The 121,896-nt window shown below is 53.5% G+C and overlaps 3 protein-coding genes across 3 annotated transcripts; 1 reads left to right on the top strand and 2 right to left on the bottom strand.

The window, feature by feature from the left end:
• Positions 1 to 254: 254 nt before the first annotated feature.
• On the top strand, positions 255 to 65,046 carry ERN1 (endoplasmic reticulum to nucleus signaling 1; the record flags this gene model as incomplete). The annotated part of the gene is made up of 22 exons (XM_084239424.1): positions 255 to 308; positions 23,713 to 23,833; positions 40,862 to 40,895; positions 41,939 to 42,011; positions 45,152 to 45,224; positions 47,338 to 47,460; positions 48,725 to 48,826; positions 49,626 to 49,887; positions 50,534 to 50,612; positions 51,591 to 51,756; positions 54,667 to 54,785; positions 55,940 to 56,131; positions 57,405 to 57,666; positions 58,376 to 58,466; positions 58,775 to 58,964; positions 59,670 to 59,769; positions 60,037 to 60,236; positions 61,656 to 61,803; positions 62,805 to 62,932; positions 63,397 to 63,520; positions 63,942 to 64,009; positions 64,786 to 65,046. The coding sequence occupies 22 exons, from the start codon at positions 255 to 257 to the stop codon at positions 64,996 to 64,998; spliced, it is 2,922 nt and encodes a 973-aa protein (XP_084095550.1). The 3' UTR covers positions 64,999 to 65,046.
• A 16,815-nt stretch (positions 65,047 to 81,861) lies between these two features.
• LOC311173953 (proline-rich protein 29-like) lies at positions 81,862 to 86,913 on the bottom strand (the record flags this gene model as incomplete). The annotated part of the gene is made up of 5 exons (XM_084238038.1): positions 81,862 to 81,890; positions 82,075 to 82,145; positions 85,687 to 85,768; positions 85,934 to 86,009; positions 86,842 to 86,913. The coding sequence occupies 5 exons, from the start codon at positions 86,911 to 86,913 to the stop codon at positions 81,862 to 81,864; spliced, it is 330 nt and encodes a 109-aa protein (XP_084094164.1).
• Positions 86,914 to 108,106: 21,193 nt separating this feature from the next.
• LOC311173952 (proline-rich protein 29-like) lies at positions 108,107 to 110,802 on the bottom strand (the record flags this gene model as incomplete). Its single annotated transcript, XM_084238037.1, has 6 exons — positions 108,107 to 108,135; positions 108,323 to 108,393; positions 108,524 to 108,747; positions 109,592 to 109,662; positions 109,828 to 109,903; positions 110,731 to 110,802. 6 exons carry the CDS (start codon positions 110,800 to 110,802, stop codon positions 108,107 to 108,109), a joined length of 543 nt encoding a protein of 180 aa, XP_084094163.1.
• Between the last annotated feature and the right edge of the window lie 11,094 nt (positions 110,803 to 121,896).

Below are 121,896 nucleotides of genomic sequence, written 5' to 3'. Positions count from 1 at the left end.
CCGAACCGCCCTTAAGGCCCCGCCCCCGAGCCGGCCCCGCCCCCGGGACGCCCCCGAGACGGCCCGGCCCCGCCCCGACCGGAAGCCGCGCCGGCCCGGCTCTTATAGGGCGGGGAATGGGGGCGCCGCCGCCGCCTCGTCAGCTCCGTGTCGGCTGAAGCTCGGCCCGGCGCCCTGGTCGCGGCGCCCCCGCCCGGTTCTCCGCGCGCACCGCCCCCGCCGCCGGCCGGCCCGCAGCCAGGCCGCGACCCGCCATGCCGGCCCGGCTGCTGCTGCTGCTGCTGGCGCTGCTGCCGCCCGGGCCCGGGGTGAGTGGCGGGCGCGGGGGGCGCGGGGGGCGAGGGGGCGGTGGCGGGGGGCGGCGGGCGGAGCGAGCGTCCCCCGCCGGCCCCGCGGGCAGCGCCTGTCACCCCGCGGCCTCGGCCCGGGGCGCGCACCTGCCGGCCCCTCGGGGGGCGCCCCGGCCGTCGCGGGGGGGTCCCGAGGGCGCGGGCCGGGGGGTCTGGGCCGGCAGCCCCGCGGCGACCCTGAGGAACGCGGGGACTTCGGGGTCCGGCGCGGGAGCCTCTGCACCCGGGAGCCGGGCCCTCTCCCGCCGGGCGGGCGGGCTCCGGGAGACCCGGGCCGGCTGGGGCTGGGCCGGGCTCTGCCCGCGACCCCGTGCGGGGCGGGGACGGCCGGGGCGCCTGAGCGCGGGGTGCAGCCTGCGCCCCGAGAGACGAGTCTGCCGGACGGTGCCCGCTGCCGCCCGAGGCCTCGCTCAGCCGTGGACCCGGGGACGCAGGCGTTTCTCGACAGACTCGGGTTTTTTCCGGCTGGTGGGAAGAACCTAAGTTGGTGAATGTTGGTTTTTGTTTTTTTTTTTTCCTTTAAACATGTTGTTCAGGATGTGGGCCGGGCAGTGACCTCCTCTGTGTGCTCTTTAATAGGCATGTCATGTACCAGATGTCCAGGTGGGGAGCTGACATGTGTGCGCCTGAGCACTGGGGCCTGAGCTCTTTGGAGGTTATGCCTGTTAGGTAAATAATAGTCCCTGCTCTTGGAGTAACAGGAATTTCAAAACAGAGGAAGTAATGCATAAGGTCACTTTCTTCAAATTTGGGGTTTTTTTTTTTAAAGGGACATTTGGACATACTTCATGATAGAACTCGTGTAAGTCTCTTTTCTGGTTAGAAAAACCCACTTTCATGACCAGAGGCACGGTTGGAACCTGCCGTGTGTTCACATGTAGGAGTGTAAACAGAATGACCAGTGTGTGATGGGGATCCAGCCTTTCCTATAGTCAGAGCCTACATGTATATGGTTTTCTTTGCCAGGTCTTTCCCTCTGCTGTTCTTTCACATGATTTGCGTTATTGAATAACTTAGACCAAAGTGCTAAAAACAGCTATTTAACTTTACTTGGGACTTCAGTTCCAGTTCATGTAAATATTTCCAAATTGCATTTGGAAATCCGCATGGCTCAGAATTCATGGTAAAATATTCCAGACCCTTATCAACAAGTGGTATTTTAGTATAATTGCTTTTTACATAAAAGATCCAAATTTATCGACTGGTAAAAACTTTGATCCCCAAACAGTGTGAATTATTTTAAAATTCTCCACTGCAGATTTTGCAGTTAGACGAGGCAGCAGTGATGCTGTTTGGACAGTGCTGGCTGTCAAATCAGACAGACCTGAGTTCTAAGTGGCCGGTGGCAAATGTACCCTCAGGCACTTCTCAGAGACTGTTTCTTCATCTGTGAAGTGGGGATAGCTAACTCTTGGGAAGGCACCTCTTTTACTACAATCCATCATTTTTAAAATATACCATGCTCTGCAGACAATACTTTTTGATGCTGATTCCTTTTGATTGACGAAGCAGCTAGTGCACTGAAGGCGATATTGTGGTTTTCTTCCAGCGTGTGTCTGAATGAGACACTGACTCATCATGGGCTGAGCTTCTAGATTCCAGGATTCAAAATTCAATAACATCAGTGTCATTAGCACTCTGGGCTGTCATTTGTTGATCTAGAATGTGTTCACTGAGTCCCCACGTTCTTCCTAGACTCAGATGTTGTACCTAATGTTGATTGCTGTCACAGCCTCGCTGTCATGCGATCCTCAGTGTAGGTGCCACTTCTCACAAGAACTGGAGCGCTCTGAGAACCAAAATGCGTTCTCCAGCTAGAATATATATGTTTATTTTATTCAGCTAGTGTTTGGGTTTTAGAGGATTAAAAACGTCTGAGAACTGAGGACCAGTTCTCATGTTCAGACACTGAGAATATTGTTTGAGATATGAGCCTTAACCAGAAATACTGTGGATTGTCATTTCTTCTGATGGTTATCACCTGCACGAATCATTCTCCTAGGTGGTATCAGGTATTTCTGCTGAGGCCAGGGGGAGAGTGTCTCATCAGGTTCCTGCGATCAGGGCTGCAGATCATGAAGTGAGACTGCAGTTGTGGACTGCGTGTTTGGTTGCCTTAACTCCCTGCCTGCTTGGCTCTCCACAGCAGTGTAGCTTCTCAGGGCACAAGAGAAAGTGTGTGAGAGAGTCACTCGGGGGAAAAGGCTCAAAAGTGGACCATATTCCTGAAATAAAGCCAGTGAGTCCATAAAGGTTTCCTTGTGTCTGGATAGAGCGGTGTCACCTGCGTGGGCCTGGGGGCTGGCGTAGTTGTCCTGTCTGGGATGTTGACTCCATTTTTTAGCTTGAAGAATCATTGGATGCCTACTTCATTTGCATTGGCAACCTCTTTGGTTTAGGGATTCAAAGTCATCTTCAGGTTCAAGACTGTGAGATTTCGTAATGATCAAATGTTCACCCTAAGGAGATGACACAGGGGAGAAAAGCCTAATGTGTCATGTAAATGGATTCAGGTTTTATTATGCACAAATAACTTGGGGCCTGTAACCTAGCAGTGTGATTGGAGTGTGATGCTGGCTTAAAAAATAGGGACGGTGAATCATACATAGTCTGTGAATAATAAACATGCTGCTTGGCTGTTTTTCAGGGGGCTGGGATTTTTTTCCCTACCTTTACCTGTATTCCATGTTGGAGTCTGACTTCCCTGCTTCAGAGAAACACATCCTCAGAGATATTTAAGTGGGTCCCACAGACCAGAATCGGACTAGGAAAAGTAGAAGTTAGAAAGTACTCATAAGCTCCTTGCTCACCTTCCACTTTTTAAAGTTACTCTCAGACAGTTTCTACATGTGGTTATCTTACACGTCTGATTATCTGACCATCTTAGTTCATGTACAAACAGCAAATACAAATGTAAAAATATGTGTTCTCCATTCCTGTTCAGTTTTTATCACAGATTGTTTCCTAGGACCTGCGAGGAAATGTTCTGAATACTTCGCTGCATTTGACACTTTTATTGGCATTTTTGTAAACCGTCATCTATGCAAAAAGCATTTGAACTCTCTGCAGCCCCAGGTCAGGGACTGGGATCATAACTAACATGGGTCGATGGGTTAGTAAATACCCTATTGGGTATTTGCCAGTTTTTCCACTATTATAAGGAAAGGTGGATTTCCTTTTTTTCAAATCTTTTGCATTTGGTACTGTCTGTATGATCACATGGGAAGGTTTTTTAAAAATCCTTCAAAATAATTGTATTTATTGTAGAAAAGCTAGAAAACATAGATAAGTCTAAGTGAATGAACAGCAACAAACCTATAATCTATAGGCTAATAGATGTAATCTACTATCTAAACCTTTATTAACATTTTGACAGTTTAAGATATAATTTACATGTCATATAATTCATGCATTTGAAGTATACAAGTTAGTGGTTTTTCGTGTATTCACAGAAGGGTGCAATCATCACCACAATCAATTTTATATTTTCAGCATCTTCAAAAGAAACTCCATGTCCATTAGCTGTCACTCCCTATTTTCCACAAACCTCCCAACCCCTTGCAGCCACTAATCTTTTCTGTCTGTATAGATGTGCCTATTCTGGGCATTTCCTATAAAAGGAACCATACTATATATAGTCTTTTATAACTGGCTTCTTTCACTTAGCATATTTTTTTCAAGGTTCATCCATGCTGTGGCATGTGTCGATGCCTCCTTTTTCATTGCTGAATAATATTCCACTATATGGATATATCACTTTTTTTATTCATTCCTCAGTTGATGGACATTTAGGTTGTTTCCCCTTCCCTCTTATAAATAATTCTGTGGTGAATATTTTGTATTCATTTTTTAAATGTATTTATACAAGAACCGGGGTATAGGCCAGATGCGCTGGAGGGTGAGAGGATTCACCAGAGACAGAGCGGGAACAGAACAGGCAGACTGATGAAATACACTGTTGAGGGGGGCAGTGGGCGAGACAGGAGAGGTCTGCTCGCCATGTGGGTTGTTCTGAGGTCGGTGGGGATCAAACTGGCACTGCAGAGGCAGCAGATAGCTTCACAGCGTTGTGCTCAACCGTCTGTGCCACCAGGGAGGCCCCTTGTGTATTCATTTTTGAATGGCCATATATTTTCCTTTTTCTTACGTATGTATCAAGAAATAGCATTTCTAGAGTTACCTATGGTAACTTTTTGAGGAATTGTTGCCAGACTATTTCTAAAGAAACTGTACAAGTTTACAGTCCTCCCTGCTGTGCAGGGTACCAGTTTCTCCACATCCTTTCCAACAGTTGCTATTATCTGTCTTTTTAATTATAGTCATCTTAGTGGGTATATAGCAGTAACTCATGGTTTTGGTTTGCATTTCCCTAATGGTTAATCTACTAATACCTTGCTTAATATTTTTCTGTGTACGTATTTGCATAGGTATTATTTTTTCCCCAAACTGAAACATCTTTCTGTGTCAACAGATTTAATTCTGCAATATTATTCCTTCTGACTGCATAATACTTCTCTGAATGGATATACCATATTTGACCATTGAATCATTTAGATATTGAGGTTGTTTTTAATTTTCATTTTTATAAACAATGTGATAAGTCTTTTTAATTCTTGAGTGTATTTTAATTGCTTAATTATTTCCTTGAGATAAATTCCTAGAAGTGGAATCTACAAATTGTATGCATTCTTTTGTAGCCCCCAACACCCCGCTGCAGCCCAAGCAATATTGAATATTTTTAAAAGTCCAAAACTAACCTTAAAGTGGTTTTATGACAGCCCTGTTCAAGTAAGCTTTTCTCCCTCTATCAGTGTGGATGTTAAGCCAAGTGAAAATGATGTTTAGATTTTGTTTTGTGTATGTTTTGAAGATGGAAATGACCATGGAAGTCGCCTGGTGACACATTATGTGCCTAATCTGATATGTTAAGTAGTTGTTTGCAGGGTCTTTTGGTCGGCAGTGGTTTCAGATCAGCTTTCTAGTGGATATGGGTCCCATGAGCACCGTGAAGTAACCTCCGGATGATTTTGTGAATTGGTTTTGAAGGGAGCCCACCTTCTACAGACAAGATAGTTTCTATATAGTTGGTTGTGAGACCATTTAAATTTTGCCTGAAGACTATTTGTACATTGAGAGTTGATGCATTAATTGTCCCTTTGGGGGACTACAATTCTTAAAACACATAGAGATACAACTGTTTTCCTACAAAGATCAGAGAAACCCTTGACAGTAGAGTAATGCCTTGGGTGTTTTTCTTCTTTTTTTCTTTCTAGTATTTCATTTAATAATTTATTTTATCAAAATAATAATTCTACTTTAAAAGGAAAAAAAAGGAACCCTTAAAAAAAGCAGGTATTGGGCCTCCCCGGTGGCGCAGCGGTTGAGCGCTGGGTTGCGAAGCTGCCCGCAGCCACTCCAGCGCTGGTTCGATCCCCGGCTGCTCCCCGGCCACTGGAGGAGGGTCCCACATGGCGCGCAGACCTCTCCTGCCGCCCGCTGCTCCCCTCAGCAGTGTGCTTCGGTCCTTCTGCCTGCTCTGCTCCCCTCTCTGGCTCTGGTGAGTTCTCTCACCCTCCCGTGCTTCTGACTGTACCCAGTGCATGTATAACCAACCAACCAAACAAATAAATAAATAAAAAGCATGCCTCTTTAAAAAAAAAAAAAAAAAAAAAAAAAAAGCAGGTATTGAAAAAAAAAAAGCAGGTATTGACATTCATAAGCTGACTAGCCTTACACAATTTAAAACATTTCCCAACCTTGTTTGAGTATAACTTTTACATGGTTCACACTGAGGTTTTGATCATAACCGTTACTACTCAGCTGATTGCACAATTTATTGAGAACTCTTGGATTTGGTTTTTTGAAAATCAACTGAAGACTTTCTGCCACTTCTACTTCAAAAATATATTCTTCAAAAGTATATTCTTGGAAGGGAATTCCCAAAAAATTCCAGAAATATTGTGAGCACTGGGAACATACATGAATCAGGGTATTTAGGCTGCTTGCTGGTCCCATCCAAAGAGCCTCAGCACCCCTCCACCCCATGCATGCCCATCCGTAGTGGGGGCCACTCAGAATCTTGCAGGGCATGCACCTCCCTCTCTCCTAAATTGAACAGTCTGCCCTGCTCTGCTCCCCAGAGGAGACAAATAAGGAAGCTGAGCCAGAGCGGACTGGTGATGTCCAAGGTCAGTGAGTGGAGAATCTGAACCTTGAACCTGCGCCTGCTTGCCAGTGAAGGGAAGCCCCTGCACTGCTTGTGTTCTGGGGCATCTGTTAGAACACAGCAGTCCAGCTGCCCCCGGCACAGTCTGAGCACTGGGCAACGAGAAGTGGGACCTCGGGAGAAGAATGTAGACTTTCTTGTAGGCTTCAGCAAAGTGCTCAGATAATGCTCTTATCCCTTCCATGAGAGTTGTGGCCTTTTACCTTCATTTCAGAAGTAGAAAGATGCAGCTTTGAGATGGAAAGGTCATTATCGGGGTGTTTCTCTCAGGGAGACTGACCTCTTGCAGCTCCAGAGGCAAATCCAGCCATCCTGGAGATGAGAGGCCCTGCAACCCAGGTGACAGTTTAAGCTGGTTTCTTCGCTTGAGGTCTAATAATATCCAAGCAGGTGCATGTTCTTCGGTGAGATCTCACCCAGTAATGTTTCTGAAATAGCAAAACTGAAAGTTTATTTCTTGAAGCCTTTAACCAAAGTTGCTCTGCCGTGGTGCAGCCACCCCTTCAGCAAAGAATCCTGTGAAAATAGAACTAATTTGCAGAATGGGCCCGGGCTGCTTGCCTTTGCAGAGGCCCCCACCTCCCAAGCGTCCTGGCACCAGGAAGTGGGTCTGTGTTGACAGGAGAGAGAGTGGCCTTGGCCCGTGGACCACAGTGGAGGGACTCTGGTTAGCAGCGTAGGTGGGTCTCAGGGTAGTGTGAGAGGGAGTGAGGAGAGTGTGCCAAAGGTGTGTGTCCTGGGGCCAGGGAGATGTCACATTTCTCTTGCTGCTTTATCCTGGAGGACCCGGTGGGATTGTTTTATCCTCGTGGCATTCAGCTCAGTGGGTTGGCCATTCCCATTGTAGGGGCGCTCAGCAGATACTGATTGAGTGCCTCTCTGAGGTTCATTAAAGCTCCTACAACAAGGAGCCGTGTTATCATCAGGCAGTTGGGTTGTAGGTTTTTTTTGGTGGGGAGGAAGAGCTGCTTTCGTGATCTCTGTTCCTTCCTGGGGAATGAGAGGGGACTCCAGGGCACTGGCTTGGGTGGGCGTGAGCCATGGTGTACGGTGCCCTCCTGATGGGCTCCTCATATCAGTAATGAGATTAATTTTTCCACTGCCAAACCCCACGAGATAAGTGGTTTGTGATTATTCCAAGTCAGTTTCATTTTTCACTCAGCATGATGTTTCGCTATTAGAAAATGAACCTTGATCCAGGATTGTCGTCTTATGTATTAAACATGATTTCCCCGGGTAGTAGGCTAATTTATAATTATAATTCAAAACCACCCCTTTCTCCAGGGGGTTATTTTCCCTTACTCTATTTCAGATGAGGGCATAATTGTTTGTCTAGGCCACGGAAGTATTTGTCATGGAAACTAAATTTTTTCATACATTTCCTGAACAAACAGTGCTGTCAGATCCCCAGAAACTGACGCTGGCATTGCTGTCCACTTGGGTCAGAGGAGTGAGCTGACCAAATTAAATCAGATCTCTTTTCTCTTAAAGCCTATGGGCCATGACCCCTAGGAGGGCCTCCAGGAGTGAAAAAACATCTGTCTAGGGGGCCAAAGCTGTCACCGGGAATGGAGGGAATGTGACTTGAGGCAGTGTTTCCCAGCCCTGGCTAAATTAGTCACCTGGAGTCACCTGGGGTGCTTTTAAAAAAACCCTTTGCCCCGGCCCCACCCCAGATAAATAAAATCAGAATCTCTGGGTGTGGAGGCCACATTTGTTAAAAGACATTTTTTTAAAGCCCTAGGTAGCTGTAATGTGCAGCCAGATTGAGACTGTCAAGTAATAGTAATTCCTGTACCTTTATCCTGGACAGACCAACTGTGTCTACCTGTGCCTCTACGACCACAGTGCACTTGCCTGGACTGGAGACCGCTTTTGACTCATGTCATACGGAAGCTGGGCTTGACACATTTTGCTGGTTAGCAGCAACTCTTGAGGGCTGTGACTCCTCACCAGCTCAAGTTGAAAGGAAATCCTCTGGGGCAGCTCCAGTCCTCATCCTCAGATGGATGGGCAGGCGGAGCTTGTCACTGTGGCTGTTTCGAAATGTCGATCGACAGGCAGAGACTTTCACGGGTGTTTTGACTCAAGTGTTAAAAATGTCTGCTTTTCTGGGAGGTGAGGGCTTCTCTAGCTGGGAGACCTTGGGCACAGGAGCTGTGTCCCCCTCCATAAAACAAGCAACTAGCAAGTCCCTTCAGTGAACCTGCTTGTAAATGCCTTCCCAGATTGGATACACCATTTAGGTTAATGTGACTAGCACCCCAGCCGCCCCTTTTCCTGGCATCTCATCACAGGCGTCTCCCCTGGTGGGGCTGCTTTGACTGCGCCTCGGGGTGTCCTAGTTCCAGGATGTAGTGGATTCCTCTTGCTCCTCCATTCACCTGTGCCCTAGCTTAATGGAGGGCCTGTTACTTGCAGAGCACAGACCGAGGCACTTGGGATACACTAGTGAGCAAGACAGACTCCTGTCCTCCTGGAACTCACATCTCTCCTGGAGACAGACAGGAAACAATAGCATGTGGGCACATCATGTGTAGCGTGTACTACGGCAAGATTCAGCGCAAAGAAAGAAACGCAGAGCGGAGCAAGGGAGTTGGGCACCTGGTATGTTGCCTCCTCGCGTGCTGTGGTTCCATTGGGTGTGGAGCACCCGTCCTGGGGGGCCCAGTGGAAGGCAGGGGCGGTCCCAGACCGCTGTCCTCTAGACTGGAGGCTCACGGCAGGTTTGTGCTCCAATTTGTCTGTCATCTCACCTTCTGGAGGACAAGTGTTGACAGCTCACGTGTGTAAATACGAGGGGCTGAGCGTGACTGTTGTCAATGTTTAATGATAACGAGGCATGAGAAAGTTTCAGATTCGGTCAGGGAGAGCTCAGGAACCCCCAGGACTTGCTTGGGACAGAGCTAGCAACTCTGTTCCCCAAAACACGTGTGTGTAAATTGTCTCAGGACCTTTGCACAGGCTGTTCCCTCTGCCCAGAAAATATGTATGCTTTTTAAAAAATAAACAAAATTGAGTGGCTTTTACCATGCGGACATATATTTATAAGCCCTCCAGATAAATTAAAAAACCTCCAAGAAAAGGTGAAAGGTTGGATCCTGGGGTTGGATCTTGAAAGGCTGGATCCTGGAAAGGTTGGATCTTGAAGGCACCACCTCATGCGGTGTATGACTTTACCTTCCTTCTGTTCTGGTTCATTTCCTGCTTACTGTGGTCTGGTTTTGCAAAGATGAAAACGGTTGTCTTGAGACTAGAGATTACGAACACGTTTATCTGTAGTTCTGGTATTCAGCTGACTGGAAACCGAACCTACAGTGGCTTTCGAAGCCCAGCCTAAATCATCTTGATCTGATGCTCAGTACTTGGAAATCTCTGGCGCTTTCGTACCTGGGTAAAGTTCAGTCACTTATCTGATTTGTGGTTTGGACACAAACGAACGGGGTGCTCCCTTCCATTGTAGGAGCAGGTTGAGTTGAGAGTCTCCCGCAAGTGGGTGGACCCGCAAGTCACTCACCTCCTCCCACTCAGTATTAGCTGATTTCTGTGTGCTTTATTTCCCCCACCCCCACCCTGAAAGTGAATCAGATTATTGCTAATTCCCAAATGTTGCAACATTTCAAGATAAGTGGAGACACTCGGATGTCGAAAGACCGGGAATGGGGATGGCCGTTCAGCAGCATCCAGACTCCTAGAATCTCTCAAATTCTCCTGTGGGTTTTGGGCATGTTTTGATGGCTCAGGGTGAGAAGAATCTACACGATGGCCCGAGGAGAGATGAGGGCCTGGTAAATCACCGATGATCCCAGCAAAAATGCCTCATCCTGCCCAGCCTTCCTATAGACTCGGATGCCGAGGCCTGAAGCAGAACATGCACCCCATGTTCATTTTCCTCTACCCTCTGCTTCACTCACCCCCAGAACATGTGGGGAGCGTGTGCCAGGCTTGTGGGCATCCCTGAGAAACTTTGTTTTAAATTTGGAGTTTTGAGAGGCTCAGCAGCAGGTTTTGGAGTTTTATGAGCACAGGCTGCCCTTGGAGTGAGAAGAGGCCTGAGCAGGGAAATTGGGGGGCAGGGGGGAAGGCGGGGAGGGGCTTGTGGCTCAGAATCTTAGGAATTGCCCTGGGCAGGGCCTGGACAGGTGCCAGGTTACTTTCAGGCACATTGTCCTGGAACCTGTATCTTTTTCCTTATACTGCACTATTTCTCTGTTAGAAGATGAAATCTTAGAAGATGGGGTGGGGGTGGGGGGTGTTCTATGCCTTGGGGCTCCCGTGCCTCAGGTATAATGGGATCCTTCTTTCTGCATGGAGGTAGGGTAGAAGAGAGTCCAGCATAGGTGGTGGGGTTGAAATCAGTGAACTAGCAAGTTGGACAGCGGAGGCAGCCAGCAGGAGGAGGTGTGAAACCGGGAGCGCCTGGAGGAGATTGATAAACACTTCACGTCCCTGCCAGCTGGCTCGAGTGACGTGAGACTGTGATCCGGTGACTTACCTCATCCAACAAGGTTAGTGTCCCCACGATTTCTGCCTATGACAGCAAAAAGTGCCCTGGAACTGACGTCAGGTGTTGGGGTGAGCACCCCGAGATGGAGCGGAGGGAGCCCGTGTAAAGCCGTGGGCCTCGCGCGAGAGCCGCCTGGCCTGTGCCGTGTGCACGCGCCTGCTGGCCAGGGACGCCGCTCCGGCGCGGGGTCTCTGAAGCAAGACACCTTGCACTGGGGTTTGTTCCTTAGGCAACCTTTCCTCACAAAACCAGTTTTCTCATTAAACTCCTTGACGTTTGGCGTGTCACGCTGGCACTCAGCTGTCAGCCGGCTAAGCTCGCAGCATGAGCCTCTCCTCCCAGAGGTGGGAACACCAGAGAGGACGCACCGGGGCTGTGAGCGCAGCCTGCCCGTGTCAGGCCGATGGGCGCTTCACCTTGGGGAAGCGTTTCTTCCCCTCCAGATTGGCTCTGCACCCGTATGCACAGCGCCCGCGCCTGCCTTTCCTGCCGGCAGCCTAGATAGCAGCGAAGACCCGTGCAGAAGATTCTTTACATGGGCGCACACAGGTGGGCTTCCACTACCTGCCTCCCCAGCCTACCTGTGCCATCCTCACCCCAACTTTCTCTCCAGCAGTGCTGGCCAGCTGGGTCCTTAACCAGTGAGCTCTTCTCCGTCTCAGGCTCTGTACGGCCAACTCTTCCCTTCCTTCCCCGCCTCCCTGTAGATCCTAGGGCGCATGGCCTTAGATTTCCCTGTAGATCCTAGGGCGGATGGCCTTAGATCTCCCTGTAGATCCTAAGGCAGATGGCACTCCTTCAGGAAACCCTGACACTGTGACCCTCCACCCACCCAAGACCAGGCCAGCGTGCGCTCTCATGGTTCTCCATGTGTCCCTTGCATGGCACTTACTGCAGTCTGTCCTTCTGTCTGGGTGACTGTCTGACCTCTGTGGCCCCCCGTTAGACTATAAACTCCTCGAAGACAGGACTCTGCCCTCTGTTGTGTTTGGGTCCTAGTGCCTTGCACTGTTCTCAGCTCATCATCACCCCAACGGCTGATGCTTGCGCAGTCTCACCATGTACTGGGCGCTGTTCTCAGACCTTCATGTGTATTATTAGCTCAGCTAAACCCTTTGAGGTAGGTATTATTATCCCCATTTTGCAGGAGGGAAATCTCGGGGCACAAATAGCATCAGCCTGCCAGTGGGGTGCTGGCTGCAGAGCCCACCCTCTGACCACTGCGTCACACTGGCCGACCCCACATTGAAGATTAACAGGTATCTGTTGAATTGTTCAGCATCCTCAGAAATTGAGGGGTGCTACATACATTTCCAGACAGTTCACACACAACCTCAGAACTTAAAATGTTACCCTGTTTGGTGAGAATCTGTTTAGCAGTTTTATTCTTCTTCAACACCACACCAAACATATTTTATCCATTTCTTAATTATTGTAGATTGTTAGCACCTGGTCTGCTGTTACCACTGCCTGCCCCTGAAGTACAAGCTGGGGAGCAGAGGGCGGGAGGGGGTGTCACAGAGCCGTGAATCAGGTCTTTGAGTTTGTTGACTTTCTGAGAGTGTCTTTGGCTACCATCACTTTCTTTAATACGATGTCTTCCCTAACATTTCCATAACTCTTGTTTTCTTTTTTATTAAAAGATTTATTTATTTATGCATACAAGAACTGGGGTATAAGCCAGAGGTGGGAATGAGGGGTGGTGGTGAGAGGATTCACCAGAGACAGAGTGGGGAGCAGAACAGGCAGATTGACTGAAATACACTGCTGAGGGGAGCAGCGGTGACACAGGAGAGGTCTGCTGGGCCATGTGGGTTGCTCCCTGGCAGGGAATCAAAATCATCCTGCAGTGTGGCTGGCAATGGCTTGATAGCACTGTCTTTAACCCCTGTGCCACCGGGGAGGCCTTTGTTTTCTTTTTCAATCCTTCCGATTTATTTTGCTGTCTTAGCATTTAGAGAGGAGTGGCTAGACTTCCCGTCTCAAAAGAAAAAGCAGATGTGGAAGCTTAGCCAACTAGCCCCACAATTCAGATGCCCTGCTGGCCGCTCTTCCCTCTTCCCACCTGCAGGAATTGGTGGTGTGGCTGGATGACCTCCAGACTGGGCAGAAGCCCGACGGGACAGTGGCTTTGGGAAGAGATCCCACAAGCAGGGAACCTGTGTGCGCCCAGGCCCAGTGGAGCAGCTGCACGGCCTGTAAAATCATGTCCCCCTCCCACCCCAACCTGGGCAGCCATTCTTCATTCCTCGGGAGGGAGTTGTGTTCTCCTTGGTCTGAAAACATCTCCTCCCTCAGCCCAAAGGCTCCATGTCCCTTGGTTGGTAATTCTTTCCTGTTCTGTTTCCTGCCCACCCCCTGATAAGAGGAGGCAGTGGGTCTGGCCCCTGCTGCGCTCTGGCCTCTCATGCCCAGCTTCACGCCCCAGTGCTGCCTTTGGTTGTGCCACATCCTTGCAGGTGGATTCTTGTGCTTCCCTACCTCAGTGCAAACCTGTGAGGACTGGATCGAAATGGCTAGACTTGCCTCTCAGAAGAGCCTAGAAAATAGAAGCGCGTGCAGGTTTTATGGGAATACGATGGCATAGGATTTTTCTCACTTGAAAAAGCCTTCAAGTAGGGCCTCCTTGGTGGCGCAAGGGGTTAAGATGCAACCTATGAAGCTGTCCACAGCCGCTGCAGCACGAGTTTGATCCCCGGCCAGAGAGGTACCCACATGGCACAGCAGACCTCTCCTGACTCGCCCGCTGCTCCCCTCAGGAGTGTATTTCTGTCAGTCTGCCTGTTCTGTTCCCCACTCTGTCTCTGGTGGATCCTCTCACCCCCCACACCTCTGGCCTACACCCCAGTTCTTGTATGCATAAATAAATAAATCTTAAAAAGAAAAGAAAAAGCCTTCAAGTAGATCTGGGTTTCATGTGGGTGTGGTGTTCCTGCCAGCTAAAGCAGCCTGGCCTGCGGCATGAGGCCCCTCCATTTATCTTTGGTCATTTAAATGGCCCTTGCTGTTCAAAGGGGTTGTCCTGTGCTGGTCAGTCATGTGTGGTTCCCTGGCACTGGCATTCAACGAGTGACTCGCTTCATCAAAGGAATTGCAGTGGCTGCTGCCTCATCAATATCATCATCTTCAAAGAGCATTTTTTAAAAAGCCACTATAACTGCGCTGGATAAATGTGGATCACGGGGATTTTTTATGGTGGCTAAGGCTGTGACCTTTGACTTCTGGTGGTGTGGTTCCCCCCACTTAGAATCTACAGAGGGGATCTCAGGAACTTTTATCCAGAATGTTTTTTAAAGACTCCACCCTGTAGAATTCGCAGCGCTTTGTGGCATATTGGGTATCTGTGCAGAATCTGCAAATTATATTATGGTCTCATCCAAAAACTCCTACCCTGATATCAGAGCAGCGTGCCCACCTTCATCCGCCCCAGTAGGACTCCAAGGGGAGCTCCAGGCCTGAAGTAATTTAAGCTTATGGCTCTCAGAGAACTGTGATTTAAAATAGTGAAATTATAGTGTGGCATGGTGGGCAGGGCACCAGAAGGGAGGCAGAGACCAGGGTTCCTGGCCTGTCTGTGGTGCCTTGGGCAAGTCACTTTACCTCTCTGGGCCTTGCTTTCCTCTCCTGTGAAATGAGAGGGTTGGGTAAGAGACCTCGTCAGTCCTTTTCATCTCTAAAATTACATATCCCAAAAGCCATAAACGGTGCCTACTGTTTGATCTGCTGTAAGGGGCATAGGGACTTCAATGGCTGCCCAGCTAATTGGAGAGGGGAGGGCGGTGTGGTGGACCGGGCCAGTGGGGAAGTAGCTGATCCTCGCGGGTACTTCAAACAGTGGGGACGTCAGGCCGGCCAGGGAGCTCAACCTGAGGCACATGTCTTGGTGTTTAACTTGTATTATAGGGCTTGGCAACATCTGGCAAACGTAGGTGGCAATTATGTCATAAATACAGTCGTTTGTAGATGATTTTTATTTAACTGGAGCATTTATCCACTGACCTCTTCTACCCCCACTTCCCCCCCCCCTCCCCCCAGGAATCTCTAACCAAGTGTAAAGGGCAAAATTGAGTTTCAGGCTACTTGCTGTTATCAGGACTGAACATTTTGGTATCTAATTGAGTCTTTTTTTTCCTCCTGTGGGGTATTTGTGGAGTGTTCGTAGGAAGACTTTCTCTTAATAGGTTTAACTAGAGATGAATAAAGCCAGATGGATAAAAATCTGGCTTTTTGTCAGGCTAGTGGTCCCCTGCGAATTGACAAAGTTGGACCTTTCTTAGTTTGCTCACTGTTAAGGGGTAAATGAGCTTAATAGGGGTCTCTCTTTTTTACAAGATTTAAAACTTTTACAAGATTTAAAACGTTAACAAGGAAACAAGCTGCAGTTTCCTTTAACAAAACATAGTGGTGATGCCTGCATTCTAAATCAACCACTAAATGATTGTGAAATTTGGGTCTTAATTTTTATAACCATTCCCCCAGGATCCTTGGGGACCTTAGGGATTGCACACCACCCTAAGGACTTCTTTCCTTGACCAGAGCGTGGTGAAGGGTTTCATGCAGCACCTTGAAGCCAAAGGGCATGGCAGCTGCTGGACTTAGGCACTTGGCCTGGGGCTCCAGAACCAGTTTGGGGGAAATATACTCACCTGTTGTGAAACGAGCGTACCTTTGCGCTTCCAGAATGGAATGGATCTAAGAAGACCTTTTTATCAGATCTATTAAAGGAGTAGTCCAAACCGAAGAATTGTAACTGTAACTGTCTTGGATGGTGGTTAATTACACCACACAGAAAACTTGCCACAAATACCACTCTAGCTCTCTCACTTGCCTGACTTGGAAACCGCACACTGAGATTCAGTTAGGCCTTGCCCTTTACTGCATCCCAGCCAGACACTTGACTCCCATCCAAAGCAAATGTCATGGTTACCTTTATGGATTTAATAATCAGGAAACAGCAGTCGGTAGGCTGGCTAGAAAGGAACCATCCGGCTGATGGATTAACTCTGACCTACACACAGATAAACAAAGTGTAACAAGATCCGGAATGATTTAATAGTAAACCGAAATCCTTGAAACATAGGCACAATTAAACAAGAAAAGTCACTTAACATCTCCAGCATTTTAATTCTTAATCTTTATTCCAATACAGCAGATAGGAGTCTAAACACAATGAGTTTTCTGTGTCACCCCGTTCAGATGGATACGTGGAAGTCTCCACATTTGGAGATAAAGTGCTTTACTGTTGGATCAGATGTGTAAGTGAAGGTTGGGGTTGGGAGCAGGGTTAGATTAGAATTAAAATCTTTATTACATCTGCCCAGTCAGGCCTTTACATAAATAAGATGCCTTCAAGGTAGGCCTTGGGGACCTGTGGGCTTAGCCCACTGTCCTGATTGGGTAAATGGCCCTGATTCAGAGTGGTTCTAGGTAATGGGTCTGTTGGGGCACTTACTGGGCACCCATTTCAATCTTTGATGAAATGGTGATTTTTTTTTTTTTTTTTTTTGGGTTGCGGTAACGTTGACTTACAACACTGTATTTTAGAAGCATAAGCTCTCCCCCTTCAGGTGCTGTTACCACATCACACCCACCACCAACACACCCACAGTCTACCACCATAGTCCATTGTGCCACCTCCCTTGGAATGGTGGTTCTTGGTGGTTTTTAGCCATCACTGGGCCCAGTCTCCTACCAAATGATCACATGGCATCAGGATGACAGCACTCTGCTGGGTACTTTTGTAAAGCAGCCAGAATTGCAAAGTGCCAGGCTTTGTTTGAGTTTATAGTCTAAAGTGGATAATATTGCTGCAAATAGAATTGTAGACACACATGTCCTTTTCTGAATCTCCTTTAGTGCCTGCCAAGGGACTCTGCTGCAGATGCTATTTTGAGGGATTTCTGACAAATTGGCATGACTACGCAGGTTGACTTGAGAGTGTGTATGTGTGTGTGTGTGTGTGTGTGTGTGTGTGTGTGTGAGAGAGAGAGAGAGAGAGAGAGAGAGAGAGAGAGGCCCTTAAAGGCAGGCACCCCATTATGGCATGCCAGACAGTGTCTTATCAATATCTCTTAAAAAGCTCATCCATCCTGTGATTCTCAGCTAATTTTAGCCAGCAGGATAATCCAGTCAACTTGCCTTTACTCCTCTCCTCTACTTTTTCTCCATCAGCCCCACCGCCACCAGTGCACACATGCAGCCTTATCTCCCCTGCCCTCTTAGGCCCTGGGAACTGGTATATTCCCCCATGCAGAGAATGCCCTTCTCACGTCTGAGCATCTTTGCTAAGGTTAGTAGTTAAAATGTTGATTCCTTAGCTGGTTCTAATCCACGTGAAATCTATATTCTACATTCTGGGACAGGTAGCAGATTTTTCTCAAGATTTCATACTTCCTAAGTATAGGTAGTAAAACAAATTGCTTTGGGAATATTCCTTATGGAATCCTTCCCTTCCTGGTGATTCTGTAATGTGTATTCTCACCTATCAAGAAGAACTCTTTTTTTTTTTTTTAAAAAAGATTTATTTATTTATGCATATAAGAGCTGGGGGTACAGTCCAGAGATGCGGGGGGTGAGAGGATTCACCAGAGACAGAGTGGGGAACAGAACAGGCAGACTGACTGAAGTACACTGCTGAGGGGAGCAGGGGGCGAGTCAGGAGAGGTCTGCTGCACCATGTGGGTTGCTCCCTGGCTGGCCTGGAATCAAACTCGTGCTGCAGAGGCTGTGGATTGCTTCATAGTGCAGAGCTTAACCCCTTGCGCCACCAGGGAGGCCCTCAAGAAGAACTCTTTAGTCACTTTTTCCTTCGCTTTCCCTCAATGGCCAGATCTTCCCAGTGGATTTGAGCCAGGGCAGTGAGCCCCTGATTACTGATGGCAGGTTGTAGGTTCCAGGAATTTAGGTACACCCTACATTGTATAATGACACTCTATTGGATACATGCCAGTATCCTTGCTAGAGTTATACCGGTATTGTATTTTTAGTTTGAAGGAATAGTTTTCTTAACCTTAAATAAATAAAACCAAAGTTAGGATTATGCAATAGAACAGTAATCCATTGAACACAGAAGAAAAATTAGTAAAAAACAAATCAACAGCCTCTGAATAAAAACTAGAAATTGGTGTGGTACTCTTAAAAGAAAAAGCAGATACATCATTTTGTGACTGGCTAGATTATCATAGTCTGGTATTAAATATGCTGTGATCTGTTGGGAAGTTGGCAGGGGAGAAGGCACCTAGAAAGATTTCTGAAAACCCTGATACCCAGCAGTGGGCTTGCTTTCCCGGGTTCTAAATATTGGAGGCTGGCGTGGGTTTCGCTGCCGTTCTTCCTTGAGGGACAGAGGTGAGTGGTGGCAGAGGAGACAGCTGAAAACAAGCCTAGGGCCTTGCCCACTGGTCCCCTCCAGCCTCCAGGAAACCACAGGTGCAGCCTCAAGTCCTAGTTCAAAAGTTGATGGTTTTTGCTGAGAGGCTGTTTGGTTGGTTTTTGTGCTGCTTAAGCCCCTCCCTGTCCTCTGTGCCTATAATCCTCTTTGCTGAAGACTTTCTAAACCATGTTATTTCAAAAAAACATCTTAGAAAAGATTTTTCTGACCCGGAATATAAGGAGGTGAGTGAATCAACACAAGAACAGCTAGCGATCAGCTGTGTTAGGATTACTGGAGCAAATCTGCAGTCAGTGGCCGACCTTTTAATCATCTCTGTATAAACGGGAGAGTCATTACTGCTGCATCTTTGTAGGAAATGCAAAGTGAGTGGTACATTTTACAAGACCTTGCTTTATAATCAAAACATGGAACACAAGGCTCCTTTCCCCAGGATTGTATTTGTTTTTACAGAAGGAAAACGCATGTAGAGATGTGGCCAAGCAGGACTGTTTTAACCTGAACCTACCCACTGAAATTTGCTGGCTTTACCAGCAGCCATTTCTCCAGTATCATCTGCCTGGAAGCTCCAGCCTTCACAGTTACCAACTGGGCTTTCCCACAATGGATATCTTGGGGTCACCTCGTGTGGGGGTGTGAGTGGGAACCGTCAGCTAACTGATGTCTGGTTTCATGTTAGACCAGGTGACCCGCCACTACCATTCTCACCTTCCATAGGCTGTGCCCTGTGGTCATTTCTTAGAAGTCACTGTGCAAGGTGGGAGTGTCTACCCCACAGTTTGAAACACAAGTCAGATCGCGGGTGGTCAACTCAAAGCAGATCCCCAGAACCAGCACCTTCTGGGGTGCTGGAAACTGGTATGTGTGAGTAAGTGCAGGGCCTAGTGCCATTTCATCCACCCCGGAGAAAAGGGTGCTCTGAGGAGCAGGGGGGCGGGGCCAAGGGCCTGCATTTGTCCGTGCTGTGCCCAGTGTCACAAGAGGTGCCTGGAAGCTTATTCATGTTAGCAGCTTATTCATGTTAGCAGTTTGAAGGCAGACATTTTCACGATTTAACATATACTGAGGAGGTGGGGTTGAGGTTGGGGCCAGTCTCTCTGGTGGCCTAGGGGTTAATTCTCAGTGCTGTCACTGAGTTCGATCCCTGGCCGGGTAGCTGACCCACATGGCATAGCAGACCTCTCCCGCTCCCCTCAGCAGTGTATTTCAATAGATCCGCCTGTTCTGCTACCCACTCTGTCTCTGGTGAATCCTCTTACCCCCTCACCTCTGGCCTATACTCCAGTTCTTCTATGCAAAAAAAAAAATAATAATAATAATAATGGGTGGGGAGCCAGAAATTTGATGATATTAATTTTCCCTGCAAGGAAATAGCACTGTTCATGGTGACTTCCCAACACCCTGATCTGAGAGTTTCAAAGAGCAGAACAACCTGTGGGTTGCGACAGACTCACGCTGTCACTGTGGACAAGCAATTAGCTGTCAGCACTCTCAGTTGCTAAAAATTCAACTTCTAGGCAAAGCCAGTATTTTTGAGATCATTGGATGGCTGTGGTAGTTATGTGATTAGTGTTTTATTTTCATTCACCAGCCAACCAGAGACAATTGCTCTTCCTGTGGTTGCCAAGATGCTCAAACAGGTGGCATTCATTTGCACATGAGCAGCAGGCGGCATGCATGGTTGCAGGAAACATTGACCTTTTTATGTTAATACTGTGTGGAGATGTGTTCAGGGACGTTCAGGTTATTATAAGTGCACCACACCGATTTTTTTAACAACAAAAACACTGATTTTGTTTTTTAACAACACCACACCGATTCTTGCGTGTGTGCTGTCTTAACCGGAGACCTGGATGCCTCTAAACTGCCCCCCTTTGAGTGGATGTTAGGGATTAAAGGTGGTCTAGCTGCCAATATCCCAGATGGAAAGGACTTCACCTGGAATTTTATTTATTTTTTAAAAAAAGATTTATTTATGTATGCATATAAACTGGGGTACAGGCCAGAGATGTGGGGGTGGTGGTGAGAGGATTCACCAGAGACAGAATGGGGAACAGAACAGGCAGATCAACTGAAACACACTGCTGAGGGGAGCAGAGGGCGAGTCAGGAGAGGTCTGTTGTGCCATGTGGGTAGCTCCCTGGCTGGGGATAGAACTCGTGCTGCAGTGGCTGCAGACAGCTTCATAGGTTGCGTCTTAACCTCTTGCACCATCACGGAGGCCCTTACCTGAAACTTTAAAGGTCAGCTTCTTTCCCACCTGCTCATTGTCCATCTCCTTTCTATTAAAAATTCAATGCAGATTATGTGATCATGGTATAGAAAATTTAGATCACAGAGAAAATACTCCTGATATGACTTTCAGTATTTCCTTCTTCTGTCTGCATTCTTTTATAACTATGTCGGAGTGGGGGGAATGCGGGCCTTTTTGGGTTGTTCGTGACAGAAATGTGGTTCTGCCAAGTTTAGGCAGAGAGGGGCCTTGGTGTGTATCCAGCAGCGCCTGCGAGCCCAGGGCAGAAATGTGGCTGGGGCTGAGAACTGCACGCCACGGCGCTCTCCTTGGTCTCTCAGCCGTGTTTCCTGTCAGGCTGCCTTCTCTCTTTCTGTCTTTGTCTTTCTCTCTTTCTCCTACAGTTTTTTCCCACGTGCAAACATAGTCATAGAAACCCCTCAAGTTTAATTCCTTGCCACTTCAGCCACCCAGAGAGTCCAACCCAATTCTTGCATGATCCTAACACCTGTTGTATAGAATAGTTGCTCCTGGGGTGGCTATTTGGCGGCCTTGGTGGGGATTTCCACCACTGGGCCCCCCAGATGTGACTATGTCTTGCCTTTTCATTTATCTAGTGTCCAAACTGCCTCCACCTGACATAATCCAGCACCACCCCCCCCCCAGCTGCAAGGCTATGCCCATGCTCAGTGGGAGACGGCCCCAAGTCTCATTGAGCTGCAGGCCTCCATGGTCCTGTCAGGGCCACTGTTGTCCTGGGCGACACACACCCCTCTGGTGCAGGTGTGAGAGGTCCAGAGGAGGCCAGGCCCCACCTGCACCCATGGCTGAAGTCATCATAACTACCCGCTGAACAGTTGGTATGCTGACCTTTCGGTCCCTGGGTGGGCAGGCCCTGCTCTTGAGCCTTGTTTTCCTCACCTGGCCCAGATCAGCCTAGTTGAGCTAGTTCCAAAGACAGAATTAAAAGTCTACTCTCCTCAAACCTAAGGCTTTACACAGAAAAGACAATGCAGGCCGCAGTAAAGCTCTCCATTGTCTTCCCATCCCAGGTGAGCGGGCCCTGGTTCTGGCGCAGGAAAGGCTCAACCTGTCCCCCTCCACACCAGGCACAGGCACAGGCACAGGCACAGGCACAGGCACAGGCACAGGCACAGGCACAGGCACAGGCACAGGCACAGGCACAGGCAAGATACGAGGCAGGCCAGGTTCTGGCCGCTGCCTGGCCCCTACTGCCAGTGGGTCTGCACTGTGGAACAGGAGTGCGGGGCCTGGAGTGTCTGTCCTGCTGCCTTAGGTGCCGTGGAGTGCACCACAGGGCCTTCCCTTTTATTTTTTATTTTTTTATTTTTTAATATTCTTTTGTGTCTGACTTTTTTTTTTTAAGATTTTTATTTGTTTATTTATACAAGTACTGGGATATAGGCCAGATGTGCGGGAGGGTGAGAGGATTCACCAGAGACAGAGTGGGGAACAGAACAGGCAGACTGATGAAATACACTGCTGAGGGGAGCAATGGGCGCGACAGGAGAGGTCTGCCGTGCCATGTGGGACCCTCGCCGGGCTGCGGACAGCTTCACAGCGCGACTCTCAACTGCCTGCGCCACCAGGGGAGGCCTGGCCTTCCCTTTTAAAGGTCTCACTAGGCATCATCCAGCTCACCCCGAGAATGTCCAGGTATTTTAGGGTCAGGGTCCCTGGGGGTAGTAACCCCCAGTCTTTTTACATTTGGTGCTAAAAGTCAGACATAACATCTATATTTTAAAAACAGCATCTGCACCAAGATTCGAGCTGTCACAGTATAAGCAAGTTGCAGTGGCCTCTTTTTCATTCAAGGCCCACAGGAATCAGCTCATTTCCAGGACAGCAGAGTTACAAAGGGAGAGAAAAACCTCATTACAAGGTGGCACAGCTCAAAGGAGTGTTGTCCTGGGAAACCTTGTCACTTATCACTTGCATGCACTGTGCACGTATGTGAGCACACATGGCTGTTCCCATGGAAACCGTGCAGATGAGTGCACAGATCCTGGCAAAGCCAGGCAGACCAAAAAAATCCATCCAGTGTGATTGTAACCACAGTGCACATTAAATTTAGGATCCTATATTTTTTGCCTGATAACGTATATAGGCATTTTTCTGCACTGTATTACAGGATTTTCCAAATGCTCTTTTAATGATTATATAATATTCCGTTGATCATGTTATAATTTATCTTAGCCATATTTTTGTGTTTATAAATAGGATATCATGAATGTTGTTGCACAGAACTTTTTCCATATGTGGAAATTCCTTGGGCTATAAAAATGAAATTATAAGATCAAAAATAGGTGCATTTTTAAATGCCTTCCAGGTAGATTACACTAACTTACAATTTTCATTGCCATCAGTGATGGGTGAGGAAATGGATTTCACTGCCTTTGTCTATTTTCTTTACATTTTAAAAATTCTTTGAGCCAGAAAGTACACTTTTAATTAAAATGCATTTTAATTAAATGCATTGTGAATCTATTGAAACCTTGGTATTTTATAAACTCTTTATTGAATGAGAACTGTTTTTCCTATTTTGCTTTAAAACTTCTTACCTGACTCTTTTACTTTTTAAAATGTCAGACATGCACATGGGTGTGCTGGCCTTTTTTATCAGCGAGTCTTGCCAAATGACCAGGTTTTAAAAAGTACAGTGTGACCAGGAGAAGGAAGTATGTAGAAGTTGAGTGCTCTTTCTTGTCTGCCTCAGTGGAGGCCGGTGCTGGAGTCTCTTGGAACCCCAACCCCTGCCCCTGTCATTTTCTCTGGTCAGAAGCCTGCTGACTGCAGGAGGCAGCCTGGGTACTAGTCCCGACTCAGCGGTTGTGTAAACACGTGCACTGGGGGGACTTGGGCTCTCTAACCTCAGCTTCTCCACCTGTGGGGTGCAGGGGGTCTCAGAAAGGGGGCCTGTAGTTGTCAGTGCCCACGGGGAAGAGTCACTGCTGGCCCTGACAGTCCTTTTGCATCTCGTTGCAGGCGTTTGCAAGTCCCAGCACCGTGACACTTCCGGAAACCTTGTTGTTCGTGTCAACCCTGGATGGCAGTTTGCATGCTGTGAGCAAGAGGACAGGCTCCATCAAATGGACTTTAAAAGAAGGTAACTTGAATTTGGACCTGGGTGATGTGGACCTTTGTTCAGCTGTTTTTGAGGAAACATATATTCCAGCGATAAAGGTTAAGTGCTATACATTATTTAATATAAAAGGATAATGGAGTCAAGAAGTGGAGGAGAAAGTCTCTCCATAGGGTTTGTTTATAACTTGAATTGTGATTATCCACCCTGGTGTATCACTTTAACTCTTGTTTTCCTGCTTTTTTGTTTCTGTCCAAATTTCATGTTTAATCGATTCTAGGCCTTTCTAATAATAGTTCTGAGTCTGACTGGTCTTTGTGAAGACTTGCTGCATTAAATATTTCTATTACATTCTAATGATTAGAATCTTGTAATTATAATTACAAAAGGGTATCTTCTCTAACCTCAGATTACTCATTTGCTTTTATAGAGGCTGAAGTAATTGAGGGCTGTGAGATTTGACATTCGTCCAAGGTAGCCACTTTATTAGGTTTTTATGTTGAGGGAAGAAGACTGAGCTGGTTTCACATTTAATATACCACACTCCCTTTTATGATTTTGTCTTGGTGGTGATAGTTTACAGAGTGCAGTCCTACAGCTGGGAAATAGTATTCAGTTTCCAAAGCAATTTTCCTAGATAAAGCCACGCAAATCCCAGGATCTGGAGCTTCAGAATCATCCCTGCTGTTCTGTCCAGTAATAATTCTCATTCGGCCCTACTTAGGGCCCGGCCAGCGTGTTCGCTTTCGTCACAAGTCTGTGACTCATTGTTTTCATGAGCACAGCAAGTGTTTTTCCTTCCTTAATAGGATGTTCCAAAACAGTCTTCTAAATGGAAAAATATTCACATATGTCAGGTCACACATCATTCTTGTCAACTCAGCCCCAAGCTAGTAACCATTCAGAGGTGGTGGAAGCTGGGGACCACAAACCACCTGTCTCACCTGTCTGGGCCCTGCTGGCACCAGCAAGGAGTGGGGCACAGCAAGACGGCAGAGCCGGCTCCGAGAATGTCATCTGCATTGTCTCTTTACCATGTTTAAGCCTTTTCTTGTTTTTAAAACAAAAACAGAGTTCCCTAAATTTCAGAGTTTCTGAAATTTGTCCAAAGATGAAAATCGGCAAGTCACAAAAGGAGCAAGATAAACATTCCCACTGTTGAATGCGAGGGCTGGTCCCAGGGAGGGCCTGCTGGCCTTCAAGCCCCTTCACTCTTTGGCTTTACTTTTCCCTGCATGAATTGCTTTAAGTTGATCTTCTCCAGGTCTTAATTTCTACAAGTAGCCTTGACGGTATCTGACAAAGCTATGTCCTACCCTATTTACTGCTTAACCAAACATAAGAATCAATTTGTTCTTTCCTATAACTTAGAGCTTAGAAAATTTGCCTCTTTTTTTTTTTTCCCACTTAATTGAGCATGTGTTTAGAGAACATAGACTATGAAAGATGTTTGGGGCACAATGAAGAAAAAGCCAGTCCTGCCCTAGGGGAGCCCACAGTCTGGTAGGGAGCAGAGACAGGCACAGGGAAAACTGGTGCCGTCATTTTGGAAAGTAGTCTGGATTGACCTTAAAAAACTAAAATCAGAAATAGCATAGGGCCCCTACCCCCCCACTTCTGGGCATCTGCCCGAAGACCATGAATCCATCAACTCAAAGAAGCATGTGCTCTGTGATGTGTGTGGCAGCATTGTTTTAGTTCCGAGGACTTAGAAACAACTTAAATCCACTCTGTCCACACCATGGAAGCCTGTTCAGCCACAAGGAAAGAGAAAATGTCATTTACAGCAAAGAGGAAAGAGAGGAGGAGCTTGAGGGAATTGTGTAGATCGCAATGCAGGTCAGAACGACCAAGACCATTGCTGGACATTTACATGGGGGATGATGAGACAAAGTGAAATACTTCCGACGGGCAGACCCTAATAAACGGCGAAGCTTCTGAGGTTAATAGGGAGGGGGCGGGGAAAGGGTTAAAGGGGGCATAAGGGGTAGTAGTAGGAAAAAAACTAGAGATACGTACTGATTAGAATTGCTAAAATGAAAAAGACTTTTAAAAAAGGGCAAATGTGTTGTTTTAGATCAGAGAATGTTCTATGGTAGGAGAGCTTCTGAAACTGCTTCACCCACCTCCACCTGGAGGGACCAGAAGGTCTGCAGGAAGCTGAACCTTGGTGGGTGGACTGGAGTCCAGTCCAGCAAAGGAGGCAGCAGGCCAGGATGCAGGCAGTCCTGCTGGAAGGAGCTTGGGGTGGGGGTGGAGGGAGCGAGGCTCCGGATACTGAACCCCGAGATAGCGCTCCAGCACTCGTACCCGGGTGACAGGAGGCCGGGAGCCTTTCATGTTTCTGGGCTTGCCAGTGATGTAGCAGGTGCTCTGCTTCCAGATTCACCCAGCAGCGGCGTGTGGGAAGGCAAGCCTCAGGAGCCCCATGAGAGGTGCTGTCGGCCTGGAAAGGGGGATCAGGGGTCAGGGAGGGAGTGGGAAGGACCAGAGGCCAGAAGTAGAATCAGTCAAGTCCAACAACTGATTACTTAGGCGAGCAGGGAGGAATTAAAAGACACTTAAGGGAAGAATTAGAGAAATCTGATTAACATCTAATAATCTCAAGTAATGTTCAGTATGTTCTAAATCTCATTGTTTTTCTGAGAATAAACGGGCTTATCTTAGTTAAATTCAGCCCTGAATTCCTAGGCCCTTGATGTATATTCTATACAAAGATCAAAGATGGTAACATGGAGAGACCCCGAGTTTTCTATTTCATTCTAATCTTGGCAGCTGTAACTCAGGATTTCAAAATTGGTATTTCCTTTTTTTTTTTTTAAAGATTTATTTATTTATGCATACAAGAGCTAGGGCACAGGCCAGAGATTTAGGGGGAGGGTGAGAGGATTCACCAGAGACAGAGTGGGGAGCAGAACAGGCAGATCCACGGAAATACACTGCTGAGGGGAGCAGCGGGTGAGACAGGAGAGGTCTGCTGCACCATGTGGTAGCTCCCTGGCAGGCCAGGGATCAAACCCGTGCTGCAGAGGCTGTGGATTGCTTCATAGTGTGGTGCTTAACCCCTTGCAGCACCAGGGAGGCCCCAAAACTGGTATTTCTAATCTTAATATGTGACTGGACTGGAAGGTCTCCGAATACCATTCTGGATTCCGAGGCTACAGCAACTGATTGAACCTGAAAGAATCCTTGCTCTCAACAGAGCTCTCATTCTGGTGGAGACAGACAAGGAAATAAGTTACAAAGTGGTGATGAGAGGCAGGAGGAAAATAAAGCAGGAAATGGAACTGGGAGTGCGGGGGGGACAATATGTGTGTGGGGGGGCGGGCAGGGGCTGCAGTTTTTAAAAGGGACACCCCACCGAGAAGGCTTCATTTGAGCAAGTCCTCAAGAAGGCCAGGGAGTCTTTTGGGCAGAAGCCATAGCTTCACAGGGGCAAGGTGGGCTTGACCTTGGCACAGCAGAGAAAGAGGCTGAGGTCAGAGTGGCCCTCCAGAGGGAGGAGGTAGAGGAAGAAGGAGGCTTGCTGGGGGTGCAGGGAGAGGCCCCCTGCTCCCTTCACATGCCCCGCTGCTGTCCTGCCATAACTTCCATACACTCACTCTCAAAAAGAAATGCGTCCATCACCCAACTGGCCATCTAAAACTGCAGGGACAGGAAAGTCATTTTCAGTCACATATGGTAGTTTAACATGTAAATGCTCAGACACAGACACACACCGTCCCTCCACCTCCGAGTGGATGTGGGACCCGTGATAAAAGGTGACAGACAGAGGCAAACATTCGATCCATAACATCCGTCACTCCTCTGTTCAGATTCCTCCAAAGACCCCCAAAAAGCCGGTGTCCCTGCGCTGTCACCAGCACGTGCCGGAGTCCCCAGAGGGAGGGTCCAGCTCCCTAGGCAGTGCTCAGCATGTCTGTGGGGACATTCCTTGCTGGTCAGAGGGACTGGGGAACAGCAGGGGCAGTGTGTGGGGGGGCAGGGATGCCAGGAGTGCCCCTAGCCCAAGATTGCCTTGTGACTACACACTGCCTGGATGACCTGCCACTCTTGCCAGCCGGGGCCTTTGATAATGGTCTCTGCCTACACAGAGCACAAAAAGAGCTCAAAAGTCCTTTTTGCATGATTTTGTACCCTGAATCCTCCTAAAGGGACGACTGCGTGAGTTAGGTAGGGCTATTCATCTGGAACCTTCCCAAGGATTGCTCGCTGTCTTGGAGATCCCGGCCCTGCAGGCGCCTGAAGCTACAGGGTAGAGGAAGTGGGGACCCGGTGGGGCTTCTGCACCAGCCCGGGGCGAAGGGCACGTGGCTCAGCCTGAGCCGGCCTGGAGTGGAAGTCAAAGTCGCGTTGGAGGAGACCTGCCAAGGCAAACAGCCCTTATCTCATTGCGCTGGGGCCCCGCAGAGCACACGCCTGTTGCTTCATGTCCTATTTACCTGTTTCGGGACCCAGCGCACCGGGGGTGGTTTTTTTTTCTTCTGAGTGGTTTTAGCAGGTGTTCTGTTCCTCACCCAGACACATGCTGCTGTTCCCAGAAGCGGAGATGCCTTCCGCCACGGTAGCAAACTACACCTTGCACAGAAAATGAGTTTTATTTGTTTTCGGAAGCGAATCTGAGTTCTGACATCCCACCTCAAGTGCGATCCCTCTCAGCCGTGATCCTGTAGCTGCGGCGGCACCGTCTGCCTTTGTCTGAAATTCCCCCAGTGAGCATGGTTGAGTTTGTTTCATTTCTACACCTTCAGCCCAAATGCAAGCCGGGAACGTCGCCGTGAGGCTTTGTGCTGGGTTCGTTTCGCAGAGCTCGCCTGGGCCCCGCGGGGCCGGAAGGACTTGGCTGCGAGACCTCTTGCTTCGCCTCGTCACACTCGTTGGTGCCGCTTGACGCGCGAATCCTCACCAAACTGCGGGTTATTCTTTAGCTACCCTCCTCCCGCCACCCGCACCCCCATCTCCTTCCCAGCAAGAGCAGGCGTGGAGCGTGGGCTCCAACTTACCGCTGTTCTTCCTAATCACAAAAGTAAGCGAGCGACCAGCTCCTCCCCAGCCAGATGGGCCTGGACTCCTGAGCAGCCCTGAGTGGTTAATGTGGGGGATTTCTTAGGAGGGAAGGATCACAACAAACGCAGTTGTTTGAAATTTAAAGAAAAACTTCTTCGCAAGTGAGTTCCCCTTTCTCACCACGCTCCTCTCTCCATAGTTCCTCCCGGTGCCGACAGTCAGGTCCGGCCAGTCTGGAAAAGAGGGTGATGCTCTACTCCTTGGTCCTGTGGTGTAGACTGTAGACGTGGCTCCCAGATCTGACTCCTTGCCCCGGCCCCCCTGGCTAGTGTCTTAGCTGTGCCCTCACTGTTAACTGGGTCAGTGCAGTGGCTTCCCGACCGCCGTCCCGGATGCCGTCAGTCCTCCCAGGCGGCCCTGTCACTGCTGCCAGATGTACTGTCTACACAGCCCGCTTGTCCAAGATACTTCGCTGTTGTTTACAGCATCCCTGATCCAACTGTGGTCTGCCCCCCAGGGCGTCACCTGGGATGGGTTGGGAGTTGTCATCAAATGTTTCTGCGCGTAGTTAGTTGGAGAAGCACCGGACACAGGGTCAAGTGTAAGCTCTTAACCTGCATGGAAGATTCTTCACAGTCCAGCTCCCACCCACCTTTCCGGCCAAGGTCCTCTCTCCCCCCAACCTCCCCCAGGCAGCGTCCTTGCAGCAGCCAGTCCCCTGCCCTCTCCAAGTCTCAGGTCTTCCAGCCTCCTCTTATGCTCCCTCTCCACCCACAGCGTGCAGTGAAGGCCGGGTCCCCTTCCTAGGCCACCTCTGACTCCTCAAGCAGGGGAACCCCTTCCTTGTCTGGTTCAGGGGGCTGTGTCACTGACACCTATGCTGTAGCACTTTCTGCTGGTGTTGTCAGACTTTGGTGACCTTTGTCTTCTTGCTGCATTTCTCACTCACTGCCCGGAGAGGGGATATCTCTGCGCAGCCAGAGATGCTCAGTAATGTCTGAGGCCCCAACCCTGACTTGAATCCCAGAATCCTTCCAACTAGATGCTTTTTGGGAGCCCCGAGAAATAGGAGACTTGGCTTGGCCTCCTCAGAATGCGCGTCTCCTGCTAGGCCCCTCATCCTAGCAGCTTCGGCCCCGGTTTCTGATCTAGAACTTCTGGCGGCTTTTTGTGGCATTCCGCACTTGGCTGGGGCCCTGCAGGTGAGGGTCAGAGCTGCCTGGAGGGTGGTGGAAACTTGAGAAGGGGAAGTTGTGAAAGAGATGATGTTTCCTTAATCATGCTGATGTTTTCTCTTAAGGAACTTTCTGGGCTCATGCTACACATCACTCCCTTTCTGCCTCATTTCTCAAGCACAAGAAAAGTGTTTATTTGTTCTCCATTGTTTTGGAGGACTGAAAATTAATTTTGGCGAGAGGGTATGTCAGAGAGGCTTTTTTTCTGATTTTGAGTATCTTGAAAAGATGCTCTCCTTCTCTTGCTTGTATTTTTACTTCATATCATGGAAGATTCCAAATATATCCAAACAGAGAGATAATCATAGACCAAACCCCCACGTACCCCTCCCTCAGCTTCGACAAGCACCAACTCCTGCCCAGCTTTATTCATCTGTATCCCCATTCAGTCTCCCCCTCATGTGTGGGGACTTGCTTCAAAGCAACAGCTCCTTCACTGGGGGAGGTCCTCCTAAGAAGCAGTCGCCCCACATAGTGGCGTGGGTTCCAGCTCCAGCGGGTGTCCTTTCCAGCACGGCCTGGCTTGTGTGGAGTACGGGCATGACTACTGAAGTCTGTGGATGCAATGTCTTTCTCAACTGTGACTTCACTCCTGTGGGGGGCTGTGCGGTTTGAAGGGACTCCCATGTCAGGAATGAATTCTCTGAATTCACACAGCCTGAGAGGCAGTGGGCACAGCCAGAGCCCTGAACCGTCAGATTCTCCCCCTTTCGGTGGCTGTAGCCTGCAGTGTGAGCTTTTAGGCCTGGGTTATTTCTGCCAAGGTGAAGATGAGGAAGAATATAGTAGAATTCGACTGCCTTTCTCATGGACGGTTTTTCAAGTGACTTGGGTGTTTCCACATGATCATCTTTATCAAACACGATGGTTGGAGACTTGCAGAGGTTTTCTGCAAGAAAACTTGTTACACCCATTCCTGGGTCTGATGAGATTTGGAATTTGAGGAGCTTTTGATTAAGTGTCTTTTTTAAAAAAAATAGGTGAACTCTGAGGGGCATTTGAGACCTTCCCACTTTACGCTTTGGGCCTAATAACTTTCACTGGAGAGTAGGGTTTACATTTCTGAGTCCCTTTCCCCTGAGGGAGGAAACTGCTGCCACTGGGGAGACGTGCTCCCTCATGGGCTCACTTGAGTGCATGAAACCTATCTGGGAGACTAGCCTCTTGAGTGAGGCGGGGTGAGTGACCTGGTTTTTCTGCCACCGATTTTAGTGTGATCAGAGCTAGAACCACAAGCTTTTTCTTGAGGAAGCAGCGGGTTCTCTCTGCGTGCAGACCTGCTGCTCTCGTTTCAGCGCCAGCTAGGACTGAAATCTCTTCTGCTCCTTCCTCTCTTTCACCCCATCTTCCCCATCTCTGTTGGGGTCTCCCTCCCTCTGCTGGGCTCCCAGCTGCCCTGCCCCACACCAGCTGCTGATAGCCTTTCTCGCCTCAGTGATTCCTCCTTCTCTTGCTCCTTGGCTTTGCCCCTGACGCCTGCCCGCCCCGGCCCCCTTCATAGCTTGTATTACATTCTGCTTGTTCTCGGGTGCCTTCATGTGTCCCTAGTGCATGCCCACTGTACCCAGCACAAGATCTCCACGACTTTCTCCTCCACGCCGCCTCTGCCCCTCACAGGAACACCTCACACCTGCCCGGCCTATGTCCTCATCCCCACAAGCAGGGGGACAGCTCCTTGCTGCACTGTCCTGTCTGCACTGAGCTGAGCAACCGTCTTTATGAAGTCTCCCTCCCAGTGCACCCCAGCCCTCGCTGACTGCCCTGCCATACAGGGTACCTGTGGTGCACGCCTGGAGTGTGAGCACTTCATCAGAGGCTGGTTCATGTCTGTCGGTTTTCTAACCCCCTTTTGTTATCCCACCCGCCGTGTGGCAGAGAACCAAGCTGAGGGCAGGTGTCTGACATTTGTTCTGAGATGTGTGTGGTCAAGTCAACAGATGAGTACTAGTAGTGGGGCTGTCACCCTTCTCTCAGAGAGAAAGGGAGGGAGGGAAAGTTGATGTTATTGAATATTTGGTCTTCAGGGAGGCTGATGAGGAGCATAAAGCAGTTGGGACTTCATTTGCGGTTGTTTGGTCCTTTAATGCCTTTTGAAAGTGCCACTGTCAGAGGTGACTTACCGAGGGCCCGTTCTGGACATGCTGTACCATGTCAGCTGTACCTGGGGACGTCTCCCTGGGGGGAGGAAACTGGCTTGAATGCTGGGGTGTAGAGGTCAGTAAGACTGTTGTCCTTCAGAAAGATTGAGTAGGGCAGAAAACAGTGGTCGCCTAGATGCCACCAGAGGAGCAGAGTGTTCCAGAACCATCAGTGCCCATCTGGGGAAGAGAAGAGAAATGATCTGGTGAAGTTCCCTGAGTGCCACTCAAGTGGGCAACCTGTTCTTGTGGCTCCTGTGATCAAAGGGCTCTCGAACCTTCCCACGTGGGAGAAAGTGCCCAGAGCTCACCTCCAGAGAGAAGCCATCAGTGCCAAAATCCCACTTTGAACTGTTTGAAGCAGTTATTTTAATTTTGGTCGACTTCCTCAGAGACACTTTTCTATTTTGCTGATTTATCGCCCCTGGCTCCCCCCCTCCTCCCCCATTTCTACCTGCTTGTGTTTAGGGAAGCCTGAAAGGGTCCTGATCCCGACCTGCACGCTCTCCCAGTAGATTTCTCTGGTCTCTTCGTGCCCCGGGAAGTCAGAGTTGCAGGCTATGGGGATCTCGCTACAGGCGAGGGCAGGGTGAACAGTTCTTCTTTTCCAACCTATTAGAAAGGCTTTCCTTCTAGAGCTTCCTGTTTTTAAAACTTCATTTTAGAAACACTTCAATGTAGACAAAAGAGAACAGTATGAAACCCTCCGGCACCCAGCACCCAGCTTCCATAAGGATTCACACACCGAAGCCCCCGTCCATTATTTCCCATAAATCTAACTTTGAAATGTGAGTGAGCAGAACTATGCCTTGGCCGCTCTTTTTGGCTTCTATCTTGTAGGTTTCTGTGTGGAAACATCCTTTTCATTAGGAAAAACACTTGAGTGACTACAGTCCACATACAGAATTGGATCTCTTAAATTATTGACTTCCTTTCATTCTCAGATAGTACTATCTACTAATTTGAGGGGAGCAAAGACTTGGACTGTGGTTACGTAGGGGTTCGTTCTGATTATTCATTCAACTGTACACAAGCACTACGCACTTTTCTGCTTGTATTTCCAATAAACAAAATAGATGGTTCCTATCCTCGACTGCTTAAAATTCAACCCAGCCCCTAGATGTTTCGATAATCCTAGAGGCCACACGCAGTTAAGCACCTGCCTCTTGAGAAACACAGTAAGAGCGTCATAAGGAGATACCGAGTACAGTGGGGTGCAGATTCTGATTTCCTGGCAAAAGGGCCACATTTGAACTGATTATGAAGAGCAATCAGATTGAACTAGAGGGACAAGGGCAGGTCATGGTGAGGACAGAGGCCAACGGGAAGCCTGGGGTGAGTTCTGGGAAGAGATGTGGTTGATAATCATGGGGAAGAACTGGGCCTGGTTCTAGAGGCATTCGGTGGGCAGAGGGAACCCCTGTGAGTTTACGTGGAGGCCTGAGCCCTCTCAGGCCACGCGTAGAGAGTAGCTTGATGGGCAGAGCCAAGGCCCGGAGCTGGCCAGGACGCTGCTGTGTGCCCGGGGCAGAGGAACCGCTGCCTGACTTTGACCACGGCAAAGATGAGAAGGAGGACATAGAAAAGCTCCATACGTCAAATCCCATAAAACCCAAGATCTAAATGAATGGGAGAGTTAGAATTAAGAGGAGAGTCAAGGAAATTCTGAGTTTCCAAATTGTGTGATGGGTGGAAGTGGGGCCAGTCTGGGGGCAAGTAAAAGGATCAGATTCTTGGGGTGGGGATACCCCATACGCAGTCGGAAGCCAGGCTGGGTCATGGTCCCCATGGGAGATCCCTGCCACATGACACGTGGAGGCTGACAAGGAGGTTTTGCACATGTGTGCTAGACTTGGTGGCTGAACTTGACAGTGGCAAGTTTGGATCTTGGTCAGAGGGCAGTAGCCAGAGGACAGTAAGAGGAGACAGGACTAAAGAAGGTGACTCGGGAGCTAGAGCAGTGGTTTCCCGGATGGCTGAACAGCAGAATTGCCGCTCACACCTTGAAGACACAAATTCCCTGCCTACAATTCAGCATCCTGGAGAGAAGGCTCTGGAATCAACATTTTAAAACTCTGTAGGTAACTCAGACATTGCTGGTGGGGTGTGAAGCAGTACAGCACCTCGATGGAGAGCTGCTTGGCAGCTTCTGGCCAAACGACGTGTAAACAATATGACTCAGCCTTTCCTAGGTGTTTTCCCCCAGAGAAATGCAAATCCAGGTCCAATTAAAGTCTTGTGCACAAATGTTCATGGTGGCTTTATTCATGTTTTTTTCCAGCCCCAAACTGGAACTAACCCATATGTCCATCCAAAGATAAATAGAACAAGGAATTGTGGTCCCTCCTATAGTGGCATCCTACTCAGAGGTAACAACACAGACTATGATAAATGCAACAATGTGGGTGGATTGCAGAAAACACAAGGCAGAGGGACAGAAGCCAGGCAGGAAAGGGCCTACTGTGTGACTTCACAACAAATGCAGTGACTCTGCCAGTGCTTATCTGGGGTAGGTGGGGCCGGGGGTTATTGACCCCTAGGACTATGAGAACATGTTTTGGGGTGATAGGGATGGTCTATATTTTGAGTACTGGGATACTTATGTGGACATATACTTCCCCCCAAGATTCATTGGGGGGCCTAGGATGGAAGCCTTTAAGGAGAGAAAGGAGAGAGTGTGCAAGAGAGAGGAGGGGAACCCTGAGGGTTTGTGTGTTGTAGGCAGAGAGGAAGGACTCAGCCAGCCAGAGGGGGGACTTAGCGTTGCTTGGAGACGTGGCACTGCCTGGCGGCTCTATATATGAGTGGAAGTGTGTGTGAAGATGAAGGCGAAGGTATTGTCTCCTCAGAGAGACCAAGGGAGGGATAGGGTTGGGGAAACTTGGAAGGTGAAGGGTAGGGAGTTTTGGAGAGTCACTCTCCCCCTTTACTGCCCCTGTGCCACAGAAGGTGAGTCTTGTGGAAAGAAGGGGGCCCTCAGGCAACAGGTGAAGCTTGGAAACACCAGCTGTGGGGCACAGGGGCCAGAGGTCAACCAGGAAGTAGATACATCGGGCTCCTGCCACAGGGGGCCCAGCTGGCCTTGGATGTACAAAAGTATCTCCTGCACAGGTGGCCGCTGTGTTTGCTTCAGTTCAGAGAGCAGAGGGGTTGTAGCTAGATGCCGGGTTGAGGGCCCACGGCACCCCGCTGCTGGTTACAGAACATGGTCATCCAGGAATGGAAGCGGGGGAAGCTCACCTGTCAATCATTGTTCCACTCAGCAGGTGTGCTGAGCCCCCCTGTGTGTGCTAGGCACTGTTTTAGAGGTTGGGGAGCCAACAGACAAGGTAAATCACAGCCTTGTGGAGTTTACATTTTCTAGAGCCAGAAGTTAAAAATAAGTAAAATACACAGTACTTCAGATATGGGAAAGATCATGGAGAACAATCAAGCAGAGGAGAAGGGTAGTGAGTCCTGATCGTAGAAGACCTCTCTGAGAAGGCGGCATTTGATGGGAGACCTGGGTAGAGCGAACAGCAAGTGCAAAGGCCCTGAGGCAGGCTTGGGCTTGGCAGTATTAGGAGGAATACAAGGAGGCCAGCATGCTGGAATAGAATGAGGAGGAATTAGTGGGAGAGTGTTAGAGGGTGACAGAGGGAGATTCTGTGGACCTGGGCTTTGTAGAGTGGCAGAGAGGCACAATCTGACTTCTGTTTTCAGAAGGATCTGTCTTCTCCATGTCAAGGCACTGACTTACAGTCTTGACGAGCATTTCATCCTTATTTAACCCATAGCAGGTGGCTGCTGTTATTACTGCTTTTACTGATGAGGAAATTAAAGCTCAGAGAGATAAAGTCACTTTGCTGGGGTCACCCAGCTGCTCCTTGGGAGCTAGCATTTTAAGTCGAGGTTTTTCTGATTCCAGAGGCCTCCTGGACTAGGAGAAGAGGCTGTGCTTGAAAGACAGGGGTTCCAGTGATGCTGAGGGGGTTTTGAGAGTAGAACCCTAATGGTGGTCATGCAAGAAATAAACCACAGAGTTTGGCAGCTGGTGGGATGTGTTGGGGAGAAGTGCGAGTCAGCTGTGGCGTGTGAGGCTTGCGGGTCTTGGAGAATAGCCACAGCTCAGCAACTTAGTGATGGATGTGAGCGCCAGGTGAGAGATGAAGGTGTGCCTCTGCGCACCTGGAGGTTGAGGTGTTGGCAGGAAAGAGTGGAAATGGCCAGTTGATCCAGAAAGAAGAACGTAGAAGAGAAGGACCAGGAGTCTCCCACTGTGGTTGTGATGAAGGCTATAAAGATTGGAGGCTCCCAGAACTGTGCAGAAAGCCTTGGGGCTGTCCCCCCAGGAGTTGGGAGTCGGGGGCGGGGTGAGGAGGTGGTGGGTGGTCTGAGCAGGTGGCCTGGGGCAGGCGCCCCTGGGGTGGCCCGAGGGGTCGGGCTTTGGTGTGGATGGTTCTGACAGGCCAGATAGTGAGGTTCATAGCTCACGGAGGGACAAATGCTTGGGGCCCAGCACAGGAGAAGCTACCAGGGGTGAGAGGGGCTGAGGCCAGGGACGGAGATGAAAGGCGGAGAGAAGTCACTTCTTTCAGAGAAGGATGTGTTTCCGTCATACCCTTTGGAACCTGGCTGTGAACCTCTGTTGGAGCCGATTCTTTCTGGCTCAGGAGGTGGGCAGGTGGCCTGGACAGGCGCCTCGCCGGGCATCTCCAGGTGCGAGGTTTTCAGGCCTGAGCGGACACACCTGGGGGGATGGAGGCGCCTCCAGCGGCTGCTCTGGGGGCCACTTTCTTCCCGTGTTAATCCTGGGGCCCAAGCATGGGCTTCAGCTCCTTTTTTCCTCTCCTGAAACCTTTACCTTTACCTTGAATCACACCCTTTCCCCCCCACACTCGTAAAGGAGTCAAAGGGAGCCCTTTTAATTCTTTTCCTTCTGAGAGTGAAACAGCTTTGTGAGGCGGCTTTTCTGCCTGTCGGTCTCCATCAAGAAGAGTGGCTTGCTTTGCGCCCGTGTTTATTTAGCACCTGGGAGGTAGGCCGCTGTTTTCTTTTTTCATGACTGGATTTTTTTTTTAAGGATCTTGCCTGATAGCAGTTCTCACAAGCCAATAAAAAACAACCACATTTTTTTCCTTGGGCGTCCTTTGCAGGTCTCGAGATGATGCTTTAGACCTTTGTTTTGCTGCCTTTCCAAGTGTTTTCATCGCTCACCTTTCAGATTATGGGAAATGTCAGCTCAATGGAGAGAATAATTAAGTGACTGCCCGCATGTCCCACCTCCACCTCCAGCAGTTATCAAACCGGCTGCCACTTTTTGTCTATCTGCTCCTCTCCACAGTTTTCTTCTGTAGCCACCTAAAGCCAGTCTCAGACTGGAATGATTCTAGGCAGCGGGGGCCCCTCCGGAGCCAAGCAGCCTCTGCAGATGTTTGTTCTGGGACTTATATTTTCACTGAGGATGGGAATGTGGACACGCCCGAACGTCCTCCTGCGGGAGTTCATCTCCTCAGCCTGGACCAGAGGCTGAGCTTTCACCGCCCCCTTAGTTCCCACTCCCAGTCTCCCCTCCTGCAGGTGGCCCATGTCTTCATAGGACTGTCCTGGGCCCTTTCTGCCAGGGCACCTATGGATAACGTCCAGAAAACCACCTAGGCCAGCCTAGAACAGCCCCCTGAGAGCCAGCGCAGACCAGCTTCCGGGCTGGGCTCAGCCTGGCCGCCTCCATGTCTTGTTCCTGCTGAATCACTGGAACCAGATCGCATCCTCTTCATCCGTGCTTCTCTGTGACACTTTGAACTGAGTGAAACAGACAAAAAGCGGCGCCTACTTGACGGCCGTGCCTTCTGTGGGGTGTGACGACCCTGCTGCCCCGGCTCGCCGGGTGTAATTGCACTTCGCCCCCTCTCAGCAGGCAGGGTGCGCGCCCGTTTCCTGCCTCTTGCATCAGTCTGTTTGTGAGTGCACCCAGAGGCGCTTAATGGGAAGGATAAACATAGGCTTACCCACTGAAAGTCCCTCCTGTTTCCTAAATCGTTTTCGGTCTGATGAATTGTTTGTTTGCTGCCCGCAGACCACATGGGGAGCGCGTGCTTCCTTCTGTCGTGAAGCCTGCAGCCTTCACGGGGGAGCCAGGCTTTTCAATAAAAGCAAAGTCAACACAAGATAAGGCTTGAAAGAGTCTTCATCTGAGAAGCCTGGTGACTAATGAGCTAGGCAGCCCCTGTCCCCAAAAGCGGAGCTTGTGTGCTACCGGCAGAATGAGGGGCACCCTGAGACCCCCAAACCTGCCTGCTCTAAATGGGTTCTGCCACCCCCTGCATTAAGACAAAACACAGTCCAGTGTGTAAGATGTTCAGTAGGAAAGAACTGTAGTACAATTAGTGTGTAATAATGAGTGTGCAGCAGAGAGAAGAGAAAGGGAAGGAATGTAGCTTCCCAATCAAGCGCCCACAGTTACCCGCCCCCTCTTGGGTAAATGCCCAGCCAAGCGGGGTTGACCCAAGCAGTGCAGCTGCAGCTGAGGCCCAAAAGCTTGCCACAAGCCTAAGGCACCTTCTGGCAGGGAGCCAAAGGAAAGGGGCAGAAGGAGCCAGGCAGGTCTGGAAGGAAAAGACCAAAATCAAGATAAAGGCTGCCATTGTCAGCCCCCCCACGGGTCTCTCACCCATGTCTGTCTCAAGTGTCTCCTCCCATGACCCCCAAGTCCCTGGTACAAGTCCAAGGCCAGGAAGCAAGTGCAGCTTCTCCACATGTGTCTGTGCTCCGCGCGCCTCCTCCAGTCTTCCTCTTCCCCCTCTCTCCACTTCTCCCGCATCTCTCATTCCTTGTCCAGTCCCTGTTCTCGCTTCACCTCCCTGCCCAGCTCCTCCCCTCCTTAGGGGGTGGAGGTTGGGGGAGAGGGTGTTAGGGAACTTGCAGTGTCACACGTGAGGCCTGAGAGCCCGTGTCCACGGTGTCCTTGTCCCCTGTGTTGAAGTTGCTCTGTTGTCCGCCGGGTCCTGATGGCCGGCAGTTCCTCCTCCTCGCTGCAGTGTCCTGCCTGGGGGGTCCCAGCGAGGCGCCTCCTCACTCCCTCCGGCATCCCCACCCCCACCCACCAAGCTGTCAGCAGCACCCTCTTGTTCTGTGCTGGGGTGATCAAGTGGATAAGTGGTGGTGGGGTAGGGGAGAGGATCTGTCATTTTTTTTTTTAAAGATTTATTTATTTATTTGTGTGTTTGTTTATTTATTTATTTATGCAAGCACTGGGTACAGTCAGAAGCGCGGGAGGTTGAGAGAATTCACCAGAGCAGGGAGCAGAGCAGGCAGAAGGACCGAAGTACACTGCTGAGGGGAGCAGCGGGCGGCAGGAGAGGTCTGCGCGCCATGTGGGACCCTCCTCCGGTGGCCGGGGAGCAGCCGGGGATCGAACCGGCGTCGCAGAGGCTGCGGGCAGCTTCGCAACCCAGTGCTCAACCGCTGCACCGCCGGGGAGGCCCGGATCTGTCATTTTTGACTATTGCAAATACAACTGATTTTGAGAAAAATCTTCTTTCCAATTAAAGAAGCAATGCAGGAGAGGCTGGGGAGTTACCCTATCAACAGAGACGAGTTACAATGGCATTTTTGACTTTCTAGTTTTCTCCATGGGCATTGAAGATGTTCTCAGCCGTGTGAATACTCTACATAGATGTTAGCTTTTCTGCTGAACAGAATAGCATAAAGATTTGCACATGTTTTTAAATTTCACAAGCCTTTTTAGAAGCCTTGATCTTCTTCCAAGTGTGCTTTCCATAATCTACCGTATTATTGAACAGTTAGGTCATTTGTAACACTGCCCCGAGCTGGCCTTTGTACAGAAAGCATTTCCTGTATTTTGGATTCTGTTTGAATTACAGTTTATAGACATGGAACTAATAAGTCAAAAGGAATCAAGGAGAATGAACCCTTGAAGGCTCCAAGAGCACCATATTCTGCCCCAAAGGGGTGTGTCCATTTACCACCCAGTCAAACCCGCAGCAGTAGCAGAACCGATTCTTTTTTTTTTTTTTTAAGATTTATTTATTTATGCATTCAAGAGCTGGGGTACAGGCCAGAGATCTGGGGAAGGGGGGGTGAGAGGATTCATCAGAGACAGAGCGGGGAACAGAACAGGCAGACTGACTGAAATACACTGCCGAGGGGAGCAGCGGGCAAGACAGGAGAGGTCCGCTTCGCCAAGTGGGTTTCTCTCTGGATGGCCAGGGATCGAACTCGTGCTGCAGAGGTTATGGACTGCTTCATAGTGTGTTTAACCCCTTGTGCCACCAGGGAGGCCCCCAGAACTGATTCTTAAGCCATGGTTTTGTCTTTCCTCGTGAAAATATGACTCCAGGCATCAGACAAGGTGAAGATTTGGGTCTTAAAAGTTCTCGAGGTGTTAGGTCGTGACACCGTGACCCTGTATCCATAGCAGGTGGTGACAGGTCTTTCCAGTCCACCCCCAGGTACATCTCTTGACTTCGGGTCATTCGGCTGGGTTCTTTAGCCCATCTCAGCAACAGTCACGGGGCTGACCTTTGCGCCTGTGTGTTTCTAAAGCATCTTCACACACCTTATCTCAAGTAGGATGTTTAAGTTATCAGTACAGCATGAGGATTGGTCCTGGGAACACTCTGGGGTCTCCATGTGTTCGAGTCTGTCTGACGATGCCTTGTTCTCTTGCACAGATCCAGTCCTGCAGGTCCCAACACATGTTGAAGAGTAAGTTTTCTGATTTGCTTCAATACTTCCTTTTAATCCATTCTCTTAATTCTCTAGTCAGTACTCACGAAGCTAGTTGCTTGGCGTATATATAGGCATACATTTAAGGTATAAGAAACAAACTATGTGATTTCATTCCTAGCTATTGTATATAGAGAAAACAGATGAACTAAATAAAGCAAAAATAAACATTTGGACTATAAAACCAACTGGTAGTAACCAGAAGGAAAGTGGTGAGTGGGTAAATTGGGAAAAAGGGCACAATGGTTGGGTTATGGGTAGGCTTGGAGTTTTGGCAGGAACTTAATGTAGTCTCTATGCATGTTGACTCTTCGATGATGAAAGCGTGGAACATATAATGTTATAACACAGCATCCCTTCCATTTTAAAGAGAGAGAAAGAGAGTTCCTCTAAGCAGAGCAGAGATTCAGCGCAGGGTTTCTGCAGGACCAGCTCAGTCCTCAACAGGTTCACTTTGCCTGAGAGTGTATTGAGTCTGCTTCTTGGGAAGCCGCCGACCTGGGACCTGGCCGCGTCTCCGGGCAGGCGCCCTCTGATGTCAGACTTTCAGGGTCCACTGCGGTTGCCTCCAGTTTAAAAGTAAATGTTTGTTGACCATGAAAGGTAGATTTGTCCTGCCTGTTTATGCACCACCCCAGGCTATTAAATAGTCATGGTGGAGGCTCTACACGATTGACCTAGAAACTGAGCAGTAGACTTCCTGGGTTCTTTTCACTTAGTTTTCCTTCATCTGGAGCGCTTTGACCAAAGGATGATCTGCTCTTTCAGGATTTGAATGATCATCTTTTGCAGGTTGCTATTTTGTACCTAAGTAGGGTGTAGACCAATAGCGATATTGTATTTGTGCCTAAAGAAAAGGAGCAGTGGGTAGGGTTTCTCTTTCTCTCTCTCTCTCTCTCTCTATCACACACACACACACACACACACACACACACACACACACACACACACACACTGCGGCTTTGCTGTTCTGTTCTGTGCCTGGGCTGCTATTTATCCTTGAACTATTACTTAATCTCTAGGCCCGCCTTCCTCCCCGATCCCAACGATGGCAGCCTTTACACGCTCGGAGGCAAGAATAACGAAGGCCTGACGGTGAGTATGTTTAGCTTCTCTGTGGAGCAGGTTCTAGACCAGTGACCAAAACTGTAGCTGAAGTTCGAGATCCCCCAAGACCTTAACAAAAACTTCTAGGGATTCTGATTCAGGGAGTCCAGAGAGGCACCCAGCAGCTCCCAAGATGGGCTCCTATGCGAGCTTTGGAATGTGGGCCAGCGCAGCCCAGCGGGAAGGATGTGGTGGCAGGGTTTGCACTAACTTGTGCCTCCCATGTTGTGGTTGTGAGGGGTTGTAGTTTGAGACACCAGCCCCCGGAAGACATCCCCTTGTGAGGAGGGGTATGGGGGAGTCCACTTTTATTTCCATTTGAGAATCTAGGCCAGAGGCCCTCAAACTTAGCGACATGTTGTGATAACTGGGAGAATGCTGAAAAGCACCGAGTCTTGGTCCCAACCCTGAAAGACAGTTAAAGTCTTAACTGTCAAGGCTATTGGGATGTTTAAAAAGCTCCCAGATAAGAGAATTTAGGGACAGGCCCACACATGGTCACCTGGTTGTTGACCAAAGCCAGACCGCAGAACAGGCTTGGAGGGGGCGCTTTTCAGTGAACAGTGTGAGTTGATTGGGACATTGTCCATATGGGAAAAAAAAATTTGTAACTCTGATCTCACACCAGAACACACAAATCAGTTTCAGATCGATTGTACTATCTGTATGTGACATGTCAAACAAAATTAAAGGGGAACAAAGTAGTGGAACATCTCGATGACCTTAGAGTAGGTAACTCTCTCTTAAATAGGGTAGCTCCAAAGAAGCGGGACTGAAATCCCCACAATAACCATAAGGGAGAAAATGGATATGTTGGATTATATTAAAAATAAGGATTTTCCTTAACTAAGACACCGGGAAGAGAGACAGACCACAGTGTGTTTGCCACACACATATCCAACAAACAGTTCATATTCAGAATATGTAAAGAACTCCTAGCAATTATAGAAAAGCAACCAAGTAGAAAAATGGCAAAAGAGGACATCTAAGTGGTCAATAATAAATAGATGAGTGGTTACTCAGCTTCATCAGTTGCTAGGAAAATCACAGTGTCATACCATTACCCATTCACTAGGATGGCTAAAATGAGAAAAATGGAAAAAAAATAAATGTGTGTGTGTGTTGGAGGTGGGCGGAGCCCCAGAACACTCAGGCACTGCTGGGGGAAGTCAGGCGGGTTCACGAGCAGTTGTTTGGTGGAATCTGTTAAAGCCTTGGTGACCCCAGAGCTCATTCCCAGGTTGCACATCCACCTTCGGCATCCCCAGACGTCCAGGGCACTGCTTATCATAACCAAAAAAAAGGTGACATACCACACAGCATCCATCACCTGTAGACGGGATAAAGAAATCATGGGGTGGCCGCTAACTGAATCGCCCACACCAGTGAGAACAGACCGTGACCCACATGAGTGGTTCAGCGGGGACTGGACCACACAGCACATGCCAGAAAGGCCTGAGACAGGAAAGGCTGCTCTGTTGTTCTGAAGTTCGGGTAATGATGACCTTGGGGGAAGAGAGGGCAGAGGGGGCTTTCAGAGTGCTGGAAAGGTGGTTTCTTCATCTGGACACTGGTTCCAGGTGTGTCCACTCGGCAGAGTTTACCTGAGCCGCACACCTCTGTGACCTTTCTGTTTGCATGTTCAATAGAAGCTTTTCAAAGCTTCCAAGTGACTCCAGGGTGCAGTCAAGGTTGAGAACCACTGGTGTAGACCCCAAAGTGACTTATAGGCATGAATTTGGGTATTTTAAATGGGTTTGTGAAAACCTGAGACTGAAACCATGGACAAGGGCAACCTTATGCAGAGGTGCGTGTTCACCTTTGTCCTTTCTCTCCACATGAGCTTTCATTTCTGAATTGCTTTGTTTGCCAGAAACTCTGCTGAGTGATTTGTGTAAATCACCTCTCACAAACAGGCATCTCCTCTTAGTAGAGGTGTGGAAGCTGCACCTGAGAGGTGAAGAAGGTGCCCAAGGTCAAAGCTTCAGGGAGTTGTGCTTGGCACACGGTGTCCTCCCACTCTGAAGGCTGCTCTGCCTGCCGCCGCACGGCCCATCCGCACAGGGTGTTCTAGCACCTCCGGCTCAGTGTGTTCCCAGCTTGGGGGTGTCAGGCTGGCAGCAACACTCAGCAGATTCCTCAGGACCCCAGACCAAAGCTTTGCAACAACTTTCTGCTTCTCAGAAACATCTGGCAGGACCCCCCTATGACATCCTCTCTCTGGCATTTTCCCTTTTCTAAGGCTTCATTCAAATGTGGGGGTGATGGGCAGATCCAGTGATTGCTTATTATTTGAAGTTCCACTTGTTAAAGCTAGAGAAGAGTCTTTTCTCTTGTGGAGAACAAGGTGACCGTGTAGAAGCAGCGAGTCATCCACAAAACAGTTTCAAGACACAAAATGTTCCCAAAATAGAACAGACTGAAAGGAGCATCAGCCAAAACACCCTGTCAGATGTCAGCTGTGGACTCAGAAGAATTGGTTTTATGATGAAATGCAGTTGAAACGTGGATTTCTTTGAGTTTCTTTTCCTGACACGTACCATTACTTACCAAAAGGCTTGGTTTTCTTCTGTTTTTCTGTAGTAAATTTGTTTACCAAAGGAAACATCAGAACTTTTTCAAACTCCATGTCACCCCCATAAACATGACTTTTTGACCTCGAAGCTTCAGCTGGCTCTCGGGGTTGCTTGTTCCCACCCTGGAAAGCATCCTTCTTCCCAGCCTGGCCAGCCCTGGGGCAGTGTATCCAATCAGGAGAAGCCTTTCTCCTCTCACAGATTTTTAAAGCTGGTGTAACGCTCCGTATTTGTGGCCAGCCCACCCCCCGCCCCCCTCCTGGCCCAGGAAGTTCTCAGGACAAGAGACCTTAGACCTGAGGGACTCAGGGAGTAAAGGCGGTGTTTACAATGCCAGTCATCTAAAGTGGGCATGGAAGCCCGGTGTGTCCTTTCTCCTGGGTTTCCAGTTAGGAAAACTCTCATCTACCATCCACAATGCTTGTCTCTTTTTAGCAGAATTGGGTAACAGACACAGATTGTACAGTCAAATTGCATTAAGTGCTTAACTTATTTATTTGTAACTTGGCCTTCTCTCTCTCTCTCTCTCTCTTTTTTTTTTTTTTTCCAAAGAAACTTCCCTTCACCATCCCGGAGCTGGTACAGGCATCTCCGTGCCGGAGTTCAGATGGAATTCTCTACATGGGTAAGCATTCCTGTTCTCAACCTGGAAACGTGCCTATCTTTGGAAATAAGTCCCAGAATCTGGGCAGGCGGGGTGTGTGAGAGAGAGGCGTGCGCTCACTCCCTCGCCAGCCCTTCTGGGAAAGGTCTTCTGAGCCTGGGTTGTGCTTGTTCCCATCAGGATCAGCTGACGAATTAAGAGAGGGTTCCCCCACTTGGGAACAGACTTGACACCATTAAAAAACGGTTACTCATTTAACAAGCTTTTCACTGCCATATTGACCTCCCCCTGTGATTTAAAGATTGCAACATACCCAGAAGCAATTGGATGAAATTTAAAGTGAACATAATCAGGGGGCCTCCCTGGTGGCGCAAGGGTTTAAGAACCGCACTATGAAGTAGTCTGCAGCCTCTGCAGCATGAGTTCGATCCCCAGCCAGCCAGGGAAAAACCCACATGGTGCAGCAGACCTCTCCTGTCTCGCCCGCTGCTCCTTTCAGCAGTGTATTTCGGTCAGCCTGCCTGTTCTGTTCCCCACTGTCTCTGGTGAATCCTCTCAAACCCCCCCCCCCATCTCTGGCCTGTACCCCAGCTCTTGTATGCATAAATAAATCTTAAAAAAAATAAAGTGAATATAATCATCTGAGCCAAGAAGGGGAAACCAGGCTCTGCCCATTAATTATAGGGCTTTCTTAGTATTTCCTGCTCTCAGAATATTGGCTAAAAGCAGCACTTAACAGCTTGCTAGATAAGCCGCCTTCATACCTGGCTGGGGTCACATCTTTCAAAGCATCAGATCACCTGCCTTTCTTTGACCATGTTGCTGCCAAAATGTCAATAAAAATGCATTTGTAACACAAAGGAGAGCTGTGTTTACCTTGAAATCGCAGTGGTAATAGTGCCCTGTGTTTGCACAGCAGCCTTCTTTCTGAGGAACTGAAAGTGCTCAGTGTCTGTCCATGCCGCGGGGATTTCATGTGTATTGCTGGGCCTCCAGCGCAGGACAGGTTTTAGTGTTTGCTCGGGACACTGGGGCCCTTGCTTCCTTCCACACCTTCAGATTGGGGACCCTCAGCCCAGGGATCCTGGGGAAGCGGTTGCACCCACTTTCTCTCTCTGGGCCCGGGCCCACCCTGTCTCTGTCTGCTGCCTGGGCTTCCGCTTTGGCCACGCGCTATCGCTTAGGGTGCATTTAAGGTGCTGTGTTTCCGTCGTCTTGAGAGTTCATTAAACACTGAAGATTGGGGTAACTGCCCAATCTGTCTGCTCGGGAGGCAGCTGGGCTCTGCGGCTGGGATGCTCCTAGAAGTCACCGGAAGGGTGCCTGCTGCATGGAAAGGGACTGCGTTCGCAGCTGCTCGGCCACTTCTTCACTCCGCTGGCAGATCCTTCTCATATTTAGATGTTTAGCACTGAGACAAAGTCCCAAGCTGTGGACAGGAGTCACACAGGGCGAGGGTCCCACGCCCGTTAGAACCACGGGTCGTGCAGGCAGGTTTTGAGTTCCTGCGGTCTTCCCACGTCTTTGTACTCTGCTCCAAGAGTCCCTTGAAATAGGAGACTTGGCCAATACGTTAGGGAGACACAGTGAGCAGAGGCCCCGCCTGCCACAACAGAAGCGTGCCCGTGACGGTGAACATGTGGCCGTCGGGGGAGCCGTGCTGCCCACTCGCTGTCCCCAGGCCGCTCTGAGCCTCATACCCCGGGTGACAGGCTTTGCCTTCTCCTAGCAGTGTTGCTGGCCGTGCTCCCTCCTGTTCGTGCCTTGTCATCCTCTGGGCAAGGTGAGGGCTGTGGCCTGGGCCAGGGAGTAGCTGGCTGGGACAGGGCTGAGATGACTTTGGCCTCATTTTACACCAGACTGCAGCCAGCGCCACTGCCCAGGCCCAGGTACCAAAGCAATGGCATGTACGAGTTACCAGCCTGCTGGGTTTGGAGAACCTCACCGTGACTAGGTTATTAAGTTGCCATAAGACCCACTGGCCTGAGGGTTACCACAGGCATGTGCTCCACACCCTCAGGACGTCAGAAGGTCAGGCTGGTCTCAGCACGGAGAGCATTGTGCTGGTTTGGCAGTGGTGGTTGATTCCATTCCAGGACAAGTATCAATGAAGAGGTGTGCTGTGTCCTTTCAGGTAAAAAACAGGACATCTGGTATGTCATCGACCTGCTGACGGGGGAGAAGCAGCAGACTCTGTCGTCGGCCTTTGCAGACAGTCTCTGCCCGTCCACCTCTCTTCTGTATCTTGGGCGAACAGGTAAGGAGGAACCTTCTGTCGCCTGTGACCCACCTGGTTCCATAAAAGGAACTGAAGTAGCCTCCCTCCCGAGCCCCCAACTGCCCCCCACCCCTGTTACCCAGAGGCCTCCCGGCTTCATCTTGTAGCAGGTGGCCAGAGCGGTCTTCTCCAAGCACAGATGTTCCCACACTGCTCCACTTTAGAAGCCCCCCTGGCAGTCTCACTCCACAAAGCCCCTGACGCAGCTGCTCCCTCTTCCCCTTCCTCCTGTTTCATTTCCCTCACTTAGACGTGTTCCTAGATGAGCAGGGCTCTCTTTGAAAAGCCTAGGCGTGGTTGGTCTCTCTCCCTGAGGCGTGCATGGTTTTGCTTCTCTGGCCAACACCCTTTCCTCTTTCACAACACTACTCAGAAGCCATCTTTGCTGTCAAGCCCCTCCTTTAGATTAAGCCGTGCGCGCCCGGATCTCTCTCCGCTGGGCTGTGAGTGTGCTGTGGGTCAGCACTCCTAACAAGCACCTTAAATCTTAGGGCCCAAAGAAGGGTCTCACAGCCTCCTCCCTTGATTTTAGCTTGACCCTGAGGTCGTTTTTTATGGGTACTTTTGCCTTTTCAATTTGTACACTGAGCATCGTTTCCAGCTACAGTTAGTCCCAGACCCTCTGTGCTTCCTCTGTATTCTGCTAGAAAAGTGATGGCTTCTTCCTTAGCTTGCTTGTCTAGTGTTTTATCATAGAAGTTAAGAGACACCTCTCAGCCCCTTCTGCATTCCGCCTGGAGCTCTCAGCCAGGTGCACAGGTGCAGGAGCCTCTGTTTTCCAAGTCACCGCACACAGTAGTCTTATTAACGATGCTACCGCTTCTCCCCTCTACGACCGCTCCGTCCCTGCTCCGCAGCTTCCTGTGGCTTTTCCTTTGCTGTTCCTCCAGCCTCCACCTCAACCTCCTCGCCTCCATCAGTCACCTGCTCCCCAAGGCCGCTCCCCGGCTTGTAGCCTCTGCCGTGGCACCATCCCACTTCTAGGTGCCAAGAGCTACCTACTGCTACATCATAAGCCACCCCAAGCCAAGTGACTTTACCCACACCGTGACCTTGCTCACAACCCCGGGAGTCCTGAGTTCCAGGCACAGCTGTCGGCCGGGCTCACTCCTGTGTTTGGGACTCAGTTCTCCTCCCTGTGGCCTTTCTTCCCCATGCGCACTTTGACACACCACTTAGGGAGGGTTTTCCTGCTGCAGTTAGTGCCACAGGCCTCTAGGTAATGGGGGTGTCTGTTCTCCAGAGTACACCATCACCATGTATGACACCAAAACCCGAGAGCTCCGCTGGAACGCCACCTACTTCGACTACGCTGCCTCGCTGCCAGAGGATGACATGGACTACAGTGAGTGCCCAGGGCTCAGCGGCCGGAACTGGTGACCTCGAGGAAGCAGCCGCTGTGGGGAGCTGGTTGTCCTTATGGCAGTTTGGGCACCAGGTTCTGGACTTAGAATAAGGGCCCAGCAGTCAGTTCCAGACCCCTGGAACACAGGGGCCTGGCGGTAAAGTGTGGAGAGGACTCCAAGGAAAATGCAGGCCAGGTCAGCCTGACAGGCAGGAGGACCACCTTGTGGAGTCCTTCTGTGTCACAGAAGGAATTTACTAGACATCCTTGGGGAGCAGAATTAAACATCAGCCACCCGCTCCCTGAATCTGTGGCTTGTGCCCTGGTTATTTCTCTAATGAAAACTCAAACCAACTTTGCCACCTTGACACTGGCATCTGGAGGTCCTTCTGCCTTTCCTTTGTCTCTGGGCACTCCTCTGTGGTCTGGTGAGGGCAGTGTATGGTCAGTGGGTGGGCTTGAAGTGATTGCTGTTGGTGCCAAATTCATAGGCCTCCTCATTGGCTCCTTTCTCTCAGTGTCTCCTCTCACGAACTTTAATAGAACGCTGAGGAATGTCACCAAGTCCGTGGCCCTGGAAAGAGGGGCTCTAGCTTACCTTTACAAACCAGCGGGTCTCGGTGTCTTCATACAGTAGAGCCTGGGCGAGCTCATTGGGAACAAGGGAAGTTGTTCAGAGGGCACCCCAGAACACTCCAGAAGTCTGTTTCCTCTAGCTGGGTGACAGCAGCCTGCCCAGAGTGGAGGATGTGGTCGATGGGGTGAGGCTCATCAGACGTCACTTATCTGATCCATACAGAGATGTCCCACTTTGTGTCCAATGGCGATGGGCTGGTGGTGACGGTGGACAGTGAATCTGGGGACGTCCTGTGGATCCAGAACTATGCCTCCCCTGTGGTGGCCTTTTACGTCTGGCAGCGGGAGGGTCTGCGGAAGGTGATGCACATCAACGTGGCCGTGGAGACCCTGCGCTACCTGACCTTCATGTCCGGGGAGGTGGGGCGCATCACCAAATGGAAGTACCCCTTCCCCAAGGAGACGGAGGCCAAGAGCAAGCTGACGTGAGTCGGGGGACCTGGGGCACGAGCGGGCATTGTGGCCTGGCTCTCCGTCCTGTCGCAGGGTGGTGTGCATGGGCTCCAGCACACATCTCTGAAGCCATATTCTCATGCTGAACCACTGACAGAGCTACCCGCCACCCTCCTTGACGCCCCAGACAGGGGTCCAGAGGCCACACTCAGTTTGGGATTTCTTGTGCATGCCTCCGCTTTGGGCAAACAGATTAGAGTAGTTGACTATTTTTTTCTGTGGAACTTCTAGAAGGTTCTATATCACAAGACAGAATGGTGGTGGTTCAGGTCAGGGCTGTCTCAGCTTGGTGGTGGCTGCCAGCATTTGGTCTCTCCCGTGTGGTGGCTGCCTGAGGCCTCGCAGGTCACTCTGTGGATGGCTGGTGCACGTGAAGGGGCTGAGGCCTGCCCTGAGGCGGCTCGTGCACCAGGCAGGTGGGGAGTATAGCCGGGGCCTGCAGCCTTGCTCTCCTGGCTCCCAGGGCTCTACCCTTGCCCCACATTCTCACTGTTCAGAGTATGGGGGTGGGATTGAGGGGCCTCGCCTGTTTTCTTAATATTTCTCTCCCTAAAGCCTCCTTTTATGGGACCCAGAAATGAAATGACCGGGGAATACATGTGTCTGTTTTTCCCTTAGGCCCACCCTGTATGTTGGGAAGTACTCCACCAGTCTCTACGCCTCCCCCTCCATGGTTCACGAGGGGGTCGCCGTTGTGGTAAGTACCCTAGGGAGGCGGGTGAGGGTGGGGAGACGTAGCCTCCCAACTGCCCCTGTTCCATTATAGCAACTAGAATCATATATAAACATCCCACTGGTTAAGAGTGCAAAACCCTCAAACCTAATTTCTGCACATGCCGCGTTCTACTTTATAAGGAGACATGCGTAGCAAAAGCAGCTAAGAGCAGCTTTGTTATCTGAGCACACGTTGGTCATTTCTTCCTTTCTTGTTCAGATCTGAACTGCGCAGGTGATGTCCACAGCCTCAGTCCCCAACCCCCACTGTCTGGTTCTCTGGTCCCCTTCTCCACGCTGCCTGTGGGAGTTGCCTGGTCTCGCCAAGGGCATCTTCTCCCTGATTTCCCAGTGTTCCCTGTTGACCTTTTTTTGGTCTTTGTTCAGTGTGCCAGACCCTTCAAAAGCCCACCCTTACTCCTACTCCATCCCTTCTATCCTTTCATGGCCGATCCTGGTTCCTTGGACCTCACCTGCCTGCCTGCCCCCGGCTTCTGCCTGTCCTTGGGCCTCTGTGCATTGAAGGCATCGTGATCATGGCTGCTGGTTTGGCTCTTACAGTGTCTGGACTGCTCCGTTGGCATCTCTTGTCTCTAGTGTCCTTTTATGTAGGCTGCTCCTGTGAGCTAGGTGGCGTCTGCCTGGGTGGCTGCTCCATCCGTGCGTGCTCTGGGCTTCCAGCTAGAGCTTACTGCACCCCAGCCACTGGCAGCCCCTCATTTAAGTCTGCTTCTCACAGTAGCCTCTTGGAATTGCACACACACCCTTCCTATTTCCCAGCTCCCAGACTTAATTTTAAAAGATGACTGCATGAAAGACGCAGTCCCGTCCCAAGGGAGGAGCTTCTCCCCCAGTCTTAGGGCCTTTGTGTCTTACTCTGGGTGCTTGGGCCAGCCCCACCCAAGGTTCAACACCCTTGGAAGATCTGCTGCCCCGGCCTCACCCACTTCTGTCTTCACAGCCCCGAGGCAGCACCCTTCCTTTGCTGGAAGGCCCCCAGACCGACGGTGTCACCATTGGGGACAAAGGCGAATGTGTGATCACGCCCAGCACAGACCTAAAGTTTGACCCTGGTCTCAAAGGGAAGAACAAACTCAACTACTTGAGGAACTACTGGCTTCTGATAGGTAAGCGCTCTGCACCCTCGGGTCAGCGTCCTGCCCCCTGGTGGCGGAGGGTGGCCTTGCTGGTGCCGGCTGCCCAGCGCTGTGACCCGTTGGTCTTTCAGACCTTGGGACGTTTTCACCCCCAAGGAAAGTGAACAAGGTAAATGTGTGTCTCCAAGTCAATTCTCAAAAAGTGGCTAATGTCCCATATTTCAGGTACTACATAATGTAAACTTTGGGTAGTTATGTGGCCTGTTGAATGCCTCTTAAAGTCATAGGCTCTAAGCCTTTTTCTTATTTATCTTTTTTATTTCTGAGCCTTTTAATAGACATTGCAAATTTTCTAATCCAATCAGAGTTTGTGTGGAAAATCTTTACAAAGCAAAAAAATACAATCTAGTGAGGCAGTGAATCTGATTAACACCAGGCTCCGTCACAACTGAACTCAGGAAAGGAATGTGAAGCCTGCCGGAATGTGTACGTCCGGGGAGGGCACTCAGCCCTGGTCCCTGTTCTCACAAGCCACCGTTATTTCCATTTCTGGCTCAGGCAGTTTCCATGGCAGGATTCACTTGGAACCAGGGTGGGGTGAGGCTGTGGGGAGGGGAGGGTTGGGACCCAGGAGGGTTGAGAGCGGTGAAGAGGCAGGGGCTGGACTTGGGTCCAGGAGCCGGGCAGAAGCCCTGGGCACAGGTCGGGTTATGTGGGGCCCCTTTACCTTTTCTGCCCGTTGTTGCTGACACCACTGATGGCCCCGGGGTTGAATTGGGGGCCTGTCAGCCAGAGAGATAAGAGGTTGAGATGACACCGGAGGCAGTGAGTGTGACAAACAGAGGCAGAGCCAGCGAGAGGAGCAGTGTCTGGCAGAAGCCCCAAGTAATTGGAGCAGGGCGGACTGGACTTGTCCTTCCTGTGCCCTCTCCCCAGGCTGGTGGGGATGCAGGTGGGGATGCAGCCTGGGGGAAGGGGTAAGTGGGTATGGCAGAGCACGGGGCGGTGAGGGGGGGCTGATGAGGTTTCTGCTCCCCTTTTCACGGACTGGTGTCAGGGCAGGAGGGGGCGCTGATGAGGTTTCTGCTCCCCTTTTCACGGACTGGTGTCAGGGCAGGAGGGGGCAGGGGGTGTCGGAAAGGGCTGTGGCGCTGCCTGGTGAGTGTGGGGCTCAGGGGCCACAGCAGCAGCCAGGCGGGGGGACTTGACTGGGGAGGGCGGTCCTGGGTGTGCCCAGCCCTGGTCACTTCCATTGTGCTTGTCCAGCACTAGTTCTTTGTTCATCCTGACTCCTTGTAACCGTTTTTCCTTTGGTTATGATTTTTACCAAATAATGGGCGGAGGAGGTGATAAAATAATTCCACCCTTCTTGAACAGAAGTCCTTTGGAAAGCATGGGAGAATGGCCCAGGCTGAGGAAGGAGAAATAACTGAGAAGCAGTAAAATGAGTCCACTTAGCTTGGGTGGCGCCATCTGGGGGTTCCCCCAGAGCAGTGGCCCTAACCTGGGGTGTACACGTGACTCCTGCATGCACTGGGGTGCCCTAGGTTGGGTCAGAGCCTTTGATTTTTGCTCCAGAGCCTGAACAGAATTGATGATGATAGAGAGTTCACCAGGTCTGGGTAGTTTGTACAAAAATGTGTCTGCACCTCGTGATCCCGTTTGTAGAACAGTTGGCCTAGAATGTGCGGCGTGATGTGGAGAAGCCTGTTTGTAAGACCTGCAGGAGGAAGAGGGACTCGGGCTGCTCACTTCCACAGCGGGTGTTGGTGGGGGCCCAGCAGAGAGGCTGGGCTTCGAGCATCGAGAGCAGGCCCTGGGGCAGGGCCCGGCGGACAGGCGCTGCAGTGAGGCAGCACGTGGAAGGGCAACCTGATTTCTCTTGGAGCAAAGGTCTCTTGTTAGCGACCTTTGTTAGGGCCAGGAGGTGCTCGAATTCAACTCCCAGGCCCCCTGTCACCAGCGAGTCAGGGGTCTGACTCTGCAGCAAAGCTGGTCTCAGAGTCCTCTCAGCCAGCCGGTGGTGGCTCAGAACAAGAGCAGGTGTCCCTTAAGGAACACTGGGATCTTGCTGACAGCAGATGACCTAAAGATAGGGAGTGAAAGAGAATTTTTCCAGATGAAGACACGGGCAGCTCTGACTGGTTTTCATCTTGGCAACACAGAGCATAACATCCGGGTAGGTTTGGGGGAACAATGGAAAGATCACCAGGTGAGACCTGAATTGGGGAGAGATCTGATCTCAGTGAAAGAACAAAAGAGAGAGGGTGTCAGGGTATGGACAGCCTGAGGGGCCTCTGAGCTCGACCTTCCCAGTGGTAAGAGGCGTCTGGTTCTAGAGCTAAACAGGCTGTCAAGCCCGGTCAGACCCCAGTTCCTCATTTTGTTCAAGTTTGTCTCCCATGGTAGCCTGTACACAATAGGTGCTCAATAAACGTGTGATGAACACTGGGTAGTCAGGACACTCATCAGGGCATCGCAGTTCAGAGACCGACAAATGGACGCCGAGGGCTCTAACCCTCCCTCCTTCCAGCGAACCCGTCTGCTGCTGTCTCGGGTCACTCCCTGCACTCCCGGTCGGGGCCCACATTCAGCAGGCCTCAAGCTCCACCTGAGCAATTTCAGTACTGACATGGGAGCCCCTGTGTGGAGGGCGAGAACGAGGTGCACATTCAGAGGCGGGGCAACCTAAACTCTGACTTCTCCACACAAGACTTGCTGCGAGCAGACCCCAAACATCTGCGTCCCTTCCAGTTGTGAGATTCAAAATGCTGTGTGCCGCCGCGGGTAGAGAAATGTGCCTCCTGATGGAACCTCCCTCGCCCTCTGAACGTGGGCCTGGGCTCTGTGGCCCCTCAGCAGCAGTGGAGGCTGCTGCCTCAGCTTCCTGCAGGGGACAACCTGGCACACGGTTCTCATCGGAGGCTTCTTCTCTCACAGGTCACCATGAGACCCCTCTGTCTGCATCCACCAAGATGCTGGAGAGATTCCCCAACAACCTGCCCAAGCATCGGGAAAACGTGATTCCAGCCGACTCGGAGAAAAAGAGCTTTGAGGAGGTAAGTGGGGAGCGAACTGTAGAGACTGTCGCGTGGGGCGGGTACAGCCTTTGCCTCAAGAACTTGTCTGCTCAGCCGGGGAAGAAGCTCAGGAGGGACTTGGAGGCAAACTACCTCCCGGAAAGGATAATGGGGAGGGAGTGGAAGCTATTTGTGAAGCCAGGAAGACCTAAAGGTGGGGGCTTTCCTGGGGGGAGTGCTGCAGAGGCTACGGAAGGAAGAGAACAGTGTGGAAAGGGCCCGGAGGTGGGCATGGGCAGCTGAGAGGAGACTGGCACAAGCAGATCCAGGTAGGGAGCACATGGCCACAGAGGAACCACGTTGCTAGGCCCTGAGGTAGCCTGTCAGCAGAGTAGAGCTGACGTGGAAAGGAAGTGGGGGGAACCTCATGTGTTTTGAAGCCAGGAGCAGCCTACTGGAAGTGGCTGACTTGGCTTCTGTACATTAGTCCCTGGGGAGGCCTGCCCAGGTGGTGGCTGCTGGGAAGCTCTGACCTGCGGCCTGCCTGCAGCCCTGGGGCAGTAGGGTGAGCTTGTCAGGGTCTGGGAAGCAGACAGGTGCTGCCCAAATTAGGAGAATTTGAGGGGGCATTTAACAGAGGGGAGTCACACAGATGTGGCCCTGTCCAGGACTTTTAGCATCATCTGGCCTGAAGTGGAAGGGAAGGAGCTCTGTGTCCTTGGAGACACACCGAAAGTTGACCAGCAGCACAGAATTTACTACTCGCTGGCCACATGTGTGTGCACATGCTGTGGAGCAGCACCAAGTAGGCACTGGCCACCAGGCTTTTCCCCAGACTCTGTTGCCATAATCTCAGCATCTCCCCAGGTGTCAAACCCATCGTCAGAGGAGGCCATTGCTGCCTCCACTGAGAAATTTTGAAAGAAGATAGAATCTGAAGCTACTTCCAAAAATGATGCCATCCACACTGCTGCTGAGCGATAGCCCGTTCCCGCAGCAGTGCCTGGCCCCTCGAGGCCTTCCCTTTGGAAAGAGGCCACTGTCACCTGCCTTTGCGGAGAGCTTAGAAAACAGCAGCCCCTTTTCCGGCGTGGTCACCCCCACGCGATGGTTATCACTTCTCTTGATTGTTTTTGGCTTGTTCATACCTGGTGAGAAATTGTGCAGTGATGTGTCACTCTCTCCCTGCCCAGGTCATCGACCTGGTTGGCCAGACCTCAGAGAACACACCCACCACCGTTTCTCAAGATGTGGAGGAGAAATTCTCTCACGCCCCCGCCAAGCCCGAGGCCCCCGTGGACTCCATGCTCAAGGACATCGCCACCATCATCCTGAGCACCTTCCTGCTCATCGGCTGGGTGGCCTTCATTATCACCTACCCCCTGGTAAGGCCGTCCGCTCCCCGTGCCTTGTTTATGAGCTGCAGAGTGTCTGATGTCAGCAGGATAGAAACAGCAAACAAGCAGATAGTTTCTTTTCACATTTAAGTCAATATTTGCTTCTCTTAAAAAAATTAGAACTAAATAGACACCAGCTTTCCAGGGAAGCAGTTAACCAACTGTAAAAGCCGTTTCGTGAACCTCACTGGCAGAGCCTTGAATAGTTAACCGTATTTTCTTTTTAAAGAATAACCATCATAGTAGAAACACTGTTTAACTTCCCTCGCTGAAAAACTGCCTGTCTGAGATATCCGCTGGGGTGGAAAAGACAGCTCGGTAATTCCTTTGACTTTCAATAAATGAGCTCAGATTATGTAGTTTGGTCATTTGGGGGTGGGATAGAATATTCTAGAGGAACAGTTTTTCAACAAGGACACGAGCCCAGGAAGCCCAGACCCCACTGAAGAACAGGCACCACACACCCACCAAGCACTTGGCGTCTGAGGAATGTATCTGGCTGCTTTGTTTTCTGTTTCACCTCATGTGGCCCTGTGAGGTCATTAGTGTTGACCCCTGACCCCCTGAAGAAACTGTGCTCTAGAAAGTCAAATAACTTTCCCAAAGTCACTCAGCCAGTAGAGGGCATCTCCAGGTTTCAGCCCAAGAGAGGGTGGGGGCGCTAGAAAGCTCTGCGGTGACCTGTACACTAGCAGGTGGGTCAGCTCCCATGGGAGAGGAGCGTGGGGGTGTGGGGGGGGGCAGCGCCGTGAAACGGGGTTGGGGGGCAGGACCTTGGCCAGCTGTCCGTCTTCAGCCCACTCTGCCCCATTCTGGCGGTGTGGCCTCGAGGTTCTGAGCCCCGTCTTCCTCCCCTGGGTGGCTCATTGCCAGAATAGGCAGCAAAGCCCAGTCTTTGCCTCTCCCACCACACTCAGCCACCTGAGTAACCTTCCTGTTCGTTTTCACTCTTGCAGCAACTCCCAGACTTTGATAAAAGTCTGAGAATTTTATAATTGAAGGGCATCCCCGCCCTCTGGCCCAGCCCTCCACCTGGGGCAGAGTCCCTCCTCTGCCAGGCCCCTCCAGCATGGGGAGTGGGCATATGGGGGCAGGTCTAACTGGCAGTTACTGAACCGATAGATTCCACCCCCTGGGCCTTGCCCCTGGTCTTGCAGTCATATGCAGTGACCCTGCTTCCTCTGTCCTGGGAGCCTCTCCTTGCCTCCCCCTGGTTTCCCGGGCAGCGGGCACTCATCTGCAAATGTGTCTCTCTTCCCAGAGCATGCATCAGCAGCAGCAGCTCCAGCACCAGCAGTTCCAGAAGGAACTGGAGAAAATTCAGCTCCTGCAACAGCAGCAGCTGCCCTTCCACCCACCTGGAGACTTGGCTCAGGACGCTGAGCTCCTGGACTCATCTGGCCTCTACTCAGAGAGCTCGACCACCAGCAGCCCCAGCACGTCACCCAGAGCCTCCAACCACTCGCTGCACTCCAGCAGCTCTGCCTCCAGAGTGGGCGCCTCCCTGGAGCAGGACGATGAGGGTAAAGCGAGTTGCCGTTCTGTCCTATCTTCTCTTTCATTTGAACACCAGCCAAGAGCCACCGGGAGCCATGTCCTTCCTGGAGTCTCTGTGGGATTATCAAGTGCCTTTGCAAGGGTCCACCATGTCGCTCCCAACTCCCTCCCATTTTGCCTCCTCCCCCACGAGGGCCTTATGGGGCTTCTGGACCCTCCCTCCACCTGGCTCCACAGGGGTGGGGTGCGTGGCTGACCAGGGGCGCGGTGGCCATCTGCCCAGAGCATTCCTGAGGCCAGCCAACGGCCACATCTAAAGATGTAACTGTTGAACCACTGTCCTCTGGGAAGTTGGGTCAGGCTGGTCATTGGCCAGTAATCTGAGTGGATTCGTGCAGAACCAGTGCCAGAGACCTCGAAGTCTCAAGCTTGGCTACTGGTGTTTTTTTATTTCACACATCCACTCCCTGGGCATTCCAGGTGCAAATCTTCGAGTTGGATCTCTGGAGAACCCTGTCTTTGGGAAAGTCATACATCCTTACAGGCCGGAATAGAGGGCAGGGCCTCAGGCCGGGGAGCAGGGTCCCCGGATGCGAGTGGGGAGGTACTCGGTCTACAGCTGCTGAAATCCCATCTCTGAGTTGCAGCCCAGGAAGCTAGCTTGAGGCTGAAATACCTGCAGGCCCTGTAGGTTATGTGTGTTTGCAACGGCCTCTTTTCCTCATTTTGTCCTAGATGAAGAAACCAGCATGGTGCTGGTTGGGAAAATTTCATTCTGTCCCAAGGACGTCCTGGGCCATGGAGCTGAGGGCACAATTGTGTACCGGTGAGTGGACGAGAGCCCTGAGCCGTCAGCACCTCCCTTCCAGAGCTGCTCAGCTTGCAGGTGGCAGGCAGCTCCTGGGCACAGCAGGCTCACAGCGGCCACCACAAAGGAAGAGTTCAGCCGGGGGAGGGAAGTGATGACCACAGGGCTGCCCAGTGGCCTCATAGTGTCCGCTGGGCTGTGGGCTGATGAGCTGGACATTGCCACACCCGAGCTGGTCCCCGCTGCCCCTTGGGGTGCCTCTGGGGACTTCCCTCATTTCCACAGCCCACCTTGCACTCAAAGCTGAGCCTGCTCCTTTCCTGCAGGGGCATGTTTGATAACCGAGACGTGGCCGTCAAGAGGATCCTCCCCGAGTGTTTCAGTTTCGCCGACCGTGAGGTCCAGCTGCTGCGAGAGTCGGACGAGCACCCGAACGTGATCCGGTACTTCTGCACCGAGAAGGACCGACAGTTCCAGTACATCGCCATCGAGCTGTGCGCAGCCACCCTGCAGGAGGTGGGCCCGCCGCTGTGCCGCTGCTGCAGCCTCCCGCTCCCGGCCGCCAGGCCTGGCAGCAGGCCTGCGCATTTGTTTTTATTCAGTGAACACTACTGAGGTCACAGCGCTGTAGAAGACACCCGTTTTAAGTGGGTGGCAGGATGCTTTTTCACAAGGATGGCCCCCTCAGCCTGCCTGGGGCAGTCTTTGGTTGCAGTTAGCATTTCTCCCGTCAGGCTTCCAGGAAACCTGCTCCTTCCTCCCATCGCTGGGGAGGGCTGGCGTGGGCTGGCCTTGCTGGCTGGTGGCTCAGTCATTCAGACACACCCAGCGACTCACTCTCCAGGCTCCAGGAATCTATTTCAGTGTCATGTGACTTCACATGTGGGTTTCCCTGTGTGGGCAGTGGGCTTGAGTCTCTTGTCTCTGAGCTTCCTCATTGTAGACCAACCAGATGGAGCTTGCTTGTCTAAAGTATCCTGTGACTTCAGGAGAAAGTCTGCAGGAAAATGCAGATTCAGCCACAGTGTGGCCAGTGAAACTACCCATTTCTTTTTAAAATATGATCAAAGAAAAGGCGCTGACTAATACCCGAGGTTAGTTAAAACAGAAAGCCCAGGCAGGAGTCTTCTAGGTTAAATGGAATCACTTTAAAAAAAGCTAAGTGTGCTGAGGGCCTCAGGCCTGCAGGCCAGGTGAGTGACCGTGTCGTGTCTCTTGCAGTACGTGGAGCAGAAGGACTTTGCCCACCTGGGCTTGGAGCCCATCACCCTGCTGCAGCAGACCACCTCGGGCCTGGCCCACCTGCACTCCCTCAACATCGGTAAGAGGCTTCCCTGGCCGGAGTGGGTGGTGGGGCGGGGAGATGACATGCTCAGGTGGGCCTTGCCTGTGGCCTGGCTCTTTGCTGCATCGTGAGTATGCAGGTGGGGCTTTGAGGTGCCTTTTGACAAGCTGTGTGAGAATCTAAGATGGGATCTGGTGCAGCTGGAAATCAGAACCGTTAGAGGTGGCAGCTGGTCTGGTCTGCCGGGAACCCAGGGAGGTGCAGGAGGAGGCCTGCATCAGACTAACCCGGAGGCTTGATTAGTTCACAGAGACCTGAAGCCTCACAACATCCTCTTATCCATGCCCAATGCACATGGTCGCATCAAGGCCATGATCTCCGACTTTGGCCTCTGCAAGAAGCTGGCGGTGGGCAGACACAGCTTCAGCCGCCGTTCCGGGGTGCCCGGCACAGAAGGCTGGATTGCTCCCGAGATGCTGAGCGAAGACTGCAAGGAAAACCCCGTGAGTCATGAGCGTAGCTCTTTGAGAGCTACAGAACCTTCCGGAATAAGAGCCTCCGAATTCAGCCCTGCCCGTAGCACAGTTAGCTCGGGTTAGCCACGTCTTTAGAAAGATCCTCGATGTGAACCCCAAACACTGCTGGCATTTTCCATGTCATCTCATGTTCAAATGACCCCAAGGGGCACATGTGGGTGATTTCTGTTTTTTCCTCTATTTGTCCAGTAGCTATTTTGGGAAACTTGTTTTATCAACTTATGGGGTATTTAAATAACAAGAACAAGTAGCAATAGTAAGTTTGGGACAGGACGTAACTGATCTGTGGAGCAGCAAGCGCCCTGGGGAGCTGAATGATATGGTGAGTAGGCGAAGAGGCTGCCAGGTGAGCGTGGGTGAGGAGGCTGACAGGACTTGTCCCTCCTGTCCTGAGCCTGTCACCCACACTACGAAAATTCTGATGAGGAAGCGTAAAGACGATCAGGTTTGGGGATCAGAAGACACCCCCTGTCCCTGACTTACCCCTGCCCCCGGTTTGTCTGTGGCCGCAGGCTGGTCATTCATTGAGCCTTCCTGTCCATGTCTTCCTCTGGGGGTGGTGACACCTGCTCTGCTCTCCTCCCCGGGTTGCTGGGAGGCCCGGTGCGGTGTTGCTCAGGGCGCATCCTCTCCAGAGCAGAAGGCAGCAGGTCCTCACGTCTCGGGCGAAAATCCAAGCAGTGGAGCATAGCTCCAGGGACCCCAGCCCTGCTCGGCAGCCACCGCACCAAGTCACGGGAGCCAGAAATCCCCCATGCACGTTGCCCCAAAGAGAAGCTCATCGGGAGACACTGGGTGGTTTCACGGGATGCATGAGAGGCGCTAGCAGTCAGCATCAGAGGCGACCTCACAGGAAACTTGTCAAATAATTGCTAAGGCGGTGTTGGAGCCCACAACTGCCTTGTTCATTTATTAGCAAAGCTCTGAGACCTGCCATGCGCGGGCTCCATTCTGGGCCCTGGGGCCGCAGTGGGAAGCAGCTGCTTAGAAATTCCTGCCCACGGGGAGTTACGTGACCCCATGAGGTGGGCTAGCAGCTGGGAGAGAGCTCCGGGGTGGCTGAGCGCTGTTGAAATAACCATTTTCATGTACTAATGTGTTTCATCTTCACTGTGACCCCATGAGGTTTTCCTCATTTTATACCCGGGGCCTCGGAGGCCCAGAGCAGGCGGGGGGCTCCAGCCAGGCCATGCCCCCGACCTCGGGCTCAGAGCCCCCGTCCTCCACCGTGACCCTGACTCCCGTGTCACTCCTGCAGCGGCCGGCGCTGCTTCGAGCAGTGCCCGTAGACCAGCTGACCCCTAAGACCCCTTCAAGGTGGGAAGGGGCTGCTGGGCAAGGGTGAGGCTGCTGCTCCTGGCCTCTGACGCCCACGTGTCTTTTCAGACCTACACAGTGGACATCTTCTCCGCGGGCTGCGTCTTTTACTACGTGATATCCGAGGGCAACCACCCTTTCGGCAAGTCCCTGCAGCGGCAAGCCAACATCCTCCTGGGCGCCTACGGTCTCGACTGCTTGCACCCTGAGAAGCACGGTGAGCAGGCTGCAGGGCCGGGGCAGGCAGTGGGGGGCCGGGAGGGGGCTCAGGGGCGGCCCCCCTGCTCCCGTGTGGCCCCTGCAGGTTGGGGAGCTGCTAGTGCTATGCTCCCTGAGGCCACACCCACCAGCTGCTCACCCCATGGTCTCAGGGGGTTGACCACTTGGTCCAGACCAGGTGGGGCCGGGACCCCTTCTTCTAAAGCCCAGAAATTCCCTCGGAGGTACCTGCAGGTCACAAAATCACCTGTGTGACCCCCTTTGTGACCTCTGCTTTCTGGCTTGTGACTTGCAAGGGTTAAACAATCTGAGATCCCCTCTGCACTGACATTCAGGAAGATGAACAGTCCACGCTGCACACTCTGGACTTGTGTTGGCACAGGGGCAGCAGGGGCACCCCAGCCTCACCCCTGCGCAGGTGCCACCTGCCTTCCCGCCTTCAGGGCTTCCTGTGTCAGAGCTGGCGCGAGACATCCCAGTGTCACCTTCTGAAAAAATTTAAACCGACTTATTGTTTTGCTTATGGTTTAATTTTCCTTCTTCCCTGTTTAAAGAGAAAAAAAAAAACAGTTTAGAAAAAAACCGCATAATTCCAGTCTATAGTGATGCATGACTGTTCCTCACACCTCTGTGTACGCGGTTGCTGTCATTCATCTAGGCAGAAATGCCCGGTTTTGCTGGGATTAAATAGCACACACGATTTTGCAACACGCTTGCTTTTTCACTTCATCTGGAGGATCCCTCCACGTCTCTCCACGGTCAGCCGCAGTCCAGTCTGTGCAGCGGTCACCTGAGGGTGTTTCCAGGGCCCCCTTTTCACAGACCAGCGGGGAGGATGCCCCTCCTCAGCGGCAGAGTCGTGGGGTTCCTCCCTGCTGCATGAGTGAATTGCTGTCAGTGGACTCTGGTGCCAAAGGGCGTGCAGGCTGCTCCGGTCTGGGGCGCCTCGGTGGGGTCTGGGCCGGCGATGGGAGCTCTCGCCCGTTTCCTCCTGTGCAGAAGACGTCATCGCCCGGGAGCTGATCGAGAGGATGATCGCCACGGACCCTCAGAAGCGCCCCTCCGCGAAGCACGTGCTGAAACACCCCTTCTTCTGGAGCCTGGAAAAGCAGCTGCAGTTCTTCCAGGTAGCGATGTGTGTTTTCAGCAAAAGTCCTCATTTAACTTTTTCCAATTTTGAAAATAGCGGGAAGGACACAGCACAGAAACGAGTGGTCAGGGCCAGTTACGGACGTGGGGGTGCATTGTCTCAAGGGCAGACAGAAAACACGGGAGGAAAATCAAAATTGATGACTTACCACTTGCGCCTGTGGCTCTGAGTGGAGCGTGTACAGGTGTGACGTGCAGGTGAGCAGGTGTGGGCCGTCACACCTGTCTGTGCTGTGGAGACGGTCTGCGCGGGCCTCTCCCCAGGCAGCAGCAGACACATCTGCTCACCGGAGACAGTGAGCGCCAGCGGCCACCTGTCCTGCGCCGAGGCGGGCTCTGGCCCTGCCTGAGGCCCAGCAGCAGTGTCCACTGTGTTACCTACATGTCCCTCCTGCAGCCCATACCCGCTGACCGTCGTCCGGTGCCCTTATTTCCCTCACAGGACGTGAGTGACCGAATAGAAAAGGAGTCCCTAGACGGCCCGATAGTGAAGCAGCTGGAGCGAGGCGGGCGAGCCGTGGTGAAGATGGACTGGAGGGAGAACATCACTGTCCCCCTGCAGACAGGTGACCCCTCAGCCCCTGGGAGGGGAGGGCAGCAGGAATATTTCAAACGCAGCAGCCGTTTCTAAGAAGCGAAAGTGGCGATGGCAGCTCCAGGCTGCTTGGGCTCCCGTGCCACTCGGGGTGGGGCCGCCTGTGGGGACGGCCTCTGCTCAGGAGACAGGCCCCCCTCGATGTGCGCCTCTGACTGGGAGACGGCTTGGTGGCGGGGGTCGCTCGCTCTGGTTATTTCTGGTCACGGGTCTGGAGGTGGTTCAGGCGCTCTGGCCGTGGGGTCGGTCTGGGGGACAGGCCCCGTCGGTGCTGAGTGGGGAGCCATATTCCACTCCAGTCTGCCTGCTTGATCCCCAGGACCCCAGGACCCGTTTTCTTTGGAAATCCTTCTTTTTTGGTTACATTGCTCTCCTTGCTTATTTTTCCCTAGATCTTCGTAAATTTAGAACCTATAAAGGCGGCTCCGTCAGAGACCTCCTCCGAGCCATGAGAAATAAGGTAAGTCTTGGGATCACGGGGGGCATGGGGGGCAGCAGCTCCCCAGCGTGCCTTCTGCATTATCTGGGGGTCCTGTCTTCCTCGCTGGAATCCTGACTCTCAGAGGCTGGGAGGCCTTCGTTGGACTCGACAAAGTAGAGGCTGTCTCTTCCCTTCACTGGGTTTCTCTTCAGGAGGGCGGGGAGAGGAGCTGGGCGCCGGGGCGGCTCTCACACAGTGTCCTCTGTGGTCTCTGCTGACTCACATGGCCCCCGCCCCCCGCCCTGATACAGCACTGGATCAGCTCCCTCTCATGGGAGCCCCCGGCGCCTTCCCACACGGGGCCTGGTTCACAGGGTGCAAGGCAGGGACCCCACTTGTTGTCTGGAGGAACCTGGAGTCCTCTTGGCCTGTACTGCCACCAAGCAGCCTTTCAATGGGTCCCCGGCTCAGACAAGGCTCCGAGCCCATTCAGTTCCAGGCCACTCTATTCCACTTGAGGCCGCCAGAAGTCTGGGCCCCGACCGACCGTCACAGGAGGCCTGTCCCTGCCCTGCCCGGCCAGCCCCACCTCTGCTCTTCCCCCCAGGGCCCTGGCTCTGCTTCCAGGCCTCGTCCTGAGTGAGGGAGACAGACAAGGGGCGCCGGGTGGCGCGCTGGGCCCATGTGCCCTTTTCCTTGGCTTCCAGAGAACCAGCTAACATTGTGTCCTCCTTGAGTAATAAAAGGCCCTTTCCCCAGCCTTTGGGGGGCTTCCCGCTGCTAACCCCCTCCTTCTGTGTGTCCCCCACTTGCAGAAGCACCACTACCGAGAGCTCCCCGTGGAGGTGCGGGAGACACTGGGCTCCCTCCCGGACGACTTCGTGCGCTACTTCACCTCGCGCTTCCCGCACCTCCTCGCCCACACCTACCGGGCCATGGAGCTGTGCGCCCACGAGAGACTCTTCCAGCCCTACTACTGCCACGAGCCGCCGGAGCCACAGCCCCCAATGGCTCCAGATGCCCTCTGAGCCCAGGCGGCCCCCGCGCCGGCGGCCCCAGTGAGACTGAGGGCCTGGTCTTCGACCAGCACAGCCCGATGCCTCCCAGCCTAGCAGGGAGACTCGGCTTCCCAAGCAAGTGCCTTGAGCTGCCCGCTCTGCTGCCAGCAGAAGCTGGTGCTGACCTGGACGTGCAGGGGGTAACCCCTCCTGACCTGCAGGGAGCTGGGAAGAGGCTGGTGTGAAAGCTTTCCAGTCGGGGACTCTGCGCAGGAGGCTCCATCGTGGGGGCCGCGAAAGGAGCCCCCTCTGCCTTCTCCTGGACACACTTGCTTCAGACTTAACATTTCTTTCGACCCTTCTGTTTGACGTCAGCCTGTGGGCCTTTAAGGAGGAGAGCGGAGCAGATCCTAAGTTGCCTGTGTGCTGGGAAAGGAGCATCTCTGACCTAAAAACAGCCTCTGCTAGAACAGGGGTCAAGAGATCGGGGGCTGAGGAGGTATCCTCTTGGGGGGCCTAGGGACGGAGCATGAAGGTACCAGAATCCCCGGGTCACTGTAGCCAGTGTGTCCTCAGGGCCCAGAGAGCACAGGGTGCGGGCATGATACTTCCTGCTCCAGAAGGCTCCGGTGTCTGCCGGGCTTGTAGGAACGAAGAGGACGCTCTGTTCTGGGGCAGCTGCGGCCCAGTGCACCAGTGGCCTTTGGTGGCCATTTCGGGATGTCTAGGAGCGTGTCAAGGCAAAAGGTCAGAAGTGCCCTGCTCTCGGGAGAGCAGCTAAGACCCAGGCAAGGGCAGGCCCTCGGACCGGAGGGGAGGAGGTTGAATGGGGTGCCCCTGGCCACCCAGGGAGAGTCCCGGGCAGGGGGGTTGGCGATGATGCTCCTCAGTCCCTGGGACCAGTAGGACGGGGCCGGGGCCTGGGAGCCCAGACCAGAGTCACCACGTGCCTCGTGGCAGACTTTTATGTTTTTCTTGGAAGATTTTAATAACTTTATATTTTGATCATACCTTAGAATGCTACGTTAGTGTGAGTAAGCTGAGCTTCACTTGCAGCTGACTTGTGAGGAGGAATGTGACACATCTTCTGTTTTGTGTGGTACCAAAAACCCCATCCCCTCCAGAAAAAGTGATCTCATCTAGAACATTCTCTAGTGCCGAAGAGCAAAACATAGCAACTCTCGATGCAGCAGACAATTCAGAGTAATAGTCTCTTCATGCTGTCAATGCCAAGCTGGTTCTTTTTTCCCCCTAAAATTGTGGAGTACAGTATTTAACTTTTACTTTCTGTGGAAGTTCCTGTCTCGTCTCCACTGAGAGCCTTAGTTACATGCCATCAGGGTGCCAGGTGCCTTCTCTAAGTGGTGGGCGGCTCATTGTGGTTCTGTCTTGGCAGGATGTGCCGCTCCGGACGAGGAATGGGGTCTCGGGGTTTCCCTGGCTGACAGAGACGTCTCCCCGGCTCCTTGTGAGAGGTTTCCCGAGGCGCGCTGGTAGGGGGCGCCTTATGGAAAGCGCCCCTCTGCCTCTGGAGACGTCAGCTCCTCCCTTTCATTCTGCCTACAGTCACTTTTCCCCACTCCCATGCCCTCGGTCTCAGCCTCACCAGTTACCTCACGCAGACCCGGGGCCCGGCAGCCTGGTGGGCACCGCGGGTCTGCCTCGCTGCTCATTTGTCAGGACCCGGCCGAGGGTCCCGCTCTCCCACTCCAGGACACGCAGGCGGCGCAGGCTGGACTCTGCGAGTGGGCCTGCGCCCGGCCTGGGTGGGCCTTGAGGGAGCCGGGAGGTGGGTGCCTCCCGTGAGGGACGTCACAGGACTGTCCGCCCCGCGTGCCGCCGGGGCTCGGCCTCGCCCGCCCTCACTGCTGAGCGCGCTGGCCCGCAGCCAGGGGACTCCCGGCTGCCCGATTCTGTGTCATTTCCTTGTTTGGACGCAACTTGCCTCTGGGACTTTTTAAAAATGCCTTTTCTGCCTGTCATCCTTGTTTCTGACCGCCCGCCTTTCTCAAACTCATTCATTATTTTAAAAACTGCATTTTGTTTGCGCGCTTTCCATCTGAGCCAAAGCAGGGGACTGGGCGGGGGCACAGAGGTGAACGAGACAGGCCAGACGTCTGCCTTCCTCGGAGCTTGTGGGAGAGAGAAAGGAGCACGTGAGGCAGGAGACGCAGACGGCGGGCAGGGCTGTGCATCTGGGGTCGGCCCCTCTTGTGTCTTGCAGTTGGCCCTTTGTCCCTGGCCTGTGCCGCCGGGTCTGCAGTGCTGGGCAGGTGTCTTTGACCAGCACCCGCCTCTCAGCTGAGCTCTTTGATCTTCGGTCTGGCCAAAGCGCCTCCTGTGGCTCCTAGAGGCCATTGAACTTCTTAGAGGTACATGTTCATCCTTTTAAGGCAGAATTTAGTTGCCTCTTCAAGATGCCAAACTCACGAGTTTCTTTAAACCTCGTGTTGAATCTTTTTTGAATCTGTCTTTGGCACAAATGCCAGAATTTTCCCTGGTTGTCTCGAGTCTTTGTAACTTTGTTTTTTAAAGAGCTCCCCTTGTCACCTGGCCTCACGTTTGCACTTTGGGGGAACACTGGCACCACTTGGTGTAAGTCAGCAACCCCCTGAGGGGCAGAAGAACGAAATCCTGGGTGCAGCGTACTCCCTCTCCACGGCCCCGCTGGCAGGGAGCCAGTCGCCACGGCCTCGTCTCAGTGAGAGACGGCTCGGCCCGTTGCCTGCAGCGCATTGGGAGAGCCACGGGTCAAAGGGCCCAGCAAAGTGTTTCCTTCCCATCACTGCCAGGAAACGGTCCCGACCAGAGTAAAGCCTGATCCTTTCGTCAGGTTTTACGCGGCTGCAAGTCATGCATCTTTGCAGTTCCTCCTCGCCCCGCACGAGAGGGGACCCGGAGCTGCCGCCACTGGCCTGACCGCTGGCCGGGGGCAGGGACCCTGCAGGGTGGGCTTTCCCCGCTTGGCCGCTGTCTGTCTGTTGAGAAGTTGGACTCGCGCCGGGTTTGGATTTCCCGAGACCGCCCTTCTCCATCTCTGCTCCCTGGGGCCTCAGCCTCGGGTCCTCGCGGCAGGTGCGCGGGTTCTGCGCCCCCAGCCTCTGCGCCCTAAGAGCAGCAGGGGAGGCCGCCGCTCACCTGCCAGTCCTCACCTGCGCCTGCAGGCTTCTCTCTGCTCCCCTGGCTCCTGTCTCCGTGTTTCCTTTGCCCACTCGTTTTCCTTGGCGACGGCCTGGCATTGGCTTTTCCTGGAAGAAAGTCAGGCTTTCCAGACAGGTGAGCCAAGATGCCGCCTCCCGGGGTCACACCTTCCCCCTCCAGACCACAGCATCTGCTCTCCCCACCCTTTGCTTCCTCCATGCAATCGTGGCTTCCCGCCACCCGAGCTCGTTCGCATCCGCACTTAGGTCTTTTCCATGGAGAACTGCAGGAAGCACCTCTGGGGCAGCCTCACCAGCACTTGGGCCGAGCCCCCCTGCTCGCCTCGCCTGCGCGGGGCGTGGGGTGGTCGTGTTCCTCTCGAACCCCAAAAGCTGTGACAGGGGGCAGGCCCCCTCCCCCACTTACCTAGAAAGCATTACTGGTCCCCTCTGCGGCATTCTCCCAAGCAAACCTTACGTAGTGTTCTTTTTGCGACGACCTATTTATTGAACCTATTTATTTTTATTTAATTTCTACTCTGAAGTGTATCCGGTTACCATTGCACTCGCTCAAAGCACCTCCGACTTATTTTGGACAACACCCCCGACCCTGTCAAAACTGGAAAAGCACCGTGTCCTTCTGCAGGACGGTGCCTCGCAGCCACACGGCCTGTCGTCATGTGGTCGGGGGAATCATTGGGTTGGGGGAAAAAATGTTCATTTTTAAGTGATTTTAAAAAAAAATTCTGTGCCATCGTGTCTTCTCTGTGGACGGTTAGTCGTTTAATGGGGATGTGTTGATTGTGTGATGCAATCCTCTGTGGAACCTGAAATCCTCTTTTTAGCTTTATATTTTATAACCTGCCAGATTGTACGATTTTTATGTGTATTTTTAAAGCCCGATGATGTGAGGGTAATGAAGTTAAAGGGCCTATTTTTGTACCTCCTGTACAGTTTTGTAATTCCGCTGGTGGATGGTGGCATCTTGCTGTTGAGCCAACTACAAATAAAGGTAGTTTCAGGTTCGGAGCCCAGTTCATCTTAAAGGCGGGGCGACCACCCTCTCTGGCGCGAGGGGCTCTCACCCCCCACTCCCCAACCCCTCCACTCCCCCACCCCTCCACCCCCATGCGCCTGCACCACCAAGTGCATATTCAGGTGCTCACATGCACACACACACACACACACGCGCACGCGCGCACAGAACAAGGAGAGCCCTGAAGGGTCTATGACACCAGCCTTGGGGCAACCATTTGGCCAGGGAGGGGAGGCCAAGTAGGAGGGTGGAAGCGCCCCAGAAACCTGTCTAAAGCAGAGAAAGAAGGGGTCCCCTCAAAAGAAGCCAAGTCCAGACATGCCTCCTGGGGAAATTCTGTGTCTACAACGGTTGTCCTCGGAGTGTTCCAGGGCAGGGAGAGGAGCAGCCCAGAGCCCCCAAACCTGCCCGCTCTAAATGGGTTCTGCCACCCGCCGCGTCGACACAAAGCATATGAGACCTTTAATGGAAAGGAACTTTAATACAATTAGGGAACAATACAGGAAAGGCAAAGAATCTAATTTCTAAATCAAGCACCCAAAGTTACTCGTCCTCTTGTCGTGGGTAAAAGTCCACCCAAATGGCATTGGCCCAGAGCAAGGCCTGAAAGCTGCTCCAGGTCTAAAGCATCTTCCAGTGGGGACCCACAGAAAAGGGCCAGAACCAGCAAGACAAGTCTGGGAGGAAGAGTACAAAATCAAAACCAAGATAAAAGCTGCCATTGTCACCTCCCCACGGGTCTCTCACCCACGTCTGTGTCACCCAGTCCATGACCAAAAGGCAAGCACAGTATCTTCACGTGTCTCTCGGCTCCAGGTGCCTCCTCCAGGTCTCCTTCTGGCTCCATCCTGCTTCCTTCCATCCCCAGGCTCCTCTGCAGCCTCTTCTCCTCCCTGCTCAGCTCCACTGTCCCTTGGGTGGGGCAGGGAACCTGGCACTTCCCCTTTTCCCGGGGACCCCCTGTTACAAGAGCTTCAAAGCCACACGGGACCCTCAAAGCCCTGGAGCCTGAGCCCCCAACCCCAACATTTCTGCATGGCCTGGTCTGCCCGGGGTAGGACTGGAAGCTTCCAAAACGAACAGAGCTGAGGAGACTGAGGCCCCAAAGCACCAAGAAAGGGAGTTGCAGAGCCCTGCGGACCTCAGCCTGTGCGGCCTTCACTGTCCCGCGGTCCCTGACGTGATCTAATGACTTTGCTAAGCCAGGGGTGTGGGGGAGCCCAGCCTCCTGCCCCACCCCTGCGCCTGCACCCAGGTTCCCTACTGTCTGTTCTTGGTGTGAAGCCATTGCCTTAGAGGCTTCTGGTTGTGTGCTAAATTGTACCAGAGGCCTCAGATGTGAGAACCATCCGGCTTCCGGCTGGGTGGGCGGGGGCAGGCCTGGGGGCCCCCCTTACACTGTGTCACTCATCCAGGGCGCCCTCAGTGCAGAAACAGCCCGTGAGGAGAGAGAGTGGAGGGAAACAGGACGGCAGCCCCCCCACCCCCCACACTGAGCAGAACGACCACCTGAGCCTGCACCTGACACCTGGGTATGTACCCCGAAGAGTCGTGAGCAGAGACTCAGACCCGCACAGAGTTGCTGGTCAGAGTTATCCCAGCCGCCACAGCGCCATGGGGAGGGGGCTGAGGGGGCGAGCCAGGCTCGGCGGGCTGGGAGGCCCTGGTGTCTGTCTGCGCGGGCCAGGCCTTGAGGACATGGCGCGGGCAAAGCCTGTTGACCAGGGGCCTGGCATCACGGGCCCCACCCCCGGGAGGCCCCTGGAGGAGACCGAGAACCAGAAACTGAGGCAGTGGCTTGGGCGGGGACTGGCGGGGAGCAGGCGGCTGGGTCCCAGGGCGGGGGCTTCAGCGGGGGGAGACGCAGAACCTCTGGAGGGCGCTGATAGCTGGGCTCTGGGAACGTGCCCGGTCTTCGGGGCCCTGCGCTAAAAATAGTGAGAGTGGTCGATGATGTGTTGGGTCTCTTTTACCACAAATCAAAGGAAGGGGAGTGGCTGCAGTGAGGTGGGCGCCTGGCCCAGGATCACGTGACTCCTGAGCGGGAGAAAGGCCTGAACGCGCGGCCTCGGAGACGCTGTCCGTGGAGGCGCCACGGCCTCTCGTCCTGCCTTCCCCTCTTGGGGTGCCCCGGGCCCCACCTCCTGCCTCATCACAGTTGCTGGACGGTAAGGTCTCGCCTCCCTGCGGGCAGCGTGGGGACGGGTCGGGACAGAGTCAAGGCTGAATAAATGGAAAGATGCCCCTGCCCTCTCGGGGACTCTGTTTCCCCCTGAAGCACAGGGGTGGCGACCCCAGGGCTCCTTGGCCTGGCTTCCGCGGGCCCCGGGAAGCACCCCTCTGTGGTCTGGGTTCTCAGCTCGGCAGTTATAGCAGCTTCCTGTTCTGGTCGGCCTCTTCCTCTGCAGCTGTCCCGCAGGTGACCCCACAACATGGCGGCGCTTCTCCTCTGTGGGGCTCTTAACCCACCCCCGGGACCCCTGGGGTTCACAGTGCATTTTCTTCCCATTAGAGGGGTCTCTCCCTCCCCCTCAACGTGCAGGAATTTCCCCACGTGTCCCTTTTGTGGACGTCAAGGTGTGTCCCATCCTGAGAGGCACACGTGTGACAAGCATGTGCAGCCTGTAGGGTGCCACGCATGGAGTCTTGCGGCTCCCCCAGGGCTCGCCTCCTGCCCGCGCACCCACCCTTCCCAGCTTTCTTTATTGCTCTCTTGAGTCTTCCTTGGTTTTTTGGTTTGTTTTTTAGTGTTTCATTGGACATACATGCCCTTTCACCTTCATTTTAGGAACCCTTTATATAATGTTTACCGTGTAAGTGCTTTGAAATGTTAACTCATTTTTTTTTAAAGATTGATTTATTTATGCATGCAAGAGCTGGGGTACAGGCCAGACATGCAGAGGGTTGAGGATCCACCAGAGACAGAGTGGGGAGCAGAACAGGCAGACTGACTGAAATACACTGCTGAGGGGGGCCTCAGGCTAGTCAGGAGAGGTCTGCCGCGCCAATTGGGTAGCTCCCTGGCTGGGGATTGAACTCGTGCTGCAGTGTCTGCAGATAGCTTCCATAGGTTGAGGTTCAGTCTTAACCCCTTGTGCCACAAGGGAGGCCCAAAGAAGATACTAATATTAATCCCATTTTATGAAAGAGGAAACTGAGGCACAGAGAGATTGAGTAACCTGTTCAAGATCACACGGATAGTAAACGCAAGAGGATAACAGGGCCAAGCACCCTCCTCCTCTCCTGCCAGTTCTGCTGTGACTGGTTGATGAAGAATCGTCCTTGCGTGAAACCCAGACCCAGGACAGTAATGGATCCATGCAGGCCAAAGATGCTTCAAAATCTAATCTGACCCTCTCTCTCTTTTCCCTGCAGCTCAGTCTCTTCATCTTTATTGTGGCCGTTAGTAAATCTGAGTGTGTTAATGTCACCTTTTTTTTTTTTTTTTTTAAGATTTATTTATTTTTATTTATTTATTTATTTATACAAGCACTGGGTACAGTCAGAAGCGCGGGAGGGTGAGAGAATTCACCAGAGCCAGAGCGGGGAGCAGAGCAGGCAGAAGGACCGAAGTACACTGCTGAGGGGAGCAGCGGGCAGCGCGCAGCGCGCAGCAGGAGAGGTCTGCGCGCCATGTGGGACCCTCCTCCCATAGCCGGGGAGCAGCCGGGGATCGAACTGGCGCTGCAGAGGCTGTGGGCAGCTTCGCAACCCAGCGCTCATCCGCTGCGCCACCGGGGAGGCCCTAATGTCACCTTTTTTAAAGAATTGCATTTGTCCCACTTTTTCTGTGCTTTTCTCCTTGTGTGGCTTTTCAGGGCTGGCTGAGGGTGGTTTATTTTTATGCCATTTTCAGAATGTTCCCTGTTCTCAGCGCTTCCAGCCCGTTGTGGAATCAGATCCCTGCTGGCTGGGACGACTGCTCTCTGACCTTTCCCATCTCTTCTGTGTGGATCCAGCCCTGCCCCCACTCCCTGAACCACTCCAAAGTCCAGATGTGCTGTCTGGTGATTCCAGACCCAGATTGTCGATGGCAGCGCTGGCAGCAGCCAGGGAAGGGCAGGGCGCGCCCCAGCCTCCCACCCCCGAGTCCTGACGACACTGGGTATCCCTTTGGAGAGGCCCTGTCTGGGTGCCCTGATCCTTCCTGACCTCGCCCAAACCCTGCTGCTCCCAGGGCGTCCTAGGCATAGCGGGGCCTGGGGAGGGGCTCCCAATCACCGGATCCCCACCCCCTTACCTGCTCCCTGCTTCTGGAGAGTCTATGGCAGAAGAGGGGAACAGAGCATTTCTAGAAACGCACGGCCCCATCCCCACTCCCAACCCCCATGCCCAGTTCACCCTGGAGGTCTCAGAGGAGACACCATGAGGGGACCTGGGATATGGAGGCTGGCGCTCATCATCCCTAGAGTCTGGGCTGCTGGGGCTTGCTGTGGGGTGCATTTCCCGAGGCCCTGGGCCTCCAGGAGGCCCTGGGGCTTGCTGTGGGGTGCATTTCCCGAGGCCCTGAGCCTCCAGGAGCCCCTGGATCAGCTGAGTCAGGGCCGGCCGAGGTGAAGTGGTGGCACAAGCAGACTCGTGCTGGAGTACCTCCAAGCCCTGGCCAGGCTTCCTGAGAACAGATCTGATTCACTGTGGAAACCAGGTGTCCCTGACTTCTGATGGCCCCTTCCTAGAAGGGACCCTAAAGATGTGGCCTGTGGGGTCTGGGGCTTGTCAGCACCACCCTCCTCCGTACACACACACACACACATGTCCCTCCCACGTGCGTGGGCTTGCTCCCACGGGTGCCTGCTGCGCCCTGCCCACTGCGACCAGGCTGCAGGACCAGGTTATGCCTGGGCTTATCAACTACTTCCCGGCTTCCTCTGCCTGGATTCTTGCAAGCCCGGAGCCCTGGGATCCTGCCTTCCATGAGGCTTCCAAAGACCACTCAGACAATGAGAGGCAATGCATGAGGTCATCAGCGCACAGAAGGCTGGGGGCTCCAGGCAGTGGCCCAGGCCACTCCCTGACCTGCCACCTCCCTCTCTCCTTAGGCCGCCCTCAGCGCTCCCTGCCAGCCGTGGCTGCCCCTCGAGATGTGCCCTTGGAGCTGCTGGAGCCTGCCCGTGACGCTTCTCGCCCTGTTCTGGGGCCCAGGTGAGCCGGCGCCCGGGGTTCCTGACTCACTCATGCCCGCTGGAAGGTGGGCTGCCCGCTGCACTGGCATCTGGTGGAGCAGGGGTCTGACCCCCAAGGCCCCGGGCCTTTGACCACAGTGGCTTCCCGTGACCCTGGGGCGATGGGTGGGGGTCCTGGCCTTTTGGCCCCCAGGTCAAGCAGACCCCACACTCCATGGGGGGTGGATGTAGCTGGTTGTGGAGGCTGAGTGGTGGGCCGGGTGGGGGCCCAGGGGGTGACAGGACCCTGAGGCAAGTCCCAGCTGGCCTCTAAAAGTAGCCCAGGGCACAGCAGGGGGCAGAGACATCCACTCTGGGGATGGTCAACATGGAAGTGAGCCCCTTCCAGGGGTCAAGGGCCTGCAGAGGAAATGCTGCCCTGTGCCAGGTGCTGTTTGGGACAAGCTGCGGGCGCTTCCCAAGCACCGTCTTGCGCGCCTGCCCCGCAGCCCCGCTAGAGGGGTGGCCAGTCCACTGGGAGCTGAGGCAGCTGAGGTCAGTGAGGAAGCGAGTCCCAAGGTCACGCGCAGCTGGGCGGGGCGAACTCTGGATCAAATGCCCTCTCTCTGCACAGCGTCCTGCTCGCCCATCTCTAGATGCCACCGACTGAGGGCCAAGTGGGGGCTCTCGTGGGGTGAGCGGGGCACATGACTCAGAACAGGCCCCGCTGAGATCCAGGACCTTCTGGTGGTGGCTGAGTGGGAGGTGAGCGCTGAGGTTTCTCCACATCAAATACTTCTCGGAAGTCAGCTGCACTTAGGGAAACACACAACCTGGGGGCTGCCTTCTAGAGACTCGGAAACAGCCAAGGGGGAGGAAACAGGAATGAGTCAGCAGCTCACCCCATCATCCTCTGCAGCTGACCCCATGACCCTGCACCCCCTCTACCCCCCCACCTTCCTCCTCCCTGAGGCTGTGGAAACATGTAGGCCTGTCCCCAGTCCCTACCCACCGCTGACAGCTCTGCTCTTGCTGGTGGATCATCTCCTTGCTGTTCCCAGACATGCCAAGCACACAAGCTCCCTGGAGTCTTTGCACTGGCAGGACCCTCTTCCTGGTAACAGCCCCCCAGATATCGACAGGGCTGCCCCATCTCTTTGCTCATATGTGGCATCTCCCTGAGGCCTCCTGAGCACTATTCAAAACAGCAGCCCCACCCCCTCCCCATTTCCTTCCAGGGCACCCCCCTCTCACAGATCTGCTATTTTCACTTGATTGTTTGTCTCCTTCAGGGGGGTGAGCACTGCAGGGCAGAGCCTGGCCTGCTTTGGTGGAGGCTGTGCCCAGAGGCTAGAGCAGTGTCTGAGGGAGGGAGGGTTGAACCCCAGGCCTGGGGCCAGAGAACATTCCACCCCCACCACTGATCAGCTTGTGCAGACATTAGGGCTGGGCCTGGAGGGTGGAGCAGGAGCCCTCTCCAGGGGGCACGTGTGAGGAAAACTTACCTGGAGGTGATGGGGCAGATGGGCTGGAGCAAGAACAGTCTAGGGCAGGGAGGCAGCCTTAGCGGGGGGGGGCGTTGCAAGCTGCAGGGTCTAGATGGAGGCGACAAGGCTAAGCCGAGGGGAAGGAGGCGAGGAGCTTCGGCCTTTCTTCTTGGGCCCCTGCCCCTTGACCCGACTGCCAGGGACATCACTGCCCGGAGTTTCTGGTCCTCCAGGGTCTGCTGAGGAGGCGTTTGAGATCCGCATGTGGCCAGAGCGGCTGGCCTTGGAGGCCGGAGGGTCCGTGGTGATCAACTGCAGCACCAGCTGTGTCCAGCCTGAGGGCGGAGGCCTGGAGACCACCCTAGCCAAGGAGTTGCTGGACCAGCAGCCTCAGTGGGTGCGGTACTTGCTGTTCAACGCCTCTGAGGACACGGACGTCCTCTGCTACTTCACCTGCGACGGGAAGCAGCTTTCGAAGTCAGCCACTGTCCGTGTGTTCTGTGAGTGGCCCGAGGCCCGGCTGCAGGGCATCTCCTCACGGCCCTGCCCCCGGCCTCCGGGGTGATCAGAAGCGGCCCCAGAATCTCTCCATCCCCTCACTGGCCGCTGCTGAGCCTGCTGGCAGCCCTTTGTGTCTTGCCAGAGGACCCCGATCCCAGCCAGGTTTACAGGGACCTGAAGGCAGGTCCCCAGGAGGCTCTCACAGTCCCCTGCCCCATCCCCGGAGCACCCCACATCCCTCGTGAGGGCAGCCACACTCTCTGCGTCCCCTTTTCCTCGTGGGGAGGTTGAGGCATCACCAGTGCCTCTGTTTTCCTGAGGCCCCCGGAAATGTGTGACCATCACACACACACCTGCCCATGAGCACAGAGACCCCCCTCCATAGGCCACATTCTCCGATATCTCGGCACCGAGGGCATCGCTTGGGTCCTCTGCCCCCTGTCCCTGCCATTTCCAGTGTCAGATAAAATGGCTAGAAAGTGTGGAAAGTGTTCTAAATCCAGCACGTAATCCTGGGGTGATGGGGCCAAGTATCCTAGTTCAAAGGGGAGCTTGGGGTGCCGTTGGGACCCATAATCAGCTCATGGCTCAGCTCCTACTACTCACCATGATCACCCAACTGTTTATTTATTTTTTATTTTTGCATAGAAGAACTGGGGTGTAGGCCAGAGGTTCGGGGGTAAGAGGATTCACCAGAGGCAGAGTGGGGAGCAGAACAGGCAGATCCACTGAAATACACTGCTGAGGGGAGCAGCGGGCGAGACAGGAGAGGTCTGCTGCGCCATGTGGCTTGCTCCCTCACTGGGGATCAACTCAGGTCATAGCAATAACGCTGAGACTTAACCCCTAGACCACCACGGAGGCTCCCAACTGTTTAATTTATGAAATTTGATTTAATTTCTGGAGAGCAAGGCGACAGACACAAACTTTCATATTCCCGGTTGGCTGTACAGTTTCTAGGCCTTCTTTGTGGACAACTGACCACCTTCAATCTTGCCCAGCCCAGAATCCATCCATTCATAAAATTTCCACCCAGTATGTCCTTCACCCCAAACTGCTTCCTTCTTCCTCTCTCCCTGCTCTACAGCACGCCAGGCCCCAGCCCACCTCCTCCCCCACAAGTCCAGCCGGGACCTGGGAGCCCAGGTGGAGGACACCAGGGTGGTCCTGGCCAGGTGGGCCTGCTGGGACTGCACCTTTCTGACCAGAGCATGCTCCTCTTTGCTGCAGACCCCCCCAAGCAAGTGCTGCTGACGTTGCCGCCCGCCCGGGTGGCCGTGGGCAGATCCTTCACCATTGAGTGCAGGGTGCCAGCGGTGGCACCCCTCAAGAGCCTCACCCTCACCCTGTTCCATGATAAGGAGACTCTGCACAGCCAGAACTTCGGGGAAGAAACAACAGACCCCCAGGAGTCCGTGGTCACACGTAACTTCACGGCTCCCGAGCAAGCAGGCTCCCACAACTTCTCCTGCCAGGCGGAGCTGGACCTGCAGTCCCTGGGTGGGGGCCTCCCGCGCAGTGTCTGGGCGTCCAAGGAGCTTGAGGTCTATGGTGAGTGGCGCCCTCACGTGGGGGAGGGAAGGGGAGGGTGTTCCAGGGCAGGAGAGGGGCAGCCCAAACCCCACACACCTGCCTACTCTAAATGGGTTCTGCCATCGCCGCATCAACACAAAACAATTGAGACTTTAATGGGAAGGAAATTTAATACAGTTAGGAAACAATACAGGAAAGGCAAAGAATCTAGTTTCTAAATCAAGTGACCCGTCCCCTCGTGGGTAAAAGTCCACCCAAGCAGAATTGGCCCAGAGCAAGACCCAAAGCCTGCCACAAGTCTAAGCACCTTTCAGTGGGGACCCACAGAAAAGAATCAGAAACCACCAGACAAGTCTGGAGGGAAAGAGCAAAATCATAATCAAGACAAAAACGGCCATTGTCACCTCCCCACACGTCTCTCACCCACGTCTGTGTCACCCCGTCCACGACCAAAAGGCAAGAGCAGTTTCTTCATGAGTCTCTCGGCTCCATGTGCTCCATGTGCCTCCTCCAGGTCTCCTTCTGGCTCCATCCTGCTCCCTTCCTTCCCCAGGCTCCTCTGCAGCTTCTTCTCTCCCTGCTCAGCTCCACCCTCCATTTGGGTGGGGCAGGAAACCTGGAACCTCCCCCTTTCCTGGGACCTCCCTGTTCCAATCCCCCCTTTTAATTTTTATTCCACCGTATCTATGTGGCACAGACTTCAGCGTGTAGTCTTAAGAGACAGTGGTTTTTCAGGGTTACAATATTTGTAAGAGAAGCAACAATTAGCTGCAGCCTTGTCCATGAATGTCCAGTATGACAGCTTTACATTTTGGAAAACAGTCCATTATCCAAGCCAAAAAAGCAAAAAAAAAAAAAAAAATCTGGAGACATTAGCCTAAACAAGACAGCCAATATAACAAAATCACAGAAAAAAATCTTAAAATTAGTTGAACTTACGTAAATAAACAAACAAACAAGTTCTCTCAACCTTGATCCCTAATTATTTCAACATCATAGCAAAAGTTTGGAAACTCAATCTACTTTGAAACCATATTACCTATTTTTGTATAAAATCACAGGGCAGAATAACTAAACAGCAATTGTAGCTGGCTCTGTTGGAACACTCCATACAGGATCAGAGCAAACTCTTGACATCCGGGCCACGCAGGCTTCAAGAACAAAGTTGGTCTCACCAGACTCCACCTGGGCTTCCTCTTCTCGAGGGTACCAGGGCTTTTTCTTTGTCTGGGTTGTCCAGTCCTGCCCATGGAGGCAGCTTCCTCACCTTCTTTGGAAGTCTCTGGAACCCTACAAACAAAGCAGCAGGTTCCCCTCTTCTTGGTTCAGCTCTATTTCAGCTTCCTGGGAGAACATTGAAATCCACACAATAAAACTCATCTGCAATTGTTGATGTTTTAAGCAGACAAAATCCCTATGGAAGTGATGCAAGAATAGACACTGACATGAGTAGTAAAAATTACTACACTATTTTCATGCTGGGTTGGTATCAAGGGTAAGAAAATGCAAACACAAGTTAGCTCTGCTGAAAAATTAAAAAAAACAATTTAACATTGCTGCAGGTCCTGGTCAGTCAAAACAAGAAAATTCTGTGGATTCAGAACAAAATACAAAAAAAAAAATTTACCAGTATTACGTCAAAGAAAACTTAGTAAAAATCAAGCGTATTTCCAGGTCTATTCAGTCCTTTGTAGGAAATTTTTTGTTTGTTTGTTTGTTTTTGTTTTTTAAAATTTCTTTTTTTTTTTAAAGATTTATTTATTTATTTATTTATTTATTTATTTATTTATTTATTTATTTATACAAGCACTGGGTACAGTCAGAAGCACGGGAGGGTGAGAGAATTCACCAGAGCCAGAGCAGGGAGCAGAGCAGGCAGAAGGACGAAAGTACACTGCTGAGGGGAGCAGCGGGCGGCAGGAGAGGTCTGCGCGCCATGTGGGACCCTCGCTGGTAGCCGGGGATCGAACCGGCGCTGCAGAGGCTGTGGGCAGCTTCACAGCCTGGCGCACAACCGCTGTGCCACCAGGGGAGGCCCTGTAGGAAATTTTTATTTAACCCATCAAAAATTCCATTAATAGGAATCGTGGGCCTGCTGGGCCTGCACCTTTCTGACCAGAGCACGCTCTTTCCTGCAGACCCCCTCAAGCAAGTGCTGCTGACGTTGCAGCCCACCCGGGTGGCCGTGGGCAGCTCCTTCACCGCTGAGTGCAGGGTGCAGGCGGTGGCACCCCTCGAGAGCCTCACCCTCACCCTGTTCCATGGTGAGAAGCCCCTGCACAACCAGACCTTTGGGGAAGAATCAACAGACCCCCAGGAGGCCGTGGTCACACACAACTGCACGGCTCCCGAGCAAGCAGGCTCCCACACCTTCTCCTGCCTGGTGGAGCTGGACCTGCTGTCCCCGGGCTGGGGCCTCCCGCACAGCGTCTGGGCATCCCAAGAGCTTGAGGTCTACGGTGAGGGGCGCCCTTGCGTGGGGGAGGGAAGTCGAGGGCACTGGGATTCGGCCCCTGAGCCCCACTCTGCCAACTCAGGGGTCCCCTCTTCCGGGCAGCTCTTTCCCAGTTCCCGGCTTGGACCCCAACTAGTTGCTTGGCCGTGAGCGGTGACCGGCAGGAGTCAGCCTCCTCTCTGGCCTCGGCCTTTCTCCGCAAGGGGGAGTTTGGCCTGACACCCCGAAGCTGCCTCGAGCTCCGCTCCCCGGGGCTGTGGGTGCCCAGGCGCTGCCTGGCTGCAGAGAACTTGGCGGACGCCTGGTCCTCGCTGCCAGTGCGGAGGCTGGGCCTGGGCTATGCGCCTTCCGGGGCAGGTGTGAGCGACGCCTACCCCAGGCCAGGTGCAGGGGGACACCTGCCTCGCGACGCAGAGGCCGGGCTGCCGGCCTGGACCGGAGGCCGCTTCCTCTCGGTCCTTGGGGCAGATGCCGCCCGCCCTTGCCTGCGCCGCAGGGCGACTGCACAGTGGACGTGGGTGTGGGTACCCCGGAGCTGGAAGCACAGGGCTTCTGAGACCACCGCCCCTCTCTCCCCAGAGCCCCCACAGGGCAACCAGCTGGTCGTCATCATCGTCGTGTGCTTGTGTGTGACATCTGTCCTGCTGTGCTTTGTCTTGTGCCAGCAGTGGCACCAGAGCCGGACAGGCAACTACCAGGTGGAGACGCCTAGAGGAACCTGCGGGGGCCCCACCGGGCCCGTCCTGTGTAAGCGCAGCACCCAGGGAACTGGACCTCAGCGTGGCTCCCGGGGCTGTGGTCCAGCTCTGGCTGAAGGATGGCGACAAGCAGCAGAGGATTCCGAGGACTCTCACTTTCTAGCTCAAATACAAACCCCTGGACTTAGCCCCGTGACGCAGTGTCCTCCTGAGGCAACACTCACGGGCCAGGAAGGGGACCTGCTGGGCCTGGACTTCTCTCCCTCCCCCCCTCCCAGGGCCCAGGCCCTGGGGTACCCCGATGCTGAACAGCTGGGGAAGCAGACCCGCCTTTGTGGGGCCCAGAGTGCCTAATCCTTCCTGTGGGAGGAAGGGGGACAAGCCCCGGCTTGGCAGGGCAGAGAGAAGCTGTTCCCACATCGCCCTTCCGGGACTTCAGCCCCACCTGGTCTGAGCAGGACACGGCCCTGACTTCTCCTTTTTGCCAACGGAGTCAGCTTCCTGGGTTGAGGGGCCTGAGGGAGCCGGCTCAGCTCCAGGACCCTCCCAGCCAGGCCTCTCCATCACTCTGGGCCTTCAGAGCAAACGGAGGCCCAACGGAGACCCCACAGCCCTGGCCATGCCAGAGACAGGGGAGAGAGGGGCGGGGGGGTGGGCCCTGGTACCCAGGCCTCCCTCTGCCCAGGCAGGAAACAGTGGGCAGAACGGGCGCTCACAGGCCTCGGGCCTGGGCGGTGCTCTGCGGGCTCCTGCTCCAGAGCAGAGCAGGCCAGTGCGAGGGGCTCATTCACTGGGGTGGGGGGAGGGTTTGGGGGGGGAATGAGGGAGGTACTGGCTGAGGCTGAGTGGGCAGAAGGGCTGCCAGGCACGGGTGTAGAGTCAGCAGGGACTAGAGGGCATGTGGGGCTGTCTCCAGCCCTGCAGTGAAGCCTGCGCGGTCCTCAGGGTAAGCTCTGGGCATCATAGTAGTCTGCGGGGAGAGTGCACCTCATGCGACTCCCTCCTGCCTCATGGACCCCAAAGAGGGAAAGGGGAGGGGATAGCCCAGCTGCCTATAGCGGTGGCAGTAGGAGCCCCCCAGGCCCAGGAAACATGAGCCCCTGGACTCCTGAGTACCCCACGGCTGGGCTCCACTGCCAGGCACCCAAGCCCACCTGAAGCCGGAGGTACATCTGCACCCACAGTCCCTGTGGCACTGGGCGGTGGGGGCGGGGGCACAGCTCTCCTGAGATGAGAAGAGAAAAGAAAGACCCCCATCTGAGGTGGCCTCCAGGGGTTCACCCTCGGGTATCTCCAGCCCCTGACCAGCTTCTCCAGCCCAGCCCAGGTCAGGACAGACCCCCAGCCACAGTTACGCGCCCCTTTTCCCAAAGGCAGGAGGGCAGGGCTGAGTCCTGGTCATGTCCTGCACGTGGGGCTGGTGTGGGGGAGGAGGCAGGAAGAGGCTGGCCAGGGTGGTAGGGCGCCCAGAGTGGGCAGCGGGCAGGGCATGTAGTGGTGGTGGAGCACCAGAGGCCCTTCCTCCTGGGCCTCCAGCAGCTCCTCCGCCTCACTCTCCTCTTGGCCCTCCAGGTAGACCTGGGACAGTGCAGAGGGGAGGGGAGATGATAATGTCTGGCTCCCCAAACCCCATCCTCCAGCCTCCTAAACTTTATCCCCAGATGCCATCCCAACCGGCTGCCGTGAGTGGCGCAGTGACTGCATGCAGCGAGGCACTCCGGAGACATTTAGTCCTTATTTTGCAGGTGGGGAAAACTGAGGCTCAGAGAGGTTGAGCAACTTGTCTAAGGTCACCCAGCTAATACGTGGCAGAGCCAAGATTAGAGGAATCCTGGGGTGACTCCCCAGTGACTGATGGGGAGTCTGGTGAACTGCCCCTGACGGCAACCCAGGCCTGGAGCCAGTGGGCTGGGGCGCTCATGTCAAGGGCTGCTCAGTGGATACATTGCCAGCTTCCTCTGACCTCCAAATCCTCCCTGGACTTCAAGGATGTTTGTAAGTCTCCTCCGAGGAGACTCTCCTCTTTCCCCAATCACTGTGCACCCACACTTTCACCTTTTACCTCTCCATGCGCCAGTCACAGGCCCAGTTGCCTTGTATTCTTACTCCTTAACTCGTTCACATGTTCACCTTAATAATTGTTAGGACCTGCAGGCGCCACAGTAAAATGTACCTGTCAATGTAGGGGCCTGCAGTCCAGTGGGAAACCTCCTTGGAAAGAGGCCTGGGTGATCTGGATTTGGGCACCCCCTCCCCCCCAATGGAAGCTGACTAGAGCTGGCATATATTAGGTATCTGTAGGATAAATGGTTTTCAGGTTTTTCTACACTCTCACCAAAGGATTGCCTTGCTTGATGGGGCACGTGCATTTGTTACATTGTTTTAAGCCATCTTGCTTACTTCTGTGGCCCATGGGAGGAGTATTGAGATAGTTACCAAGAGAAGCGGAGGCAGGAGAGAGAGAAGGGGAGAAAGAATGCCAGAGAAGCCCAGAGAGAAAACTTGCTGGGGGCTTGGAGGCCTTTAGGCCTCCTGGCCCCCTGGTACCCCTGCCTGCCCTGTACCTGGTTGCTGCACTCCATGTAAAACCTCAATAAAAGCCTGAGAAAGCCACTAAGGGTTCCAGGACTCTTCCTTTACCCAGTCTGCTCGGATCATAGATAACCATCTCTGTGCACTTCCTGGCACTACAATTGGCGTAGTCGGCAGGATGGATTGATGCAGATGGGTATGGAGCCCTCTGAAGATCTCAGGAGGGATTGGGGAGTAGCAGACTGAGTTTGCCTGTGTAGCACAACCAACCCATACCGGGTAGGTTCATATTGGTTCTAGTAGCCCTGTTGGTGTCTTCATGCTCTCTGCTGTTGTCGCCATACTCCATCGCACTCTGCCACACTCTGTCATGCTCTGCCACTCTGTGCCACACCCCTCCATCCACTCCAATGCACTCCTTGTTCCTCGGCACTCCACTGCACTGCACTGTGCTGCGCCACGTCATGCACACCACGCCATGCCACACAGCGCCATGCCATTTGGCCGAGTGCACATGAGCAGTGGGAGGGTGGAAAAGCCTCGAGCTTTTCCCCACTACTTACCCCACAGCCTGTGACAATGCTGGACATGCCATGGCAGCACAGGTGGTGACCAGAGTCTTGGAGCTGTGGGAAGAGCTAGAGATGCTGCAGGAGCACAGGAGGTAGACAAGGTCCAGGAGCTGCAGGATGAGACCTCAAGTGAAGGAGGTGATGGCCTGCAAAGACCAGCCCAGGGTCCCTAAGGCAAGAGTATCATCGGGGAAGAAAGGACCACAATTTGGAGCTCGCCCAGTGCTGACACAAGGAACTTGGACTGATAATCCTGCCAGAAGGCAGAGAACTTTGGCAGGGTAATGTTATTTTGGGGGGACCCTTGGGGAGGATGGTATTGTTTGTGTTTGTTTATTGTTTGTACACCCCAGGAGATGGGAATCTGGGAGTGGCCAGTGGGCCTCTGTGTTTATACTGCCCAGCAGCTAGGCAGAGGAAAAAAGCCAACTTAGAAAGGCAAAAGCTGGTGCTGAGATTGGGAAGCCCTGAGTGGCTATTAAGCAGCCTAAGCATGTTCAAGAAGGCCAGTGAGTCTCTTAAAATCACCTGTGGGTGACGCCCTGCTCATTGTTGAGTGAGAGTGAGGAGCTGAGGAACCCTTTTTCGGGGGATGGGGGGAACATGGCTTGTGGTGGAGCCCACAGCCAAAGAGGGGACCCAAGAGAGGCTGCGTGTGGAGCTTGTATCCACAGATCCCCGACCCATGTGCTTGTGCAATGGGTTGGCCTGAGTGCAGGGGTCTGCGTGTCCCATCGGTGGCTCTGAAAGCCGAGTGTTGGAGCAACTGTAGACAGAAAATCCTGAGGATTGGGTGATTACCCCAAGGTACAGAATCACGAATCCACGAGTGAGTGCATCCTGGGGGTGGGTGCTGTGTGTGGCTTGTGGCCGACACTACAGCCAGAGAAGGCCAGGAAACCTGACGGCTCCTGGTGTGTGACGGCAGATGCCTGAGTGGTTCCTCCCTTGTATGAGCGGTGCCTTCGGCAGCAGAAGTGATGGATCATTTCCTGGCGCCCATGATCAATTTTTGCCACAAGGTTGGTGCCCTGCCTGGAATTATTTGTGTTCTTTGTATTTTCTTTTGGGGGCCATGGCTGCTGTGTTTGTGTTTGTTAAAGGAAACTTGTATATACTTGTATATAGATTGTATGGCAGAAAACCCTGAGGGGGTGGAAAATTAGGTAAATGGTTTTCAGGCTTTTCTGCCCTCCACCCTTTAGGATCTCCCTGCCTGATGGGGCTCCTGCAGTGGTTACACTGCTGTAAGCTGTGTTGTTTACTTCTGTGGGCCATGGGAGGAGTACTGGGGCAGTCACCAAAAGAGGCAGAAGCAGGAGAAGAGGCAGGAGAGAGATGGGGAGAAAGAAGCCAGAGAAGCCAGAGAGACTTGCTGGGGGCTTAGAGGCCTTCAGGCCTCCTGGCACCCCGGCACCCCTGCCTGCCGTGCACCTGGTTGCTGCACTCCATGCAAAGCCTCAATAAAAGCCTGAGAAAGCCACCGAGGGTTCCAGGACTCCTCCTTTACCCAGTCTGCTCGGATCATAGATAACTGCTCTGTGCCCATCCTGGCACTACAGTGCCACACCCAGCCAAGGAGGTGTGGCTGGCTTCCTGCTTCTCCGTGCTTGATCCTTTTTCTCCAGGAAGGGGTCCCTACCCCAGCCCCAACCCATGTACCTGAGGCCAAGGTGGGCCACCAGGCCGCCCAGCAGCAGCTGGTGCATCTGCGCGTTCTGCAGCATCATCAGCTCCAGCAGGTCTAGGAGGGGCTCAGCAGGCCTTGCCAGACACCGACCCCGGGCTACACCCCAGAGGCTTCCCTGTTACACCCAGCCCCCCGGGAGCAGAAGGTGGGGTGCAGTGTGGACGCCCAGAGAATGTGCAGGGCAGAGAGGAGAAAAAGGGGCTGAGTCCTGAGTTTCACCTTCCTTCATGCAGCCTGGCTGCTGGGGTGGCGGGGGGACGGCCCAGGAGAGGAGCTGCAGGATGGTCACCCAGGGCTAGAGGAGCGGGAGACAGACTGATCCAGGCCAGGCTGAGAAGGGGCTGGGTGGGGCTTGCAGACGGGTAATGAAGTTAAGGGCCTGTTTTTGTACCCCCTGTACAGTTTTGTAATTGCGCTGGTGGATGGTGGCATCTTGCTGTTGAGCCAACTACAAATAAAGGTAGTTTCAGGTTCGGAGCCCAGTTCATCTTAAAGGCGGGACGCCCACCCTCGCTGCGGGAGGGGCTCCTCGGCTTTCCCAGGGGTAGGGGTCTGGATGGGGTGGGGGGGGGCCGCCGTGGGGGGAGCAGTGGGGGGCCAGCAGGGGCTGGAACATCTTCCTTGGTGTTTGTGAGAACAAGTTCTTCGGAACACTGCAGGGTGTCCCCGAAGACTTATTGGGGCTGAATTCCAGGAAGGGAGGCCGGGGCGAGATGGGTGAGATCTGGGCTCCAGCAGTTTGGGGCCTAGGGGTTGAGTCTCAGCACCATCCCCACTGTGGCCTGAGTCCCATCCCCGGCCAAGGAGCTGCCCACGTGGCACAGCAGACCTCTCCTGTCTCCCCGCGGCTCCCCTCAGCAGTGTGCTTTGGTCAGTCTGCCTGTTCTGGTCCCCACTGTCTCTGGTGAATCCTCTCACCCCCTGCACCTCTGCCCTGTACCCCAGATATTCTACGCTAAGAAAAAAAAAAGACAACTCCTGGGGGCCTTGGCCAGCACCCTGTGGGAAACCCACCACCTGAGCGTGAGAAGCATGTGCCTCTCCCCACATGCCGAGAATGAGCTGGGCAGCCCTGCGGTGAGCCTGCTCCTCCCCTGCACCTCTCCCCCTTCTCCTGCCCCCCATACTCTGGTGAGTGGAGTCCCCACTTTTTCCTGCATCAGGAAGGGGCCCTCTGGGAGGATGTCAAAAAGACCCATGAGCCCCGGGACAGCTCATGGAGCTGGGCCAGTGCAGTGGCAGGAAGGGCACTGAGCAGGGTTTCTGATCCGGCAGATGGAGTAAAGGAGGAGTCTGGAGCCCTTGGCGGGTTTCTCAGGCTTTTATTGAGCTTTACATGCATTGCAACAACTGGGTACACGGCAGGCAGGAGTGCCAGGGGGCTAGGAGCCCAGTGGGCCTCCAAGGCCCCAGAAAGTCTTCCTTCTGGGCTTCTCTGACCTTCTCTCTCCTGTTTCTCCTCCTCTCCATGACTATCTCTCAATACTCCTCCCAAGGCCCGCAGAAGTCAACAAGACAGTTGGCAACCATGTCACAGCTGCAGGTGCCCCATCAGGCAGGGCCGTCCTGATGGTGGGAGGGCAGAAAAGCCTGAAAACCATTTACCATACAGACAGGTGTGTGCAAGGCCGGGCCCTGAGGACCTGGACACCAGCTACAGGGCCTCATCAGTCATGTGTCCACCCTCTGGCCTTGCTCTCTACTCCAGAGGATTTATGCTGGAATGGGGCTGCAGGGTCAGCAGGCTGCTCTGGCTCCAGGAACTTGAGCTGCCCAGCAGTCCCAAGAGGCTTTCCAGACGGTGGGTGCCGGGTCCCTGGAGGCAGCCAGAGGGGAGGGTCTCCTGACAAACTAGGAAGAAATTCCTCCTGGGGTCAGAGTTTAGTCTCTCCCAAATAAGCTTGATGACTGAGGCCCTCCTCACGCTGTGATAGTTCCGGGAATAGGAAAAGGCCTGAGCAGCTGTGACTCACAGGAAGTGGAGGGTGGTGTCTGCCTGGAAAGCAACAGTGCAGTGGGGGTGGAGTGGGGCCCCCCAGGAAGCGGCCCGAGGTGGCCCATGTTCAGACGCACAGCACTGAGAGGTGGCTGGTGCCGGTGGATGGAGCAGGGCCCCTGGCTGGGCCCCAAGATTGCACCAAGGGGCTGCCCAGCATGAGGCAAGATGGCAGCCCCCATCCCTGCAGGCTGAGCTTCTAGACGTGGAGTGGACAGTGGGTCCAGATATCTAGGGCCGCCCAACAGCAGGAGCACGCAAACTGCAGTGACTCCCAAAGCCACTGTTCCCTCACGGTTCTGTGGAGCAGCTGGGTGGTTTTTGGCTTGAGAAAAAATCAAGTTCAAGGTCTTTTTTTTTAATTTTTTTTTTTAAGATTTATTTATTTATACAAGCACTGGGTACAGTCAGAGGCACGGGAGGGTGAGAGAATTCACCAGAGCCAGAGGGGAGAGTAGAACAGGCAGAGTGACGAAATACACTGCTGAGGGGAGCAGCAGGCGGCAGGAGAGGTCTGAGTGCCATGTGGGACATTTGCCGGCAGCCGGGGATTGAACCAGTGCGGCAAAGACTGCGGGCAGCTTCTCAACCCAGCACTCAACCACTGCGCCACCGGGGAGGCCCAGTTCAAGGTCTTTTGAGGCACAGACTCTGGAACTTGTCAACAGCATTTCTGTTGAGTTTGTTTATCTACACAAGTTACCAGAAGTGTCCAGATTCAAGAGATGGAGAAATAGAGGCCATATTTCTCCATCTATATGGGGAGAAATTATATATATATATATATACACACAATTTATGGACTGGACCCTAACTTTCCCCCATTTAACTGGAGATGTCACCCTCATCACAGACTAACAAAATTCTGGCATAGCAAAAATACAATTCCTGGGGGAAATGATTTAATGAAGAGGGAGATTTCATTTGGGTCAAAAGAGTAACTGACAAGAAAATATCAGTCATGAACCTTTACGCACCTAGTAACACAGCCTCAAAAAACCTCAAGCAAAAGTTGAAATAAAAGGCAGAATTTGTCAGTCAGTCATCTATCTATTTGCTAGATCAAATGACTCTCCCCACCCCCCAATGGGGATATGTGCAATGCAATAATCAGGTGTAATCACATAAATCCAGAACCAGTAAGTGGGGTCCAGAAAAAAATGCAACAGTGTGAAATGCAAAGCAGCATTATTGTGAGGTGAATGGCCTCAGGAGCCTGGAGAGTGTGGGGTGGGGTGGGGGTGGGGGAGAGGGAGGGTTCTGGAGCCTGTGAGTCCCCACTGGCCCAGGCCAGCTGAGTTTGGGGATGCCTGATGGCAGTTGTTTCCTCCAGGGTAACTTTCATTATCTGATGGTTTGTTCTTTTAATCTTCTTTACACTTTCTGTGATTCCCAGATTATCTTATTCTGAAGTTAGTAAAAAATTCTGGCCAATTATCTGGGAATAGGAGTCATGTGTCACTTCTGAGTCACAGCATTTACAGCACAACCCTCCAGCACCCCCTTCCTGTCCCTGGGGATGGCCACAGATCAGAGGCCACCTATGGTGAAGACACAGAAAACAAGCAACTGAAATCAAAATCGCAGAGCTACCACAGGGAAGGCAAAAACTCACCTGCCTCGGAAGAGATTTCTCATCAGTGAAGAAAGAAGCCCTGGTGTTAGGCCCTGAGATGCCTGAGCTAATTCCCGCAGCACAACGGAGCCCATCCTGACTGAAGCAGGCAAGAAGTATAGGGAAGAGGCGGTTACACCGTCCCTTCAAAGGTGAAGGGCACTGCTGAATTGCTGGTGACTTTTGGTAGCTAAAAAGTGCAGACCCTCTGATGAGCCCCCACGGCTCTCCCCATCCATGACTATCTCGTTTGGCTCTGCTGGTTTCCTGGAGGGTGACCTGTAACTGAGCCACATTCAGACCACACCTGACGAGAGAGACGTGGGCTGGACCACACGGGGGAGCAGGACATGGCCCCACAGCCTCCCCTCAGCACGGGGGCTCCGTGCATTTCTCCCAGGGTTGGGTTGTCCATGATGCAAGGGAGGCCAGATTCAAGCCCAGAACCAGCCTGAGAAGGCCCATCACCGTGGCTAGGCCTGGACCCCGAGATGGGCAGCTCTGACCTTGACCTGTGCTCTCAAGGTTATTTTTAGACAAAGAATCTACAATTGGAGCAGATCAAAAAACGTAAACACCTGGGCACGTCTAAGTGATTTTAAAAACTAATCTTGAGATATATTTAAACATTTCTTAACCCAACATTCAGGCTCCCAAAGAGAATGGTCCACAGTAAACACACACACAATCTTGTTTATCTCTCAAGATTTTTGCCTGTGTTTTCTCTAATAAACCAAAGAGCCGCACTTGGTATCTTTCCTAAGGAAAGTTTCTTTTTCCATCTGGGCAGCTGGTGGTACCTCCACACCTGTTTTTTTTGTTTTGTTGTTTTTTAAAGATTTATTTATTTATCTACACAAGCACTGGGTACAGTGAGAAGTGCGGGAGGATGAGAGGATTCACCAGAGCCAGATCGGGGAACAGAACAGGCCGACTGAGGAAATACGCTGCTGAGGGGAGCTGTGGGCGTGGCAGGAGAGGTCTGTCACGCCATGTGGGACCCTCGCTGGTGGCCGGGGATCAAACAGGTGCTGCAGAGGCTGCGGGCAGCTTCACAGCCCAGTGCTCAACGGCTGCGCCACCAGGGAAGGCCCTCCACACCTGTTTTCCAAGAGGAGGCCCCCTCCCTCCTGGGAGACAGCCTCAGCCTCTCCTCCACTCAGTCTTTTGGCTGTTGGACATTTGTGGATAAATTTGCTGCGTGGACAAAGATCGCCCCTCCTTAAAGACAGACGCACGGGAGCCCAGCTCCTTCCAAACCTGCTGTGCTCAGAGGGAATGTGTTTACCTCTGCCAGGACCATCTCTCAGGCACAGGCAGGACACTCGCTCCCATGGGCCGCCAGATGGCGCCCGAGTGCAGCCCTGGTCCTCCTGGCCCCCATGGTCCAGGCTGATCTGGCTCATCTGCTGACTATGTCTCCTCTCCACTCCCCAGGTGGCTCCATGGGGGACGAGGCTGGGATCCAGAATAAAGTCCAGCGCGATCTGGTCCTATAAATAGCTCAACTCCTTTGTGAGCCAGTCATTTCTAAGTAATGCGTAGTCACAGGTTTTTCACATTCAAGGATGAACACAGAGCAGCACATCCAGGCCCCTCCCGTTTGGGATGAGATTCAGGTCTGACGTCCTGTTGAGCCAAACCACAGGCGAGGCTCACACTAAGGTGTCCTCGAGCACAGCCCACAAGGACACAACGAGGGCATGTCCAGGCACCAGTTGTCACGACCTCCAGAAACTCGGTTAAATGCTTACTGTGTCCAGGCTCCGGGTCCGTGTCTTAGAAGTGATTATACCACCCAGAGCCTTCGAGGGGGTCTCTGAGTGGGATTGGGGCCTCAGAGGTCAGATGTGGGACCCCAGTGGCTTGGGGGTTCGGCCTCTTGCTGCCCCATGCCTGTTCAACCACCATTTAGCACAAGAGAAACGTTGACTGTTATTATTACCCCCATTTCACAGATGAGCAAACTGAGGCCCAGAGCTAGGCAACTTGCTCAAGGTCACAGAACTGTCAAAGGATTCAGCAGGGATTCAAATCAGGTCCTTGGGACCTCTGCAGGCCGACCCAAGGTCTCTTTCGTTCCGTCTATAAGCCAGCGAGCCTGCAGCCTGTGAGCCATCAACCTTCCCAGGCCAGGTCAGCATTTCTGCTCTGAATCTCTGGTTTCTACTTGTAGCGGAGATTCCTTTGACTTTATTATTATTTTTTTAAGATTATTTATTTATATAAGAAACCGGGCTACAGGCCAGATGCGCGGGACGGTGAGAGGATTCACCAGAGACAGAGTGGGGACCAGAACAGGCAGCCTGACTGAAGCAGTGGGCAAGACAGGAGAGGTCTGCTGCGCCATGTGGGACACTCGCTGGCTGGCCGGGATCGAACCGGTGCTGCAGAGGCTCCGGACAGCCTCACAGCGCTGCGCTCAACCGCCTGCGCCACCAGGGGAGGCCCTCCCTTGACTTTATTTAAACTGAAAACACTTGCTCATTCTTGCTGAAACAGGGGCCCAGGCCAAGCATCCGCATCACCTGGGAACTTGGCAGATTCTCAGCCCTGCCCAGGCCCTCTGAGTCAGCGCGCTGGGGCGGGGCTCCGACGCATGCTGGCACCTGCTGGCGTCGGAGGACATGGCTGTGAAACGCCAGTGTCATAGAGCCTTGCGGCCTGGTTCATCCAGCCCAGTAAACAGCGGCTGCACGTGCTCTTCTAGGTTCAAAGAGGAAGTCGTCAGAAACTTCGCAGAAAAGGGAAGGAAATAAACACCCAGGGCAGGTGAGCCGGCCAGAACTCACAACATGGAGGAGGAAGAAAGACAGGGGCACCTGCCCAAATAATGCACCAGAACTGCGGGGCAGGTGGGGCTCCAACGGGACGGGTGAGGGGTGGTGGGCCCGACGCCTGTCTTACTAGAAGCTGCGTGGATGCCCCGGTCTGGGAGAGGCCTTCCGGGACGGACCACCAACCAAGCGCAGCTTCCCGCTGGAGGGTGATGCTGCTGGCCCCCCAAGAGGCTGCTTCTGAGGAGGTCCCTGCCCGCCCCTCCCTCTCACTGACTGTTGGGGCTTTGCAGGCAACGTGGCTGCCTCCTCACGCACCCTCCGTGCTCCCTGCCATCAGCTGACCCTGCCTCCAAATGCACCAGACTGGCCCCTGGTTTCTGCTCGCTCTTCCACCTTTCTGCTCTTCCCCCCCGTGTTCAGGTCTCAGCATCGTGCCCTGTGGACTCACCTGGAGAGTTGAACAAACACAGACGTGCACCCATCCATGTGCACGGACACGGACACGCACAAGAGGCTGCCATCGAGTTACACAGTATTTGAGACACGCTAAATGTATCTGAAATTCAGATTGAACTGGTATCCTGGAGATCCGGAGTTCCTGCCCACTTCCTGAGCCCCTGCCCTCGTTGTGCCCCCTACAAAAGCAGGCTTGTGTCCCCAAGGACACCCCTGCTCAGCCGGCAAGAAGGGCTCAGGGCCTCCCTCCCTCCCCAGCTCCAGGTGACCACAGACCTGGCCTAGCAGGCACCGTGCACCGAGGCCAGGTGGACCCTGGCAGCCCTCCAGGGGACGCTGTCACCACCCCTGCCCACTCGTCCGTCCTCCACCCTCACCCCCTGGCACATGCACCACCAAATGCACATCACGTGCACGCATGCACACACGTGCACACACACACAGAGCAAGGAGAGCCCTGAAGGGTCTATGATGCCAGCCTTGGGGCAGCCATTTGGCCAGGGAGGTGAGGTCAAATAAGGGGATGGAAGCACCCCAGAAACCCGTCTAATGCAGAGAAAGAAGGGGTCCCCTCAAAAGAAGGCAAGTCCAGACATGCCTCCCGGGGAAACTCTGTGTCTTCAACAGATGTCCTCAGAGTGTTCCAGGGCAGGGAGAGGGGCAGCCCAGAGCCCCCAAACCTGCCCACTCTATATAGGTTCTGCCACCCGCCGCGTCGACACAAAGCATATGAGACTTTAATGGGAAGGAGCTTTAATACAGTTAGTAAGCAACACAGAAAAGACAATACAGTTTCTAAATCAAGCACCCAAAGTGACTTGTCCTCTCGTGGGTAAAAGTCCACCCAAACGGGATTGGCCCAAGCAAGGCCCAAAAGCCTGCCCCAAGTCTAAAGCACCTCCCTGTGGGGACCCACAGAAAAGGGTCAGAACCAGCCAGACAAGTTTGGGAGGAAAAGAACAAAATCAAGACAAAAGCTGCCACTGTTGCCCTCCCTGGTGGTACAAGGGGTTGAGCTCCGCCCTGTGAAGCTGTCCACAGCCTCTGCAGCATGCGTGCAGTCCCCGGCCGGCCAGGGAGCAACCCACATGGTGAGGCAGACCTCTCCTGTCTCGCCCGCTGCTCCCCTCAGCAGTGTGTTTCAGGCAGTCTGCCTGTTCTGCTCCCCGCTCTGTCTCTGGTGACTCCTCTCACACCCCTGCATCTCGGGCCTGTACCCCAGCTCTTGCATGCATAAATAAATAACTTTAACTGTTATTTATTAACTGTTAACTTCTCTGCGGGTCTCTCACCCACGTCTGTGTCACCCAGTCCACGACCAAAAGGCAAGAGCAGTTTCTTCACCTGTCTCTCAGCTCCAGGTGCCTCCTCCAGGTCTCCTTCTGGCTCCATCCTGCTTCCTTCCATCCCCAGGCTCCTCTGCAGCCTCTTCTCCTCCCTGCTCCGCTCCACTGTCCCTTGGGTGGGACAGGGAACCTGGCACTTCCCATTTTCCTGGGGACCCCCTGTTACAAGAGCTTCAAAGCCACACGGGACCCTCAAAGCCTTGAAGCCTGAGCCCCCAACCGCAATATTCTGCATGGCCTGGCTCTGCCCAGGGTAGGACTGGAAGCTTCCAAAATGAACAGAGCTGAGGAGACTGAGGCCCCAAAGCACCAAGAAAGGGAGTTGCAGAGCCCTGCAGACCTCAGCCTGTGTGGCCTTCACTGTCCCGCGGTCCCTGACGTGATCTAATGACTTTGCTAAGCCAGGGGTGTGGGGGAGCCCAGCCTGCTGCCCCACCCCTGCGCCTGCACCCAGGTTCCCTACTGTCTGTTCTTGGTGCGAAGTCACTCCCGTAGAGGCTTCTGGTTGTGTGCTAACTTGTTCCAGAGGTCACAGATGTGAGAACCATTGGGCTTCCAGCTGGGTGGGCGGGGGCAGGCCTGGGGGCCCCTCTTGCACTGTGTCACGCATCCAGGGCGCCCACAGTGCAGAAACTGCCCGTGAGGAGAGAGAGTGGAGGGAAACAGGACGGCAGCCCCCCCACCCACCCACACTGAGCAGAACGACCACCTGAGCCTGCACCTGACACCTGGGTATGTACCCCAAAGAGTTGTGAGCAGAGACTCAGACCCGCACAGAGTTGCTGGTCAGAGTTATCCCAGCCGCCACAGAGCCATGGGGAGGGGGCTGAGGGGGCGAGCCAGGCGCGGGGGGCTGGGAGGCCCGAGTGTCTGGGCGGGCCAGGCCTCGAGGACATGGCGCTAGGCAAAGCCGGTTGGCGACCAGGGGCCTGGCATCACGGGCCCCACCCCCGGGACGCCCCTGGAGGAGACAGAGAACCAGAAACTGAGGCAGTGGCTTGGGCGGGGACTGGCGGGGAGCAGGCGGCTGGGTCCCAGGGCGGGGGCCTCAGCGGGGGGAGACGCAGAACCTCTGGAGGGCGCTGATAGCTGGGCTTGGGGAACGTGCCCGGTCGTCGGGGCCCTGCGCTAAAAATAGTGAGAGTGGGAGATGATGTGTTGGGTCTCTCTTACCACATATCAAAGGAAGGGGAGTGGCTGGAGTGAGGTGGGCGCCTGGCCCAGGATCACGTGACTCCTGAGCGGGAGAAAGGCCTGAACGCGCGGCCTCGGAGACGCTGCCATGGAGGCGCCATGGCCTCTTGTCCTGCCTTCCCCTCTTAGGATGCCCCGGACCCCACCTCCTGCCTCATCACAGTTGCTGGACGGTCAGGTCTCGCCTCCCTGCGGGCAGCGTGGGGACGGATCGGGACAGAGTCAAGGCTGAATAAATGGAAAGATGGCCCTGCCCTCTCGGGGACTCAGTTTCCCCCTGAAGCACAGGGGTGGGGACCCCAGGGCTCCTTGGCCTCTTGCCCCAGGTCCTGGGAAGCGTCCCTCTGTTTTCTGGATCCTCAGCTGGGCCATTATGGCGGCTTCCTGTTCTGGTCTGTCCTCTTCCTCTGCAGCTGTCCTCCAGGTGACTCGATAACATGGCGGCGCTTCTCCTCTGTGGGGCTCTGAACCAGCACCCGGGACTCCTGGGGTTCACAGTGCATCTTCTTCCCATTAGAGGGGTCTCTCCTACCTCAAAATCCCGTGGCGTCTCCCCCTCCCCCTCGACGTGCAGGAATTTCCCTTCGTGTCCCTTTTGTGGACGTCAAGGTGTGTCCCATCCTGAGAGGCACACGTGTGACATGTATGTGCAGCCTGTAGGGTGCCACGCATGGAGTCTTGCGGCTCCCCCAGGGCTCGCCTCCTGCCGGCGCACCCACCCTCGCCAGCTTTCTTCATTGCTCTCTTGAGTCTTCCTTCCTGAGATTTTGGGTGTGTTTTTCAGTGCTTTGTTGGACACACAGGCCCTTTCGCTTTCCTTTCAGGAACCCGTTATATGACAGTCACTGTGTAAGTGCTTGGACATGTTAACTCACTTATTTTGTAATTTTGTCAGTCATTTCCATAATGATACAATTTGGGGAGTCGAAGGTCACCCCCCCATGTGCATGTGCACTTGCCCTCCACCACCCCCCTTGTGACATCCTTTCCCTTCTCATCACCCCCCCATCCCCCCACTCCCAGCACCAGTGTGTTTATCAGAGTCTAAGAATTGTTCTTGCTGCGCTTTGCGAGTTTGTTTCATTTGGTCATTTATGGTCCGCAGTTGAGGGAAACCCTCCCTGAACTGTCTTCCCCTTTCTGACTTACTTCCCTCAGCATAGCCACCTCAAGAGCCACCCGTTTTGTCCCCAAAGGCACAATCTCATCTTTTTACACAGCTGAGCAGCGTCCACTGGGTGTATATTATCCGGCCCCCGGGGATGGGCCCTTGGGCTGGCTCCCTGACTTGGCACTGGCGGGCCGTGCTGCTGTGAACACAGGAGGGCATCCTTCTTTGGGTACGGGTGTTCGTGTATGGTCTGGGTAAATAGCCAGCAGTGGTCTTGCTGGGTCACGTGCGCCTTCCATTTTGGTTTTTTGAAGGAGTTTCTGGACTGTTTCCCACAGAGGCTGACGAGATCACCTCCCCAGGGCAGAGGGTGAGTCTCCATGTCCTCCCCACCACTTGCCATCTCCAGTCTTGTTGGTGAAGCCGCTCTCACAGGGGTGCAGGGACTCTCGGTGGGGCTTTGATGATCATTTCCCTCATAATAAGTGGTGCTGAGCTTTTTCTCACGTGCTGTCGGCCTCCGAATGTCTTCTCCCGGGGAGTGTCTGTGTAGGCAGCCCCTGCACGTCCTTTGGATGGGGTTGCTTGTTTTTTCTTGTTGAGCTGCATGAGTTCTTTATCTGTTTTGTTAATGAACTCCTTGCTGGACGCGTGGTGTGCAAATATCTCCTTGCAGGCTGTCGTGGCCTTTTGTCTTCGTAATGTTTTCTTTCAAGGTACAAAAGCTTTTCAGTTTGATTTGTTTAGTTTTGCTTTTGTTTTCCTGGCTGTTGGAGTTGTGTCCAGCAAGCATCAGCCGTTTTCTTAAGTATTTTATGGCTGTAATCCATTCTCTTAAGGTTTGTGTATGGAGTTAAGTAATCAAGTCATTGTTTAATACACTTAACAACCCTATAAAGAAGATACTATTTTTGAGTGAAGTACACTGCAAGGGGAGCAGCGGGCGAGACAGGAGTGGCCTGCCTTGCCATGTCGGTTTCTCTTTTGCCGGCCGAGGATCAAACTCGTGCTGTAGAGGCTCTGGATTGCTTCATAGTGTGGTGTTTATCCCCTTGTGCCACCGGGGAGTCCCAAAGAAGATACTATTATTAACCCCATTTTATGAAAGAAGAAACTGAGGCACAGAGATCTTGTTCAAGATCACACGGATAGTAAGGGCAAGAGGCAGATATGTTTCTTGGCTCTTAGTGCAAAAGATTCTCTAGAACAGAGATCTAAGAATGAGATTGTGAGTTGTAGGGTATAAGGATATTCAGCTTTACAAATTAATGCCTAAGTATTTCCTGGAGCTCCAGGATACTCACACCCACAATTATAAGACTTCCTGTTGAACTATTGTGATAGGACTGAGACAAAGATTATACTGTGAGTCCTGCAGACGTAGTGCACTTATGGTGACCAACGAAGGAAAGTTACTTTGGGCTGGTCAACTGCAGGAGTAACTTGGAAACCACGTTGGGCGCCAAATGTGTTACAAGGCAGTCCCAAAACAAAACAGGTTGCTTGACTGTGGGTCCTCACCCATGTGCTTAAAGGGACTTATCAATGCTCTACTGCAGGCACACACAAAAGGTTAATAAAAGGTTTATTTACAAGGGTAGGGCAAATGAGGAAATGTACAGCTCAGGGAGAAAAGTGAGAGATAAAGTCTTAAATGCGTCCTACCCGATCCGCCGATCTGGAATCCCAAATGGCGCTCTGAGAGCAGGCCGGGAGCCACCAGCCGTGAAGCCAGGAGGCAAGCGAGAGAGAGACTCCAAGGCCCATATGTCTGGTTTTATACCAAACCTGGCTGCTTTACTCCACCCTCAGGTCCCAGCAATCTTCCCTTTGGTGGTGACGGGATTTGTCTTTTCCAATGTCTTGATGGCTTTGGTCTGGAGTTGGGGTAGAGTCCACAAAGCCTGCATGGAATTAGCTCAGGACATCCTTTCCCCCTAACACTATGACTTCAACGATTGACTGTGTGAGATTTCTTAACTTTTCCAACCCAATATACATAAAATGGTGTCCTGTGGTGATTTGAATTTAACTTCCCTGGCCACGACTGAGTTAAAGCATCTTTTTATTTGTTTAGATATGTTTCCATTTCTTTGAAATGTTTATATGTGTCGGTAATTTAATCAAAATTATCAGTTGTTTATTTTAAGAAAGGTGATTCTGAGGTCTTGTTTAAGAAATCCTTTTCAGAGAACAAACAAAAAATAAAGCAGAGAAAAAGAAATCCTCTCTTGCCCCAAGGACATAAAAATACTCCTCTGTATTTTCTTATAAAAGTTTTTAAAGCATCCTTAATCTGGATGGAGTAGATTTCTACATTTGGTATGAAGTAAGGATACATTTTCCTCTTTCTTTCTCCGTGTGTTAACTATCTGGTCAGCATCATTAATTTATTGGACCCTTCTTTCACTCGCTGATATAATCCCTCCTGTGGAATGTATCAAAGTTTCAAACAAGTCAATTTCCGGGCTCTTTATCTGTTCCATTGGCTCATTTGTCTAAGTCTACATTAATACCTCATAATTAGCCTTATAGTTAAAAGAGTAATCTCCTCACCTTATTCTTCTTTGGGGGGTCTTGGGTTTTTTATTCTTGCATGTAAGTTTTAGAATCTGCTTTCAGGAAAAATTGTTGGGGTGAGTGGCACTTGCACTGATCTATCCATCTATGTGGGGAGAATTGCATCTTTAAGATGTTGGATCTTCCTGCCATGGCCCTGGGTTATCCCTCCACTTATTTAAGTTGTACTTAGGGCTTTCCTGGTGGTGCAGGGGTTAAAGTGTCAGTGCTATCAAGCTACTGCCAGCCACTGCAACATGAGTTCGATCTTGGCCAGGAAGCTGACCCACTTGGCGCAGCAGACCTCTCCTGTCCCACCCTCTGCTCCCCTCAGCAGTGTATTTCAGTTGATCCACCTGTTCTGCTCCACACTCTGTCTCTGTCTCTCACACCCCATGCCTCTGGTCTATACCTCAGTTCTTGTGTGCATAAATAACTAAATTTTTTTTTAAGATTTATTTATGTATTTATACAAGCACTGAGTACAGTCAGAAGCGCAGGAGGGTGAGAGAATTCACCAGAGCCAGAGCGGGGAGCAGAACAGGCAGACTGACGAAGCACACTGCTGAGGGGAGCAGGGAGGGAGGAGGTGAGGTCACCCATCCACCAGCTCCTCTTCCCTTGATGTGCATTGTGGGGAGCTTAACTCCCCATACTCCTGGGGAAAACTGACAGGCAAGTGAGTGTTCCCCAAAGCATTGAAGAACTGAGGCAAGAAGTTACAGAAAAGTGGTGTAAGCTCGAGAGGGAAGGCGAGAGCGTGCGAGGAATCTAAGGGAGCAGAACGGTCCTCTGTTCAGAGAAGCAACGTCTAGATGTCACCTATTGATTTTCTTCTGTCGTTAGCCCACCTTTGCCCACCTGAGACAAGCCCTAATTGGGTGTGATGGCTTCTATTTTTGCACTGACAGATTTGGTCTGATAGTATTTTCCTTCTAATTTTTACATCTCTTTTCTTTCTTTTTTTTTTTTTTTTAAGATTTATTTATTTCTATACAAGACCTGGGGTACAGGCCACTGGCACGAGAGGGTGAGAGGGTTCACCAGAGACAGAGCCGGGAGCAGAACAGGCAGACAACCGAAATGCACTGCTGAGGGGAGCAGCAGGCACAGCAGGAGAGTTCTGCCACACCATTACATCTATTTTCAAGTGTGAGATTGGCCTCCACAGTCCATCAGATTTTTTAAAAATCTAACGTACGGTGAAATTTTAGCAATGACTGAGCCTGATTTCACTAAATCCTGCTGATTGAGTTGAATTGAAAAGCTTGTACTTTTTCTAAGATTTTATTTATTTATTTTTATGTAGAAGATCTGGGGTGTAGGACAGAGGGGTGGGGTGGGGGTGGGATGAAAGGATTCACCAGAGACAGAGTGGGGAGCAGAACAGGCGGATCCACTGAGATACACTGCTGAGGGGAGCAGCAGGTGAGACAGTAGAGGTCTGCTGCACCATGTGGGTCAGCTCCCTGGCCCGGATATTGAACTCTGGCCACAGGGGTGATAGTGCTGAGACTTAACCCCTATGCTACCAGGGAGGCCAGAAAAGCTTGCAATTTTTTTTACCACAATCTGGTAGCTGGCAAGACCCTAACCCAGAAAGTTCACATCTGAGGTAGTGTGTGTTATTTTTAAAAATAGACTTTTTTAGAACACTTATAACAAGTTTTAGGTGCTCCCCACTCTGTCTCTGGTGAATCTTCTCAGCCCCCGCACCTCTGGCTTACACCCCAGATCTTCTATGCAAAAAAAAAAAAAAAAAAAAGACAAGTGTTTTTTAAAAACATAAAATAAAAAACCCCTCCCTTTCTGTTTCTGCCATGAGTTCTCTAATCCGCATAAACCCATTTTTCTCCTTTCAACACTTTCAGCAGCCTCTCCCAATACACAGAGGATTCTCTCACCCCCTCGGCTGTTCCAGAAGCTAACCTGATTTACAGGCAGAGGTTAGCCAGGGCACCAAAATGAATCACAATTCGAGTCCTGCCCACTTGCTAGCCCCATCAAATCTTGGGGTCTCCGAGGGAACTGACCTGGATCCCATGAACATTTTGAGCATTTGTAGGGATAACAGGGCCAAGCACCCTCCCCTTCTCCTGCCAGTTCTGCTGTGACTGGTTGATGAAGAATCGTCCTTGCGTGAAACCCAGACCCAGGACAGTAATGGATCCATTCAGGCCAAAGATGCTTCAAAATCTAATCTGACCCTCTCTCTCTTTTCCCTGCAGCTCAGTCTCTTCATCTTTATTGTGGCCGTTAGTAAATCTGAGTGTGTTAATGTCATCTTTTTTAAAGAATTGCATTTGTCCCACTTTTTCTGGGCTTTTCTCCTTGTGTAGCTTTTCACGGCTGGCTGAGGGTGGTTTATTTTTATGCCATTTTCAGAATGTTCCCCGTTCTCAGCGCTTGCCAGCCCGTTGTGGAGTCAGATCCCTGCTGGCTGGGATGACTGCTCTCCGACTTTTCCCATTTCTTCTCTGCGGATCCAGCCCTGCCCTTCCTCCCTGAACCACTCCAAAGTCCAGATGTGCTGTCTGGTGATTCCAGACCCAGAGTGTCGATGGCAGCGCTGGCAGCAGTCAGGGAAGGGCAGGGCGCGCCCCAGCCTTCCACCCCCAAGTCCTGACGACACTGGGTATCCCTTTGGAGAGGCCCTGTCTGGGTGCCCTGCTCCTCCCTGACCTCGCCCAAACCCTGCTGCTCCCAGGGTGTCCTAGGCATAGCGGGGCCTGGGGTGGGCCTCCCAATCACCAGACACCCCTACCCTTACCTGCTCCCTGCTTCTGGAGAGTCTGTGGCAGAGTCTATGAATGGAACATCTCTAGAAACACAGGCCCCATCCCCACCCACACACCCCATCCCCAAATTCACCCCTGGAGGTCTCAGAGGAGACACCATGAGGGAACCTGGGACATGGAGGCTGGAACTCCTCATCCCTAGAGTCTGGGCTGCTGGGGCTTGCTGTGGGGTGCATTTCCTGAGGCCCTGGGCCTCCAGGAGCCCCTGAATCAGCTGAGTCAGGGCCGGCCGAGGTTAAGTGGTGGCACAAACAGCCCCATCCTGGAGTACCTCCAAGCCCTGGCCAGGCTTCCTGAGAAAAGATCTGATTCACTGTGGAGACTGAGTGTCCCTGACTTCTGATGGCCCCTTCCTAGAAGGGACCTCAAAGATGTGGCCTGTGGGGTCTGGGGCTTGTCAGCACCACCCTCCACCTTATACACACACACACACACACACGCACACACACACACGTCCCTCCCACGTGCGTGGGCTTGCTCCCACATGCCCCCACCATGCTCTGCCCCCTGCAAATGTGCCACAGGACCAGGTTGTAGCCTCTGCGTATCAGCTACTCCCCACTTCCTCTGCCTGGATTCTTGCAAGCCCTGAGCCCCAGAATCCCGCCTTCCACGTGGCTTCCAAAGACCACTCAGATAATGAGAGGCTAATGCAAGAGGTCATCAGCGCACAGAAGGCTGAGGTCTCCAGGCAGTGGCCCAGGCCACTCCCTGACCTGCTACCTCCCTGTCTCCTTAGGCCACCCTCAGCGCTCCCTGCCAGCCGTGGCTGCCCCTCGAGATGTGCCCTTGGAGCTGCTGGCGCCTGCCCGTGATGCTTCTTGCCCTGTTCTGGGGCCCAGGTGAGCCGGCGCCCGGGGTTCCTGACTCACTCATGCCCGCTGGAGGGTGGGCTGCCCGCTGCACTGGCGTCTGGTGGAGCAGGGGTCTGACCCCCAAGTCACCGGGCCTTTGACCAGAGTGGCTTCCCGTGACCCTGGGGCGATGGGTGGGGGTCCTGGCCTTTGGCCCCCAGGTCAAGCAGACCCCACACTCCATGGGGGGTGGATGTGACTGGTTGTGGAGTGTGAGTGGTGGGCCTGGTGGGGCCCAGGGGCTGACGGGACCCTGAGGCAAGTCCCAGCTGGTCTCCATAAGTGGCCCAGGGCACAGCAGGGGGGCAGAGACATCCACTCTGGGGATGGTCAACATGGAAGTGAGCCCCTTCCAGGGGTCAAGGGCCTGCAGAGGAAATGCTGCCCTGTGCCAGGTGCTGTTTGGGACAAGCTGCGGGCGCTTCCCAAGCACCGTCTTGGGCGCCTGCCCCGCAGACCCGCGAGAGGGGCGGCCAGTCCACTGGGAGCTGAGGCAGCTGAGGTCAGTGAGGAAGCGAGTCCCAAGGTCTCACGCAGCTGGGCGAGGCGAACTCTGGATCAAATGCCCTCTCTCTGCACAGCGTCCTGCTCGCCCATCTCTAGATGCCACCGACCGAGGGCCAAGTGGGGGCTCTCGTGGGGTGGGCGGGGCACATGACACAGGACAGGCCCCCTGAGATCCAGGACCTTCTGGTGATGGCGAGTGGGAGGTGAGCGCTGAGGTTTCTCCACACATCAAATACTTCTCAGAAGTCAGCTGCACTTAGGGAAACACACAACCTGGGGGCTGCCTTCTAGAGACTCGGAAACAGCCAAGGGGGAGGAAACAGGAATGAGTCAGCAGCTCACCCCATGACCCTGGACTCCCTCTGCCCAGCCTTTCCTGGGCTCTGGAAACATCCTGGGGACCCTATGTCCCCATGATACCGGAATTGTCAGGCCTAGGCTCCCAGCCAGGAGCAGATCCCAGGCTGCAGGGCAGCGCTGAGTCCCGGCCACTAGACCCCCACGGGTTTGTGTCTCAGGAAGCCGCAGCAAGATCTTCACAGACTCCCAAGCAAGCAAGCAAGAAGAAGCAGGTTCGTTTAGAGAAAGAAGTTTTTTGAGGAGAAAAAGAGCGGAAATAAAGTAGGACTCCCAGACCAGGGAACCAGGCCTGGGAGGGGCAAGGAAGCCAAAGTGGAGTCGTGTCTCAGGGAATATAGACCTTCTTTCCCTCATTATTCTAAAGCCCCACCAGTCTCTCTGTGATTGGTTAGTTCTCGGCTGTCTCACTTAATTTGCTACTGAGTGGGGGATCTTCACATTCCTTATCTAATGGCTTTCTCTTTCCCCATTTGTTACTTCTTTATCTTTAAGGCCCAGTCCTCTGGATGGGCATCCCTGCATTGAAGATAAACAGCTGCCCTTCGAAGTTGTCCATAAATTAAACCATCTCCCTTTCCCCAATCTCTACCTCCCTTTATCACCTGAGGAAACCAAGGCCAGCATTAACAATGTTGTCCTCAGTTCTGGGATGTTTGTTTTTCCAGGTGGAATTAGTTACACTCCTCTTGCCGCCCTTATCTCCGAAGCCTTCTTCAATTCTCTGAGGTCCCCTCCTGCAGTGTCCCTAAATCTGCCTAATTCCTAGCTTGCCCTGTGTCTCACCCAGGGCTGGAGCTCTGCTCCGACCGGTAGATCACCTCCTTGCTGTTCTCAGACAGGCGGGTCTTTGCCCTGGCAGGGACCTCTCCCCAATAACAACCCCCCAGATATCCAGGGTCTTTGCGCTGGCAGGACCCTCTCCTTGGTAACAGACCCCCAGATATGGACAGGGCTGCCCCATCTCTTAGCTCAAATGTGGCATCTCCATGAGGCCTCCTGAGCACTATTCAAGACAGCAGCCCCACCCCCCCCCATTTCCTTCCAGGGCACCCCCCTCTCACAGATCTGCTATTTTCACTTGATTGTTTGTCTCCTTCAGGGGGGTGAGCACTGCAGGGCAGAGCCTGGCCTGCTCTGGTGGAGGCTGTGCCCAGAGGCTAGAGCAGTGTCTGAGGAAGGGAGGGTTGAACCCAAGGCAGGGGGCAGAGAACATTCCACCCCCACCACTGATAGGCTTGTGCAGACATTTGGGCTGGGCCTGGAGGGTGGAGCAGGAGCCCTCTCCAGGGGGCATGTGCCAGGAAAACTAAGCTGGAGGTGATGGGGCAGATGGGCTGGAGCAAGAACAGTCCAGGGCAGGGAGGCAGCCTGAGGGCGGGGGCGGTGCAAGCCTCAGGGTCTAGATGGAGGTGACAAGGCTAAGCCAAGGGAGAGGAGGTGAGGAGCTTTGGCCTTTCTTCTTGGGCCCCTGCCCCCTGACCCGACGGCCAGGGACGTCCCTGCCTGGGGTTTCTGGTCCTCCAGGGTCTGCTGAGGAGGCGTTTGAGGTCCGCATGTGGCCAGAGCAGCTGACCTTGGTGCCCGGAGGGTCCGTGGTGATCAACTGCAGCACCAGCTGTGTCCAGCCTGAGGACGGAGGCCTGGAGACCACCCTAGCCAAGGAGTTGTTGGACCAGCAGCCTCAGTGGGTGCGGTACTTGTTGTTCAACGCCTTCGAGGACACGGACGTCATCTGCTACTTCACCTGCGATGGGAAGCAGCTTTCGAAGTCAGCCACTGTCCGAGTGGTCTGTGAGTGGCCCGAGCCCCGGCTGCAGGGCATCTCCTCACGGCCCCTGCCCCCCGGGCTCCGGGGTGACCAGAAGCAGCCCCAGAATCTCTCCTTCCCCTCACTGGACGCTGCTGAGCTGCTGGCAGCTGCTTTGCGTCTTGCCAGAGGACCCCGATCCCAGCCAGGGTTACAGGGACCTGAAGGCCGGTCCGCAGGAGGCACTCACGTCCCCTGCCCCATCCCCGGAACATCCCAGGTCCCCCGTGAAGGTGGCCACACTCTCTGCATCCCCTTCTCCTCGTGGGGAGGTTGAGGCATCACCAGTGCCTCTATTTTCCTGAGGCCCCTGGAAATGTGTGACCATCACACACACACCTGCCCATGAGCACAGAGACCACCCCCCAAAGGCAACATTCTCAGATACCTTGGCACTGAGGGTATCACTTGGGCATTCTGCCCCCGCCCCAATTCTGATGTCAGATCAAATGGCTAGAAATGTTGCAAGTGTTCTAAATCCAACACGTAATCCTGGTGTGATGGAGCCAAGTATCCTAGTTCAAAGGGGAGCTTGGGGTGCTGTCAGGGACCCAAGCTGAGCTCATGGCTCAGCTCCTACAACTCATCATGATCACCCAACTGTTCTTTTTTTTTTTAATTTTTGCATAGAAGAACTGGGGTACAGGCCAGAGATTTGGGGTGAGAGGATTCACCAGAGACAGAGTGGGGAGCAGAACAGGCAGATCCACTGAAACACACTGCTGAGGGGAGCAGCGGGTGAGACAGGAGAGGGCTGCTGCACCATGTGGGTAGCTCCCTGGCCAAGGATCGAATTCAGGTCATAGCAATGATAATGCTGAGACTTAACCCCGGACCACCACAGCAGCCCCCAACTGTTTAATTGTTGAAACTTGATTTAATTTCTGGAGAGCAAGGCGACAGACCCACACTTTCATATTCCCGGTTGGCTATACAGTTTCTAGGCCTTCTTTGTGGACAACTGACCACCTTCAATCTTGTCCAGCCCAGAATCCATCCATTCATAAAATTTCCACCCAGTTCGTCCTTCACCCCAAGCTGCTTCCTTCTTCCCCTCTCCCTGCTCTACGGCAGGCCAGCCCCAGCCCACCTCCTCCCCCACAAATCCAGCTGGACCTGGGAGCCTAGGTGGGGGACACCAGGGTGGTCCTGGCCAGATAGGCCTGCTGGGACTGCACCTTTCTGACCAGAGCATGCTCCTCTTTCCTGCAGACCCCCTCAAGCAAGTGCTGCTGACGTTGCAGCCCACCCGGGTGGCCGTGGGCAGCTCCTTCACCATTGAGTGCAGGGTGCTGGCTGTGGCACCCCTCGAGAGACTCATTCTCACCCTGTTCCGTGGTAAGGAGATTCTGCACAGCCAGACCCTTAGGGAAGAAACAACAGACCCCCAGGAGGCCGTGGTCACACATAACTCCACGGCTCCCGAGCGAGAAGGCTTCTACAACTTCTCCTGCCTGGTGGAGCTGGACCTGCAGTCAACAGGAGGGGGCCTCGTGCGCATCGGCTGGGCGTCCCAGGAGCTTGAGGTCTACGGTGAGGGGCGCCCTTGCGTGGGGGAGGGAAGGCGATGGCACTGGGATTTGGCCCCTGAGCCCCACTCTGCCAACTCAGGGGTCCCCTCTTCCGGGCAGCTCTTTCCCAGTTCCCGGCTTGGACCCCCACTAGCTGCTTGGCCGTGAGCGGTGACCGGCAGGAGTCCGCCTCCTCTCTGGCTTCGGCCTTTCTCCGCAAGGGGGGGTTTGGCCTGACACCCCGAAGCTGCCTCGAGCTCCCCTCCCCGGGGCTGTGGGTGCCCAGGCGCTGCCTGTCTGCGGAGAACTTGGTGGACACGTGGTCCTCGCTGCCAGGGCGGAGGCTGGGCCTGGGCCATGCGCCTTCCGGGGCAGGAGTGAGCGACGCCCGCCCCAGGCCAGGTGCAGGGGGACACCTGCCTCGCGGCGCAGAGGCCGGGCTGTGGCCTGGACCGGAGGCCCCTTCCTCTCGGTCCTTGGGGCAGATGCCGCCCGCCCTTGCCTGCGCCGCAGGGCGACTGCAGAGTGGACGGGGGTGTGGGTACCCTGGACCTGGAAGCACAGGGCTTCTGAGACCACCGCCCCTCTCTCCCCAGAGCCCCCTCAGAACAACCAGCTGGTCGTCATCATCGTCGTGTCCTTGCTGCTCATCTTGTTTGTGACATCCGTCGTGCTGTGCTTTGTCTTGGGCAAGCAGTGGCGCCAGAGCCCGATAGGCAACTACCGGTTGGAGAGGCCTGGAGGAACCAGCGGGGGCCCTACCGGGCACGTCCTGTGTGAGCGCAGCGCCCACGGAACTGGACCGTGGCTCCCGGGCTGTGGTCCAGCTCCGGCTGAAGGATGGCGACAAGCAGCAGAGGACTCTGGGGACTCTCACTTTCTAGCTCAAATACAAACCCCTGAGGGCCTAATCCCTCCTGGGGGAGGGAGGGAGACAAGCCCCGGCTTGACAGGGCAGAGAAGCTCTGTTCGCTCATGGCCCATCCGGTACAACAGGTCCTGGTAGGTCTGAGCAGGACAGGACCCTGACTTCTCCTTTCTGCCAACGGAGTCAGCTGCCTGGGTTGAGGGGCCTGAGGGAGCCGGCTCAGCTCCAGGACCCTCCCAGCCAGGCCTCTCCATCACTCTGGGTCTTCAGAGCAAATGGAGGCCCAACGGAGACCCCACAGCCCTGGCCATGCCAGAGACAGGGGAGAGAGGGGCGGGGAGGGTGGGCCCTGGTGCCCAGGCCTCCCCCTGCCCAGGCAGGAAACGGAGAAAGAGCGGGTGCTCACTTGGCCTCGGACCTGGGCGGTGCTCTGCGGGCTCCTGCTCCAGAGCAGAGCAGGCCGGTGCGAGGGGTTCATTCACTGGAGTAGGGGTGGGGTGGGGGGGAATGAGGGAGGTACTGGCTGGGGCTGAGTGGGCGGAAGGGCTGCCAGGCACGGGTGTAGAGTCAGCAGGGACTAGAGGGCACGTGGGGCTGTCTCTGGGCCCCGCAGTGAAGTCGGCGCAGTCCTCAGGGTAAGCTCTCGGCATCATAGTAGTCTGCGGGGAGAGTGCACCTCATGGGACTCCCTCCTCCCTCCTGGACCCCAAAGAGGGAAAGGGGAGGGGATAGCCCAGCTGCCTATGGCGGTGGCAGTAGGAGCCCCCCAGGCTCAGGAAACATGACCCCCCTCCGGGTTCCTGACTACCCCTCAGCTGGGCCCCACTGCCAGACACCCAAGCCCACCTGAAGCCGGAGGTACATCTGCACCCACAGTCCCTGTGGCACTGGGCGGTAGGGGCGGGGGCACAGCTCTCCTGAGATGAGGAGGAGAAATAAAGCCCCCCATCTGAGATGGCCTCCAGGGGTTCACCCTCGGGTATCTCCAGCCCCTGACCAGCTTCTCTAGCCCAGCCCAGGTGAGGACAGACCCCCAGCCGCACTTACGCGCCCCTTTTCCCAAAGGCAGGAGGGCAGGGCTGAGTCCTGGTCATGTCCTGCACGTGGGGCTGGTGTGGGGGAGGGGGCAGGAAAGAGGCCGGCCAGGGTGGTAGGGCGCCCAGAGTGGGCAGCGGGCAGGGCACGTAGTGGTGGTGGAACACCAGAGACCCTTCCTCCTGGGCCTCCAGCAGCTCCTCCGCCTCACTCTCCTCTTGGCCCTCCAGGTAGACCTGGGACAGCGCAGAGGGGAGGGGAGATGATAATGTTTGGCTCCCCAAACCCCATCCTCCAGCCTCCTAAACTTTATCCCCAGATGCCATCCCAACCGGCTGCCGTGAGTGGCGCAGTGACTGCATGCAGCGAGGCACTCCGGAGACATTTAGTCCTTATTTTGCAGGTGGGGAAAACGGAGGCTCAGAGAGGTTGAGCCACTTGTCTAAGGTCACCCAGCTAATACGTGGCAGAGCCAGGATTAGAGGAATCCTGGGGTGACTCCCCAGTGACTGATGGGGAGTCTGGTGAACTGCCCCTGACGGCAACCCAGGCCTGGAGCCAGTGGGCTGGGGCGCTCATGTCAAGGGCTGCGCAGTGGATACATTGCCAGCTTCCTCCGACCTCCAAATCCTCCCTGCACTTCAAGAATGTTTGTAAGTCTCCTCCGAGGAGCCTCTCCTCTTTCCCCAATCACTGTGCACCCACACTTTCACCTTTTACCTCTCCATGCGCCAGTCACAGGCCCAGTTGCCTTGTATTCTTACTCCTTTACTCATCCCCATGTTCACCTTAATAAGAGTCAGGACCTGCAGGTGCCATGGTGCGATGGCCCTGCTGGTCCAGGGGCCTGCAGTCCCGTGGGAATCCTCCTTGGAAAGGAGGCCTGGGTGGTCTGGATTTGGGGACCCTCCCCCAATGGAAACTGAGGAGAGCTGGCATATAGTCAGTGTCACACCCAGCCAAGGTGTGGCTGGCTTCCTGCTCCTCTGCGCTTGGTCCTTTTTCTCCAGGAAGGGGTCCCTACTCTAGCCCCAGCCCACATACCTGAGGCTAGGGGGGCTCTGGCCCGGGGCTGAGCGCTGAGGCCACCAGGCCGCCCAGCAGCAGCTGGTGCATCTGCGCATTCTGTAGCATCATCAGCTCCAGCAGGTCTAGGAGGGGGTTCAGCAGGCCTTTCCAGACACCGCCCCCCAGGTCCCATCCCAGAGGCTTCCCTTACACCCAGTCCCCCGGGAGCAGAAGGTGGGGTGCAGCGTGGACGCCCAGAGAATGAGCAGGGCAGAGAGGACAAAAAGGGGGTGAGTCCTGAGTTTCACCTTCCTTCATGCGGCCTGGCTGCTGGGGTGGCGGGGGGACGGCCCAGGAGAGGGGCTGCAGGATGGTCACCCAAGGCTAGAGGAGCGGGAGACAGACTGATCCAGGCCAGGCTGAGAAGGGGCTGGGTGGGGGATTGCAGCAGGTATTAAGTTAAAGGGCCTGTTTTTGTACCCCCTGTACAGTTTTGTGATTCCGCTGGTGGATGGTGGCATCTTGCTGTTGAGCCAACTACAAATAAAGGTAGTTTCAGGTTCGGAGCCCAGTTCATCTTAAAGGCGGGACGACCACCCTCCCTGTGGGAGGGGCTCCTCAGCTGTCCCCGGGGTAGGGGTCTGGATGGGGTGGGGGGTGAGCAGCCGGCCTAGAGGGGAGCGGTGGGTGGCCCAGCAGGGGCTGGAACATCTTCCTTGGTGTTTGTGAGAACAAGTTCTTCGGAACACTGCAGGGTGTCCCCGAAGACTTATTGGGGCTGAATTCCAGGAAGGGAGGCCGGGGTGAGACGGGTGAGATCTGGGCTCCAGCCGTTTGGGGCCTAGGGGTTGAGTCTCAGCACCATCCCCACTGTGGCCTGAGTCCCATCCCCGGCCAGGGAGCTGCCCACATGGCGCAGCAGACCTCTCCTGTCTCCCCGCGGCTCCCCTCAGCAGTGTGCTTTGGTCAGTCTGCCTGTTCTGGTCCCCACTCTGTCTCTGGTGAATCCTCTCACCCCCTGCACCTCTGGCCTGTTCCCCAGATATTCTACGCTAAGAAAACTCCTGGGGGCCTTGGCCAGCACCCTGTGGGAAACCCACCACCTGAGCGTGAGAAGCACGTGCCTCTCCCCACATGCCGAGAATGAGCTGGGCAGCCCTGCGGTGAGCCTGCTCCTCCCCTGCACCTCCCCCCTTCTCCTCCCCCCATACTCTGGTGAGTGGAGTCCCCACTTTTTCCTGCATCAGGAAGGGGCCCTCTGGGAGGATGTCAAAAAGACCCATGAGCCCCGGGACAGCTCATGGAGCTGGGCCAGTGCAGTGGCAGGAAGGGCACTGAGCAGGTTTTCTGATCCGGCAGATGGAGTAAAGGAGGAGTCTGGAGCCCTTGGCGGGTTTCTCAGGCTTTTATTGAGCTTTACATGCATTGCAACAACTGGGTACACGGCAGGCAGGAGTGCCAGGGGGCTAGGAGCCCAGTGGGCCTCCAAGGCCCCAGAAAGTCTTCCTTCTGGGCTTCTCTGACCTTCTTGCTCCTGTTTCTCCTCCTCTCCATGACTATCTCTCAATACTCCTCCCAAGGCCCGCAGAAGTCAACAAGACAGTTGGCAACCATGTCACAACTGCAGATGCCCCATCAGGCAGGGCCGTCCTGATGGTGGGAGGGCAGAAAAGCCTGAAAACCATTTCCCATACAGACAGGTGTGTGCAAGGCCGGGCCCTGAGGACCTGGACACCAGCTACAGGGCCTCATCAGTCATGAGTCCAGGCACTGGCCTTGCTCTCTGCTCCAGAGGATTTATGCTGGAATGGGGCTGCAGGGTCAGCAGGCTGCTCTGGCTCCAGGAACCTGAGCTGCCCAGCAGCCCCGAGAGGCTTTCCAGACTGTGGGTGCCGGGTCCCTGGAGGCGGTCAGAGGGAAGGGTCTCCTGACCCTTCCCTCCTGGGGTCAGAGGTTAGACTCTCCCAACTAAGCTTGATGACTGAGGCCCTCCCCACGCTGCGATAGTTCCGGGAATAGGGAAAGTCGGCCTGAGCAGGTGTGACTCACAGGAAGTGGGAGGGTGGTGTCTGCCTGGAAAGCAACAGTGCAGTGGGGGTGGAGTGGGGCCTCCCAGGAAGCTGCCCGAGGTGGCCCATGTTCAGACGCACAGCACTGAGAGGTGGCTGGTGCCGGTGGACGGAGCAGGGCCCCAGGCTGGGCCACAAGATTGCACCAAGGGGCTGCCCAGCATGAGGCAAGATGGCAGCCCCCTTCCCTGCAGGCTGAGCTTCTAGACGTGGAGTGGACAGTGGGTCCAGATATCTAGGGCCGCCCAACAGCAGGAGCACGCAAACTGCAGCGACTCCCAAAGCCACTGTTCCCTCACGGTTCTGTGGAGCAGCTGGGTGGTTTTTGGCTTGAGAAAAACTCAAGTTCAAGGTCTTTTTTTTAAATTTTTTTTTTTAAGATTTATTTATTTATACAAGCACTGGGTACAGTCAGAGGCACGGGAGGGTAAGAGATTCACCAGAGCCAGAGGGGAGAGTAGAACAGGCAGACTGATGAAATACACTGCTGAGGGGAGCAGCGGGTGGCAGGAGAGGTCTGAGCGCCATGTGGGACACTCGCCGGCAGCCAGGGATTGAACCAGTGCAGCAAAGGCTGCGGGCAGCTTCTCAACCCAGCGCTCAACCACTGCGCCACCGGGGAGGCCCAGTTCAAGGTCTTTTGAGGCACAGACTCTGGAAGTTGTCAACAGCATTTCTGCTGAGTTTGTTTATCTACACAAGTTACCGGAAGTGTCCAGATTCAAGAGATGGAGAAATAGAGGCCATATTTCTCCATCTATGTGGGGAGAAATTATATATATATATATATATATATATTTATATATATATATATATATATATATATGCACAGTTTATGGACTAGACCCTAACTTTCCCCCATTTAACTGGAGATGTCACCCTCATCACAGACTAACAAAATTCTGGCATAGCAAAAATACAATTCCTGGGGGAAATGATTTAATGAAGAGGGAGATTTCATGTGGGTCAAAAGAGCAACTGACAAGAAAATATCAGGTATGAACCTTTACGCACCTAGTAACACAGCCTCAAAAAACCTCAAGCAAAAGTTGAAATAAAAGGCAGAATTTGTCAGTCAGTCTTCTATCTATTTGCTAGATCAAATGACTCACCCCACCCCCCAATTGGGATATGAGCAATGCAATAATCAGGTGTAATCACATAAATCCAGAACCAGTCAGTGGGGTCCAGGAAAAATGCAACTGTGTGAAATGCAAAGCAGCATTGTTGTAAGGTGAATGGCCTCAGGAGTCTGGACAGTGTGGGGTGGGGGTGGGGGAGAGGGAGGGTTCTGGAGCCTGTGAGTCCCCACTGGCCCAGGCCAGCTGAGTTTGGGGATGCCTGATGGCAGTTGTTTCCTCCAGGGTAACTTTCATTATCTGATGGTTTGTTCTTTTAATCTTCTTTACACTTTTTGTGTTTCCCAGATTATCTGATTCTGAAGTTAGTAACAAATTCTGGCCAATGATCTAGGAATAGGAGTCATGTGTCTCTTCTGAGTCACAGTATTTACAGCACCACCCTCCAGCACCCTCTTCCTCCCCCTGGGGATGGCCACCGACGGAGGCCACCTATGGTGAAGACACAGAAAAGAAGCAACTGAAATCAAAATCGCAGAGCTACCACAGGGAAGGCAAAAACTCACCTGCCTTGGAAGAGATTTCTCATCAGTTAAGAAAGAAGCCCTTGCGTTAGGCACTGAGATGTCTGAGCTAATTCCCGCAGCACAACGGAGCCCATCCTGACTGACGTAGGCAAGAAGTATAGGGAAGAGGCGGTTACACCGTCCCTTCAAAGGTGAAGGGCACTGCTGAATTGCTGGTGCCTTTTGGTAGCTAAAAAGTGCAGACCCTCTGATGAGCCCCCACGGCTCTCCCCATCCATGACTATCTCTTTTGGCTCTGCTGGTTTCCTGGAGGGTGACCTGTAACTGAGCCACATTCAGACCACACCTGACGAGAGAGACGTGGGCTGGACCACACGGGGGAGCAGACACATGGCCCCACAGCCTCCCCTCAGCACGGGGGCTCCGTGCATTTCTCCCAGGGTTGGGTTGTCCACGATGCAAGGGAGGCCAGATTCAAGCCCAGAACCAGCCTGAGAAGGCCCATCACCCTGGCTAGGCCTGGACCCCGAGATGGTCAGCTCTGACCTTGACCTGTACTCTCAAGGTTATTTTTAGACAAAGAATCTACAATTGGAGCAGATCAAAAAACGCAAACACCTGGGCACGTCTAAGTGATTTTAAAACCAATCTTGAGATATATTTAAACATTTCTTAACCCAACATTCAGGCTCCCAAAGAGAATGGTCCACAGTGAACACACACACAATCTTGTTTATCTCTCAAGATTTTTGCCTGTGTTTTCTCTCATAAACCAAAGAGCCACACTTGGTATCTTTCCTAAAGAAAGTTTCTTTTCCCATCCGGGCAGCTGGTGGTACCTCCACACCTGTTTTTTTTGTTTTGTTGTTTTTTAAAGATTTATTAATTTATCTACACAAGCACTGGGTACAGTGAGAAGCGCGGGAGGGCGAGAGAATTCACCAGAGCCAGAGCGGGGAGCAGCACAGGCAGACTGAGGAAATACGCTGCTGAGGGGAGCAGTGGGCGTGGCAGGAGAGGTCTGTCACGCCATGTGGGACCCTCGCTGGTGGCCGGGGATTGAACAGGCGCTACAGAGGCTGCGGGCAGCTTCACAGCCCAGTGCTCAATGGCTGCGCCACCTGGGGAGGCCCTCCACACCTGTTTTCCAAGAGGAGGCCCCCTCCCTCCTGGGAGACAGCCTCAGCCTCTCCTCCACTCAGTCTTTTGGCTGTTGGACATTTGTGGATAAATTTGCTGCGTGGACAAAGATCGCCCCTCCTTAAAAACAGACGCGCGGGAGCCCAGCTCCTTCCAAACCTGCTGTGCTCAGATGGAATGTGTTTACCTCTGCCAGGACCATCTCTCAGGCACAGGCAGGACACTCGCTCCCATGGGCCGCCAGATGGCGCCCGTGTGCAGCCCTGGTCCCCCTGGCCCCCATGGTCCAGGCTGATCTGGCTCATCTGCTGACTATGTCTCCTCTCCACTCCGCAGGTGGCTCCATGGGGGACGAGGCTGGGATCCAGAATAAAGTCCAGTGCGATCTGGTCCTATAAATAGCTCAACTCCTTTGTGAGCCAGTCATTTCTAAGTAATGCGTAGTCACAGGATTTTCACATTCAAGGATGAACACAGAGCAGCACATCCAGGCCCCTCCCGTTTGGGATGAGATTCAGGTCTGACGTCCTGTTGACCCAAACCACAGGCGAGGCTCACACTAAGGCGTCCTCGAGCACAGCCCACAAGGACACAACGAGGGCATGTCCAGGCACCAGTTGTCACGACCTCCAGAAACTCGGTTAAATGCTTACTGTGTCCAGGCTCCGAGTCCGTGTCTTAGAAGTGATTATACCACCCAGAGCCTTCGAGGGGGTCTCTGAGTGGGATTGGGGCCTCAGAGGTCAGATGTGGGACCCCAGTGGCATGGGGGTTCGGCCTCTTGCTGCCCCATGCCTGTTCAACCACCATTTAGCACAAGAGAAACGTTGACTGTTATTATTACCCCCATTTCACAGATGAGCAAACTGAGGCCCAGAGCTAGGCAACTTGCTCAAGGTCACAGAACCGTCAAAGGATTCAGCAGGGATTCAAATCAGGTCCTTGGGACCTCTGCAGACCGACCCAAGGTCTCTATCATTCCGTCTATAAGCCAGCGAGCCTGCAGCCTGTGAGCCACCAGCCTTCCCAGGCCCTGTCAGCATTTCTGCTCTGAATCTCTGGCTTCTACTTGTAGCGGAGATTCCTTTGACTTTATTATTATTTTTTTAAGATTATTTATTTATACAAGAAACCGGGCTACAGGCCACATGCACGGGATGGTGAGAGGATTCACCAGAGACAGAGTTGGGAATAGAACAGGCAGCCTGACTGAAGCAGTGGGCAAGACAGGAGAGGTCTGCTGCGCCATGTGGGACCCTCGCCGGCTGGCCGGGATCGAACCGGTGCTGCAGAGGCTTCAGACAGCCTCACAGCGCTGCGCTCAACCGCCTGCGCCACCAGGGGAGGCCCTCCCTTGACTTTATTTAAACTGAAAACACTTGCTCATTCTTGCTGAATCAGGGGCCCAGGCCAAGTATCCGCATCACCTGGGAACTTGGCAGATTCTCAGCCCTGCCCAGGCCCTCTGAGTCAGCGCGCGTGGGGAGGGCTCCCATGCATGCTGGCACCTGCTGGCATCGGAGGACGTGGCTGTGAAACGCCAGTGTCATAGAGCCTTGTGGCCTGGTTCATCCAGCCCAGTAAACAGCGACTGCACGTGCTCTTCTAGGTTCAAAGAGGAAGTCACCAGAAACTTCGCCGAAAAGGGAAGGAAATAAACACCCAGGGCAGGTGAGCCGGCCAGAACTCACAACATGGAGGAGGAGGAAAGACAGGGGCACCTGCCCAATAATGCACCAGAACTGCGGGGCAGGCGGGGCTCCAACGGGACGGGTGAGGGGTGGTGGGCCCGACGCCTGTATTGCTAGAAGCTGCGTGGATGCCCCGCTCTGGGAGAGGCCTTCCCGGAGGGCCCCGCCAACCAAGCACAGTGTCCCGCTGGAGGGTGACGCTGCTGGCCCCCCAAGAGGCTGCTTCTGAGGAGGTCCCTGCCCGCCCCTCCCTCTCACTGACTGTTGGGGTTTTGCAGGCGACGTGGCTGCCTCCTCACGCACCCTCCGTGCTCCCTGCCCTCAGCTGACCCTGCCTCCAAATGCACCAACTGGCCCCTGGTTTCTGCTCGCTCTTCACCTTTCTGCTCTTCCCCCCGTGTTCAGGTCTCAGCGTCGTGCCCTGTGGACTCACCTGGAGAGTTGAACAAACACAGACGTGCACCCATCCATGTGCACAGACACGGACACACACAAGAGGCTGCCATCGAGTTCTACAGTATTTGAGACACGCTAAATGTATCTGAAATTCAGATTTAACTGGTATCCTGGAGATCCGGAGTTCCTGCCCACTTCCTGAGCCCCTGCCCTCGTTGTGCCCCCCACAAAAGCAGGCTTGTGTCCCCAAGGACACCCCTGCTCAGCCAGCTGAGGGGCTCAGGGCCTCCCTCCCTCCCCACCTCCAGGTGACCACAGACCTGGCCCAGCAGGCACTGTGCACCGAGGCCGGTTGGGCCCTGGCAGCCCTCCAGGGGACCCTGCCACCACCCCTGCCCACTCCTCCATCCTCCACCCTCACCCTCTGGCACCTGCACCACCAAATGCACATCACGTGCACGCATGCACACATGTGCACACACACACACACAGAGCAAGGAGAGCCCTGAAGGGTCTATGACGCCAGCCTTGGGGCAGCCATTTGGCCAGGGAGGTGAGGTCAAGTAAGAGGATGGAAGCACCCCAGAAACCCGTCTAATGCAGAGAAAGAAGGGGTCCCCTCAAAAGAAGGCAAGTCCAGACATGCCTCCCGGGGAAATTCTGTGTCTTCAACAGATGTCCTCAGAGTGTTCCAGGGCAGGGAGAGGGGCAGCCCAGAGCCCCCAAACCTGCCCGCTCTAAATAGGTTCTGCCACCCGCCGCGTCGACACAAAGCATATGAGACTTTAATGGGAAGGAGCTTTAATACAGTTAGTAAGCAACGCAGAAAAGACAATACAGTTTCTAAATCAAGCACCCAAAGTGACCTGTCCTCTCGTGGGTAAAAGTCCACCCAAATGGGATTGGCCCAAGCAAGGCCCAAAAGCCTGCCCCAAGTCTAAAGTACCTCCCGGTGGGTCCCACAGAAAAGGGTCAGAACCAGCCAGACAAGTTTGGGAGGAAAAGAGCAAAATCAAAATCAAGACAAAAGCTGCCACTGTTGCCCTCCCTGGTGGTACAAGGGGTTGAGCTCCACCCTGTGAAGCTGTCCCCAGCCTCTGCAGCATGTGTGCAGTCCCAGGCCGGCCAGGGAGCAACCTACATGGTGAGGCAGACCTCTCCTGTCTCGCCCGCTGCTCCCCTCAGCAGTGTGTTTCAGGCAGTCTGCCTGTTCTGTTTCCCACTCTGTCTCTGGTGAATCCTCTCAACTTCCTGCATCTCTGGCCTGTACCCCAGCTCTTGCATGCATAAATAAATAACTTTAACTGTTATTTATTAACTGTTAACTTCTCCACGGGTCTCTCACCCACGTCTGTGTCACCCAGTCCACGACCAAAAGACAAGCGCAGTTTCTTCACGTGTCTCTCAGCTCCATGTGCCTCTTCCAGGTCTCCTTCTGGCTCCATCCTGCTGCCTTCCATCCCCAGGGTCCTCTGCAGCCTCTTCTCCTCCCTGCTCAGCTCCACTGTCCCTTGGGTGGGGCAGGGAACCTGGCACTTCCCCTTTTCCTGGGGACCCCCTGTTACAAGAGCTTCAAAGCCACACGGGACCCTCAAAGCCTTGAAGCCTGAGCCCCCAACTGCAATATTCTGCATGGCCTGGTCTGCCCGGGGTAGGACTGGAAGCTTCCAAAACGAACAGAGCTGAGGAGACTGAGGCCTCAAAGCACCAAGAAAGGGAGTTGCAGAGCCCTGCAGACCTCAGCCTGTGCGGCCTTGACTGTCCCGTGGTCCCTGACGTGATCTAATGACTTTGCTAAGCCAGGGGTGTGGGGGAGCCCAGCCTGCTGCCCCACCCCTGCGCCTGCACCCAGGTTCCCTACTGTCTGTTCTTGGTGCGAAGTCACTCCCTTAGAGGCTTCTGGTTGTGTGCAAAATTGTGCCAGAGGCCTCATGTGAGAACCATCCGGCTTCCGGCTGGGTGGGCGGGGGCAGGCCTGGGGGCCCCCCTTACACTGTGTCACGCATCCAGGGTGCCCACAGTGCAGAAACTGGCCGTGAGGAGAGAGAGTGGAGGGAAACAGGACGGCAGTCCCCCACACCCCAACTGAGCAGAACGACCACCTGAGCCTGCACCTTGGCACCTGGGTATGTACCCCGAAGAGTTGTGAGCAGAGAGTCAGACACGCACAGAGTTGCTGGTCAGAGTTATCCCAGCCGCCACAGCGCCATGGGGAGGGGGCTGAGGGGGCGAGCCAGACGCGGCGGGCTGGGAGGCCTGAGTGTCTGCGCAGGCCGGGCCTCGAGGACATGGCGCGAGGCAAAGCCCGGTGGAGACCAGGGGCCTGGCATCACGGGCCCCACCCCCGGGACGCCCCTGGAGGAGACAGAGAACCAGAAACTGAGGCAGTGGCTTGGGCAGGGACTGGCGGGGAGCAGGCGGCTGGGTCCCAGGGCGGGGGCCTCAGCGGGGGGAGACGCAGAACCTCTGGAGGGCGCTGATAGCTGGGCTCTGGGAACGTGCCCGGTCTTCTGGGCCCTGCGCTAAAAATAGTGAGAGTGGTCGATGATGTGTTGGGTCTCTTACCACAAATCAAAGGAAGGGGAGTGGCTGGAGTGAGGTGGGCGCCTGGCCCAGGAGACTCGTGACTCCTGAGCGGGAGAAAGGCCTGAACGCGGCCTCGGAGACACTGGTCGTGGAGGCGCCACTGCCTCTTGTCCTGCCTTCCCCTCTTGGGGTGCCCCGGACCCCACCTCCTGCCTCATCACAGTTGCTGGACGGTCAGGTCTCGCCTCCCTGCGGGCAGAGTGGGGACGGGTCGGGACAGAGTCAAGGCTGAATAAATGGAAAGATGCCCCTGCCCTCTCAGGGACTCAGTTTCCCCCTGAAGCACAGGGGTGGGGACCCCAGGGCTCCTTGGCCTGGTTGCCCCGGGTCCTGGGAAGCGTCCCTCTATTTTCTGGGTCCTCAGCTGGGCCATTATGGCGGCTTCCTGTTCTGCTCTGTCCTCTTCCTCTGCAGCTGTCCTCCAGGTGACTCGATAACATGGAGGCGCTTTTCCTCTGTGGGGCTCTGAACCAGCCCCCGGGACTCCTGGGGTTCACAGTGCATCTTCTTCACATTAGAGGGGTCTCTCCTACCTCAAAATCCCGTGGCGTCTCCCCCTCCCCTTCGACGTGCAGGAATTTCCCCTCGTGTCCCTTTTGTGGACGTCAAGGTGTGTCCCATCCTGAGAGGCACACGTGTGACAAGCATGTACAACCTGTAGGGTGCCACGCATGGAGTCTTGCGGCTCCCCCCAGGGCTTGATCCTGCCCACGCACCCACCCTCGCCAGCTTTCTTCATTGCTCTCTTGAGTCTTCCTTCCTTGGCTTTTGGGTGTGTTTTTCAGTGCTTTGTTGGACACACAGGCCCTTTCGCTTTCCTTTCAGGAACCCGTTATATGACAGTCACTGTGTTAGTGCTTGGACATGTTAACTCATTTATTTTGTAATTTTGTCAGTCATTTCCATAATGATACAATTTGGGGAGTCGAAGGTCACCCCCCCATGTGCATGTGCACTGGCCCTCCACCACCCCCCTTGTGACATCCTTTCCCTTCTCATCACCCCCCATCCCCCCACTCCCAGCACCAGTGTGTTTCTCAGAGTCTAAGAATTGTTCTTGCTGCGCTTCGCGAGTTTGTTTCATTGGGTGATTTATGGTCCGCAGTTGAGGGAAACCCTCCCTGAACTGTCTTCCCCTTCTGACTTACTTCCCTCAGCACAGCCGCCTCAAGAGCCACCCGTTTCGTCCCCAAAGGCACAATTTCATCTTTTTACACAGCTGAGCAGTGTCCACTGGGTGTATATTATCCGCCCCCCCGGGGACGGGCCCTTGGGCTGGGTCCCTGACTTGGCACTGGCGGGCCGTGCTGCTGTGAACGCAGGAGGGCACCATCTTTGGGTACGGGTGTTCGTGTATGGTCTGGGTAAATAGCCAGCAGTGGTCTTGCTGGGTCACGTGCTCCTTCCATTTTGGTTTTTTGAAGGAGTTTCTGGACTGTTTCCCACAGAGGCTGCGCGAGATCACCTCCCCAGGGCAGAGGGTGAGTCTCCATGTCCTCCCCACCACTTGCCATCTCCAGTCTTGTTGGTGCAGCCGTTCTCACAGGGTGCAGGGACTCTCGGTGGGGCTTTGATGATCATTTCCCTCATAATAAGTGGTGGTGAGCTTTTTCTCATGTGCTGTCGGCCTCCGAATGTCTTCTCCCGGGGAGTGTCTGTGTAGGCTGCCCCCTGCTCCTCCTTTGGATGGGGTTGCTTGTTTTTTCTTGTTGAGCTGCATGAGTTCTTTCTCTGTTTTGTTAATGAACTTCTTGCTGGACGCGTGGTGTGCAAATATCTTCTTTCAGGCTGTCGTGGCCTTTTGTCTTCGTAATGTTTTCTTTCAAGGTACAAAAGCTTTTCAGTTTGATTTGTTTAGTTTTGCTTTTGTTTTCCTGGCTGTTGGAGTTGTGTCCAGCAAGCATCAGCTGTTTTCTTAAGTATTTTATGGCTGTAATCCATTCTCTTAAGGTTTGTGTATGGAGTTAAGTAATCAGGTCATTGTTTAATTCACTTAACAACCCTATAAAGAAGATACTATTTTTGACTGAAGTACACTGCAAGGGGAGCAGCAGGCGAGACAGGAGTGGCCTGCCTCGCCATGTGGGTTTCTCTTTTGCCGGCCGAGGATCAAACTCATGCTGTAGAGGCTCTGGACTGCTTCATAGTGTGGTGTTTATCCCCTTGTGCCACCGGGGAGTCCCAAAGAAGGTACTATTATTAACCCCATTTTATGAAAGAAGAAACTGAGGCACAGAGATCTCGTTCAAGATCACACGGATAGTAAGGGCAAGAGGCAGACATGTTTCTTGGCTCTTAGTGCAAAAGATTCTCTAGAACAGAGATCTAAGAATGAGATTGTGAGTTGTAGGGTATAAGGATATTCAGCTTTACAAATTAATGCCTAAGTATTTCCTGGAGCTCCAGGATACTCACGCCCACAATTATAAGACTTCCTGTTGAACTATTGTGATAGGACTGAGACAAAGATTATACTGTGAGTCCTGCAGACCTAGTGCACTTATAGTGACCAACGAAGGAAAGTTACTTTGGGCTGGTCAACTGCAGGAGTAACTTTTAAACCACGTTGGGCGCCAAATGTGTTACAAGGCAGTCCCAAAACAAAACAGGTTGCTTGACTGTGGGTCCTCACCCGTGTGCTTAAAGGGACTTATTAATACTCTACTGCAGGCACACACGAAGGTTAATAAAAGGTTTATTTACAAGGGTAGGGCAAATGAGGAAATGTACAGCTCAGGGAGAAAAGTGAGAGATAAAGTCTTAAATGCGTCCTACCCGATCCGCCAATCTGGAATCCCAAATGGCGCTCTGAGAGCTGGCCGAGAGCCACCAGCCGTGAAGCCAGGAGGCAAGCGAGAGAGAGACCCCAAGGCCCATGTGTCTGGTTTT

This window comes from Talpa europaea, assembly GCF_964194135.1.
Source record: "Talpa europaea genome assembly, chromosome: 7".
NCBI classification, from domain to species: domain Eukaryota; kingdom Metazoa; phylum Chordata; class Mammalia; order Eulipotyphla; family Talpidae; genus Talpa; species Talpa europaea.
The sequence above is the reverse complement of the archived record's forward strand: the minus strand, read 5'-3'. Positions and strand labels throughout refer to the sequence as shown.